Consider the following 144,179-nt stretch of genomic DNA (forward strand, 5'->3'; position numbering starts at 1 on the left):
CTGATTTGTTTAACCACGATGGTAAGCTATGGTAACATGTTATGACATACGTGATCATTTTTATTTTCCTACACTGCAGGTTGAAACGAGATCAGATAAAATGTACTGCCACATGTGTTATATAAATAAATTAGATTTTTTTTTATGAAAAAGAATCCTATTGTAAATGTGCAGTCATTTTGCATTCTCCCATGCCTTGCCCAAGTTGATGACATATGTTTTACAATACATACAGTGTCTTTACTTTGCTATGCTTGCCCCATGATACACTGCAATCTTGTCTTGCTTGTAAATCAAACCAGCTGAGGGAATGCACGGAACAAAGAACAAGAGACAATGTCAGTGAATACAGATATTAACATTTTTATTACACAGTAAGGAATACAACAATACCTGAATCATACTTTAAAAGATTCACAGGTTGACAGACTATACATTACAGTCCAACTAAAGAAAAGAAAAGAATAAACAAGAAACCACAGTTCCGACATAGTAGACTTTAAAAGCTCAAGAGTATGCTGACAAAAGCATGATGAATAGACCCCCCCAGTGTTAGTCTACCATTAACTTGTGGTACATGTCTGAATTAAGTATTGCACAACAACTTCCGTTTATTAATTTTTTTATTTTTTACAATTAAGTCGCAGAACCAAACAATGTACTTTAATCTATATTTCAACAGCCTCCAGTTTGCATGTGTCTTGTTTATTTTGATACTTCTACAAACTTTTTTTTTGTCCCCCAAAGTATTCCAGACATAGGCATGCTTTAATTAACCAGCCTTTGTTTTTTTATATATTATTGTATTTATTTTTGTAATTAATTCCCATGACATGCACCTACGCAACAAAGACAGGCGGCCCTGTAACAAGCACGTCTCACAACAGAAAGACATAAAGAGGAGAGAGAGAACGAGAGAGAGATAAGATGCCCTATTCGTATCAGCGACCGCTGTTTTGATTGTATCAAATGATGTTGACTTTTTCTTGTTGAATTTCTTAAATGTGTGTTTACCTACACATTATACTTTTCAAATAATCTGTATATAAGTGACAAGCATAAAAGAAAGTAACAAAAGTTTTTTTTTTCTTCTTTAGGTTTATGAGGTCTGCATTGTTACCAAGTAGTGATATGGTTTTGCAGCTGTATGAGCTTTTACTTTTGGTATCCTGTTCTCTTGTGCCCATTTGGTTTGACTAGACCAGTATCTTGTTCTGGTGCAATATACATGCTGTCAGAGGTAGAGCGAAACGTTTTGCCACTGAGGAGGCTGTAGCAAAACATAAGAGGAGAGGAGGAGGAGGAGGAGATGAGGAGAGGAGAGAAGAGAAGGAGGAGAGGAGAGGAGGAAGGGAGGAGAGGAGAGGAGATAGAGCTCAAAGAGTCAGTTTCTATTTGTATTTATTTATTATTTATTTGTTTTAGCCAGGGTGCCCTGAATTGAAGTAACATGATGCACTAATTCTTTATTTTAAGTATACAATATACTAGTGTTAAAATAGCATTGCCGTTTCACATAAAATCACAGCTTCTGAGACATAAATGGGTGTCAGACACCTTTTTGGATTGCATAACCCTTTACAGTCTGGAACATAGGCTCAGGAACGTGAGGAACATGAAAGTCGTCCTACAAATCAGACTGCCCATCGCCAGTCAATTGTATTGAGGTCAATGACTTGTCTCTTAGCACCATGGTTTTAAGAAGACCTTATAGAACATATGGTTATGTGCTTGTTAACTACTGACTCCTTTCTACTTAGGTACTATGTTCCAATATCCAGTCTTTTTTTAATTTTTTACATTACATTTCAGCCTTATAAGTCAATAGTTACATTTTGCTTTGGGAGGTAAAACCACAAGATAAATCCTAGATTTGAAGGCGCATTTTCAGTATGTGGATATAAAACTGGGGAGTGGTTCCCCTTTGTCTGCATCAAAACCATCCATGTTAAACAGTTAAGAGTGAGTAGGGGGGCTTTGGTTGACAGACACAAAGCTATTTATTTATAAAGGTTATTTCATTGACTGATAAAGAAAGAAAGACACACTCTCTTGTGATGTATTTATCTCTCTATGGCCTGTATTAGAGTGTGGTGACATCAACCCAAATGACGTCACGATACCACATATGTATTTCCATTCAATAGCCAATTTGTAGAATACATGTGCCGTTGTCAAGAATGGCCCTCCAAAATTACCATCGGCCAGGAATTGTTTTTAAAAACAAATTAAAGCATTGGAAACAACATTCTTGTCAGACAGTGGCATTTTGGATGTTTTTCTTTGTTACAACAACGTTATTGACTGGAGTCTGAATTTGGAAATTATTGCTTGTTTGAGAACCTTTTTATACTTCTAAAAGGAGTGACAGCACCCTTATACTGGGCCATTGTCCCAAGCTATTGAGTAGTTCTGGTCTGGGTTCTGGACAGCAAAGGGTTAACTGGTTTATGACCACTGGTTCACATGCTCAAACTGGTTAACCTGATGACCATTTGGAGAAAAAACTATTCTGGTACTTTATGGAGTCTTCTTCTTCTTCTTCTTCTTCTTCTTCTTCTTCTTCTTCTTCTTCATAAAATCAGATTTTGGTCCTTCTGATCTGTCTTTGGCTGACTTCCCTTGTTTGTAGTAATACTGTATAACCTGGCATTCAGCAGTGTTAAAGCTGTCAATCTACACCTCAGCATTTGGAGCGTTATTTTATAATTTTTTTTATTATTATAATTTTTTTTTTTTGTAAAAACAGCAATACTTAACAACCTTGCAGCGATATGCATGCACTGTCCTTCATTTTGTTGTTGTTGTTAAAAGATATGAAGTCGTTATATGATTATGAAAACTTCACTAACGTTAGCGAGAAAATAAAAACATTTACAGCTATTCTAAAACTACAGATAAAAATCTGTGAAAATGGCTCTAGCACACTTAATAAAGAGTTTGCCAAAAGAAGCATGCCTGGGGAGTCTTTGTGACAGTGCAAAATACATTTATGTACATCCCCTTGTACAAAACATCAATATGTTAGCATTCCGTGGAGCATGCTAGTTCTCAGAAAAGATCCTAACAGAGTGAAATAGCAGCTCAGAGAGATAGCTTTTTTTTCTTTTCTTGAAAACCGCGAAAAAAAAATGTTCCCATTGTTTCTTTTTGAGCTACTAGAGAAATATCACTAATACATACAAATATAAAAGCAGCATAGAAAGATTACAGTTTTCTTTTTCAACAACTAGGAATAAAGAGACTAAAGTGATTGGCATGGTTAAACTACAATGCATCTTCACATTTGTCCAACACATTCACAAGAAATCACCATTGGGAACCTCACAGGACAGAAGTGTTTTACACCAAGAAAACTACTAGTATGAGGACGGGAGAAACATGAAAGGGCCAGAATTGAAGCCATTGTGGTTTTATTTACCTTCTATTTTTATTTGACGTTGTTTAAATGAGCAGGAACTGACCTGATTGCCTTACTGTGTGGATCGTTTTTAAAGTGAAGCAATGCTGTTGAGTAATAAGCAGCAGCTGGCTGATATGAAAGCTGGAGAACAATGGTGTGTTCCTTATTTATTTATTTTATTTTTATTTTTTTTTCTTAAAAGGAAGCGTCTTTTTTTTTTTTAATTATGGCATGTTTTCCCCTTTGCTGCTGCTTCTTCTTTCATACGTTCCACTGCAGAACAGATTTAATTTTTCATTCCGTTAACATGGATATTATTATATTTCTTTCAGAAGTTACAAAAAAAGGATGAACATCTGTGTTTCTTTCCAATCTGCTGCTCATGTGTGCGTTTCATTGCGGGTCTTCAAAGTTCAGTCAGTAACCCATGTATTCCATTCATCTTCTAGTTAGAATGTCTACGCTCTATCCAACGCTCATGCCCTTGAGGGTTTTTTCTCTCTTTTTTCCATCATTGTTACAAAGAACAAGGTGTCCCTTTCTCATATTTGAATATTAGCATTTTTGCTTTCAACAGCCACTAGCAATCCCTTGGTTTGCTGTTTGGTAAAGCATCTGTTAATGAGGTCATCTAGTTTAAAATCCCAGCTACTGGAAAAATAACAGAGGGGAGGAAGTCAAATTTACTCTTTTGTTATTCTCTGCTGTCTTTTCAGTTTTTAACAGAAAAAAAATCTTTGTGTTTTTCATCATGATAAGTCAATATGACCTGTTACTGGCCTTCTGTGTTTCACTACTACTTGAGGATACGTTCCTTCTTTTTGCAGTATAATAGTTTATAATCTTTGAGCATACGAGGACATGTGTGTTTGTTTGTTTGTTTGTTTTTATTTTGTTTTCTTAATATTCTCTCCTTGTCTTAGCGCGTGGTGGGTTCTATGGCAGAGGGAGTGCCTGGGGTTGTTGATCTGGGAGTGGTGGCTGGAGGCGTGCTGACCGGACTCCCTGCTCCACTGCAGGGTGTTGCTGAGGAGCTGGCTGCTGCTGCTGGAGTCTCTCCCTGCTGCTGCTGCTGCTGCTGCTGCTGGGCCTGAAGGGTCTGCCCACACACATGGTGGTGCTTTTCCCAGTCCTTGTGCTGACAGAAAGAGCCGCAGTATCTTGCTGTGTTACAGCCGCTACAAGTTTCGCTGGCCTTGCGCCCACAGTTCCAGCAACTCTGCAAAAATAAATAAATAAATAGTGGCTCAGTTGAAACATTTTCTGATGGTATATTTTTATCAAAAAATATAAAAAACATAAGTAAACAAGAGGCAACTGGTTTATACAGGGGTCAAGAAAAAAGTATATAAAACACATTCATTTTTTAAAACAAACAAATGCAGATTTTCTACAGTGCTGTTAAAAAAAAACAAGAACTGTGTACTTTCAAAAGCATATGGCTGAATTGTGAAGACAAATAATTAAAACTACTTGTCCTAGACAGACCTACAGAACAAATCTTTTTTTATTTGTATATTTTTATTCAACTGCATATCAGCTAACTAACAATGTATGTAGGCAGTAATACAAACATTAGCTGGTCTGGATGTGACACTTTAGTTTTAGATAATTATATTCCTGCTCATTTACAAAATAGCAACTAAGTTTATTTCCTTCTTAACAGATCCCTTCTGGGCCTCCACATATTATTTAGTCAATAGGCCCTCTGTAGCTGTAGTAGTTAAAAGTTAACTGCTCTGGGAAAGCCCCAAAACAGGAAAGGGGGAAACAGCGCTTATAAACAGGTACTGAAACAATATTTGAGTGTCTTGCTGATTGGTCAAATACATTATCAATAATCGCAATAACAAATGACAGTCAAATAAACCCTATTCTCATATTTTTTAGCAAACTGATTAAACACACAGGCGGAATGGAATGATTAGAAGTGTCTGTTCCTGTCCTTTAAATTGCTACTGCTAACAGCAAATTAGCAATCTAGGGGTTTAACTTTAGGAGAACACTGCTTTTTATACATAACTTAAGATTTTGGAGAAAAAATAAGCCTATAAAAACAGTACCATAGCTGAAATGGAGCTCTGTACAAATAAAACCCTTTGCTCTACTATTTTTTTTTTTTTCTCCAGAACTGACAATAAAGTTTCGTGGCAACTAGATTTGTTTCACATTTATCCCACATTAATTATTAAATGTTTATTCACATAGCACAAATATAAAAGTCTCTGCCTCTGTCTCACTCAGTGTTCTGTCAAAGACATTTTTTGGTTGTTATCCGAGTAACAATCCCATCTTCCTGTTGCTGTTGTCTGTGCCTATTTGACTGACAATGGAGGCGTTGAGTTGACCATGAGTATACATGACAAACGTGAGCCGTCTCAGGGACTGCTGCGCTCTCAGCAGACCGAAAAGCTGACCAAAGCCACCACAGAGCCCCCTCTGGAGCATGCCACTTTTAGGACGGCTGGACCTGGACACTACAAAAAAAAAAAAAAAAGACCTGAGCCGTCTCAGAGTCGGCTTAGGTCTTTTTTGGCTAGTATATTAGTCTTCTATTTCTATTCCAACTTTTAAATGGTCGTAATACAGTTTGCAATCTTCCATATTGACTGTGTCTGCTATACCCAGTCAGCACTTCATCATACAAGGTCTGTAATGACTTCTAATTAGAGACACAGCTTTTCACTGAGCACCTAATGACCCTCTGAAGATGCTAACAGCCACAGAAAAAAATACCTTTAAAACAAGTCACCACAGGTTTTGTTTCTTATTCTCATTAGCTTCAGAACATCTCAGAAGTCCATCATTGCTTCTGGACAATATTGTTTTTCTGATCTTTTATTTTTGACAGTGGTCTGTTCCGACAAAACATTTTAAGTTTACGTCTTGGGGTCCATTCAAGTGATCTAAACAGAGGTGGAACTAAATACAGCCACTGAGATAATTACAGTTTGTCAACCAAATTATCAAACTGAAACATCTAACAGTGAGTCTGCTATGTAAAAAGGGTCCTATTTAGTGATTTGAGTTCCACCGCTGTTTAGATCAACTGCAGTGACCATTTTATTACAGGAAACACCATCTGAACCATACAATTGCGTTTAAGTCGGGCATATTAGACTATGCATGATTCTAAAACCACTAACACAGGAAGTGTATGGCCTTAGGAAATACTGCTATTTAAATAAAACATTTTGTGGCAGGAACAAAGATAATCACCTGAATTACAGTTTGAAAAAGTAAACGATAAATTAAATAAAAGTCCTTACTCATGACAATTAAAGAAAGATTAAAGCATTTGATGGGCAAATATTAAGGCTACTGACATGTGATAAAATTATACAAGATACAAGATACATTCCAGTGTACCGGACAGGAACCATATTCACTTTGTTTACTTAGACACTGATAGTCCATGGTTGTTTGGAAGACTCAGATCACATATTCCACTGATGTGACTGTACATTTAAAAAAAAGTAAAGTGAGTATTTTTTCGAATGTAATTAGTCTGAATAAGATTTATGGTTTCTTCCACAATTATAATGAATTACTCAAAGTACTTGGTCAAGTAAACACTATCTGTGTTTGCATAATCTCTGCGCTTGTCTGCCTAAGACTTTTTTGAATACTATATGGAAATTCAGGCATATAACAGAAACAGAATATTATGAAAAGTTATTCAGAATACTCATATTCAGAATACTGAAGTATTCAGAATGCTTTTGCCAGGAAAACATAGGGAGTGTAACACAAAGTCTGGCTATAACACTCAGTGGGGCTCCTGAGCATAGCCTTTCTAAGAGGGCAATTTAGGATTGATTGAGAATGCCTGTCTCAGAAGTGAGTGCAAGAGGGGAGCCCGACCTCGCTGGAGTCCTCCTGCTGGTGAATGACGCTCAGCGCATCCTCTGCGGCCTGTCGCTTGGCCTCGGCGACGGTGCGTTCCATTTTCACCCTCTCTGTGCTGATCATCTCGTGGGCTTTCCGCTCAGCTTCGGACACGGCCTTCTGCAGCTCCGACACCGCCTGCCGCTTCACCTCATTCACCGCCTCCTCTGAAAACCATTGTGGGGAAATCATTTAGTGTCAAAGCAGGAATTATGGATTAAAGTGACAGGAGAGTGTAAAAAAAATAAATAAATACAATTTGTGACTTTTGTTACAAGGTAACTACAGTACACTCATTAACAAAGGCAACTACTCCTCCTGAATTAGTTTATCCATAATAAATTCCTCTTTTATTCAGAGTAAAATGACGATGATTAATTGAAAACTGAATAAACGGTACTTATTAACTTGGCAAATCCAGCACCAATTAACACCCTATTAAAACTAATTGCAGTGTGTTTTAATTAAGTGTTTGAACCTAATTGTTTAATCCACTTAAAAAGTTCCTTAATTAAATGTGCTGTTCAATTAAAATGTGCATTTCGAATACAAAATAAAAACAACAAAAAAAACTTATACTGTAGATGCAAACTAATATATATATATATATATATATATATATATATATATATATATATATATATATATATATATATATATATATATATATATATTTTTTTTTTTTTGAAAAAGATCCCTCATACAAGAAAGATTTATCGGGAATAAACAGAATTTTTTACATCCTTTAGATTTTTTGGTTTTGTTTCGCTTGAATTAAAACAAAATCACAGACACAATTTATCAATTGATTTTCACCAGAGGAACTTTATACCCTTGAATTGGGCGACTCGTCTCAATTTTACTTTGAATATTCAAGGTGAATTAAAATTCCATCTAAGTGGCAACACAGGACAATAATTTTTAGCTTACGATCAAAGCTGCAGCTTGACTAATTGTATATGTAAATCAGGCAATTTATATTTAAATGATGCATTTCTATTCTAGTCCCAAGGGCACATGCAGATCAGTAAAGAGAATTGGTAGGACATTTTGCAAGGTGCTTGAATATTTATTACCAACTGCAAACATTCACCAATTACTTGAAAAATACACCTGCATGTAGAGACAGATACATACAGAGTCTGGTTTTTATTACCAATTTTATGAAACTGAAAAGTAGTCTAAATTAAGGCTTATCTTCATTTAGGATTAATAATATTTGACTAAAGCCGACACCTTGTTATATAGCTTACATTCTCTAGAGTAAAGACATTTTGTTTTACAATTTGTAGATAAAGTGGCAGGGCAACGTGATATCTTTCTGAATCTAAAGTGTCATCCATTATGAACCTAGATGTGGGTCAGCTGTCATGACAACATGATTTAAGCTATGGTGTTGTATTCCCAGGGTTGCTTTTGGTTTTATATGATGTCTAGAGGCCCATTGCTGGTTTGCAGAATTGATGAAGTCTGATAAAGTGCTTATTTTATACAGATGTGATCATACTGATTTTATTTGTAAATGACACCATGTGGCAGAAGTGCTGATAAATCATGACGTGATCCTGGAAGTGCATTATAATGTGCTGAAAGCACTTCTGTTTTGCTTTTTGCTTTTACTTGTTTTAAAATCGTCCAAGATACGTATTTTACTAAATTGGTAAGGCTTATCACATTTACAGTAAGATGCTATTTCATGGGATTCCAGCTGCAATGATATAGCAGAGTTGTTGTATTTTTAGGGACTGAATCATTCACACTGAATTGTAGTCTGATTCTGTAAATATATAATTAAACGAGGCCTTTAATTATATGTACAACATTTTGCATCACCCTGCAGAATTAACTAAGTTTGCTTTGAATGAAACCTGCTGAATAATGTTATGTTATCATTGAATGACATGACACTCTGTAGTTTTCCATATACTGAACGAAAAAACTGACAAATTGAAAGAATTGACATTTCAAAATCTAATATGAAATATGGCTCCCAGTAGACTTTTACAATATAATTTTGTAGTTTCTTTGATTACATGTTAAAATATCTAAATTATGTTCATATAGTTATTATTTTTTAAATGTCTCAATCCTAAAATTATAAATGATGCAAAACTATTGGCCATAGTTGTAGAATATGTATGTACAGTAATCTACAGATTAATAAGGAACAGTTTAATGTGTCCTGAGTAGTTTTTGCAAGTTTATACCATTTAACTAAAAGTTTCTTCAAGCTACACACTCAAAACTGCCAGAAAAATTCTATTCATTTGGCATTGCAACAGAGTGAATCCATTGTGACTTGCATTAATTGTGTTGTATACCCGTTCAAACACACCATGCACACATGTCATTCTCACCAGCTTTCTTCCAGATCTCTTCCGGCACATATCCAGAGGCAGGCCTGTGAAGGAGTTCCCGGTGAGCTTCTGAAAAAACATTCAAGAAACTGTTCAGAGCACATAGGTACAGTGACATGTATGACAGGAATCCTTATTAAAACATATCACAAATTCAAAACTGGAAAGATGTGAGCCAAAAGTCAGTTAGGGTGTCAGTTTTGAGAACAAACAGAGAAGCACAGAGAAAGTAGTGACTTACTTCCTAAGTGACTGTTAGGTTTTAAAAGCAATGGCTTATGAACTGAGTATTTTCAGCAAGCTGCGGTTTCACTGCCAGGCATTATAAGAAATAATCTATTTCATGATGGTGCATTTACATTGTAGGTTTGTGTTCAGAAAAGCAGGATCTGACTTTGACCCTTTTAAAAAAACAAAAAACAAAATAACACATTACATTTGCCTACATATTGACACAGTGTGCTAATTCCAATTCCAATGAAAGGAACTACAGTAATAACATTTGGCAACAGATGGTGCTGTATATTATTTTGAAAATCTTATTAGAAGTAAAGGCTTATTGCACATATTGCACATACCAAATACATTTAACATGACCAAGAAGAATAGAACTGTATTGTAAAGGGACAATCAAGTAAAAAAAAAGAAACAAAAAGAACTATGTGCGTTTCATTCATAGCTAGGACTAGGAGGGTACAGATCTATTTGGAGACTAAACATGGACACAATGACATCCGAAAACAATGGAGATTATCATTAATCTGAAAATTCTGTATTGACAGTCCTTTGAGCTGCTGTCCACGTACCTGGAAGTGAGGGGTCTGTGTTGACAGGGCTCTGTTGTCTGGAGTGGCTGGTGCTGGTGCTCGTCCCTTTCTTGAGGTCTTCAGCATCGCTGTACCGCCTGATCCAGTAATTGAGCTCCTCGCGGTCTGCCTCCTGACATCGCCGCAGGACTGTAAGAGAGCGTCTCGTCTTCTCTACCATGTCCATGATGCAGTTCAGCAGCTGAGGACAGAACAACGTCACAGAATGCTGAGCACTTGCGTGAAATGGTTCTGGTGACACAGGTAAGCGCTCTGGTCTCCTGTGAGAATGTGACCTGCACGCATGTATGTGCAATAGGTTGCAATGAATAAAGCTGCTTCTGCAACAAAGGGCTCCAGGGATAGCTGGGGTACCGATAAGAGTCACTTCTAAAATCTATCTCTCAAAACAACACAAAGGGGGGTGGGCGGTTATTGTATTGATTAGATGTAACTACTTCCACCCTTTAACTGTATTATTTCTTCTTATCTCGAAAGACAATACAAATACAGTAAATATCAAGTTTTATAAATGTGAAGGTAGTGGTTTTAAGATATGCCACTGTTTAGTTTATTAACATGCATCCCCATGAAGTGCTGCATTTAAAGAAGAAAACCCAAATAGATTTACTGAGATGATCTATTTTACTCAGTGGGTTAGTTTGTAAGTTAATGGGCCATAAGCAAAGGTCTTGTGCTGCTGATCAAATTAATATTAAAATGAATGTTAACCCCGAATCAGGACTGTTTAATATACATATTATTTAAGTTACCAGGAGGGACACAGTATTACTGTGCCACTTCAGGTAATCACAATGTCATCAAATTGGTTTGTAGATAGTATGCCACTGTTGTGACAGTCTGTGTGTGAGTGTGGATGGAAAGTGGGGAGTTGTAATGTCCCTCTGTAGTACAGCTTCCATTCATGCGTCTCCTCACAGCTGATCAAGAGCATCCACCAGCAGGACATTAGAGCTATTCCAATCGTACTTCTCCCAGCTGCACTGCATAGGGGGTCACAGCAGGGTGGCAGAGTTAAACTGGAAAAGTAACTGCTCTCTAAATATACATTGCATATCAGGTTTCATGCAGATGAATGGCTAAGCTTAAACAAATCTGACACACACACATGCACATCTTTCTGTTTGCATTATACTACACACTATTATGGTAAGGCTTATTATAAGCCTTAATTGCTGTCACTGGAAATTAATTCCTGGAAAAATGTTAGACATTTGTAACACGCAGTTTATATCAAACACCATGTCCAAAACATTGAAAAAAGAAACATTCCATTTGCTGGGCTACAGGTAATTTAGTTTTATGTAGATTATGTGACTGAGTGCTGCCAGTTATTGATGAATTGTAAACAATTCTCATATTATTTGAAATCATTGTTTGTCCATGTTGACAGTAAATTTTATTTTTAATATACTATAAGGACCTTTTACAAGTTCACTGTCTTTAATAAATACACTTTTTTATATGCAAGTCAGCGCATAGCAATATATAGTTACATATTTTGTATGCAGTCTAAATCTATAAAGTAAATCATGTAATGTAACTACCCTACTTAGTTTCACATGTATTAATCCAAACAGAGTTATAAACATACTTGTTTATCACATGCATAAAAATATATATTCTGAGAAATAAAATATGTTATTACTTTTCTTACATGGTCAAGGTGCTTCCACTCCTCTGCCCATTCTCTGTCTGTAAGCCGGTGATCAATCACTTCTTCTTGACGCGTGCCATGCATCCCTGTCAAGAATGGAAAAACGATTTTACTCACTCTAAGTCATTCGACTGGAAACCCTTTCTTCTCCTTCCATTATCCATCAAGTGAGTCATGATCGTCTCTGCATTTCTCATCACTTACACTAAACCCGACACTTCCATTCTTCAGTGAATACTTCTACTTTCCAGTTCTGTCTACAGGCAAGTCTCAGCCCATTACACTCACAAAGGGGCTGCCAAGTAATAATAAACATATATCATCAGGAAAATATATGCTCTCTACTTCTTCTTTTTTTTCTAAACCAAATATGTAGTCTATTATGAACTTCACAAATATGTACCTCCAGGCACCTCTGGAGTCAAACTGAAAGCAAGTGGGCAGCTTGGGCAACATTATTACCTGACTAGAAACAATGCAGTTTTCGCAACACAAGATCTGCCTACAATACACTACATTACCCAGCAGCTTAAAACTAAACTAAAACTCTCTTCATTTACCAAACAGCCACCCTGGCTGGCCCAATTATGTATTGATTATTCATTCAGTATTGATTATTATTTTGTGACTATTTTTCTTGCCTGCCCCCTCAAAGGACTTCTCTGACACTGTTGTCTTACAATAAGTGCAGTTACCAGGACAGGGCAGGTGGGACAGGAGCAGCTGGAAGTCTGCCCGTCCACCTCTATCCCTTCCCCCAGCTGCTGCATGTCAATGGCTGCTTCTCATTCAGCTGCTGCATGTCAATGGCTGCTTCTCATTCAGCTGCTGCATGTCAATGCCTGCTTCTCATTCAGCTGCTGCATGTCAATGGCTGCTTCTCATTCTGTTGCTGCAGGCACTTATACCTCACAGTCTGGTTTTATCGTTTGACAGGGAGTAACTCCACTCCCTATTAATAATGAACTGAGCTCAAACATTCAGGACCATTCAAGATGTTCAGCTATACTGCAGCAATAGAATGCAGAGAGTCATGGTCAACATTCTTTTTCATGGATGCCCCTAAACCACCAAGGTAGGTGTAGGCACTGAGTTTTCCTTGTACACTTCCAATTGACTTCTCTTGGGACCTAGCTTAAAGGTATTACAGCAGATGAAATAATTCTATAGCTCTTTCCAGACACTTCCCTTTGCTATGTAGATCTCATATGCACAGCTTGAAAGGCATACTTTACAGCAAACATTTTCATTAAAAAAAAATATTGTGTGCTATTCTAAATTAAAAGCAAGTCACTCAAGTGAAACGACCACAGTCCAAGACTACTGCAAACAGAGATTTCTGTAATGGAAATGGAAATCAAAACTACACATGTCTGACCTACAAAGGGAATGGACGTGCACAAAAGGTAAGAAGCATGTATTTTTTAAATCCGCTATAACCACTTCAAGGGGGGTGCATGGAAGGCATCTCCCTATTCCTGCTCATCGTAGTGTCTCTCATACTGGATATCTGTCCCCTGTTCCTTACCCAGAGGTCTGGTCCTGTCCCTGAGGTCCCTGTGGTTGGGATGCCTGTACGAGTCCCTGTAGTGATGAGCGATAGCCATGTCATCCAGACGGTAGTGCTGAGGTGGAGGCGGCGTGGGGTGAGGCAGACTGTTGGGCTGGTAGGATAAGCCGTTATTTGGACTGTACCGTTGGCTGGGGCTAATAGTGCAGGGCCGCTTGCTGGGATGCTCTGAGTGCAAAGGCTCTCGATCAAAGCCATTCTCTTTGGTTCTGCATGAAAAGAATGATTTAAAGGAATTTAACACACGCTCCCTGTTGAGCAAAACATTAATAAATGTTCTGGACTGTGCTGCCGGTCTTAAGCAAACAGTTGACCTTGCTTTTCATATTGTTATACATCACTCTCCTTCTTAACTGTTGTATCTCTCTTGACCTTGTGTAATGAATAATAAAACAGTATCTGTGTCTGTAAAAGTATGTATGCCAGAGACAGCCTTATTTGAAGTAATGTAACAGTATTTGGACACACTACTGTTTAGATATTTAAAACGGGTCGCCACTGTGTTATAACATGTGTTTGCTGAATTTAGTAAAAAAAAGACAATATATTGTTTAGGTCAGGAATATTCATCTCCCCAATACTGCATGGGATTTCTTCTTGGATGATATAAATGAAGACTTCCATCAACTTAAAAGTTCCCTGCAGTGCCGAATACATGGACCCTAATCCTCCAAGGACTAACATTATATATATATTCATGTATAGTTACTGTGGAAGGTAGAACTTAACAAGTATAGCAAGGTACTACCAAGCTGAAACTATTGCACTGTGTCTACATTTTGTACATTGCAATGGATTTAAATTGAAGCTGTGTGCTTTGTTCAGTTTCAGCATTTAAACCCAGTTGTCACGTTTCAGTGAAAAAGTATGCCAGCTCTGCTGACATCCCCGGGATTCAAAACTAGTACCAACAGCGCACCACTTGGACTTTCCATAAACAAGCAGCTGTAAAACGCTGCTCTGTTCCAAATGTCACGTTTTTCACTGTTTTAATGACGGATGGTTCCCAATGTTATTACAGAAACAGATTGAACTTTTTAATGAGCCATTTTAATAGACTTGAAATCTCACTGTGACTGCTCATCCATAGCAGGCCATATGTACCAAAATACTCCCCCCCAAAAAAGAATATCTGAATTTTTTCTTATTAAGAAGTAAAATAACGAAAGACATTTATTATTATTATTATTATTATTATTATTATTATTATTATTATTATTATTATTATTATTATTTATTATTATTATTATTAATATTTTTTACATTGTCTGGCTTATTTTGTAGAGTGCTTCATTTTCTGCCATCTATATCCCCAGGCTCCAAGGTACAGTACATTGAACCAAGATTTTCAAAACATAAATTAGAACGTGGAACACAAATTTCCCAGAAACAGAAAGTCTGTTTTTCTTTCTTCCCCGTACTCACATTGTTATTTGTGTCAGAGTTTACTAAATAAGCAATGAAGTGTAACTTTGGGCTTTTATAGTGCATGTGGTTATATCAAGAGTAAACAATGTATTCTACAGTTATTCCACATAGCTCACTTAAACTTGGAACAAAGTCAGCAGAGCACTCAGGCACAGCATCTCACCAGCAGCCCTAATAACAAATCTAAACTTTCCAGCCTTCACATCTAAAATCTAGAGCTAATGATTCACCTGTCATTTACAGACATGGACACAATGGTAACCCTTCATAATGTGGCATACCAGAAAATGTATTAAATTACCTTTTAATTGATGATCTGTATCTTTACATAGGTGTGCAATCAAGAATAACCTTTCTGTCTTTCTTTGGGATTAATTTGCTCTGTCAAAAGCAAGATCCTCCTACCCAAACAAAACTACTAATGTATAGTATATTCACAAAACAAGAGCCTCTTACACAAACACACCAACTAACTTATAGTACATTCACAAAACCCAAACCCTTATACAGACGTGCCTTGTAAAAAAACAAAACAAACAACAACAAAAAGAACAAAACAACAACAATATACTATGACAAATCACTCAAAAGACAAATAACACACTTTTACTTCCATTGTGTTTAATATTGAGGCAGCAGAACATGATAGACTTCAATGGACTTGAGGGTTTGTCTGAGATGCGGTAGGCAGTGTGGGGGTTGGGGATTAAAATCTAGGGCAACAAAGTCACCTATCAGGTGTTCTCCTTTTGCCGTTTTCGTTGACGTCCAGCAGCAGATCGGAGGAGTCGACAGGTGAGGTGGTGCTGGTGTCGAGCAGCAGCTGCTCGTGCTGAGCGAGGTACTGGGCCGGGTTCTGCTTGGCCAGCCTTGCGCAGTGCAGGAGCTCCCGCTGAAGTAGAGGCAGGTTGGCCTGGGAGGAGAAGCGTGACACAAACACGAACCAATGAGGAACTGCTGGCAAAACATTCTACTCTTTCTGCCCAGCTACAAGACTCTAGAGCCTTTTCAATAATTAAAGCATCAATGTGGGGTATGTTTTTGAGGCCTAGTGAACACGAGTAGGTTGTATTCACTGTCTTTGCCTTGGCCTAGAATTAAGCTGTGAAACACAAGTGTTGTTTAAATGCACTGAAGATGCGTTCAACTGAAAAAATAACTACAATCTACATTTTAAGTGTTGATTAATTCTCTAGAAGTGCAGAAATGCAATTAAATGAAGAATACCGCTGGTAACATAATTGGCTGTTACTGCCCAGTTACAGGGCACAAGACTTCCATGATGGCCTGTTCCTTTGTTTATTTGGTTTATTGGAAAATAAAGCTACTGGTCAGTATCTCACTGCAGTAAAAGTGCATTAGGTTGGAAGTACTGTTATAGTACAGTTCCAGTTTGATTAACTTAAGTTACAATGTAATCACAGTGATATTAAATTGCAGATACAGTGAAGATAGTGCAGCAATTGTCCACCTACACACTTCAGTATTTGTTCCAATTGAAAATGACTTGGGTAGAGGTAGTATCTTCACATAAGATACTACCTCTTCTCAATGCTACTTTAGAGGCTGGGGCCTGCTGTCCAGTATAGTAATGTGTGACACAACCGAGAGGAAAAAAATATATGTGTAACTAACCAACAGTGCTTATGAACGGCCTTGCTAATGGCCCCTTAATGTTTTATGATGGTCATTACAGTACACCTAGTTACACAGCATGGGGTTTACTACTTGTCTTTTTAAAAATAAAATTTACAAAATATCAAAAAGAGTCCTAGCATAACACAATTGCACAAAACAACCACAATACATTTTTTTTTTTTTAATACGGCACATGTTTTGTAATTGCATGTAAATAACTGGCACATCTTAAGCTAAGGAAACAGCTTTAATCTAGTAATCTCAATGCAAAGCATTCCTGAAGTGAGCATTAGAAAAATGTAATCACATGCTCAACATCTTGCATACAGATGTTTTAGGAAGCGCCTATGTAATCTTTACCACTGACAACATTTTTCTGTCATTTAATTTATAAAAGGAGGAAAAATATATGTCAAAACAAAACAAATACAAAAAACAGGCCCACTAGGCATTGATAAAAGCAGTTCTCCTGTAGCTGTTTTTATTAAGCCATGTAAAAACACATCTTGGAGCTGTTAAAATGTCAGTTTCTGCGTTTTGAGATAACATTCAATAAGCATTGAAATTCCAAACTTGCTTCCAAACTGTTTAAAAAGCGCAGATTCTGCACACAAAAGCTGAACAATTGGCACAAGATAAACGATTGTTAACAATCTGGTTTGTTGTTGGTTTTTTTCTTTTTCAGAGGTTATGCCTTGAAGCCAGACTTTCTTGTATTGATGATAAAGAATGACAAGCTTTCAGAATATCGATTTAAATGTATCGACTCTTTAAACAGGCTCTTCAAATTAAAAAAAAAAAATATATATGGTAATACAAAGCAATTTTGTTTGCTTCAATTCTGGTGCTAGAATAGGTCATTAGAATGGTGTCTAATATCCTTCCAGTAAATGTTTTTCCATAAATGCAAAATAGAAGAGAGGGTCTGTGGGTTACATTAGCCTAATGAAAACAAGCCTATAATGCATATTGTTACAGCTGCGTTTGAATGCACTTAAGATCCACGTTCCCACAACCATATGGTATTTGTCATTAACGTCCCCTTTGAGGAAAAGCCCTAAAATTAGAAGAAAAAAAAGTCACATCTTTGATTGCCAACCATCTCAACTAAATGATATGATAACCATATGGCGTGCAACACTGAAAGAAAGGTGTCCTTGAATGCTTCTTAGGCTCTCCCCGACTGCCAGCTTGACCCTAAAGGGAGCCATTTTCACAGTGCAAGGAAGACAGCTAGTTTCAGTAAGGAAACAGAGACTGGATGATGACAATAGCAAACACTGTTCTCCTCAGTTAGCTCCAGACAGAAATATTATCATGTGCACTGTTGTGATAACTCTTAGCAATAAGCAGGATAGAGTAGTAATCACCTGTAATTTATTTATTGCTTTTATGATTTTGAGGTCACTTTGTTGCTTTCATCAACATATCTACTGTAGGTGAATTTAGGAATAAGGTGCAGTCATAGTCCCCTGCAAGGAAACAATAGTAGGTGCAAACTTTATTTCAGTGGCTGTTGTGATGCGTTTCTGAGGAACGAAACTACCATAATTCATTTAACTTTGTGTTTCGATTCAAACAAGATCCCAATTGGTGACCCAATGTTTTCAAATCTGAGGAAACTGTTTCTTGCCTGTACAGTTATACTGTACCTTGAACAAAACTGGACACAATGGTTCAGTAATTTCGGATTATAAAAATCCAACAACAATGAAAAATAAAAGCACATTAAATGAGAAATTCAAAGCCACTTGACCCACAAGTTCATGTATCCATTAAAGTGCTACACAGTTCAGCTTACTTATTTCTCCCATTTCACTCTCATGAAGAAAAAAAAAATCAAAAGAAACATGCACATCTGTGACTTAGGTACAGCGCTGTTTAAATAGTTTCCAGACCAGTGAGTTGTGCAATACCTTCAGAAATGGGACGACAAACGGTCGCAGTGGGAAATTCGTAGCTTCTTGCAGTTTGGAATGAAATTCTTCTATGGTTAAGGTAGAGTTCTATAAAAAAAAATACATACATACATAAATACATATGAAAAACATTCTATGACTGTTATAATGGCATTAGTGATTGGAAGCTAAATCATATCCTGTAGCATGATTGAGAATGTAGGACCCTTAATAGTGAACATATGTGATGCTGTGTGAAGTACATTTCCTCCTTTCTCTTGGGTATACACATATTCAATACATCCCATAACATTGCCTAGAGAGGGAAAATGTGCATCAAAATAAATTAATCTGTAACAGGGCCTGGTATTTAACTATGTTACTAAATTTGTACAGAACAAAAAAATAAATATACTTATGCGTTTAACTGGTTTTTTTTTGGGGGGGGGGGGGGGGGGGATTTACTGTTACATTTTGTATAGTATGCACTCTAATTTAAAACCAAATCTGTATCTTAGACTAGTTTATCAGTTTAACCACATAAGAACAGTATGGGATGCTTATTTAAAAATATATACACAATTAAAAGGGACAATATAAAACAAACAAACAAAAAAAAAAAAAAACACAACACATTGCCTTATTTCCCAAACCTAAATTTTGTTACGTTACCCTTACATCTGTTCGCACAGATTGCAGAAGTTTATTGTGACAGCTAGGAATTCTCCTGAGCTTTTCTTTAGGATTGCAAGCTCTAATTAAGTGTGTCATGCTTTTTTAATAAAGGAAGGAAAACTGAGAATTAGGGAGGGCGAAGGAAACACTAGATTGGCAATAAAGGAAATCAAAAGGACATACTGAAAATTAGTCTCTGGATATTACAATAAAAACAAAAACTACTTGGTATACTCAAGGAGGGAAAAAATGGCTCTGGGTGGCAATTGTCATGTCTTGTAAAGACAGCGTCTGGCCATTATGACGATCGCTACCTAAACGTCCTGTCCTGTCTACCCCTGGAACCCTACAATACTGTATACTATTACTAACAATAACTATTCCTTCAGCTGGAAGACGAAACAGTAGTTCTGACATGTGTATACACTTACTATATAACAAAAGAAATTCCATTTACAAAGGATCCTTAGCATGTGTTCTGGAAACCGAACACTTACTAGTACTATTTAGATGTTAAAGACATGGAGAAGGACTTACGGTCAAAATGCTTGTCAATGTCTTTCAATATTTCTACGTATTCTACTATCGAGTGTTTTATACTAAATGCATTTATTTGTGCTTATCTTTAAAACACTCTTCATAAGAGTAGCACTATTACAAGTACTTAAAATAAACAGAGTTTTTTTTTTTTATTATTTTGTATTGACTTACCACAAGCCCTAGCACTAATGTGCGCACCCTTTCTCCGATTTCGGGTGAAATGTCGTTGCCAAACTGCTGCAGTGTGGTGAGGAACCTCTTGAGTTTACTGAGCTGCCGTGCTCCACAGGCAGGTGGCAACTGCTGATTGGCTAATGATGAGGAGGGACCATTGCTAAAGCCATTAGGCGGAGACGGAGCTCCGTTTAATGCTGTGGGTGAGTGGCTGGTGCCATTGGTCACTGTGCAAATTAAAAGAAAAGGACATTATTTCTACAGCAGTGGAAACATATCTTAATGGCCACAAAACATCATATTACAGCACATGTACAAGCTACTATAAACAAAATTGGTAAATATTTTACATACAGTATTTAGGTACCCCGGTCTGACATATTTTCTGTTTAAACGAGATTCTACGGTAGTGCTGATAAATGGTGAGGGACAAAGCATTAGACTTGGTTAAACAAAGGAATGAGAGGTGCCTTGAGAGCTCAGACAGAGGTGCCTTGAGAGGTAATTGTTCTAATGCATCTCAATCTCGATCCTCCCTGGTTTTATGATGTTGGCTAATGCTACCAACTTCCAAAACTCGTCACAATGGTGTTAAGTTTTGCGGGATGGGATGGCACAGGAGTGAAGCTCACGGGAACGGGCGGGACCGGCAAATAAAAAAAATAAAGCAAACGGGATTTAAGCTTCCGGAAATGGGAAGGAACGGGACTACTCTGCCACCAGCAGACAGGAAGAGTGTTTTTTTTTTTGCTCTTTAAAAGTCATTAAAGAACCTATGACATGGAATTTGACTTTTACCAAAAACATAAAAAAATAATATTAACAGGTCTCACTTGAACATATAATCACATTAATTTTACCAAATCATGTTTAATCACGCTACAATTAATCAAATAATACCCGGAAATACACAGAGGGTGATCTCCGTTTCCTGGTTTTCCTGCGACGTCACAGAGGGAGATAACCGCAAGCTACTTGTATCTGCCAGTATGGCTGACAGCGACAGTGAAAGTGAGAGTAGCCTAATTTGATCTGTTTCAGACACCTTTTTCAGACATCAGTTTCAGATGGACTTAACGTAGAGAGAGAAAACCGGGATGGTCTCCGGTATCAATTCGAGTCGTATGCCTGCGAATCAGAAGGGTCAAACTCGGAGAGAGACTCAGACAACACCAACACGGACGGACCGGAGGGATAGTGATGTCAGTGGAGAATCAGCGTCTCGGCAACATGGAATGGTTAATAAAAACCCATACGTTTAACATAGATTGATACTTATCATATTTCATATTACCCATAATTGTATAGTTATGTCAGTCCTGTAGTTAACAATATTGATAAATGAATTATTGATACTAGTAGAATAACCGAACGCTGTGGATTGTTACTGGGATGTATTTAACATATCTCTCTCTCTCTCTCTCTCTCTCTCTCTCTCTATATATATATATATATATATACACACATATGTACAATATATTAAGGATGTGCACATCTACGTTGAAGGTGTATGTATAATACTAAGATTTTTAATAAATAAATAAATTATGGATACTCCTGAACGTTTATGAAATATTATTTCAATACTATGTTTTTTTTTTAATGAATGAATGGTTCTTAATACTGTATTTCACTGACAGTTTATTGTGGGATTGACATACTAAAATCTCCGAGCTGGGTTGCTTAGTGTCTTGTTTAGAAACTGAAACTGCCGCACAAAACTCTAAACAGTTGTTTTTATATTACCAAATTTATATATTACATCATTATATTGCACATTGTGCTTATAAAGACCCTGTGCTTGCTTTGTATATTTTTTCTGAAAAAACAAAAATTTCCGTGAAATTCGTCATATTGTGACTTTTGAGGGGCATTTCTTATGACGGAGAGTACAGGCTCCTAACCTTCCTGAATAACCCAAGAACAGAGGGAGAGTACTGAGAAGGGAGAGTACTTCGGGTCTGCATTATTCTTTCTGATCTCTCTGAGGATGAAATTATAGATTGATACCGGCTATTTCATTATGTACAATTGTTTGTATTCATTGTATAATAAACTTGGTTCATTAAGTTATCCTTTTCATTACGTATATTTGGTTTTATCCGTCGTATAATAATAATATAATATAAAGTCAAGACACTTAGTCAACATGGGTCATTGCCTCTCCATATTAGCTACCTATTGTTCAATTGAGGGAGCCCATTTGGAGGGGAGGTGCTATTTTTCTGATTAGTCTGTTAAGCTGCGCTACCGGTAGCCCATTTCGATGGTTTCAGCAGCAGAGCGCTACTTTACACCGTCAATTTAGCTCAGAGTCGTCGATCTTGATACATGCCCCCCTTGGTGTTATACACCATAATGTATGTTTTCATCTCCCATAATACTGCTGAACAACAAAGCAATTATTTACAGTAACAGCAAAGTGGCAGCTTTGTTGAGCATTCAGAATTGATAATTGCTGGTAGATTTCAAGGCTGCTAAATGCCAAACGAGCAGCTTATTAAAACAAAACAAACAAAAAAAAACACTACACCGAATAGAGGAAAAGTACAGATTTGCTTAGCTTTGAAGGGAAATTTCCTAATAGCCCCTAAACCCCCTATACCAAGTGTAAAGCACTGATAATTACATGTGGTCGGGGTAAAAGAACTGGTCCTCGGAGCTCCTTGCATGGTTGGAGGAGGTGGCATTGTTGGTGGTGTCAACCTGGATTGTGATTTCACATCAGCAGGTGAGTCTGGCATTGTGGAGTGCTTCTCAGTGCGATCTGGAACAGATAGAAAGATCAATAAAAACACATGAATTATTTGCTAAAATATATCTGGATGAACAGTCGTCAAACAAGACAGAGAAGAGATCCCAGAGCACAAACAAAACACTTGAGGCAGTAATATAACAAGTGTCTGGGCTATGCAGGGTCTCAGATTTACACCCCTAATCAAAGCACTGCTAAAAAGGTGAGCCTCAGATGGCAGAGTCTCATTAGGAAAGCTCTTGGATTATCATTCCCTTCTTTTCTACACTATAGGCAGATGCTGCCCATGGTACAAACAAAGCCCACAGTTGTCTATATCAATCCTGTGATATTTCAGAGCAATACAAATATTAATAATAACAAATGAGAGGGAGAGAGAAGAAAAAGGATGGTAATGAATCCCCTAATGACAGCCTGGACTGAAAAACCTGATGCTCTGCTGTACAGGTGAGGTTTTGGTGGGGGCTGTATTAGCTGACAACTACTCTGTGCTGTAACACCTGCTGCCTGCTGCTTAAGCTATATTAATTTATGAACATAGTAAAATATTTGGTAATGACATGTTCATCTCACATATATATATATATATATATATATATATATATATATATATATATATATATATATATATATATATATATATATATAACATCCCTAATAGTTCTTTATAGACTCTTTCAAGCACGAAGTATACGATTTATGAAAAGGTTTTTGGTTTTTTTTTTCATAGGGTAATCTAAAATATGTATAAACAACACTAGCTTTCAAAAACCACAAAAGTCTCATCTTCAGGTGAAAAGTGGGAATTGAAGGCAAAGGACATTTCTCACAGAATCAAAAAAGTAAAAAGAAAAACAAAAGTCAACCAGAAAGACAACCCTAGGGTAACTAATTTCAGTGTCGTACACAGAAATGGATATAGAAATACAGTGCATGAATATATTTGTGGTTACACAAGATTAGCAGAGGCTCAGTACAGCAACAATGCAGCTCACATAAAACATATCTTAGATAATCAGTTGAGCTTTCTTTACCTCAGTACAGATTTAGGCAGCTATTCTTTTTCTCAGAAGAGCTAGTTGCACAGTGTTTCAATATGATTAACATACCTTTCTCAAAGCAATATGGTATGCTTACATATACACACATATAAAAATACAACTCCCTATCATATGCTGCATCAGAAAATAAACAATACATAATATACTGTAAAGAATAAATAAGACAACAAATTAAGTGATAGTAGAACACTTTTTTACAAGTTTGCTTGCTCCACCTTAACCAACCAGAAAAAAAAAATGACGCGACTTGAAATATTTTTGGATCTATTCCAAGAAAAAAAAAAAAATTACTATGCTGTCACAGAAATGGAGTGAAGAAAAAGCAAGCTTGGGCAATAATGCTGAAGGTGGTACATGCGCTGGGTACAGCAGGAGGCTTTGAAAAGGTTACAATTACATGACAGAGACCCCGTTTTTCATGACATCCTACGATCTGACCAAGTAACACACACATGTAACCACCAGTGGGTACGAGAGTAATTCTCCCTGGGTGGTGTATTTGCTTAGCAGTCTGGCCCCCCGAATTGGATACACATCCCATGTGAACAGCTTGCCACCTTACAGCATTAAATCCTCATCTTCAGTCACAAACTGGATGTATGCAGGATGCAAATCCAATTCAGACAACAGGAGTTATACTGTAGACTGGGACAAAAAAAGCATTGAGCTTGCTGAACCGTGGGACACACACTGTGTCTGTAAGGTAAATGGTAACTTGTTCAGTATACAATCACCTGAAACAGGTTAGGGGTGTGCTTTTATATAAAGGCATTAACCTTTTAAAATGCTGAGCACTGGCTAACCCAATTGAATAGCACAAACAGAGCCGTTGCCATGTGGGCACAGCATCAATAAAGGGATATTCTGTCTAAACACTTTTTTTTTTTAATGTATGTAGAGCATTTACAATGCATACGCCTGTACTTACACCTATAGCAACAGTTAACCCTACAGTATGTGCCTATGTTATTTCCTCAAAAACCTTGTCATCATTCCTCAGTAGGTTTGCCCCACTCTAACAGGGAGCCTCCAGGACTGCAGGACATGGCTGAACTCGAGGCACCAAGATGCAGCCAGCACAGGGCCCTACCCAAATATAGGAAAGCATCTCTGATATGCCAGGAGGGAGTCTTGTCAGGGCTAGGGGAAGAGATAAAGAGCAGGAATGTCTGGCCCATCTGGTTCCCATTCTACTTACACTCACGCTGAACTGTTACAGAGAGCAGGCTCCACACCAGATTCAAAACACATGTGAGCAGGCTGACAGGGACTCCAATAGACAATAATCTGTTCCAGTCCTTTCCATATCCTCCCATTATTTTCTGATTGGTACCACAGAACAACCACCAGCTATTTGTTCTTTTATTTTCTGTCCGAATCAAGTTTTTCATTTTGTAAGGGGCTGTTGTACATTTTGAAATCTGCCACTTGCAGACAGAATTATTACATTTATAACTGGTAAAATATTAACTTAATGCCAGGATTCTTTTTTAAAGACCTAATTCTCCAGCTGAATACGTATCAAAGCATGAGGGCTGCAATGTCTGGCGCACTTTTTGGGAAACAGATAAACTGCTGCCAGTTCGCATTAGTTATGATGGTGGTTTTATGATGTACTATAGGACTAGATGAGACCCCCAAAACTCAGTTCACAAGTACCACAATAAAAACACTTTTTGGGTCCACCAACAAACCAGGACTGGAATCAAAACAAGTTTTCTTTCATGTCAAAACCAAATAAATGACACAAAGCAATCATCTTTCAGGCTTCCTTTACACTGCAATTAGAAGACCCAACTGTGATTTGATTCCCAAGTTATTATTATTAGTTGTAACCTGGCTTCACCGAAATAATTAAAGTCAAGAGTTGCAACACTAAAGATAAAGTACTCAGTCATTTTTAAGTCCCTTTCTGCATAGCAAGAACAGGCTTTATTGGACAACCTAGAAGAGAAAACGCTCCAGAGAACTTGGTGAATATCCCAACCTGGTCCAAATCTGAACTGGGACAATCGAAGCGGTGTGTGACGGAGTGAAGACCCGTCACTTTTAAATAGGGTTTGTTTTGGTGATTTATTGTATTAACCTGTTTTGTACTGGAACTTGTTTTCATTCCTTGCCATATCCTTCCATATATATGCTTACAATTCCACCAGCTACATCCACAACTGTATTATCTTTATTTTTGTTAGCAATTGTTTTAGAGTAAATGTTTAATTGTGTCATTAGAGAAGTGTGGAATGTGGTCAGTGGGTGATTGCATGATTGTCAATCAACCCCTGACCACACCCTGTATAAAAGACAAAGAAATGTTTGTTTGGAGAGAGTGGTAGATCAGTGAAGAGGATTGCCCAGCCTGAACAGTAGTAAGGATACACAGAGATAGCTGTTGTTTTTGAAGCATTGAAAAGTGTTTTCTTTAAAACCAATTTTTCTTTTTTTTTGCTTTGTTCTGTGCTTATTTTATCCGCCTTAAACTACAGTATTCGAGTCTGTGTCAGCTTTCCTGCCATTGACCAAGCCTTGACCGCAATGCTACCTTACCACAAGATCCTCAGAATGAAACAAACCCGGACCATCTGCAACTCATTCAGCTGTGCTTTTTAAAATCAGTTCATGATGGAGACGGATGCTGGAATACTACGCTAGTCTTAATCTATATACACACCAAAAAAAAAAAAAAAAACTCTGGTGGAATGGGGGACTTGAAGTACATTTAGAAAATATGGCTTAAGGATGCAATGATCACTGCCATTTGTTTTCCATTACATCAAGATTTCTTTTTTTTTTTTAAATCTCTCTTTTATGGCAGAAGCCTGAGCGTCTTTTTTTTCAACATGGAACTAAACTGAAGATAAGTGCTTGCTATAGAAGAAAACAAGTTTTTGCAAAAGGTTTTAATTTGTATTTTTTATTTTCTGAATTCATGTATACAACTGGGTGTTGGCCTGCATGGACAAATTTAACCATGAAACAGGTATACTGCAGTTTACCATGGTAAAATCATAGAAAAGTGTAGTAAAATAAAGAATATGGAATCATGGTAAATCACAGGAAAGCAAAGTAAATTGCTGATTGTATGGTAATGCATTGGAAATTATTTTTTAGCAAAATTGCTGCACAAATGTACCATGGCAAACTTTTATAAAGGAGAGCAAAATATAAATGTGCACAGGCCCATCCCACACTAAAAACGACATCAAATTAAATACCCTGCTGCTGTGTCTTTGCAATATGGCTTTTATCAACCTTTTCAAAACCCTCTATACATTATACTGTATAAAATAAACATTGAGAGAGAAAAGAAAATAGACACGGAAGAACAAAATTAAAACAGGCTTTCTCCAGAACAGTAGATATGTTTAGTGTTTTTATCCAAAACCCTGCTACTATTTTATTTTACATGATTGTTTATGTGATTGCTTAGCACTTTATCTATTTTAAAAATTACAATAACAAAACTTGCAAGTTACCTTAAAGTAATTTTCGTATATGGCAATTGCAAATACCTAACACTGGGCATTTGTTTTTGGTTAAACCAGTTAATGCTGGCTTTAACATACATTTAATATAGAGAAAACCCAGTTGACAATAGTTGTACAAGAATGCTGTAAAATACTCAAGGCTTTTTGACTGGAAAACTGTCAAGCCCCATAAGATTGCAGTGTTAAAAACAAGCATCTTCCTGGAGCCCCAAGCATCCTTTTCAGAACAGAAGTAGAGCTAAAACAAAAACATAAGCTAGATGACAATATTTAAATTAATTTATAGAAACAAAAAAGAAGGAAACACTACTTATCTTCAGTCTGATTGAGACCCAACATATTCTTTGATCCCTGATGCATTGAGCAGTGGTAGTCAGAATACCTCTGACTACGCATGCAATTGTACTGCAATATGAATATTAAACAGCATTTTAAGTCTGTGTTTTTAAATAGCTTGTGGAACATTTTGACCCTAATGGGAACGCCACCAAATTTGGTGGCTTGGTGTTCTTTAGACATATCGGTAATGTAATGTACTTGCATTCCTCTGTAAAAAAGGAGAGAAAGAAAAACAACTCATTTTCAATATAAAACTGAGTGGAGTGGCTTGTCTCAATAAATATTAGATTCAATTGCTCCCTATTCTACAAGCAACGCCCTTTCACCTTTGTGCTGAATATGAATGATGTGTGGAACCAACGCATACATATTTTATTGATAACATTAAGATAGCTGTTGAAAATGGTAAAGTAATTTACTGCTGAATCACAGTGCTTTCAATGTTCCATCCAGAGTTTTTTTTTTTTTTTATGTTTGGAGGAGAGCATAAGCAATTCAGACATACCATTAACTGGGCTTTCAGCTGCCTATTTAAGTAGGAGAGTGCACAAAAGAGTTTAACTTCATATACCCCAAATGCTTTTCATTTTTTACAGCAAGATTACAGATCAACTTGTTAGATTCACAGCAATGTATGCTTATGTGATGGAACCAGAAGACACACTTCTTCCAGTACCTGCCCTTCCGTTATTATTCAGCTGGTATCTTCATAGGTGATAACCCTGACACTAGGGCTCACAAGTTGTATTACAGAGACTTTTAAAGGGCAGTTAATATACCCGTTAAATGTCCATATATTACCTGAGCTTGTCCAAGCACAGTCATAAATCCTAACTTTATTACAGTGGGAGAAAATAATCACCTTAAAAACAAATAGTTTTAGCAAGAGGAAGCAACTACCAGTTCACTACTCTGCCAGACCTAGAGGTGCTCTTGGATGTTACATGGAGAATAGCAGGGAAGGGCAAGGCATTTCAGGAGTCTTATAATAATCTACTAAAAAGAGCCTTGACGTACCCACGCTGGCTTCTACACATTCCTCTGCCATAACATTACTTCTGCTTTTAAAAAAAAAAAGTTAGTAGAGCAGTGAGCTGTGCTGCAGCAAATTAATAAACATTAGCAACTCCAACACTGATGACAATATTTAAATTAATCTATAGAAACAAAAAGAAGGAAACACTACTTATCTTCAGTCTGATTGAGACCCAACATATGTGTTCCTTTTTTAAGAGGGGATGGGAGAGAGGGGGTTGTCTGAATCCCTTAGTTTGGTCTCTTTCGCTACACCTATACTCCCCATCCATGCTCTGAGCATTCTTGAGCTGTGTAAGCAATATGTCTGCAAAATGTCTGCAATTGGGCCTCCAATCCCCTGCCTGCTGTTTTATAGCAATTAGCTTTGTAATTAGCAGAGAGATTTGAGATTGGTTCCATGATTTAAAACTACGCACTGGAAAGCCTAGATGTCATTTAACATTTGTATTATTGAAAAAAACACATGTCAAAAAAAAAAAATAAATAAATAAACAAAACAGCACAAAGTCTGCCAAATATGGAAGCCCTGCATTTCTTGAATGTGGGTGCTATTCAATCACAGCTATGGTATTCAACCTTTCTGGAATTGCTTTGATCATAAAGAGTTATTATGCCCTCATAAAGTATTCTTTTAAACAAATGCAGCAGCTCTTTCTCTGTACAGGGTACATATTTTATTAACACATGTCTGTGATGCACTTCTCCATTCCATGCTATCTGAACAGGATGGAATAATATAGTTCACAAAATGGTGGTACTGTATAGGTAACTGGTACTGGAAACAAAACACAAATCTGGATGCACAAGAAGGTTTTAAATTCAATTAAACAGAAAACGCAGGCCACATTTGACCAGTTTGCACATATTTCAATGTTGTCTATAAATGAACCTGGTTAACATTTCTTCTAGACAGAAGTCTGTGCCATGGTAGCTATCAGCATGATGTCAGTGGCCTTGTTGTGGCCCCGTCAAAAGTTTGAACACATCATTACAATTGTGGAGCAGTTCAGAGAGATGGGGCTGCTCAATTGGTATGCAAGCGCCACTTTCTCATATGAACCTGTGGCACTCTAATATGCCATGCAATCTTAAGCACCAGATGGAACAGTAGACAGTACATGTCCCATCAAACCTCAGCGTGTCAGAAAGATGTATTATTGTCTCTGCTCTGTAGTTTTTTTTCTGTATTTTCTTCCTAACTGCAAGTCTTGTTGTCCTCCTCTTGGACTTCCACATTTCTCAGCACTGTCCCTGTCTGCTCCCCAAGCACAGCTCCTCCAGGGCTGCCTCATCTGCGCCAGGTGGTGTGAAGAGTCATTTTATTCCATCCTATCAAATCAGGTGAGGGCTATGGGACTGCGGCAGGCTGTGATCACTCAAGGATTACCAGATGCGGCAGTGAACAACCTGTGCAGTTTTTTTTTTTTTACCTTAAAAAAATGAATAAATATGCTTTCTGAATATTACAGTATATCATCCACTAAGCTATTTTTTATCTCAGGTTTAAACTTCATGTGCTTGCTTGAGCCCAGTAAAATAGTATATGTCTCTTGTAGTATATAAAAATATATATTTTTCTTTCTTTATAGGAGAGAACCCATTTGAGCCATCTTTTGATATAAAACACCTTCATAAACAACTTGCTATATAAATCAGCCAATCGCAGCGCTAATGATGAACAAACAAACCATATACTCAGTGATTCAGATGTTTCTAAATCTGTATAAACATCGAACATTTCAGCACATCTCACCTATTCATTGCATATGTGTTGTGTAACAAATAGCTCATTAAAAAAAAATATAAAACAACTTCCCTAAATGCATTTAAGAAATAGTATTTCTACTACTCAGTAGAAAGGGTTTTTCCAAAGATAATAAGAATACAACATTTAGTGAATAATAATAACACAAACCCCCCCCCCCCCCCCTTTAACATCTACTGTAGTACCATATGTATCCTTTTGTGTAATGCACAGCACTTTAGGATGCCGTACTGTAGCAAAAAAAGGCTCCTGAACAGATGATGTGCCTGGACACACAGCATGACATCAATAGGCCAGTTTGTGTAGAGATATGGTCCTGTTGAAGCCAAAAAGGCTGGGAAAGCGTCTAGTGAAAACACTGCAATTAAACCAGCATGTTCTTTGTAATTTAATTCATGCTTGCAATTCCACCCCTTCCCTTCTTCCACCCGTATCTGTGATTACAGAGGTACTTTCCTCAGCTTTGACACAAGCATTAAAACTGCAAATTGCAGTCTGCTATCTAAAACATTTACAGCTCTATGTCGGTGGCAATTTCATTTCTCTCTCCTGCAACAATCACCCACATATGAGCTCCGAAGGTAAAAGGAGTCAAGTACACCACGGCTGTAAATGCCAAATCAATTTTCAACAGATAATAAAGAGGTTCATGTTTTACATCAGTGGAATGCTATTTTACGACACCAAAATGTGGGCTAATAATTACCCTGCTAAATGGAAAACACAGATATATCTGTAAAGTTAAAAATAAATAAAGAAATAAAGAAAGAAAAACCAGCCTGGCGGCAGGATGATGGTTTATTTCTGCTGGGACCCTGTCTGCTAGTGTTTTGGAAATATCACATGACAGGGGCCATGTGTTACAAATTATAGCCAGTTAAGTTCTCTACTAAGAAAAATATGTAGACAATTTATGAAATGTACTTCAGGATGGAGATGTACTAAGTAGAACCAGATTCTGAAAACAAACCCTTTTTTTTCTAAAACCTGAAAAACGGGTCTGCAGTCACATCTGGCACGCAGGAGTTTTTGGAAGGGGTGGTCTGACCTAATGTAAGAGCATTCTGAATAAGAACAGTGTCATTTTGTGTGCGGCAGTGGCCACGGTCACTAATAGCTCTTTCAATGGAATAGTTCAGAGTACTGCCAGAGGCAATTATAGCAACACTTTTACAAGAAGATATCTGCACACTGCATCACTTCTGGTCTATAATTATGTACAATTAATTTTTTTAAGTAAAATTTATTATTTCACTTGTTTTACCCATTATACTAAAATGTATGAAACAAGGAAAGCATTTCAATAATGCAGAATAAGGAAACTTGAATTTCCTAACATCTTAGAAGCAATGACAATACTGAGAACAAAAAATATATATACCAATTTATGAATTGTGTCATTAAATGGCATATGCTTGTAAATTAAAATACATACATGAACAAAAACACAGCAATTCTGTGGTTATGGCAAAATGGCAAAAAGTCCTGACAGTGACATCATGCAATTTCTCTTTTTAAGGACGGATAATTCCATTATTTGCAGTGGGTTTCTAGACAATAAGCAAGCATTTTCTTGAGGTTTTAATTGAAAATGAACACTATCTGTGTAATGCTCTCTGTGGTTTAAGAAATAAGTAATCAAACCATTCAGACAGGGAGAGATATTTCTCCTCAAGCACATGCTAACCAGAATCCACCTATAGAGGGCCTTTTTAACAATATAACAATATATGAGGGTTGAACAGATTGTCAGGCAGTTCGTCCTAAAGGACAGTTAAAGAAAAAAAAGTGCAGATGAGTGTCAGAAATAGCCAAGTGTCAGGTCTGCTCAAGTATCTCCAAGCTGGCACATGCTCATGGTTGTTAGGTGCATTCTCAATACTACAGTGCAAGGGCTTCTAACACCAAACACTGATAGCAGACTTAATCCTTTACTGCACTATCTATTTCGAAGTACAATGTGTATGCACGTTTTTGGGATAATAATCCACATAGTACTATAAGGCACCAAAACAACATGCTTGTATCAGAAATACTTAAAAACCACACACACACAAAAAAACATTTGCATCACTATTGTATATCATTCATCACACATTACATTAACAATAATGTCTGAAAACATGTAAGCTTAAAATTGAAACAAAACTCTATTTGCAGTCTCTCTGGATATAGTCAGCACAACATTTGCAAACACTTTCTATAGGAAACTAATTTTGGAAGATTTTAAAAAACAAAAATCCTGACAAAGAAAGTAAACAGAATAGTTTCTTCTCGAACAGCTTTGCAGACAACTTAATTACAACACAGCACAACAGTAAACCAGAAAGCAGTACAGTAGTAACACCTACTAAACAGACTTTTATAAACCAAAACACTTTATTGCATTTCTAAAAAGAGTGAAACCAAGAGATACAATACCTTAAATAGCACTTATTGTTATGATCCCTTTTCTCCTAATACAATCCTCAGTGACCTTTGACTCTTATGGCATGTGTAAAACATTCTGTGCCCAAAAGAGTCACTTTGAACTTTTCCAACCCCTGCGTTGATATTTTATGCACATTTGATTTGCACATCTGTAGCTTTTCCTCAATCCTTTTAGCATCCTTGCCTTTTGACCAAAAAGCTCCTGTCACAACGGCATCCAAACATGAAGAACCATGGTATTGGTGGAGTGCAACCCACACGTTATTCACAACACCCCCGCCCTCAAAGAAAAAACTGGCAGTAGTACCTACGCGCAAGCGGAGCAGCAAGTCAAGCCAGTGGATACTGTTTCAAAACAACCATCTGCGAGGTGTACAGACTGTGCAGTCTCTTCAGCCTGTCCTCCCCCAGTAATCCACATAAGCAGCCAGCTGCAAGCTTTCTTCCTGCCTGTTATCTAGAGACTGGGTGTTTGCATCAGCCACATGACCACGGTCAATCCTCACATAAACTGCCTTCATAATCCAGCAGCCAGAGCAGACTGCTAACACAACACAGAAGCAGAGTTCTTTCTTGTTTTCCTCAAGTTGCAAGGATTTAGCCAGGTTCCAATAAGACCTCAACCTAAGAAGATGCCTATACTTTCGTGTCTGCCCATTTTAAAAGGGTCAGATCTGGTGATTAAGGTGCAGTGCACATGCCACTATTGTCATTTTTAATTCTAAGTATCACTATTGCTATAATGGAATGGCAAAGGACAACTGTACTATACCCCAGTACTGTACTATACAGTCATTGCTGCTAATGGACATGCAGACAAATGAATGAGTATGAGGTATAATCACCATGGCTTAACTTAATTATAAAATATAATTACAAACTATGAATTATGCAGTAGCTCTGCAAAACATATGGCAAACTATTACAGTTGAGTTTAAACAATTTGTCACACTTGCTGTACACACAAAAATTATTTCTGCAGAACCACTAAACACTTTACTTCATAGACCTTTTAAGTCGGCGCAATCAGAAATTTTAAACCAGCTAAGGCAAACAGCAGCAGAGAACAGCCCTTTGCAAAGGTAAATCCTGGACTCACCTGGCAGCGTGTAACAAGATCTGTGCCTCACAACAAGCCCCCCCCCCCCCCCTCCCCCTTTTTCTCTGTGTTTGTCTCAAGGCAAGCTCATTCCAAGCTTTCTGCTCAGTACTTTGAAATGAGTGCTGAAGACATGAGGGGCCAGCAAGACTGGCAGTGGCAGCCTAGCTGGAGGCAGGAAGCACGGCCTGTGCGTTTTTGCTAGGCAAAGACAGATGGAGAGCTGACACTCCGTATTGCACTTAGAGCAGAAATGTGAACGATGACAGGAGCACATGTGGCCTTGAACCGAGCCCGTCTCTTCAGGCAGAACAATGACAGGGATGCAAGTGCAAATTATCTCAGCTCGAGCCCCCCTCTCAGCTGACTAGCTGTAACCATACATTCTGTGGCAGTGTGAAAGGGGGGAGTGGAAGAGCGGGAGAGACAGAGGAATGCAGATCACAGAAGCATTTCTTGAAACACCCCACCTTTGTATACAGTCCCCTTTAAGATGTGCTCCTCATCTATTTTCCATTTGAACTTTCGCTACAACATATATTTGAGCTACTGTCAGTTCACAGTATTGATTGCAGATGCTAACTGTTGGCTTACTGTTAAGTAGTTGTCCATATGTGAACATGTTTTACCAATGACTCAATATTTAAAAAAATAAAATCTCATATTACTATGGGTCTGGACATTTTTTTTTTACATTTTAATTCAAATAACAAAACCAAAGATAATCTGCCTATAGTTACTGGATTACTACAAGATTTCTTGAAAGCCAAGAAGTACAAAGCCAATTTAAAAATAAACATTCCACGTTAGTTAAGAATATTGTTTTCTTAGTAATTATTTAGCTCTATGGCCTGTTCAATCAAAAAGATTTGGGACCAAAATAAGGACTTAAGTACTATTCACCTTTTAAAACAATTCTGGTTGCTCAAAATGATTTATATCTTCTGGTTTAGCTCTTGTAGCCTCTCAAATACAGTAGATCCCCCTCCTTTCCCTACCCCCACCCCCAGCCGCATTTCATCTCTCTCCCTGTTTTCACTGCATCTGATTAACATATGTCTGGATTTTCAGCCCCTGTCAGCTTGAATGCAATTCTCCTGGTTGCTGCCTAAACCACTGATGAAACCCATGTGGGGAACACAGGAAAAACTGCCCAAATTTTCTTTTTTTCTCTCTAAGAATGTGCCCTCTCTTGGTTGACGGTAGGGCCTGTGGCTCCTTGACAAATAGTGTCAGTTAGTAAACACTTCAGCTGTAATGCAGCCTGCGAGCCTCACCTAATGCAATGAAGCTCTTAAAATTCCACTGTTGTCAGAAGAGCTGTAAGAGGTCTGGAATAACAATGATTGTTCTCTATCTGATGACCAATTCACTCAGTAGAAGTGGGGCTCCCATTTTAGGTCTTTTAAGACCTACAAAACATATAAGTGGTCCAAAAGAACGGTTCGTAAAAAGCAGTTGCACCATTTACTATATCTACCCAAACACCAACTGGTTCAGTGCAATTGCCACTAAAATTGGTAATTTCAAAATGTTTGCATTTTCACAGTTAAACTTTTACAGTTTGCATGTTTTCATAGATTGGACGATACAATAAAACCGGTGGAAATTAAAGAAAAAAATACATTTATATACAGTAGTACAAGTTTAAATATTATAAAGACCTACACATAAAGAGAACAACATATGCTTACTGCATTGAGAATCATGAATAGAAATACAATCTAAAAACAACCTCTTATTGTATGTTATATATTGTATATGCTGCTACTTTAAGAAGGTATTGTACACAGAAGCATTAAAAATGCATTATTATATATTTCACAGGTCTAACAGTTACAAATGTAAGACACTTTTTCAGTGTTCCTTTCGCTGTAGTAATTGCTGCTTTAAATTGATCCATGTCAACAAAGCTCTGTTCCTTGGAGATTCTCACCTAAAGTACAAGTCTGCCTGGGGAAGGAGCTGACAGAATGCCTCTGCATGCGAGTCGACTTTAGCAAGCAGTTTCACAGGCAGCAGCGGAAGCCAGCTGCATCTTCAGGAGCTTGCTTTCCTCTTATTATTTAATAAAATATTCTGCCAGGTTTCAACTGCTAAATATCTTTCTTTGAAAATTTCTTTGTTATATTATATATATGTGTGTATATATATATATATATATATATATATATATATATATATATATATATATATATATATATATATATATATATATATATATATTTAAATGACTTATACAATTTTTATTAAATATAGAGGGGAAAAACAATTCTGAATGCTGTATCAACTTCACAATATCGGTTGATATGCAAAATAACAATCTGCAGTAACAAATGTTGACAACTAGTTTTTAAAAGCAAATTTTGTCATTTTATGTATTTTGCAGAGACTAAAATCTAACCATTCAAACACATCAGACTCAATTACAACACCACACACACATACATATTTCATATCTCGCTGACTTTGGGCAAAGCTCGAAATAAAAATGAAAGTAACTTATTTTGGGTTTTGCCCAGGCAAACTACGGTCTGCCCACTGCTTCTTGAGCAGGGTCCGAATCACTCCTTCTTTCATTCCTGGTGAGTGACAAGCAGACCTTCGAAACAAGGATCACCCGAACAAAAATTAACATGAGACACATGTGTAGTACCATCGGCAACAGCCGGATAGGAATAGAGATATATACCTACGTCACGCTTCGGAACAATATTACCTGCAACTCAGAACAAGGAACATCGGAACAAAAATGAACATGAGAAACCCTGTTGACACTTGAATATAATAAGAACAGTATTATTAATAACATAATAACAACCAATAATAATAAGGAGTTGTACTGAACTGTCCAATCAGAAAGATGGATGCAGTTACTGGGTGGAATGATTAGCTGATTGACGTTTGACAGTGTTTATGACAAGCGATTTAAAGAGCTGGAGAGCATCCTCAGCGGAGTGACTGAGAGTGTAAATTAAGTACGTAATACATATCTAGATTTTAATAATAATTATATATCCCATTAAATATTTCATATTGTCATGTCATCAATAAAAATAAATTTTTAAATATATGCCTATTTTCTGAAACTGGACTTCCTGTGTAGTTTTTATGAATGAGATGGGTGAGTGAGTGAATGACGCTACTCAGGTAGGCGGGTCAAACAAGCTCTTCAAATCGTAGCGCTGTCTCTGTCCCCTGAAAACATAAAATTAAAGATCTTTGAGATTCATTTTGGACTTTGACATGGCATTGTTGTGCAATCCGCGAATTGCCCAGTTTCGAGGTTTGCCCGTAATATATATATATATATATATATATATATATATATATATATATATATATATATATATATATATATATATATATATATATACAGTAGTCTCCGACTAAGAGAACACCCCTTGGGAAGCAGGCTAAGTGTTCTCTAAGACGGAGTTGACCAGAGACACAATTGAATCAATACATAAATATGTATTACTTGTCATGACACAAGTGCATCAACATATAAAATGAACAGAATATGTAAGAGAAAGGCAATAGGCTAGTATATGTTCATAAACTATAATAATAAAGTAACAGACAAACTAATGTTAATAAACTGTCAAACTAAATTAACACAGCAGCCCTACACACGTTAAAAAATGCAGCAGCAGCTCTAGATTAATTATGAATACATGTACAGGAGCAATATTCAGTACATGCACAAAGTTATTTAACAGAATGGTGAAATAACTCAACAGAACGGGAAACACCAAATTGCTAAGCGACTTGCGTCTGATTCAGAAATGTCCAACTTTTTGTAGCAAGAGAAGCTGCGGTGTGTTTTGCCGTTTGTTTACATGCCATTTTGTAGCGATGAGGTGCACTCATGGAAGTCACAATGCACATCGAGGCTCTGATACATTGAAATATTGAATAAACCAGTGTTCCTCGAGACACTCACAATAACAAATCAGTTCTGAAAAGATTGAATAAACTACTTTAACTCAAGTCTGATGATGATGTGTTATCAGGTTACAAAATAGTATTGTATCAGTTGTGAATGAATCGCTATCAGTGCCAAAAAGTATAGTTTCTGTTCCTTTAGGCGGAGTATTTACAATGGGATTAATCTGTTTCACCACAAGGGTGTTCTCTTAGGCGGTGTTCCTATACGCAGATACTACTGTGTATATAAATAAATAAAGAACTTCACAGCAGCTGAACAATGGTAAATCATCACTTACCATTAGGAAACAAAGTCTGAGAAAAGTTTGAGAAATGCATTTATTTCGGTTAAGCCCTTGCAAGCTGAGTACTCAGTGCCTAAATTAAGTCCTGTCTCTGGGTCTTTCCAACTTTCCCCATTACTTATAGTTCTCTGTTGTGATACAATGTGAATTCATGACTCTGCTCAGTGGGTATTAAGTCATTTAAAAAGACCTGCAACCTCATTGATTCCATTTGAAAGCAATACACCAAACCAAACAGTCTTCTCCTACCCCCATCTGCCTGCCAACCTCTTTTCAATGCAAAGGGAATTAGTGGCAAGATATATTCAAACTAGCCAAATAAAAGGCCCTCATTTAAGACAGGGCTGCATTAACAGAGTGAAAGAGTAATAAAAAGAAGAAAAAAACATGGGCAAAACAGATTCAAATAGTGCATTTTACTCCTAGAGTTGGCTTTAACAAAGCTGAATGGGGGCTCATTTTGACTTTTTTTGTGCAAGACTTGATACACTGAATGGAATGACACTCAATGATGAGCTATAGATGAATGGTCAACACGACCTCCCCCTCTTGTGGTGGGTCTACCTGTCAGTGGAGCACCAGCTTGGAGGGGCGGATTCGCTAATGTCCTAATTTCTCCGCTTGTAGGTTCCCTTTCTCTCTCGGACCACTGGCCTCCAATTGGGGCATATTGGAAAAAACATCTTTTATGGCCCAATGATAGGGAACAAAATGTATGAATTAGCTGTGCTTTCATATTAAAATATTCCACTTCTTGTGAGTGTGTGTTGGACCCCAAAGGGTCTTATTTTCCACACAGCTGGAAGCCATTAGTGCTTTCCTAAAGCATCCCACTGGCAAGCAAGACCCACCCAATGTGCGATCTGTCAGAGAGAGAGAGAGAGAGAGAGAGAGAGAGAGAGAGAGAGAGAGAGAGAGAGAGAGAGAGAGAGAGAGAGAGAGAGAGACGGCCTGTGAGTTACTCTTTCTGGAACCAACGGAGGGAGCCTGTCTATTTCTTACTTTTATTACAGAACCGAGTTTAAATCAGCACAAACGTGATAAATTAATGTGTGCCACCTTCTAGGAGATTTAGATACTGTGTATTTGGCAACTGGGACTCTGCATAATTTACTGTGGAGACACACCTCATTAAATTTAGCAAATAACAAGGCAGAATTAGCAAAGAAAGAATTGGGAGGATTCATTCTGCGTTTACATTAAAAGGAGAGCTATTTAAATTACAATCGGGTGATGCACAGCAATGAACCTGTGTAGCAACGAGTTAGTTTTCAAAGCGTTTCATATTTTATCCTGGTTATTTTTTAATACCAGTAAAACGCTAAACTTCATTTGTGGAGTACTGTAAATAGGATTACTCTCACGTGACATTGCTAGACTAGTACTAAACTGTTTAATATTTTTTTTATTGTTATTGTAACGCCAGCAATAAGCTAAACAGGTATTTTCAAAACACCTTCATTTGAACAGTGTCAGTGGAAGACTATAAATATGATTCTTTCACACTACTGCTGGTTTTTGAACTGTTGTAATATAAATTACGTTTCCCTGCTTATTATAATGCCAGCAATGAGCCAAGTGATGTTTATAAACATTATGACATGTCTGAAGAAGTGTCTTCAGGTGCTTTACTTACTATTACAGCAACAAGAGTCTAACTGGAAATTCTTGGCTTGAATAAAAAAATAATAATGGTAATATTTATTAATGTACTTATTTTAACTATGAACATTATATTTATGATCAAATGCCATGTTAATATATTGATACAAGCGGGAAAAAACAGAATAACCGGAAATGGTCAATTAAAAAAAAACAAAAAGAAACTGAATTTGCTATTCCCTAGAATGGAAAATAAGTAGCCCTACAAATGTATAGGTTTTTACATTTAGAAACTTAAAGCCACCAATAAATACACGGTACTACTAATTTGTATTTATTATAATTGTATTAGATTTTAAGGGAATGAATGGGCAGTTAAAACACTTTTAATGTAATCACAGGTTTCGCTGGAACTATCAACCATTTTGGCTTGCGTTCTAAAACTGTGTACAATGGATTCACTGTTCGTAAGTCCTTGGACTTCTTCTATAGTTCAAGCAAATTGTCCTAAAAAAGAAGCCACTGACTATGGATGCCATAGTTATAATAAAAAAATAAAACAGTAGTACAGCAGAATTTCTATTTCTTCAATGTGTTGTGGCTCTACTGTAACAAGAACACAGATAAGTTAGTTATTTTCATACCAGCAGAATCCTAAATTCATTCACTACTTAACATTAAGCCTTTGTAATTTGTGTAGTTATTTGCATGTCTCTGCACAGTTCCTGTACTATGCACTGCTGAAGCCAGTCACTCCAATACTGTATTGTAATGTTCTCTTATACTGTAATGTGTTTTAATTCACTGAACAGGTATTGTGTTTGAGATAAAATGCTCTCTCACACTCCAATCTCCCTTCACTGACTGATGAAGAGTTGGTTCTATTGAAATTCAAGGGCGATAGTGTATGCTCCAGTGAGCTTTCCCGCCTCCCAAGAGCAGAGACAAAAACCCGCAGCACTGCTCTGCTTCTGTGCTGCCTGCCATCTGGGAAACTTTCTCTTAATGCTCACCCCGCTCCAAACTGTTCTGTGGAGCTATTCATGACATACCAATTTCACATTTTCTGCTTGTACACTCACAACAATAAATGCTAATGAGGATTTTTGGCTCAGACTGTTGTCTGACACTTACCTGACTTTTGAAGGGTGGCCAAAAATATTTTTACTGACATATGGTTACTTTCCAGCAAATTCTCCTGCAATTTTACATCTGAAGGATAAGAGATACTGTAGCTTTCATGTTAAGCAATCATACTGAATGCAATGAAATAGAGCCTTTTTTTCTAATCTGCACACCATCTGCACCATCTTGACAATAAAGAGGTTCATATCATTCACTAGATGGAGCTCACAGTACACAGTACTCTGGTACCCTCAGTTCATCATGCTTTATTCTATCCAGTGCTGGTACGCCAGTCATAATCAGCAACCAGTCTTCTCTGCATGTGTACACATACAGTATCGAGTCAGTGAAACATCACTTTCTGATCTGCCCTGTTGTACCTTCTAGAAGTGCCAAAAAAACATCTTCTGTTTCAGCACTGGCAAAAGTAACACTCCATGTAGAATGTGCCCTAGGTATTCTGTGACATTTTTCTTAGGTTTTTCTGATTTCTCTTTCATTTGCAAATGATTAGGTTTTATTACGTAATGAACTATCTTTTTTTAAAGCACACGCAGTAGACTGAATTAATTAACATGAAGTACAGGCTAAAATTTTCATGTTTGTGAATTGTATTTGATCACAATTCTCTAAGTTTGTTCAAGAAAACTGCTCATTGTTGAGATTAACATAACAACAACAACAACAACAACAACAACAACAACAACAACAACAACAACAACGTTATGATTATTATCATTTGGTTCATGAAGCACAGTTTGTGCAAGCATCTCAAAACACCGAATAGTATTGATTAATATGAACCGTGCTCAGCTGATGTTTGTATCAACACATATCAGCACTTATGCCTAACTAACCAATTGAGTTTCATTTGTTTTTGTTTTTCTTATGGTCAAAGCTGATTATCACTTTCTCTCGCCACTATTTTCAGGGGCTACAGTAGTTCTCAGGACTCCCAGTGCCAGACCTACACATACAACAATACCTAGACTATTATTAGCGCTAAAAAACAAGCATATCTGTCAGACTAAAAAACTATTCTGGCAGGAACCGCTGGACGCGTTACGACTGCTAATTTGAAGCCTGCTTTAGGATCTGCTCTGTCCCTAACAAGAAAAACAAAACAGGCAAATCTGTCAGTGTAGCAGGGGCCGGCAAGTGAGAGTGCAGGACCGGCAGGAACCTCGGATTCCTGACCAAACCCTCTTCCACACAATGCCTCCTGAATAGAAGGAACCCAGGCCCGGCAGAGATAGCCTGCTGTCAGGAACAGGCCCTGACGTTTGTGGACGGACAGGGCCAGCCATGCAGGATGTCAGAGCAACAAACTGGAGCCCAGAGATATTAGATTTTCACACACTCTCCGCCTGATGTTTTGCCCTTCAGGTAATTAAACACGGAAGCAGGGCTGGTGTGTATGAGCCTGACCCTGTTACTGCGGCTCCACAGAACGGCATATCTGCTTCCGCAAGAACTGCCCGGTATCAACAAATTCCTACGGTTTTTCATACACCCACATTAGAAAAAAAAAAAAGATATATATATATAGTAAATATGGACTAGAGAGGAGGTCTATAGTGGGAAATTAGTGCTATACATATAATGAAGTAATATACTACTACCAGTGCAACAGGTCGCCAACATTTCTGGAGCAAAATAGGTTTTATGGGTGTGATTCGCCAAATATTTTGGTCGCAAATATTTATGGCTTTACAGTATTTTGTTTAAATATAGATGATGTAGCATAAGTATACAACTAAACAACATAAATAAATAACAGAAAATGTTTTTGATGTTCATACTGCAAGTTTTTTTTCTTTCTTTTGTGGTATGTTTTGCAATTAATTTTCTCACAGAACTGCCGTTCACCAGTTTTTTCATTCAGCCATTTTATCTTGTTGTTGGAGTGGCGGTGGAGGGCGTTCCTTTGAAAAGGGCGGGACTGACAGTGATGTGAACCAATCACATGACAGATGGAGACTACTGCCCGGTGGTGTAAGGATGTTACGACAATACTTCAATCTATTTTTCCTCCTCTGATGAGGTTTTAACCAATCACAGGCCAGAATTTCTATCCACTGATATATATGTATTTTTCTGCTGTAGTTCTTTTTTGGACAAAAAAAAAAGTGATATCAGTGCTTCCACTTCAAAAAATTGGTTGTTTTTCAACATAATTATAAATACATTATTCACATGCAACACTTACATTTTACAATCTTCAAAGTGTAAGATTTGTTTTGTACACAAAACTGTATCAGCAACTTGTGACATGCAACTGCCTGCACAATTTATTGTTACTTATTTCCTATTCTTTTCTGTTGCAGATTTTATTTCTGTCCTTGTGCATATTTTACAGCAGCTCTCTCTCTCGTGAAGCTCCACCATTCAACAACATCTCACAGATATCAGTCAAATGGCTGACTACAGCTACTAAAGAATAAACCCCTGGAGTGAGGGAGCTGGTGAATAAATGATACTGTAGTTGTAAAATACCTTGAGATTCACAGTCATTAGGTGTAAGGTAATAATTATTCAAGTATGCTGGCATTATGGCAGTCATTTCTTTGTAGAACAAATGTATAGTATCCAAAAATGTGTACCTGTATAACCAGTTATATTCAGCACAGCAACAGCATCAGCACTCATTAAATAAGTTTGTGCTACAGGAAAAAAAAGCAGGATTGTTATGATTTATGATATAACAGGTAAGTAAAGTGTCACAGGGATACTTAAGGTTTTCCCTTTGCAGTGTACCATAGCTCAGTTTTATTCAAATTTGATTCAGCTGCAACCAGAGGATGGCCATATACGTCAACTAAATGTTGTTTTTAAAGAAGAATCTATTTTGATTTGTGGAAGGTTGAACAGAGAAACCTGTCATTTCCTATTTTAGCCACCTTCAAAAACCTTCCAAAAGTGACAGAAACGTTATGTAGACATTACACAGTTTCAGAACTGTGCTCTTGTTTTTCCTTGTAATGCTTTAGTCTAGAGGTCTACTGAAACACAACTGCATTATAGGTTTTTATGGTAATAACAGAGCAGCCCAGGCATCACTACAGAAAGCCTTAGGGCTCCCTGAGGTAAAGCAGCAAGCTACGGAATGGCTCAAAGGTCTTTTGTTGTATGAGCCATAGTTATAGATAGTAGCCAGGCTCTTTCACTCTAGTGGGACACTCAAAAATAAAACAATTTCCTTAAATGTATTCTTGGAGCACCACAGCCAGTTTCATTTACTAGTATTTAGAATACAAATTGATTTATATGAATAATATAACTAAACAATAGAACCCAAAGAAAAGGACTTTCTGTTCCTCAGTATTTTTTTTTCTTTCTCTGAGACTGTTAAACTTGGGTTTACGTGTTGTACCATAGCTTTAGCACCATGGTTATTTCTAATAGCCTAAATAATAACTTATTACAATATATATATATATATATCTTCTACCTACCAGCAGCTGTTCTTCTGTTCAGGCACCTCCTCCACAAAGGCGAACATGGTTGTGATCCGCTTGTTTTTTTGTTTTTTTTTAAATAATATAATAATAATAATAATAATAATAATAATAATTATAATAATAATAATCTTTATTTTATATAGCTCCTTTCATAAAGGATTACCACAACGTGCTTAACAAAGCAAGGGAAGACAAGTAAAATAGCAATAAAACAAAACTCATGACCTATACAGAATTGAATACAAACTACTAACATTAAAAATAAAGAAAATAAAAACAACAAAGAATCTAAAAGAATGCCAATTTAAATAAATGTGTTTTAAGGCGAGATTTAAAAACAGACAGGGAGTGAGTTCCACAGCCTTGGTGCATAGGACAAGAAAGCCCTATCCCTAGGGTGACCGGATTTTCAAAGCTCAAACCCAGGACGCACTGTTAAACAGAGCCATAATTAGGGATGGGCGAGCAGGACAGCCGCCCAGGGCGCAAAGCCGTGGGGGGCGGAAAAATGACTTAAATGCATTGCCACTCGAGTAATAATTTTGTTCACCGCCCGCCCCCCAGCACAGTCTGAAGATCGCATGAGCCTCTGCACTAGAAAAGGGAATGTGTCACTTCCTTAGCAACGTTCTTAATGACCAGTTCGTTATTATTATGGCATATCTGTGTCGTTCGCTTCCCCTGCATTACTTATTTATTTATTTGCTCCTGCAGCCTTCAGGACCGGCACTACTATAAACACAGTGAAATATAAAGGCATGTTTCATAACACATTTTAAGCACCTACGTAATAAAGGTAAACCAAAAACATTACGATAGGATAGACAACAGGACATTACATTTATAAGAAACTGCAACAGCCCTTACAATTCACCACCCTGAACTACAAGATGTTAAATGTGGTACTAGTATTTATTTATTGGAATAAAATTCAGAACAAATGACATCCCCCCACCCACCCTCCCATTTGCTATTTTTAAAAGCACCAAGGAGCGTATATCGGGCTTATGTCTTCGTGTGTGATTACACAGGCGGAGGGCAAGTGCGAACCCGGGACCTCTCGCACTAAAGCATAGAGCTGATACTGCTGTACAGAAGAGCCGGCTCCCTTGCAAGGAGCGTATATCGGGCTTATGTCTTCGTGTGTGATTACGTCACCTACCAGTCCTGCTACTGCCTTCCCCCGTGCACGCTACAATACAAACCTGCTTGGCTCTTGCTAAATTCTAAATTGTTTTGGATCTTTAGGGAAACTATATAGATGGAAATGCGAGTTTATGTCTTTCTGAATATGCTTCAAGCCATTAAGTCATTGCATCCACGTTTGTGTTACGATTATTTTAAATCTATGCTTTTTTACAGTACCAATGAGAAAATGCCACACATGAACTTAATTAAAAGTTATATATAGGACATTATAGAGATATTAAAGGATTTTGTAAGGGTTAATGTGACTACTAAAATAATCATACAGTAGTTTTTATTGTTTACAGCGACACTGCTAAAATTCCACAAATGCGCGCACTTACTGATCAAGTTTTAAATTTGATCAGAAAAAAGAACACAATTTAATCATCCTTATTATAAGCACATCGCTTAATCTCTGCCTTAGCTTTTACTGAGGAGTCAAAAACTAAACTGCAGCCCTGACTAACAAAAAATGACCATATGTAGAATAAACTCATTATCATTGGTTGGTACTGAAAATGCGTGGATTGAATATAATTGTTGAGGCAGGAAACATGACCTTGCAGTTAACACATGTAAACAATGTCGTGTTCCCTTCAAAAATGTTAAAGGAGAGATTCTGAAATATCAATAGGTTAATGAGAACTATGAAACATGAGCAAATATACCATCCCAACTTTTAACACCAAAAAAAATAAATCACTGTAGTCCTCGTACAGTCAGAAGTAGATGGCTGAGATGCAGATGGATGATCTTCATGAGAATCCCCTGAAGATGCTGCTGACTGCTTAGCAAAAAAACTTCCAATTGACAACTGACTTGCTATCAGTGTACACTCTGCACTAGGTATTCATGCACTAGTGCAGAAAATAACAAGTAGGATTGGGGATGAAGAATTCACGTAATTTGTCAGCTCTATTTGAAATAAAATTAAAAGGACCAGAATGAGGCTCAGGCAAGATATTAAGGTAAAAGCATAGATTGTTTTGTAACAGCTTTTTACTGAGTTTAATTATGAAACATAATCAGCTACATTTGTTTAAAGGGATGTCACTTGATCGAGTATCTTTCTCGAAATCGGTTATGTAGTGTGGACAGGGCCTAAAAGTAAATATCCTTAATATGGCTGCGTAAGCCAAATATGAGGCTTATTGCTGCCACCTACAGGACTGGAGTGTACCTTAATCAATGCTGTTATATTGCAGAACAATTAAAAAAAATTTAAAAAAACACAAGTATTTTACGGTCATTTTTCTGCAGTGTAATAGATTACTGCGAATATGCATGACTGCATCCCTTTCCCATTATGTGCGTCCCGTGAACGCAAGACAAAATATTTTTCCATCCAATGGATTTATTTTGTGTTAACGAAATCTCTGAATAAATGTTTAAAAACAATACTTTCTATTGCACGTAATCTATTGCAACTCACTACGAGTACAATTGTGTTAAAAAGGAAACAAATAAACCAAAAAAAAAGCTCTAAATAAGACTCCTGATGGCCACACCTTTAAGAAGTATATTGCAACACAAAGAACATTCAACAAAAACAACTGGCGTTCAGCCAAATTCCTACAGAGACAAAGAGGTTCAAATAAATTGATTTCACACATCATACTGACCTGGGATCAGTGTGCAGCGCTTTAATACACAGTGCTCCATGTGGGGTAAAAACCATTAAAGCTACCCAACTCCTGGTAACATAGACATTGTAATCTGAGTAAGGAGATCTTTTCAAGTTAAAAGAGCAGCTGCTGAATGACACCTTGCATTGCTCCCCCCCCCCCCCCCCCCCCCCCTTTTAATTTCCCTTTAACTGTTAAGGGAGATATTTTACAGTGCATCAGGTATGTTTTAGTTTTACTTAAATGCTTATTTTATGTACATTTTATTTTATGTAAAGCGCTCTGAGACGCCTTTATTGATGTGAACTGCACTACATAAATAAAGACAGATTCACAGAGTGTGAGCTGCGGCTATAAGGATAGAGCAGAGGAAGCAGAAACGAGCTGTTAGTGGGACAATAGTGAGTAGAGAGAGTCCGGACTTAGGTTAGAGAAGTGGGCTGCTAGCCCAGACTTACGAGCAGGCAGATATGGCCTGGACTTGGAAATTAGGATAGAAAAGAGATCCCTGACCGAGGAGCCGTCCTGCTCAGAGGAGAGGGCCCGGTCTCGAAGCCTGCTAGCCCCGAGGATCTGAAAACACATAGGAGATCTCTGGCTCGGCAGAGGCGCCTCTCGGGGCGAGGAAATCAGTCCTGGTGCTGTTGGGACCTTAAAGGAAATGGAAATAGAGCAGAGCCTTACGTGATGAGGTAAGATAAGCACATGCGCTCCGAAATGATAGAGTGTGGCCGGGGATCCCCTCTGACTCACGTGGTGAGAACCTCCCTTTAACGAAGGTAGAGAAAGCCTGACTTAAGGTTGAGGAAGTGAGACTTAACCCCCAGAGAAGACCAATGCAAAGGCACGTGTGAAAGGAGGAGGAAGAAAACAAAAACACTAGACAGGGAAGGTGTGTGTGATTGGGGATTAAATAGGAAATTGGTAAATGACAGACGGCAATGAAGGGCCCCAGCTCCCGCCCCCGAATGTCGCCAAAAGGCTAACATTTGATTGATATTTCACCCTGGAATGGTATCTATTGCACTTGTATTTTTTTTTTTATTCATAGATTTTTTAAATAGAAAGAAATGCATTTTAATGTACCATTGTGAAGCAATGAACAGAACTGTCGGGTATAACATGTTAATAGTTTTCATAACTGTTTTAAACATGTCAGAAACCTTTCTTTTTTCCTTGAAGGAAATCTGATAAATAAATAAATAAATAAATAATCATCTCATTTTGGCTGTCGTTTGTTTCTATTCAAACTTGAGTTCCCCTTTCCTTTTTTTCTTCTGGCCTTTCCTATTTAACTCAATGCCTTTCCACTATTTTACAGATCCCATTCTCTGCTAATTTCCTCTGTCCTCTTCTGGCTCGTACCGATATTGTTTTGGCCTGCAGCCCAGAGATCAATCTCTTCTCCTGACAACACCAGAAAGAAACCTGCACACATCACAATTGAGGATGAGAAACCCCACCCTTTTATCTACATATGAACAGGAGGACCATTTTTCTTCTGCTTCTAGCACTAGATTATCAACCTCATTAACAAGTTCTATAAAATAACCCAGTGTGCCCTATTGGATTACTGAATTACCAATATTACTTTGGTTTGATCTTTTTCAACACAGGGACTGTACAACCTTCTTCAACTGCCCCAACCTGTCAGCTTGCCTTTGTCTGTTTAATGGATTTATATATTCTGTATAACAGGTCAACTTTTGAATGCCACAAGTCCAATATTTACCACACTCTGAAAAGTGCTGTTTAACACAGTTGAACAGTCAAACACAAGTGCCTTTTTTTCTACTGCCCCTTTGCTCTCTTTGGTATATTCATTCTAAATAGTCTTCAGAAACCTGAACAGCAGAATGTTCAGCAAATTCCTAAAGAAAAAAAAACGTCCTTGTTACTGTAATCCAGACTTAATCCAATTCTGACAGGTCTAACTGGTAAAGGGTTCCCTAAATAGCAAAGAGATTGAACATTAAAGTTTAGGATTATGATTTTGTTATCTCAGCACACATGCCCTAATAGTCTTCAGACTTGGGCACACAGTGTGTTCTATGTTGCTTCTGTTTGGACCTTTCATCTTTAAATATGTATCCTATATATGCATTAGACAAACACCTGGTAGAAGTAACTAGTAGAGCAGACTGTCATTCTTCTCAAACATCATACAGAGGGCTCAGTTTTAATCCCATTTATGTCAGGGGATATCCACTGGCTGTAATGAACTTGCTGCATAAATACATATGAACATAGTGAACTTGCTGGGATAAATACAGGGCTTTTTATCCATTAGACATTCAAATGCATATGGACCACGTGATCCTTAACTATCCACTGCTAAGCTGCACAGTGAATTAACTGTGGTTTCCAAATGGTGCTGAAAAAGACCCTTCCAAAAAAACAGAATGTAGTTTGCGCAATGTTTAACTTAAATTTACCAACATAAAACTGCAGCTGTGCCTTTATAAGAGATCCCTCTGCAGCTGTGAATTATTATGTGGATAATTTAATACTGCCAAAGAGGAAATAGCAAATTAAGATCGTATCTTTGCAAAACTGCCAAACCGAGCACGTTCTTCGTAGAAACACAGTAAAACCATTATTTAAGTGTTTATCGTGTTCCCGGATTTTCGCACCTTTGTTGAAACAATATTGCCATACACACTGACTGAGCTTACTGAAACAGTGGCTTGAGATAAGCACAGACAGGCAGAAAATGCCATACTCCACAGGATTAAGTGTTCTCACAGTATTTCTTATTATGAACATCTTGCACACCAAATGACAGCAATTTGTTCTATCGCTGGGGTGTTATTAAAAAGAGACACTGCATACTTTGCTGTCATGGAAACAAGGAAAACACCCTTTCCAAATAGTATATAGTACTTTTTCTCAATGGTATGAAATAAAGCGAAACACATGTGTAAATCTGCACTCCAAGCAGTAGTCAAAGCTGCCGCAACAGAAAATCCAGAACACAAACTCATGTCATATAAAGGATTCTTGCTGCTAAAATAGGATGTGAAAACCAGATGTTGCTAAAGAGACATTATCACTGATGGGAATGGAATTACTGGCTCACACAACACATCTTTTCATATTTCCAACCAAGTGAGGCGAAATGTATTTATTTTATACATATTTTTTATTGTTATGTAACACTTTCATACATATAAATGCATTTTAATAAGTGGGTGTGACAGAAAAAGAATGAATCTTGATGATCTGTGCGGGCGCTGTGTAATGGGAACAGAGTCCCCCAGACTGGATGGTCTGACAATTCATTCCAAGGGTTGGGTGGAAGTCGGCCATCTAGAAAGGGGCCGGAGCTACGGTACACCAAGTCATCGCCCAAGAAGGGAAGCGATGTGGCAACCGCGAATTGGAGGATAAACGGTTGCATTCGCTAACCAAGGGGGGGCGTGACTGTCGGTACAAAAGGGAATGTGGCTAGGCAATCTGTTCCTTTTGTTATGGTTGAGAGCGAACCGCTGTAGGAAAAACTGTGAAGTAACCATGAGTGTTTTGTTTGTTTGCCGTGTCTAATAATACTTGTTTGTTCTTGTTAGACGACTAACACGATCCGGAGCTGTCACGTAAGGCCAGCACCAAACCCGGACAACACTGCACAACTGTTCACGAATAAATTGTATTTCACCACTCGCACTTTAGCACTCAATCTGGACTTGTGATCGTGTGTGTGTCTTGTGTGTGTTTAAAACTGTGTTTATTGTTTCAAGACTGAACCCCGTGGATTTAACTGAGCAATACACATGGTGAACACTGCAAACCACTTTGCCACAGTGGGCAATACCTTTTTCTGTACCGAAATCCTAACAATCAAAATGTAAAGTGCTGTAAAAGCATTGCAATAAATGGAATAATGAATTTGTTTATTTGTGCACGGTTACAGATACTTGTCACTTATATCAAATATATTAAATAAGATGAATCGCTTGCTAAAACATATATCACAAACAGCATAATGCAGCTGCTCTTTCTTTTTTATATTTAGTTACATAGCCAACTACATATAATTATATACCTCTAACAGTATTAAAGATACTGCAATGCAACTGCTAATGATTATAGCTATATCTCAGACTTTCAAGAACTGGAGTTGTGCTATGTATTACCCCCACTGCTTTTGACTTGAATTGCCAATAGACCCATCAATATACAAGGTGTGCACATCAATCCAAAGAGAGCCATCAGGGTCAAGACAATTCATTAGGAGAATAATGGATAAGTATCTCTTCTTTTAGATGACCGTAGCTCAATCTCTTTGAAGACATCTCACGAAAGGATCTGCTGCTTTCTGTGAATGCATTTCCCCACATCTGATTTCACCTGTGAGAAAGGGTCCCAGGAGAACAAGAGAAGAGAGAACACAAATTATATCCAGAGGCTGCTGCCTTCTCCAAACTGAAGGCATCTGTTCTGCGCCAGCCTCTTCCACTTGGAAGAAAAACAGAACTTTGAAGGCATCTGTGTTTATGGTTGATAGTCAAACATCTTGGGCTCCACGGTTCTTACCCAGCTGCAAACATGCTTTTCGTTTTTTTCTTCTTCTTTAATTATCAGCTGAGCTCAAAACCATGGAAAAACAGAGGAAAAGCCCCCAGGCAGCTGTTTTACACTTAAAGGGTTAATGATAATCTCATCCTTTCACTTTTAAGAATTGGCATGGATTCCTACAATGCCTTCCACCCTCTTTATTTGTCTCTTTTTAAATCCTGATTGGCTGCAGAGTCAGTACCCAGGGGACTCTGGGAAACAAGTCTGAGCCAGTGTGGTACTTCCACTGTATTTTGCACTTCTTTATCAGTGCTGCAAAATCCTTTAATACGTTCAGACGCATACTTTAAAACATGTCCCGGATTGTTTTGTTGCCAGACAGGGTGTGGAAAACACAAGCACAGTTTGAGCAGAGTCATACAGACAAGTGTGGTGAAATTACAAACAGTGCTCTTTGGAGAAATGCCACCTCTTAATCATATGGCAAATGCATAATTCAGCAATATGAAGATGTTCAGTTAGCACCTACTGAATGTTTCTAAACGTAACAGTAGGTCTATACTGTATTCCCCAATGGGAAGTTCAAGCACCCTTATTACAGTCTGTATTTGCTTGGCTACTGCCTTACCAAACCCGTTAAAACATCATTAGATAACCGGGGCACTGTTTGTTGGCCTTCTGCCCGACCATGTTAAACCACAACAGAAAGTTGATTTTGCACACTCTTTAATCTTCACAGTACATTAGTGAGAAGTGTACACATGTATAGAGACCAGGGAGGTTTGGTTTATTGAAAATACATTTAACAGAAGTAGAGGCCGAGTAACAATTGTCTCAACATTACTGTTTGCTTTTCAGCCCACCTCTACAAATTTGCTAAGCTTCTCATGGACAAACAGAACATCAAAGGCAGTATCAGCTGCAGGTCTTCTCAGCAGTTTAGCTGTTTAACTTCACATCAATAGCTGCACAAGTTCATCTATACTTCATTGTTATTCAACATATTGTAACTTATCCTTCAAGATTGTGTTCAGGTGGCTAACTGCCATTACCGAATAACCATACCGATATGATTATCTGTTCTTTCTCTAAAATGAATAGCTTGTGTCTTTAACGCTAAAAACAGATCATATAAATACAACAAGATAACACCAGATAAACAGGTAAAAATGGGTTTGTTAAGAGGTGATGACTTTGATTTTATTGGAGTATACTTGGTTTTCATTATGAATGATAACAAAAAACATATGACAGATACATTGCATTTAGAATATCCAGACGAAAACAGTTACCTGATTTCAGTGATGTTGCTTTTTTTTCTGACAGAAAAAGGTGTAAATTGGTTTAAACTGAGAACGATGGGAGGTTTAAAGAAAAAGGTTGAGAGTATAATGTTAACCAATTCAAACTGGCCTTCTTGCATTAACAAAAGATTATGATGGCGTACAAATTACAGGGTGTTATTTTTAGTTGAACCAGTACAATATTCATAATAGAGCAGATGTAGCAGTTTAACAAAACAGCTCTTTAGATCTAACCCACAAACCAGAATCCAGCTCACTCACTTTCTCTAACGCTTTCCATTTTTATGAATTGACACTCTCTGCCCTTGGAATAATTTACACTGCACATTCATCTCAGTAGCACCTGCTGATCAGTCAGGAACACAGCACTTTCCTGAAGCTGGCATGGGGTTCTTATTCTCCTTTCACAATCTCCAGGTCTCTGGTCGTCAAACTAATGAAAACAAGCAATTAAAAACAATTCGCAGCACATCATTAACCAAGTGGCTAATGAATAATTAGATACATTTACTGAACCATGCTTAATTTTTTCAGAACATTTGCTTGTCTTGTTCTAGATTAAGAGGATGAGGTGTGAATCTTTATGTGAGGAGCTAGAATTAATACATTTGAAAGAAAATAAATCTGTACTAGCTTGTGATTTAAATTCAAAATGATTTTCCTGCTGTCTCGCTAATTCTGCAACTGTTTTATACATATTAAAAAAATTAATAAAATATGTACAAGCTACTAAATATGCATGTTGCTTTTATGAAACCATGGCCTTGTTTTTTGTATTATTTTATAGTGCATAACCATATTTTTTAAGCAGTACAAAGGGTAAAGCCAGTTACATGTGAATATGTGATTGTACTATACAATACTGAGATTGCATCTAGCCTATTACTATCATAGTTTTAATTCATAAACTTTTATATTTTTACATAAAGATGTAGTGACACCGAAATCAATCAAATATCACTTTACTGTACTAGTTACCTATTTTAAAATTCCTTTTATAAAAAAAAAATAAATAAACATAAATAGAAACACACTTTAGAAGCATACTAGGTTACATGTTGTGTCAGTTTAGCTTGGTAATATTCAGTGTTTCATCATGCTCACTCAGGCAGTAACAAACCAAAAATGTCAATATGCTCAGTCAATGGTGGTAAAATATAGACAACTATGGTGTCTGCCTATTGATCCATGCAGTCAAGGGAAATATAGCCTCAGGCTTCAAACAAATCTTAATTAGGGCCATAGCTTTTCTTCTTGTTGTTGTGCTATAATAGAACAGCCACACAGTTAAAAGAGCAAGTATAATCTTTCTTTTTTAGAAATCCCTAGAAGAGATAATCACAACATGAAGAGTTGTATTTGATCAGAGGCATTCCCACCTGCTCTGCTGCTCTTCCTAGTTGGTCTATTGTGCTGTGATCAGATTGTAACACCACTATTAAAAAAAAAACACTTTGAACACAGGTACAGAACCTTCGATGTTTCTTGGCCAATAAAGGAACCTGAATATTGTAATACAATGCAAAAAGTTTGAAATTATTATTATTATTATTATTATTATTATTATTATTATTATTATTATTATTATTATTATTAGTAATAATAATAATAATAATAATAATAATAATAATAATAATAATAATAATACAAGCTTTTTTTTTCTTTTTCTAGCAACACCTCACATGCAAAAGCTACAGAAAATTCTCCTCCAGCATGCATTCAGTCCCTCCCTGGCCATTAGATATAAAATAAAACAACTAGCTACTTATATGGATGTGTTTTATGGATTTTCAGTGAACAGGGGAGTCGTCCTCTTGCAATTGCCTCCTAATAAAATAGCTAATCAAGCCATTATACTGCTCAAATTCCACATCAATCTAATAGTTAAGAGTTGTGTCAATAAATAATTCATTGTCTCCCCCATTATCACCTTTTTTTGTTAAAGCTGCCTAAAATCCACCACAAAAACCCAATTACAGATAACGACTTGGTTATCTCACCTCCCAAAGTCCTGTCTGAATGTCTAACATGCAACACAGGCATTCTTTTTTTTCCCTTCCCTTGTCCCCTTCCTAAACTTCAGCTCCCAACACCCACCTCTGTCTCCCCCCACTCCTTTTACAGCTAACCTTTAAATGTAAATTCTCTGACAGCAAAACAAAAAAACAAAATAAGTAACGGCAGATAACAGGTTACATCTTCACTCTTGGAACATTATCAAGTCCCGCATCACTGAAAAGCACCTATTCAATGAGATTACCTTCTGGCAGAGTGCACCGCGACACACAACGGCTTTGTATTCATTAAAACACACATCCCTGGCTTATCTGAAATAAAAAGGCTTGTCAGGATGGCACATTGTGTGTTTGTGAGGGGAAGGCAATGTGCATTAGGGTGATTACAATATCAGCTCAGCCCAGATGGATGCAGGAAAATAAACAGAGAGGGTGTGTGTGTGTGTGTGTGTGTGTGTGTGTGTGTGTGTGTGTGTGTGTGTGTGTGTGTGTGTGTGAAGTTAATTGGCAACACAATGGGAAAACAGAGATGGGGATTAAAGGAAGAGAGAGAGAAAAAGAGGACAACTTCAATAGCCGGGACACCTGTCACCTAGAGCAGAAGGCTGCTCATACTTCTTGGACTGAGGTTTTTCACATTGTCAGAATGTGAGGTGAAAGGCAGGTCGTGGCACGGTGATTGTGTGTGTACATGGATGGGTGTGAGTGAGTGAGAGACACTGAGGGTGTGTGTGTGTGTGAAGAATGGGGTTTAAAATATTTTCCGTGCAATGAATGTCTAGCTAAAAAGGGATCTGTCACAAATCCTCAGATAATCCAATAATGTGAAAACCTCACCGAGACATGGCATACTAGAATAATGTATATTAGATTAGGAGGCAGAGCAAAAGAATGCCTATCTGTTATTTCTGCTATTTCTTCCTTTTTTTATTCTGTTCTATATTTCTGATTACTACCAAAACTATTTAACAACAAACAGTAATGTCTTTGAAAAACGTCTTGTACAATTGATGCTAATCCCTCGTTCAGACTTTGTTTGGCTCTGGAACTGTGTGGAAAAGGTCACACATAAATAACTGTTTTAAAATGTTGTAACTACCCAGTATTGTAATTGCAAATCAAAAACATTTTTATCATTGCGATGGATGTAGTCATGAAGACATCAGTAAAGGTGCAGTAAAGGCAAATGTGTAGTGAAATACACAGTATTTTATTTCCTATATTGATAAACATACTTTGACATCCTTGATATTGATTTGTGAGAAGCTGATATTAACATACATCTATGTTTCGGGTAGAAGGACTCCCTCCTCCTTAGTGTTTCTATCAACTTTGCACTCATCAGCCTCATGCTGGAATTTCTGTATAATACAATTACACAGCTCTAAATAGAACAATGCTGATGCACTTTGAAATGGCACGACAGACACCTGAAATGTGACATGACAAACACCTGGTCCTTTCGGCAGTGACAAAACCTCATTCTTTCTTTCTTTTGTTCACAAACAACGGCAGCTAATAAAAACAAATCAGCAATTTAAATAACAAAACACTGTATCTGTGACCACTTCATACAGCAGGAGCTGTACAGTACACAATAAATATCTGAATTTTTATATAGTGCCTTTCATTGTAGACCACCAAAACAAAGCGCTTTACAGAGGTAGGCTGTGAACTGTGCATTATATGCAGAGTCACTTACAATAGGACATTGATTTAACACCTCATCCACAGGATGGAGCACAAGGAGGTTAAGTGACTTGCTCAGGGTTACACAATAAGTCAGTGGCAGCGGTGGGATTTGAACCACTGACCACCTGGTTACAAGCCCTGGACTTTAACCACTGGACCACACAGCCTCCTTACAGCTGGCTTGCAATCCTGACAGGCAGGCTAGAAAAATGAATTTAGATTTAGCATTTCTAATAACGGATTACCTCCTATCAATATCTGAGCAAAGGTTCCATCTGCCTCGGGTATTATTGTGCTTAAGACCACCCAAAAAATGAAAAAGGAAATAGTATCACTTATTACAAATGGTAATGTGCACACAGTGTGCCACAAGTTTAGTATCAACTGCAAAGCTTTATTACCTTTTATGATAGTTGCTCCTGAAAAGAAGTTACAAATTTCACTTTACTGGTTTACCTGAGAAAAGACTGCATTGCTTTCCCCGTCATTTATTTCTTTCTTAGCAGACGCCCTTATCCAGGGCGACTTACAATTGTTACAAGATATCACTTTTTTTTTTTTTTTTTTTTTTTTTTTTTTTTACATACAATTACCCATTTATACAGGTGGGTTTTTACTGGAGCAATCTAGGTAAAGTACCTTGCTCAAGGGTACAGCAGCAGCGTTCCCACCGGGGATTGAACCCACGACCCTCCGGTCAAGAGTCGAGAGCCCTAACCACTACTCCACATTGCTTTCCTTTCTGAAATAATAATAATAATAATAATACTAATAATACTAATACTAATACTAATACTAATAATAATAATAATCATATAATATCTTCTAGTTTCCCACATGCATAAGGCTGCCATCAATGATCTGTATATTGTCTAAAAGTTAACTTTACAAGAGTATTTATGTAAACATAAATTCTTAATCTTAATTAACCCTCCTTTCGATCCAATTGCCAAAATGGCACAAAGGACTAAAGAACGGGAATATATTTTATCACAGTGAACCAAAATTCGAATTTCATTCAATTTAAGCAAACATTTATAATCTATTTTAAGTAATCTAATTTTTTAAAAATAGACACTTATTTAATGCTATTAAAACAAAATAATAATGATCACTATTTATTTACATAGTTACATTATTTATGCCACAATACCTAATAAATACAAAAATCATAACTGAAATAAATAAATAGACTGAGAGAGGAAAGAACAACAACAATAATACGCAAAGGCTGCGTCCTCCCCCACCAGACACAGAGACACGCGTCCAATTTGTAAATAGCAATTATAATGGCTTTTAAAAAACACCTTCTTAGTTTTCATTAACAGGAAAACTTCTCAAATGTCATGTCTTTGACCCCAGCCTATAATTAGTATGGACAGGTGCACGGCTTCTGCATGTACAGATGGCTACTGGAAATGGTGTAGAGGAGCTCCTTCTGTTTACACAGCACAGAGATAACCCACACCGCACTTATCACTTACAATTACCTCCAGCAAACTGAACTCATGTTTGCTTTAATTAAATGCTCACCTCTCTATTAACATTATCTATGGGTTTTGTACCAATGGCAAAAAATCAGGAGGCCAGTAAAATGATGGAAAGTTAATCGTCTGCAAATTAGAGTCTAAACGTTCATTCTAAAAGCATCCCCCTTGCATTGAGGATGCTGTATCCCTCTGCAGTTTCCATAGCTGCCAAATGTATCAAACAGATGTGAATACACAGTCAACAGTCAATATTCTTACAATTGCATAGTTTCTGAATAGAAACCACACGCACAAGAAATGAAATAATACTTAAACATTATAAACCCCAAGTTTAGAAAAAAAAAAAAAGCTATTTTTTTTTGTTACAGTACCATTGCTGTTATAATGGCTTTTTTTAAAGTTGGTAGGGCATGCTCAGCAGAAAAGCAAGATAAGCAAGTTAAAATCCTTCCAAAGGCAACTTTTGTAACAAAATAATCTAAATAATGTGGTAGCTAAATGTGCAAGGTCATGTTCATGTCTTTGCTGTTTAACAAAAATGTCACAGATGCAGATGCAGAAAAAATGTAACAATATTATGTCAACATCTTTGAAAAACCACAGTTATACAAAAAATCTAAACCCACGAATTGAATATATTATTCATTCTGCAAGATAATCAATTAGCAACAGTTAATAAAAATTCTAACCATTTCAAACATATATATATATATATATATATATATATATATATATATATATATATATATATTTAAAGAATTAATTCACTTGCTTTACAGGTCAATACTGGTACAAATAAAACTTGCAGAAAGCCGTGAGAACTATCTAATGTCCTCAGTCCCCCTTCCTGTAGCTGGAAGGCATGTTGATCCCAGCACATGACAAGTTCCCACAGGAAAAATAAAGAGTGACGCTTTTAATTTCAATTTGAAGCCCCTAATGTTCTCTTAACTTCACTTTTCAATCACCTAAAGGTTTGTCGCTAGTTGGTCACGGCTAGAGAAAACCCATCAAGGTGGATCGAAAAGATGGAAATGACAATTGTGACCAGTTTAGGGTTTTCAAATGCAAAATCTGCAGATGCCAATTTCTGAAGTGTCCTACTAGAGACAGAATGCAATGTGCCAAGAACCTCAATGAAATGGGCTTTGCATGGAGTGCCTGTCAGCTGATGTTTATCTTTAATGGAAGGGGTAAAATAAGATTTGACAGGAAAGAAAGGAGGGGGAGAGCTTAACTGACCAATGATGGACTGTATGGAGCATGCAACTACTTCCAGTGCAGCTTATATTCTCCTTTGTTTGAATGAGGCGACCTAAACTCTGCTACATACATAATATATTTCTCACTTCCAAGTTGACAGCTGACACATAACTGGTCATTGAGCAGCCTTTCTTTCTTATGTGTAATTAAAAGTCCAAAATGATCAGCACACTGCTCTTTGAAAAAAAACAAAACAAAAAAAAAAAACTACAAAATCAAAATTATGCACAACAACTGTCTTACTACTAGAACAGGCAGAAAAGTGATATAGTGCAAAAAGTGCTCAGTACAAACGTTTCGATTACATGACCATCCTCAGTGCTCAATGCATTCAATTTGCAGTGTACATAAAAAGGAATGTCTGAAACCCAGATTTCTGGAATCATCTCTGCCTGTTTGCATTTATTCATTTGAAAGAAATTCAAAAGTATTGTATTTAAGCTGTGAAAATATCTATTTTTTTCTAACATTAATAAATAAAAAAAGAAAGAAAAATATGTATTGGCTGTATGTATTGTTTTTAACAAGACCCTTTGTTCCAAATAAAACATAATTGTATATCATGACTAAATAAACCTACAGTATTCTGTTTGTGGTAAATAGGTCACATGAAAGTTTAATGTTCTTTTATTTTTATAGATACGAATCACTGATTTTGTGCAAAGGGTTTTTTTTATTATTATTATTATTTTAATACTTATTATACAGAAGGCAAAAGCACCAATTAGTATGCCAGTTAAATCAGATAAAATATATCTCATTGTATTAACAGCATTTAAAAGCTGCTGGAATTCTGTACAAGCTCAGGGTTTTTATAAATTAGCGCTCGATTTATAATAAATAGGCGTTGCGCTCGGTCTGTTTTGCTTATTAAACCTAACATTTTGATTTGACAGACATGTTTAATACTTGAATGCCCTTTCCTCCTTTTGGGACAATTCAAATCCTAACTTTCGACTTGCATAGTTTCTCATTACATTAACTGATTCTGTCAATATAACCAATCCAACTATTTCCTGATGCAGAAAAAAAGGTACAATAAAATTTTTGAAAAGTTATGAAACATCGGTCACTATGCAAGTTACTGTAACGCAATTCTGTGCTGGTTCAGGCTATACACTAATATCAACAGATATGTGAAATTGATGTCATTGTCAGCCACTCCATTCATCAAAAACAGTTCAAATGACAGCTTACTGATGACTGATGAATCCAATTTTAAACACATATTTCGGGTAACTGCAATGTTTAAAGACCACTTCACCATGTTCTGTTTTATAATATTATGTTTACTTTGTGTGTCAAATTCAATGGTCACAAATGTATGATGCAGGGATGCATTAAAATAGTAACTAAAGCTCTCTGATGTATATAAAATACCCAACAAATTATAATGCAATTGGTATATATCCTACTCTTCTATCACTCATTTCCTATACAGGTAAGGCGTCTTTGTTATCTGTTGGTTCAAAATATTGAACAAATCCTTTAACATACCAGAAATAGATACAATGAATGCTAAATTGAAAATAATCCCATTAGGTTATTTTTACAAGCAGTCTATAAAATGTTAATTGTGATAAAACCCCGACCGATTTCTGCATATCACATATTATATGCTCGTTGCATACGACGAAACTGATTCTGTCCAGTAATTAGGGAAATAGAGATGATCAAATAAATCGTACTTACACTGAAAAGGGACAGAAATTCCCACCATTCGTTACTGGGGTTTAACTACAAATTAAATTCCAGTCTCCGAATCCGACGCAAAAAGAAACAGAGCAGGAATGCTATTTGTTCTTCTCTTTTACTGTCCAGATGATACACGTCCCAAAAGTCAAAACTATCTCAAGAACTCCCGCTGTACAGTACTGAAACTGTCGAGGCGTCCAAGTTCCGATAGCAATCACTCTGCACAGTAAAATGTTACTAAGGATAAAAAAAGAAAGAAAGAAAAAAACACAGTCCACGCGTTCCTGTATGTGGCAAACAACTGAGATCTTGAACCCATAAAAAGGGTCCGACTGTCAGCGTGTCGTTAGTCTAGAGAAACCTGGATCTTGTTTCAGTGTTTCTCGGATTAATTGACAGGAAGGAGGCTTTACGCAAAATATGCACTCACACTGCTAGCGTCTCTCTGGTGCTTGTTCTCGATCGCTTTGGAGTCAAACGGTACTCTGTCTTCAGACTGTGGACTCAGCTTACCCAGGTGCCGAGTGGGAGGGGTTTAAGCAGTGGGAGGTGACAGAGGTACCAGACATCTGTGTCATGAGCAGGTTGTGGGGGGTCAAGTATATGTTAACAATGAGCAGGCCCTGTCCCTCATGGGCAGCTGGCTGTCTATCGATTTATATTCTGCTGCTGCAGCAATATGTGTGTCCGCCTGTGTCTGTGTGAGTGTATGCAACCTGCGCCCTGATGATGCTTTCTCAAGCCTGCCTGCCTGCTTGCAAAGCTGGCTGTTCCAACGCAGACTTCTCCTGTAGTAACCCAAGAAAAACACTTTCCCCTGACCATCTGGAGCGCTCCTGGCTTCTTCCTGGATCTCATCATATCTAAGGAGCTGATATCAAGCCACTTTCTCAGATCCCCTCCATTGAGTAATCCCCTTCTGTTAGTTGATTTTAAGTTGGTCTGTTTGTACGTTTGTCCTTGGTATAAGAAGGGACTTTTAAATATAAATAAATACATATATAAACAAAGAAACCAACTAGAGTTTTCCAACTGCTACTCCTTTGTATTTAATACATGTAACACATCCTCCTACTTTCATTCAGTTTTATATATGTATTACATTTTTGCATAGCAGATATCCACTTGTGTATTATTGTATTTACTTCACAACTGATCTTGACACTAAACAAAACACCATATAAATACACTGTATCAGTTTTGTATATATCAAAATAAAGAATGTATGTTTTTTCTAATGACTTACCCTGCTCGTGGATATGGTTGGGCAAAAGTATGCACTGTTGAGCAATGACACTTAGGAGAAGCAACAGTAGACAATGTGGAACAGGATGGTGTGGTTGGCACCATGTATCAAAGGGGATGCTATTGAGCATGGTTGTGGTCATAATGACTGTGCTCCCTGTGCCAGTCGTCATGCCATCATGAAATTAACTGGTCAAGTGACTTATGAACCTTCCTGTGTGGAAATAAAGTGTCTTTTTTAAAAATTAAAGATCAAAGCAAGGGCTCAGAACCAGAGGGGAGTAAGTGACATTTTTGGCCAAAATGAGTGTCATATATCATTTGAAAGCACTTGATGATATCTATTACCTGCCAATAAACTGCATTGAATAAAGTGTAAAAACTATAAAGACACAACTGCAGAATTTTATTAAATTTGGTACCAGAAAGACCTAAGTGCACATACGCCCTATTGGCACAGAGCACTGCATTGTGGGTTAAGTCACCTGACAGCACATAAGACAATATGGCTGAAAAGATAAACAAGAAAATGCACTGTACAAAAAAATATGCAACAGCAGAGGATATCTTACTTAGTTTAATGGAGGATTCAGAAGTTTTATTGAGTGAAGAATCAGAACCAGACATTGGAAATGAAGGAAAAGGTAATGCATTGGTATTTTTCATAGTATTATGCTAAGTATAATTCATTACCATATTGCTGCATGGGGCCTGTCTTCCCACTGGGACCTATCTTCCTGTGCATGATGAATTTAAAGTTAAGTGTCATAAAATAGTAATACAACATATTAATTACATTTAGTATTAATATATTTGATTCTGAATAGAAATTAAGAGTACATTATTTATTTATGTATAAGAAATTGATTTGCTAAATTAAGTGATTTTTATAATGTATAGGTTACTGTGATACAGTAATACAGTAAATATACAGCTGTAGTCAAAATAATTCACATGAACATTCTCCATGGAACAATACTTCAGAAGACAGAAAGAACAAAATCGAGAATTATCCATTCATTTCCCAAAATGGAATCACACTACAGTAGAAAAGATAGTAGCAGGCAACTTTAAATGTTAAAAGAATGTATGAGCTTTACAATGAAAAATTTGAAAAGGAATGGAAATTCACACCAGAAAAGGAACATCTATATAGAGAAGTGTTTAACACAGAGTTCAATCTGGCATTTCATATGCCTAAACAGGATGCTTGCACATTTTGTGAGGGGTATGAAAACCTCACAGACAATGAAAAAACAAGTCACAAAGATGAATTTGATGCCCATCAGATTAGAAAATCTCAAGCAAGAGAACATAAAGAAAGAGATAAAGCAAAAGCAGAACAAACTTCATCACTAAAGACTGTCACTTTTGATCTGGAGCAGGCTTTGACCACACCTTGGAGCTATGTCAGCAGTTTGTATTATTCTCATAAGCTCAGCACTTAAAAACTTAACAGTTTTTGAAGTAGCAAATAAAGATGCTCATTGTTTCACGATCTTCTGAAATTAGCACCTGCGTTTTCAACTACCTGTCTGCATTAAATTAAGACGTAAAGCATGTTATTCTTTATTCTGACACGTGTGGTGGCCAAAACGGAAATGTTGCTTTTAGTACAATGTGTTTACATGCAACACAGCAACTGCAACTTTCTGTAATTGACCCTAAGTTTATGGAATCTGGTCATAGTCAGATGGAATGTGATAGTGTCCATGCAGCTGTGGAGTCAGCCAGGAAGATTTCCCGTTCCCATTTACTCTCCTGATGGATACTATATTTTTCAGCAAACAAATAGAAACAAGGATGAAGATGGGCAGGCAGTCAGATGGCAGAAAATGAAATGGCTTTGTTATGAGAAAGAAGAATCAGATACAATTCTTTTTAAATTCAGTTTAGATGACCCTGCCTTTCACAAATTGAAGATTGCAAAGCAAACCAGGCAACGTCTTTCCACAGACACTGGTTTGATTGCTAAACTGTACCAGAATTCTCCTGGAATTTCCCAACTCAAGGAAAAGGACTTGCTTACATGTATCGGGAAGTGTACCACTGGCCTACCATGAATTTTACAGGTCTTTAAATTGCACTGAAACTGTAGATGTGTGAATGGATTTGAGAAAAGAAAAGCACTGATGATTTGCCTGTGTTTATTTCCCACTGTGAAAGTTTGGTTTGTAAAATGACGCTTGAAAATTAAATCAAAATTAAATTAAAATTACATGAATTATAACAAAAATAGTTAGTTGGAATACATTTGTGGTTATTTTCTGCAATTGAATGCTTGTACTGATTAAAATATGAAGAAAAACATGTTCTTGTTATTCACATACACCTCTCATTACAAAAAATGCATATGTTGGTAGCAGTTCCTGTTAGTACCAAAAAGACGTATGTGACGTTTAAGCTAAATTGTAGGTGTTGTTTGTAGTTTATGATGATTAAAATGTGAAAAAATGTTAAGTCATTTATTTTGTAAAAGAAAATATTGGTACTCTGAATGTGGTGCTTAAAAGTAAATAAACACAATCTATCAAAATCTACAAAAATCTTATTTTTGCGCTCCTGTAAAATCATGGAAATGTCACTTACGCCCCTGTGGTTCTGAGCCCTCGAAATAAAAAAATGTAACTGCAGTGGTATTTGATTTATTGTATCTGTAGCATATGATGGAACATCAACTGGACAAGTCTTTTTTTGTATGTATGTAAGTATGTGTGTCTATGTAAGTATGTATGTAAGTCCTGTTTTTGCAGCTGTTGTTTCTAGAAGCATAGTTTTTTTTTTCCTGCATTTGCTGTTTGTAACGTGACAGTAAAGCAATATCATCTGGATTCCATTTCTTTTTCCTGCTGTTGAATTTTGCATTATCTAGTCAATTGCTAATAGAAATATGAATGGTGAAAGCAAGCAGCCCTGTCTCACTCCGGTCTTCACCAAGATCTTCTGATAGATGTCCTTCGTGTAGAGTTTTGCAAGACATGCTGGTATACATGCTTTTGATGATGGTGATGAATTTCTCTGGAATGCCATAATGTCTCATCGGGTGCCACATAATCTCCCGGTCTAGACTGTCAAATGCTTTTTCAGAGTTGATGAAGTTAATGTAAAGTGGAGTGTTCCATGCTATTGATTACTCGATTATTATTAGTGTTGCTATTTGGTCTACACATGATCTTTGTTTCTTGTCTACTGTGATCTTCATTCTTTCCAAGATGACTGTATTGAGAACTTTACCAGGAACCGAGAGTAGTGTAATGCCTCCGTAGTTCTTGCATTCACTGAGGTCCCCCTTCTTTGGTAGTTTCACTGTGTAGCCTTCTCTCCATTCCTTTGGTACTTGTTCTTCCACGATCTTTCCAAGTAGCTCATATATCATCTGTCAATGTGTTTATGTCAGCTTTCAATGCTTCTGCTGGTATGTTGTCTGGGCCGGCCGCTTTGTTGTTCTTTAGCATTTGTATGGCTTTCTTTATCTCACCTTTGGATGGTCAATTGCAGTTGAGTGGAAGTGGTGATTCTGCTGGTGGGATCACACCTCTGTCTATTGGTGGAGGACGGTTAAACTGGGGGAGACCTGAGATTAAACCTGGTATTTTGCTGCTAATTTCCCCTAATACTGTGACCCCTGTATGTGTTTATTAACAATCTGGCTTTGTTGTAGAACCCTTGTCAGGGAGAGCTGTTTCCAACTATCTAGTTCTCTTAATGAGACGCGCCATTGCTGCTGGAAGTTGGTATAAGGCCTCTTAACTTTAAATATACTGTGTCTATTAGCGGGTTTTATATACAGAAGTTTTCTTTCATTTCTTCATCAGTCTCATTTGTCTGTACATAACACTGTATGATATTTAACTTGATGCGGTGGTGTTGTGTTAGAAATGTTGCTGTTATTTTTCTTCAGTTTACTGGTTCCCATCCTATATGGGCTTTCTGAGCTTCTTTATATAACATTAGTGCTACGCCTTCTGTGTGATGTGCCTGCTCATCATAAACTATATGCAAATTAAATTAATATTGTATAAAACATTGTGGACAAAAAAAGACTTAGTGAGAAGAATTTTATTGGAAAATAATCAGTGCATCATTACTTACCCGATGTGTTTCTATGGTCTGCTTAACACATATTATGACAATCAAACCAAACATCTTGATGAAGAGGCACAAAAACATCTCTTTAGGAAATGCGAGAGGGAAAAAAAGACCTGATAATTTCTTGTGTCCACTGATAACAGTACAAAAGAACAGGAAGCACTCAGTGCTGTTTTGCTGTTGAGGTTCCTGGAAGCTGCCTGTACTGTAAGAACCATGGTTTACACACACAGGATACCTCGCCTAGCAAGGAAAACCGTTCCCCCCGACACACATGGACTCACGGCACACTTCCTTAGCTTCCCCACCCTCTGGGAACCCACCTGCAATGAACAAAGGCAAGTCTATTATCAAGTCATTCCAAAACAATAATAAAATAACAACCACGCTGTTTACCTAAACAAGTTTTGAAAAACAAAAAACAAAACATAAAAAAACAACCTCATACACTGAACTACAGGCCATCCCGTACTGAACTGAGGGTTTATTTATTTAGCGGCAATCTATGGTGCCTAAGAATTACACTTTCCAATTGTACAGTATCTATATGTTGCTACCCTGTTTTATGATCATCTGCGATTTGGTCTTGCTTTCAATATCTCGAAGTGTTATGTCTTTATCATCTGGAATGACACATGAGATCACGTGACCCCAATATGGTAGCCATCTAAGGTCACAGGTCAAAGTGTAGGGAGCAGTTAGATTAGGAGTTTCCATAACACAGATAAAATATGAAATTGAAAGATAAAATGATTTAAGAGATATTAGCAGTTGTAGAAGTATGTGCGGTGGATTTGCAAATTCATACAAGCTGGAGATGCTTAAGTTAAGGTTTTGAAAAAGAACCTCAAGTAAAACAGACAAAGCTTTGTTAAACCAAACCATATAAATATTACTCCACATTTGTTATGTGTTTTATATAGACTGGCTTTCTGGTGTTACAGGCAGGGGCGCCACTTAGGGGAGACATACCACTTGTTAATTTTAGGAACAATACACATTAATGCAGACCTGTCAACTCTCCCTTATTTGCCAGGACTCTCCCGTTTTTTGGACACTTCTCCCAGACAACTCCAGGCACAGATTTTCTCCCGTATTTTGCTAAAAACTCTACTGTTAAACACCTTTATGTCAGCAAACCTTTAATTTCTGCAAAAGGCATGTACTCTGTGGTTACTGCAATTCCCGTCTGTACCTAGTAGGATTTAGGACCCAGGGAAGCCCTGTGACAGGCATGCATTCAGTGCATGAGGCAAGCTCACATAGCTGACTAAAAACAAACAAATTATATATAGTTGGAATGCAAAGATAGATGCAAATTTCAAGCTTCTTGGACCTCAACATATTCTCCCAACCCAAGCAACGTTGGAAAAAACCTTATCTATGCAGGACTGATTTTAACAGGGGGACATAGGAGAAAGAATGATGATGTTTGTGGTAAGCATGAGCGATCACAAAAATATGGAAGGCCATACGGGTAAACAATTTAGAACGTGTTTCAAATATTTAGTACACGTTCTTTAGTACGTGTTGTAATTCTAATTATTACACATACTAATTTGGCCAATCCGATCATTGAAAATGAAATGAGAACCAATGAATTTAAAGAAAATAGTACATGTAATAAATTATTCAATTATTCAATTAAAAAAGTCACCTTACATCTGCCATTTGGACTTCTTTCCTTGTCAATCGAAGGTCCACCTTAATATTACATTGTATTCTCTGGAAGGTTATGCTTTAGTGATTCAAGTCTTTTTAAAAATTGTGTTGTATCCTTAACATAGCTTGGTAATTTCTCAACGCGTGACATAAGTTGTTTTTCTGCTGTTTCAGCTATTATGTGTGTTGGATTATCAATAGTGCTGACTATCAGTCACATAGGGTGATTTTCTTTGTGCATTTTAGGATTTCCTCTTGCTGGGCCTGTTCTTGCATTATGTGGGTGCATGTATTTTTAAAAAAAATTATTTAGATATAATGCCTTTATTGTATAGTCTCTCTGCAATTTCCTTAACCTCTTTTACAGATTTATTGATCTTATTGCTTTTAACTTCTTCATATGTATCTGTATTATTTCATTCACATTCTACAGATTTCATATAGTTATTTGTGTTCATTATCACTATTCCTGAACCTTTATCTGCTGGTCTTATACTTATATCATCATCATCATTTAACAACTCAGTCATAGCTTGTTCTTCAATATTAGTTCAATTAAGTTTACATTTTTTCTTTAGTCATACTATAATTTCTTGTTTAACTACTTCAATATACATATCTAACCATTTATTTCTTTCATCCAGAGGAGTCCAAGTGCTTGTACTATTAACCTTAACTCCATGCTCATAATTACCCTCTGAATCTGAGATATTTTCATTGAATATATATATATATATATATATATATATATATATATATATATATATATATATATATATATATATATACAGTACTGTGCAAAAGTTTTAGGCAGGTGTGAAAAAATGCTGTAAAGTAAGAATGCTTTCAAAAATAGACATGTTAATAGATTATATTTATCAATTAACTAAATGCAAAGTGACTGAACAGAAGAAAAATCTAAATCAAATCCATATTTGGTGTGACCACCCTTTGCCTTCAAAACAGCATCAATTCTTCTAGGTACACTTGCACAAAGTCAGCGATTTTGTAGGCATATAGTCAGGTGTATGATTAAACAATTATACCAAACGGGTGCTAATGATCATCAATTCAATATGTAGGTTGAAACACAATCATTAACTGAAACAGAAACAGCTGTGTAGGAGGAATAAAACTGGGTGAGGAACAGCCAAACTCAGCTAACAAGGTGAGGTTGCTGAAGACAGTTTACTGTCAAAAGTCAAACACCATGGCAAGACTGAGCACAGCAACAAGACACAAGGTAGTTATACTGCATCAGCAAGGTCTCTCCCAGGCAGAAATTTCAAGGCAGACAGGGGTTTCCAGATGTGCTGTCCAAGCTCTTTTGAAGAAGCACAAAGAAACGGACAACGTTGAGGACCGTAGACGCAGTGGTCGGCCAAGGAAACTTACTGCAGCAGATGAAAGACACATCATGCTTACTTCCCTTCGCAATCGAATATAGAGATGCCCAAATAATAGAAACATGCTTGGTGTGTATTATTCAGAAAAAAATGACCTCCTCTATCATCTTCCGTCGAAACCTCCATTCTCTCTCCCCCTCGGTCTTCTCCTCTGCTGCTCTCTCACACCTCCCCTCTATCGACTCGGCTACCTCCACCCTCTTCTCCTCCTTCACCTCCTGCATCGACTCCCTTTGCCCCCTCGACCTGCCCGCCCTTTCCTGCCCCTCCCCGCTCGGCTCGTACCGAACTGCGCTCTGCTGAAAAGAAATGTAAAGAATCTCCCTGCTGCCTTGGATCTCTATCTCTCGCGCCTCTCTTCCTTCTCTTCTACACTCACCTCTGCCAAATGTTCCTTCCACTCTATCATTCAGTTTTCTACTAACAATCCCCGGAAACTTTTCTCTACCTTCAACATCTGCAAACTCTTCAATACCTTGCCTCATACCCCACCCACCCCGTCCTCTGCTCACTCACTCCGTCACCCTCTGCGACCCCTACTAATCTACCATCCTTCTCGCCACTCTCGAACTCTGATCTTTGCTCCCTGCTCCAGAGCTATAAACCCACCACGTGTGCTCTGCACCCCCTCCCCACTCGCCTTTTCCAGGCTGCTGCCCCTGCTCCCTTTCATTTCCTTTCTTCTCAACACCTCTTTGCTCTCTGGTTATTTCCCCTCTGCCTTCAAACAGGCCTGCATCACCTCCATCTTAAAAAAAACCCTCCTTTGATTCCTCATCCGTCCAGAACTACCGTACTGTCTCCCTTCTCCCTTTCCTCTCTGCTTTCCTGTCAACACATTCTCTGCTCGACACCCTCCAATCTGGTTTTTGCCCGGTGTTATGTGCTGAAAAGCCTAATGGCTGAATCAACCAATCAGGAAGGACCACTGATTGGCTACAATATTCAATATGGTGCATACAAGGCTTTTTGTCACAGTATTTTTTGCTTTTATTTTGAACCAATTCTAAGAAACTACAGGTCATTCTGAAATATAAGCTTTATGTTTTTAGATTGTTTATATGCTCCTCTTCTATTTTTTGTTCATGTGCCTCTCGTCTTGTTGTCGGTTTTACTCATATTTAAATAGTACAAAGTGATCTCATCTCGTATTTCGCCCCTATCTCTTGCCTGTTTAATTCTGCACAATTCTAACAAATATATAAGAATACATTGCGTATGATCCCAAGTTTCATTTCAATACTCATGGAAACGCAGAGACATTTTCGTTTTCCTTATATTTAACTTACCATTACATTACGAGACATAAAGGGGTGGAGTTAGCGCTAGGGTAGACTTTTCAGCATGGCTTTCTATGCTTCTATTTCAAGGTGACCACAGCACGGTGAGGCTTTTCAGCACGTAACACCGGCACACCCCACTGAAACTGCTCTTCTCTCCGTCACTAACTCTCTACTCTCTGCCCATGCCACTTCCCTCTCCTCTGTCCTAATTCTCCTCTACCTCTCTGCTGCCTTTGACGCAGTTAACTACTCTATTCTCTGGTCCTCCCTCGCTGATCTGGGACTCTCTGGCACTGCTCTTGCCTGGTTCTCCTCTTACCTCTCTGATCGCATGTACCGGGTGTCCTGGCGTGGCTCACCCTCTGCCTCTTGCTCTCTTTCGACAGATGTCCCCCAAGGTTCAGTCCTGGGACTCCTCTTGTTTCCTCTCTACACAAGCTCCCTGGATCCCTTCATCTCCCATGGCTTCTTGTTTCATTTCTAGGATGATGATGCCCAGATCTTCCTCTCCTTTCATCCCTCTGACTCTGACATTTCCTCCTGTATCTCTACCTGCCCCACTTCCTCCCCTGTCATTTATCTCTCTATCTCTATTCCTCTTGAATCCACAACCCTCTCTCCCTCCTCACCCACCAAGAACCTCAGTGTCACCCTTGACCCCTCCCTCTCCTACTCTCAGCACATCTCTACTCTGGCACTCTCCTGTCGCTTCTTCCTCCAGCAACATACGTCGAATTCGCCCCTTCCTCACCGACTACTCCATGCAGCTCCTAGTTCAGGCCCTGGTACTGTCCCGCCTTGATTACTGCAACTCCCTCCCTGCCTCTGCTATCCGTCTGCTCCAGCTCATCCAAAACTCTGCTGCTTGCCTTGTCTTTTCCCTTCCTCGTTTCTCCCATGCTACACAGCCACTCCCTTCACTGGCTCCCCATCCAATTCAAAACTCTTGTACTTGCCTATCGCTGTCTCGACCTTTCTGCTCCCTCCTATCTCCAGACTACTATTTCTCCCTACACCCCCTCTTGCCCCCTCCGCTCCTCCACCACCAGCAGATTAGCTGTACCCCTCTCTGTTCCCTCCCTTCCAGAGCCTGCTCCTTCTCCACCCTTGCCCCTCGGTGGTGGAACGACCTACCCACGGATATCAGGACTGCTCAGTCCACGACCACCTTCCGGTGCATCCTCAAGACACACCTGTTCAAATGGCATCTGTAAACCTCACAACTCTGGATTATACTGGACTATATGGCACCCAATTTTACCAATACTTGCATCAGCTTGAACTTGAACTGAACCGCTCCATACCTTGCTCTATTCTACTACTGCTCTTAATTATAACTACTTCCTGTATCTTCTACGTGATTTTACTCTTATAGGTATCTGTATTCACATTTTTTGTAATTGCTCTTATTTGAAATGATTCTTATCCATCTATCATACTTACTACGTGTTCTTAATGGACTTTACTCGTAGCAGCAAATATTTTTACTATAAGTTTAACTGCTCTTAGTTGAACTAACTCTTAAATGTATTTATTTACTGTATTCTTATTTTTCTCATTTGAAATTGATCTTATTTTCTACTGATTTTACTGTACTTTATAACTGCCCTTATCTGTAATGTGATATTCTGCAATATGATATTCTATAATGTGATATTTTGTAAGAACTGTAAGTCGCCCTGGATAAGGGCGTCTGCTAAGAAATAAATAATAATAATAATAATAATAATAATAATAATAATAATAATAATAATAATAATAATAATAATAATAATAATAGTCCTGGTCTAAAGGCATTAGTCTCCAAGGAGACACCTACCCGAAATGCTAGAATCTTTTGCCTATCCCTGTTCAGTCAGCTTCTACCACTTGTAATAAATGAACATCTGTTTGTTCTCAGCATTTAGCATATTGTATATATTATGCACAGCCTCAATTTCTTTTCATAGTCCCATACCATTGTTCTCTGTATACATATCACGGTTGCCTGCTAAATTGGAATTGAGTATTAACGCGAAACACTTTATTATAAAAAGGCTGCCAAGAGACAACATCTTACATGTGCCAGGGCATTAACAGGTACTGTGGTGGCAGCCCTCCAAAAAGCAAGCAGCAATGAGAGTGCTTAATTCTAAGTGAAATAAATTAAAACATGCAGCAGATGTAAATACAAAAAGGGTAAGGCTTTCTTTTCATTTGTGCCTTAAAGTTGAAGAGCCTGTCATCACTTTGAGATGACCGTATGTTATATTTCACTTGCTTCCTAATTCTATTACAAACTGTTACTGGTAGTACATCTGCTAGCAAAAATCTTAGCTGCTCCCCAAAGTATTTAAAAATATAATTATGCAACATATTTAAAAAGTATGCTTGAACTATTATTATTATTATTATTATTATTATTATTATTATTATTATTATTAAAAAGCATAATAAAAAAAAAACTGTGATATGCTTGCTTACAATTATTAATACCTAGCTAATTTATTTAAAATAAAAACTTTAAGTGTTCATAGCTAATAAAGAATTCCAGAAATTGTACTTCCATTTGCTATGTACGTGTAGGTCTTAAATGTGGAGTTTTGAAAGAACATTATGTTATACCAATGTGTTTTCATTTGTTTGCTGCCAGTAACATTGGTGAAATGAAATAGTTGAAGTTGCCTTTCTTGATTGGGAATTACAGAGTAAGTGTTGCATTGGCTATGGTGTTATTTTATAACATGTGTAACAAGCTACAGATTCTGCTGAAGTTAATAATTTAAGAACCAAATCTATTTTAGTCATAACCATTATTGCTATCAGGAAAAGTGAGATTCATTCTAACCTTCAGTGGACATTCAGTTGCGATAAAGGTAAAGATAATCTTCTGACCCCAATCTCACAGACATCTTTTTGTTCTCTTTGAAATGATGGCACATCAAGGGTCAAAATAGTTAAGAATCTTGTTTTTAAATGACAAGGGAAATTGCACAGGCCTATTTAATCATAAGCTCAATGCTAACAAAATGTTTCCTGAATAAATAAAACCAGGTCAGTTTGAAACACTTAAACAATTTGAATAAGACGATTACACAGCTGAGTAATAATTTTCTTACATCTCATTAGCAAAACAACATTACATTCAGTTTTCCAGACTTCATTTTCACTTTGATTTTGGTAAAGCCCTTTTATCCTGTTGAAGTTCCCAGATCTTATTTAATATACAGTACTAGTGTGACCAAATGGAGCAAAAAAAAGAGAAAAGCTTACAGTAAGAGGGGTTTAGAGACCTCTTCACAGTGTGTTTTTTCATGTGACATCATTAATTCAACATCTTAGCAGATGCCCTGGATAAAGGCGTCTGCTAAGAAATAAATAATAAAAATATTTTCAAATATACATGGGATAGTACAAAGTGCTCTCTTATGGGATATTGTTATTTTTTTATCTTATTTTTGTAATGCAATGTCTTTCATTTTTCACCGTTTATACAATTCTAGCTTTCTGAGTAGTACCCACCTAACAATATTTTAAAACAGCTTTTCAAACAGCATGACTTAGATTTGTATCTGTTTGAATCTGTTGAATTCAATTGAGAAATGTAAATCAGAGGGAAAATGAAAAAGGCTGTTGTATGAGAAAACTTAGACTATAATATACAACAGCAGAAACCATCACTGTAGCCTGCTGAACTCATATTTGTGTGTATACTATAACACATACCACTTTTCTAATAATTTTACCAACCTATTTAATGCAAAACACATTACTGCAATGTGTTAGGTGTAAACTTGTTTGTGCAATACAGCACACCTACAAGCATTTTCTTTAGATCTTCTCTCAATTTCTTCAGTGAAGTTGCATCTGTTTCACGATACACATCCATATCGACCCAGTTCAGTCCAAATTGTGGATCAAGTATGGCAGCTACAAGATAAACTTTGTCAACAAAAGGCTCTTGCTGATGACCCCCAGTACTCTGAGGTTCAACCATGTTTGCATTCAGAAAGATTCCATGAATCGATTTATTAATGATTCCATGAACACACGAATCAGCGGGCTACACAAACTTCCTCTCTGTTCATCCATCTTCTTTAGAAGTACAGTGGGAATGACCAAACTAATGGTGACACATCTCTCACCCTGAGTCAGTTGCCTCTGAGAATGGAGAGAGGATTTCACACAGTTCTGTGAGCCAACTCCACTCTCGAGAAGGGAAGGCCACATACTTGAAGTCTACCACACACTTCAGTTAAAGACCTGTGGTCCAGTGCTACAATTGACTTCAGCTGCTTGTAAGCAGAATTCCAACTGGTAACATTTGCAGCTGGAATTGACCTTCCTGATCCAAACACTGCCTCAACTCTATCTTTGAGTACAGTACTACTGTGAAGTGATGCTGAAAGTTTTGATGCTTTTGCAATGGCCGAGGATATGCACTTTCATCCCATCCCATCAAGAGGTGTAAGGTATGTGCAAAGCATGACAGCCTTTGCTTTCAGCAGCTATTGATGGATATATCTACACCAAACGGCTCATTTTCATCAAGGCTTTCCCATAACGACTCATCATCCAGAACAACTGTCTCCACTTCATTGTACTCCTCAGTCAGATATTCTTTTTCAAGTGGCATCAAATATACGTTGAAGGCACGCTTCATGTTTGCAGCATTATCCATGATTACATAGTCAATTTTGTTTCTGATTTTGTAATCATCATGTTTGCAGCATTATCCGTGATTACATAGTCAATTTTGTAATCATCTGTTATCTCTTCAAAGGCAGAAGCAATATTTTCCCCAGTATGGGACCCAGTGAAATGCCTGCATTCTAGATAAAATGACTGGAGCTCTACAATGTCCTTATGGTTGGCACCAATCACATGAGCTGTTACACCCAAGAATGAACGCATTGTACAGTCAGACCATATATCAACTGTTACTGACACAGAGTTCTGATCCTGTACCTCTTGATGTTTCTTCCTCTCTTAATTTTACCTCGATTTTGGGCAGGCACTATACTAATAATGCAGATGGCTTGTTGTAACTGCAAGAAGAGTTATGTTACGTGTGTGTACTGGGCATGCATCTACTAATCCCAGTGGTGTAGTGGTAAATATAAAAGTGGGTAAACTCCCGTTTGTTTGAATAGATAAATATTAACAGATACATTGTTATTGACCCTCCAACAGATGCATTTTTATTGGCCAACCACAGCCCCCCCACCCCCAATTGACGTGAACAGTTCTGTGAGCTTCCTTTCGCGGACCAGGATGAAGGCTCCTAGCACCGCCCTGCAGGTCCAGTGTGCCTAACAACAGAACATCAACAACCAATCACAGAACACTCACACTCACACTCACACTCACACTGAGTAAATGTCTGTGATGTTCTTTGACCGCTGGATGCGGAAGCAGCTATCTTGTTTGTTTATGTCCGTGTTATCTATGTGGTGTCGGGTCTATCAGTATTCATGAGATACGCCCTTTTGTTTTGTTTTTTTTCAGCTTCTCTCCGGTCCTATCGGTCTCACTCAGCCATTGAATGGTTTTCTCGACTTTTTCGGAGAAAAAACGACTATAGACCTGTTTTTTGTGTCTTTTTGATGACATTGGACCGGAAAGGGAAAATTGCGATGTCGGACCAGGTCTGACATAGGACCGCAAAGGGTTAATATAAACCCAAATTGTCTGAAAGGTACTACCAAAACAGCATGACAAAAATGTGAGACTTAATATGTAAACCATGGTGAATACTACTATATGAAAGGTATAATACATCACAATTCAACTCTAGCAGTCTATACAAAGTTTTCTGTATAATATGCACAGTAAATTATGTTCAAACCTCCACTGCATGATAAGTCCCCCACGCATCATCTCGATAATGTATTATTTTAGGATTTAATGTAGTCCAACATGTTCCTTCTGACATTTAAATATGTCCAGTAGGTTAAGCCCATAATTATAGATCCTGTTCATAAACACTACAGCTAGTAGAACACAGATATAATCTGAATTGTTATGAGAACAAACCAATCCTTCCCATAAATTATATAGCATTCTGTATTTCCATGAACTGAACATGTTAATAACAATCTCTAGCGCCTATGGTAAGTACAGATTATATATAATACTTGTATAGTCACAGGAGCAGGCTTCACATCCTGGGTGAAATATGTACTTGTAATTTTGAACTGAAAATGATTATTACCCCCCCCCCCCCCCCAAAAAAAAAAGGCTGCTATGTGAAATCTTTTCAGAGTGGTTTAGTGTAGAACAAATGATCTATGGACATAGATCTGTTTGAAGGAGATATGATTGATGGGCTATCATCTCTAATTCACTATTTATACTGGTAGCAAGTCTACTGGGAAAATACATCATTCATCGGGGTGTTATTGAATTCAGACAGCGTATGGCACCTTCCTCTTAACAGACTAAAGGGGAAAAGCTAAGTGGGAGAAAATTGACAACCATCCCTGATTCTATGATAATGCAATTAGACTTCACCTCTCCCGAGCTTTTGTTAATTCACCAAACAGCTTCAGTCGGCAGGTCATAAATATAGGATCATTTTTCACACTTTGAAAAGTAATGTCTTGACGTGTATCAATAAATCATGGAGGAGTCATTCATTCATCGCCGTTGTATATGGCTAGCATTGAAAAAAATAATATATTAAATCTGATTTAGGATGTAGTCGCTGTGTGCAGACTAAAAAAAAAAAAAAAAAAAACAGATTAAACTACTGCTTGAATATGCACTCAATTTATTTCCTCCAGACTCAGCCAGTGCTTAGAATTAACTCTTTATGAACTGGGCAAACAACAAGACTCTGCAATTACTCATACACAGTTTTACTATACCAAACAGAAAACAGAAAACACTGTTTTTTTTTTGGCAATAAAAATTTAAATTGAGGTAGGCTGGCTGGTGGATGTCCTGGCATTGCATATTTCCACTTTTGGAAGTGTCACAAAAGAATGGGTATGATCAAAGCTTGATAATGCTTAAAGCACACCACTGCTGACAGATTTTTAGAACGTAATAAAGCTTTGATTTGTTTTAGATTATTTTAATTAATGGTGTACTAATTGCGGCATTGGCCTCTTGTTCTCCTGCAGGTTATGAAGGAAAATGGTCTGTGGTTAGTTCATTATTACTTCAGATGCTGACAAGTCCAGGCGAACACTGGGCCTCAACTCCAGGGTTCAATAACTTGGTAACCTGCTTATGGACTGATAGAGCTGGTTGCCTTACCAACATATAAACTTAACGTCATCCTCATGTATAAGCTACAGTTTTAACAGCCATTCAGTAGTTTCATCACTACTCATCGCCACTTCTAGTCCTTACCACTTCACTACTTAATGATAACATGTTCACAGTTCAGTTCTCGTATCTGATGTTCAAAAACAAAAGTCTGTTACCAGAAGGTTGCCATGTTTCATATCTTCATTGAAGAAAACAAAGAAAAATAATGCTTCTGTAACCAATGATAATGCCCTTCCACCTTAAATCATGAACACAGGTGCTCGACTCTGGCTGGCATAATAACTCACACAAGGGCTACTGCTGTGTAAGTCATTTTTCATTTTGTTACAGTTTATTAAAATAAAACAACTGTACACATGCAGGCGTAATTCCTTTTTGTGGTGGTGAAGGAACAGATTAACACCCAGTGCTCTTGAGTGTCATGTCTGGAAAATGGATTCATAAGAGACATTCGACTTACTGGTTTAGATGGTATTCTGGCATATACTAAAAACGAAGATGCTACATTCAATTCAGTTTACATATAATCTCTGAATAACTGCACTGTAGGAAAATCAAGCTACATTTTTTTTTATTATTTAGATTTATTTAAACAGAAAAGCCCCTTGAGGTTGAGTCCTCATTTATAAGCAGGGTATGACTTTGAAAAAGAATAAAGTGATTTGAAGAGCAATTTAAACTTTTTATCCTTAAAAAAAAAATCAGCATTACAAGCAGAGATGAACCTTTCCAGCATTTCAATGGTAAAATGCAGACTCCTGAGTTGAGAAATTCCAGCTCCTGTCTTACAAATCATGGTGGTGTTAGTTTTCCTAGTTTTCTTGAAACCTCATCAGATAGAAGTTACTACCACTCTAAACTAAATGACTGGGTACCCTGCCTCAGTGTTAACTGTGGCAAGAAACCAAAACACACAGCCTCCTGGACTGCATTGAAAAAACATATCCGTTTGCCAAACACATCAGGCTCACCTCCTCTCCCATTTGTGGTATGTGTGGCGAGGAGTTTGATAGACAAGAGTCATCACACGAAACATAGTCTTGTCAGTCAAACAGAGCTCTGAAAAAAAGAAATAAACAGATGCCTGAAATATGAACCATTGTTTTGTATTTTCTCACGCCAGGACATAAAGCCTTCATGTGCCAAGACACCTTCTGTTTTAATAACTGGAATGGGATTTCAGCACACCTTGAATATCATTTTGCTTTCTACGAACTTCAAAAATTGCAAATGCAGATAAATGGTGGCCCAATTTAAACACACATATGCAATTACAAGACTACATTTTTAAAAATGTTTATCACTGGGAGTCCCTGAATAAAAAAAATAGTTTTACAACAAACTGTGGAGCTGATTTTCTTAATTCAACAACATAAACATTTCTACAACTCCCCCTGTGGGTAAAGGGTAGTGCGTGGGAAGAAAACTCTAAAGATGGTGTCACATACTGTACAACCAAACTGACTCGACTCAAAACAGCCCAAACCAACACAAAACATTTTAATCCACTTGGACATCCCATAATATAAATGTATTCAATGCTTTATTTACAGAGTGGGTTACAGAGTGCCTCTGCTTCTTGCATTATTCTGCCTCTGCATCTTACATAAAGAGTGTGGTGATGATAAGAGACCACAAAAAACAGATAAAGTCAGTTTATTACAAACAACGTGTGGAGAAACAGGAGGATAGAGGGGAGCTCTAATATTTAATATATTACATTTTAAAATATTATGAGTTCTGTTTTTTCACATATGAGAAAAAAATAGTAATGTGCACTGGACATTTTGTTAGCCTTAACTAGCAAGCATATCAAGCTCACAGTAAAGTCCACATTTAAAGAAAATACGAATTTTGGAATTTTTCTAAACAGGTTAGTATATAAAAAAAGACACTAAATAAAGTGTGAGTTCAAGTGTTATGAGATGTTGTAAAGTATATCATTATTGAAAATACATTGGGGAGTCAGTAAATGCCATATGTATAGCTACCTTAGAGGAAGTCCACTGTACATTACCTGGAGGCTGAACAGACAAACCAGTTCCAGGTGAACTTGATTTTGATTGTGGTTGTTGCTTGGCCTGCAGCAAGATAGAAGGAGAGAGAGAGAGAGAGAGAGAGAGAGAGAGAGAGAGAGAGAGAGAGAGAGAGAGAGAGAGAGAGAGAGAGAGAGAGAGAGAGAGAGAGAGAGAAGCTGCAGGGGTCACGCTGATTGGCATTGTCATTTTTACCCATTCATCTAGTGAGGCCAGACTTCCCAAATCATTTACCAGATGGGGTGGCTCAGTTTAAACACCTGATATGAAGCCATCCGTCATCTGATAACACGATCGTTTGGCTGCAGCTGGCTCCGCACTCCACAGCCTGACTGCACATGTGATGGACTGAAGCCAGGAAAGCAGACTCGGCAGCACTGCAGTCCCCTGATAGGATTTGCAGTCCTCCACTGGACCATGGAACAGGTGGAGGCTGAGAGAATACAAAAATGACCATGTGTTGCAGGGATTATAACACGCGCTTGCCACTTTACTAGAATACCAATGATAGGACAACCTTGAAAGCCCAAGCAATTTTCATATCCAATTTTCACAATTATGAAAGCAGATAGAGATTTTAAAGTAATACAGTGTGTTGATAATTTATTTTATGATGGATTAAATAAAGCATATATATATATATATATATATACACACACACACATATATATATATATACTCACACTGTATACACACACACATATATATATATATATACACAGACACACACACATACATAGCACTCAAAAATAGTTTTTGGAGACACAGCACTGACGATACTTATTGAAGGGGAGTCTACATATGTAGTGGATTGTTCTTCTTCTTATTATTAATAATAATAACAGTGTACTCCGTGATCCACAAAATATGTTATATATTTGTTTATCAATTTTTTTTTGCAATTTCACTATTAAGCAGTTTAGTCCACTTGATTGGACTAAAGTTGGTACACCTGGTAATCCCAATGGCAGCGTACCAGAAGTTAATCATCACAAGTGGATCATCTGCTAACTGAATGGAATCCACAACAGACTGGGGTAATGAAATGCAATGCGGAGCATTTATTAACAAAATAAAAAGGTTGAACAAAACACTGAACAAAACAGACAGACAAACAAATGGTGGACGAACCCCAAAACAAGTATTGTGCGAGTCCTCCCACACGAGTAGCATTTGTTATTAATTATCGCCACACCCGTTCTCCACTCACGAACACTCAACTCCGAGTGAGTGAAACGTGCATCTATATATACTGTTGTGCCGGGATTCAATTACTAATTCATCATTCACTTGAATCCCAGCTAGTGAACTAATTTGTGCAATCCCTGTGCTCACATACTAATATACATACTTTATCTGCACATGAAGTGATTGTGCAATCCCCGTGCCTAAATACGTATTACAACACATAGCCCAATTTATATCCCGTGCACCAATATATATATATATATGGAAAACAAAGAGGTATGTAATTTAATATATGAACATAACATTATTCAACAGGTTTCATTTGACTTTATGAAGCAAAATGTGTTACCACTAATTCTACAGGGTGATGCAAAACTTTTGACCATAGCTGTAGGTTAGTCCCGTTTATCGATCTAACTTGTTCCACTTGTTCCGATCATTTAAACCAATTACCAGAATCATCTGTTTGGTATGCTGCAACCAGGATTAAGGCTGCATTCACACTGGGTCCATTTCAAACAATGTATCAATGTGCTTGCTGTTCACACTTATCTGTGAGCAAAGGGAGTTTGTTTGGATTCAAACTAAAGTTGTGTTTTCTGTCCTTTTCCATTTTTTTTCAGGACAGAGTCTGTTTGTCTTCACAATATAGTTTTCAAGTGAACTTGGTTCTTTTGTATGGTCTGTGAACCGGATGTTTACAATATCCTGCAAGGCATATTGAAAGATGGCAGGTATTGACGTATTGCTCTGGTTTTTAGTATAGCATGTTTTAGAATATTACATATTGTGGTGGAAGAAAGCACTGGGGGAGCACTTCACTAATTTAATTCAAACATGTATTGAATGCCTACAGTAAGAGAATAATGCAGTTTATGCAATTCTGCACGGTTCTCCTAATGTCTGCATTAAACAAAGTAATTTAAGAAATATTTGACTATTTTTGTTAGTTTTGTCCAGTTCGGCTTGGATTTTGTGTCTGACCAAATCTCTGTCAGACCTTCAGTTTCTCCCACTGTCCAGATTTCCACAGTGAAAAACACTGACGCTTCACTGACACTGTAGCAACTCTAAAAATAACAGTATATAATTACGCAATAATAGTTTAGAAATTAAACATTGAGATCATAACAATTCATTATTTTATTTATATTGTAATGACAAGGCAGACAACTGGACTGAAGCCAGTTGCAGACATAGGGATTGATGGACTATGTGAGTGCATTTAGATAATGGGTGGTGGGACAGGAATGCATGCCTGTGATTGGGGGAGCACGACGGAGCGAAATGGGCGGGGGGAGGGGGGTATTTTAAGCCTGGCAGAGGGAGGGGCTGTGAGTTTTGGAGCTGTGGTAGAGAGACAGTCTAAGTTAGTACAGAATTGCAGGATTTTTATTTTAGTCGACTTGATGCAATTGACCCCTAATGTTGAGCTTAAAAACCCACGTAAACCAAATTGATGATCTAGTCACAGCTTAAGCCCCTTTCACACTGGCATGCTCTACCTGGGTCAGGACCCGGTGTCATGCGGGTCGTGTATGCTATTTCACGCTGCTTTTGTTAAAGGAGGGTTGAACTGGGTTACAGACGCAAGTGCACAATGCGCGTATCGATGTCCCGGAAGCAGCTTGTTACAGACGCTTCATCCAAACTTCACTGGATTGAACCGTCAGCCCAAATGTTGATTAGAACAAATGTTTCTTCATCCATTCTCAAGCAACAAAAATATGGCTAAAACAGAATAAACTAGAACGTTCCTTGCAGAAGTGAAACCTTCACTGAGGCGTGGCTGTTTGTTATTTCATCCGCCATCATGCATTTTGTCTCGCTCAACCCCGGGTCAAAGTGTGTTGAGGTGGGTCACTGGGACCCAGGTTAACACAGGTACAACCCATGTATGTGGTTTCACACTACGCAGGATTGTGACCTGGGTCCAGAGCTGGGTAGGAGTGTCAGAGTGAAAGGGGCTTTAGAGTTTCCAAAACACACTGTATCAACACTTCTCTATGTGAAGCATCTGTTAAAATCAGATTTAGTTATTACACACTTCAGTGTCCCACAGCCTAGTCCATTTTTCAATTTCAGCATATTTATTTAGCCAAGACCCTATTGAGATATCCATCTCATTCTTAAAAGGGTACGGGCAAGATAGCAGACATTTTACAGCAAAATATAGTTCATTGTGCCTATTTTACATTCTTCCAAAGCTTATTCTTAGGTGTTCTCTACTTTCTCAGAAACACAGTTTAGACCACTCATTTTCATTAGCATTACAACTTTCTAATTGGTCTCTTATAATTTTGATATAGATGTTTTCCTTTTCTAAACATTTTTTTTAAAGGATTCATTTGCTGTGTGCCTACCATGTGACCCACAGAGTAGATACCAGGATGTAGGCAGTAGACACATTCTTAGTTTTTTTTTCACTTTTTCCTATAATTTACTCACTTAACTTTTAACAAACAAACACTCAAAACAAATAGAAAAGATAAAGCAAATGATTAAAAATAAAATTACCCCTATATCAAAGTCATTTGGAGATCTTTTAAGTGCATACAACCTTCAAAATGATGAACCCACACTCACACACAAAGAGCCTCGAGTTTCTCATTAGCTCTACACACAGAATGCTCTGTTCTTGCTGCAGGGCCACAGAAATCCCAATTTTCCAGTTAATACAATTAGGAGGGAATGATCCGTTACATTCGTTTTAATGAGCGGAGGCAGGTCGCTTGAATAAAAGCAGCACCATGCAAAGGTCAATCTGCACAGCAGCACTAAATCTCAGCCTGCCGTTCTCGGTAACCTTTATGTAGTGCCTATAACAAGAGGGTGGCCACCAGAGCCGAGTCATAAAACTAAAAGTAGCGGCGGTCTTCACTGCTTCTCTCAAATGAAGTGTAGAGTCAGCTGCTATAACTTTCTTAAACATTCTATGGTAAATCAGATACTATACTCTACAGCAATGTTTCGATCTATACATGCTGGGATAAATCATCAATCCATCTGCTAATTGTATTGTTGGACAGTGGAATTACTTTTAAGTTTTCTGCAGCACTGGTGCCCAGGATTTTACTGCACATGTCGATTGCCGCTGGTAATATTAGTTCCTCAACAATTGTGTGCGTTTTTTAGTTTTTTGCAATATGCATTGCAACCAAGTAGGACGTATTCATCACCTTCTCTGAGACAGTGCCTGATCTTTTATGAACGTCTTGCTGTTTAGCTAATTGATCAGCTTTCTTCTGGAAAAACTCCCTTGCCAACACAATCTGGATGCCGTATCTCAAGATGCTGCTTTAATTTGGACGGCTTAAGGCTTTTATTAAAAAAACAAATTTCATTTTTTTTTCCTATTTAAAAGCAGAAGACTGGTGAAAAAAATATATACATTGTTTATATAATTACTGTAATGATTTCTATGCAAATTGTATTTATTTTGAATATAAGCATAAAAAGTTAGTGAAGTATAGTGAAACAAAATCTTAACAGTCTGCACTGCGTCATATTTTTTTGATTGTTTGGCAGCCCATCAGAAACCTTGCCTCAACCCATATTTGGGTCACAACCCCCACTTTGGGAAACTCTGCTCTACAGTATATATTATATACATAGCTAGAATAAAGCTGTATAAAAAGCTAAGGTATATACACATGCTTTGGCTTGTATCTAGCTAATGCAGAGTGCTGCGTTTGACAGAGGGAGTCTGAATCCGGCTGTGAGCCGAGCCAAGCCAAGCCAGGGGCGGGGTTAAGGATTTTCATCATTACGTTGCAGCAATCAGTATGCTCCAGAAAGAAATAACAAACATGGCGGACAGCGAGTGTGATGATAGAAAAGTACAGCTTTGGGATGCTGAGGAAGTGCAGACTCTAGTTTCTCTGTGGGCAGATAGACGTGTTCAAGAAGATTTGGAGTCGTGTGTCAGAAATTAGAAAGTTTATGCCCGAACTTGACGATTTGAAGCAAATGGACATAAACCGCAGGTACGGTACATTTTACACACACACTCAAAAACACAAAATTCTACCAAATTACTCATCCTTGACCTTTATTATATATAAAAATATAAAAATTCTAATCGTATTTACAAAAATAGTCAAACAAAATACTGTACAGCTGCATACAACTACAGCTCTCCTTTCGCTCGCACACCTTTATTTTTTTTTTTAGCACCCAAACAAAAAAAAATAGAAAAAAAAAACAACTATCCTTAAACGGGATATCTTTGGCAAATCATTTTTTTAAAAGCTTCTTTTTTCCCCCTTCAACAGAACTACTTGAACTTTGGTAAGTTGATATAATCAGTAAAATATGTGGATCATAAAAGGGATTCCTATTATTTTTTTTTAAATTTAGTAATTGCCAATTATTTTCTCCCAATGTGACATATCCAATTATTTTTAGGCTCAGCTCACTGGCGAAGACGAACATACGCTGTCCTCCGAAGCGTGTGCTGTCAGCCGACCGCTTTTTTTCACACTGCAGACTCAACGTGCAGCCACCTCAGAGCTACAATGTCGGAGGACAACGCAGCTCTGGGCAGCTTACAGGCAAGCCCACAGGCGCCCGGCCAGACTACAGGGGTCGCTGGTGTGCGGTGAGCCGAGGACACCCTGGCCGACCTAAGCCCTCACCCCTGGGCGGCGCTTGACCAATTGTGCACCGCCCTCTGGGAGCTCCTGTCTACGGTCGGCAATAGAATAGCCTGGACTCGAACTGGTGACCTCCAGGCTATAGGGCGCATCCTGCATTCCACTCGGAATGCCTTCACAGATGCGCCACTCGGGAGCCCTGGTCTATTCATTTTTGAACACCATTTGTTTGCGCATCTTTTGGCAAACTGAATTAATTAACAATAATAACAACTGTCTTTCATTGCGTGTGACATCAGTATCACACAGGCTCTGCAGTGGAAAAACAACCCAGGCTCCCCTTAACCCCACCGTGATGGCTCGGTACGGCCCCAGCACGGCTATGTTGTACAGTGGAAAAGAGGCTGATGTAATAAAAAAAAGCTGAAGTCCACATCACATGGTTAATAGACTGAGTGTTAACATCAGCAAGTGATACAGTGCTGATTAAATGAGCCGAGACCTCAAACACACAGCTGTATAGCTCTACATAGTACATTTACCTACATCACATGTAGATAGATATACACCAAGACAAGGGACTTGTGTTACAAATTACAAAATACTCTAAGTTCTGTAATTGAATTAAATATTTAATTGATATAAATATGTATATTATATGACAGAATAAAATGTGATCTTCAGTTTCTAATATCAGTGGTCATATGATCACAGTAAGTAATGTTCTGTGCCCTTGACTTTATGTTGTGCTGTTAACTGCAAGAAGGACTGCTTTAGAGGGATTAAGGCTTAAATAGCCCTTCCCTTATGAGTGAAGCTGCAAGATGCCATTTGTTTGACATGTTGCTCGATTAAATGATAGGAGTGAGTAGTTAAAAAAATAATGGCATTTGCAGAGAAATTAAGCCGATAAGCCAAGAAAAGCTGTTTTCAACATTTCCACATACACCTCCCTCTTCAGAACTAGACATAAACTGCTAAATTAGGTATACAGCAAAAGGAGATTTGAACCCATGATTTCTTAGGTTCATAGGCAGGTCCTCTAATTTGGCTAAATGAGTAATAGGCCAACTAAGCAAAATACAGTGCCAGTGTAAATTGGTATGAGTACTGTATATTATCAGAGTTATCTTAACTAATGTGTTATTTTCATTGTTGTGATCAATTTTGCATTACCTTTTGTTTCAACCATTATATCCTGGTGACCATTTTATTTTATTTTTTAACTTGGAATGTTTAATGGGGCAGCAGTGTGGAGTAGTGGTTATGGCTCTGGACTCTTGACCAGAGAGTTGTGGGTTCAATCCCAGGTGGGGGACACTGTTGCTGTACCCTTGAGCAAGGTGCTTTACCTAGATTGCTCCAGTAAAAACCCAGCTGTATAAATGGGTAATTGTATGTAAAAAAAATAATGTGTAAGGTAATTGTAAGTCACCCTGGTAAGGGCATCTGCTAAGAAATTAATAATAATAATTTATTATTATTATTAATTTATTTAGCAGACGCCTTTATCCAAGGCAATTTACAGAAACTAGGGTGTGTGAACTATGCATCAGCTGCAGAGTCACTTACAATTACGTCTCACCCAAAAGACGGAGCACTAGGAGGTTAAGTGACTTTCTCAGGGTCACACAATGAGTCAGTGGCTGAGGTGGGATTTGAACCGGGGACCTCCTGGTTACAAACACCTTTTCTTTAACCACTGGAATAATGCATCCAGTGGCCTCAACACAGCTCTTAGAGTGTAACCACTAGCCTGTCCCCATGCAACACTGCCCTGAGTGGGTATAAGAAATACCACCTTTGTCTTGGTATTTCTTACTAACCATTTTTGTTACAAACAGACGCCAGTGTTGCAGGAGGGCAGGTTAATGGTTACGCTCTGGTGAACCAGAAGTACTTGGTTCACCTGAGCTCTCAGCTGAGGCCTCAGGGGTGCTTTAAAAAGTCACCAGGATTTGATGACCGATACAAATGATGATACATAATTAATTTCAAGAAGAAGAATACATTAGTTAAAATTCTGACTTGGAATTGGATTTTTGTAAAAACTCAAAATAGTAAAATAAATAATACTACTTTTTTGTATTGCAATGCCAGCTTTGTTTATGATGAAATGTGATTGTCAATTTCTAATAACAGTCATATCCCAGGATTATACCTATAATTGCATATTCATGTGAAAGTGACTGCTGGCATGAGTTCTGAGGGGTGCTCCTGTACTGCAGCAGCTCTGGTTTCTCAGCAGGTAAGGGTTAATACTGATGAATCTCCCTTTTGCCTCAGACTGTGGCACTTTAAGATGGACGAATAATATAATGACCCCTTATACTTTTGTTTTTGGCTGAATGCAAGTCTGATTGCAGCACAAAAGCTGTTCCCATAGCTTTCCATTTTCCATTGTGTAAGGGCTAAAATTAACAATGTAATGAGTTCCTTCTTTTTATGGATAACAGACATCAATCTGTGATAAAGAATAAAGTCTGTTAAAAACAGAAACGGCCACAGAAAGGGAAAGCACATTCGAGTTTCATAGCTTTCTAATGATATTTTATGGTCTTTTAATCCATTTAATGTCATTGAACCCTTCTTAAGAGGCCCTCTCTGCACTAAAACTTGTCTTTCTGTTCGCAGAGGAAATATCTGAAGGACGACAACGTTTTTTTTTTTGTTTTTTTTAATGATTTGAGTAGTTGCGAGTTATTCCACCCAATTGCAAATTTACAGTACATTTATGCATTTCTACTGTCAATATATGCATGCCCACACATAGGTGTAAATATCCATCTTATATGTACTGTACAGACACTATACATACAAACCAACGTTACATGAACAAAACCAGTCATCTAACCAAATCTATTATCTTACGTTCTGTTACGTACCAGGATAGTTCTACTGCAAAACACAAACTATAGGCATTCAAAAGAGCTCCATGGAAATGTGTTGACTGAAGTCTATTTATAGTGATATTTACTCATTTTTAGTAGTCTGAATCCATACTTCAAATAGACTTCAGAGCATCTGCAAATCTATTTTGAGAGAGCCCCATGTGTTCCAGACAGATGCAGCAATGATAACAGAGGTTAGGAGTATGTGTCATGAGATGGAAACCTGCTTACAAGATACTACTGTCAAAAATCATGCAGTGCAATGTTTTGGTGAAATTTGTGATATAACATGCAGTACTATCAAAATGTAAAAAGGGATACAATATCAGTTGCCCAATGAAACAATTAGCTAGTTCTCAGGGAGAAAATGTTATTTCATTTCAGAGAAACCAAAAAAATCTAATCCATTAAAGGATTATATTATCAATTAAAAGGTACCTATATGTTACTACGTAAAAAAAAAAAGATATGTACATTTAGTAAGAAGTGAATGGTGCAAAGTCAGCCAAGTAATTTCATCAAAATGAACAGTGTTGTGGGAGGATACATGGGATTCACTTGAGACAAAATGAAAATAAAGTCTAGAAAAGAAAAAGATAACTGAGATAATGCTTCTATGCTAATGTTTTGGCCTTGGTTATTTATTTAACACACAAAACAAATGAAAAGATAACGCAAATTATTCAGTAGTATACAGATTATCAGAGTTCATGTTTTAATATGCAATGAGCCAATTCCTCACGGCAGAATGTCGAAACAGTCCACCTATTTATTGCTGGTGCGTCTGGAAAATGTTTAGTATTCAGAGAACTGAAGCAACAAATGAAAAGGGAATGTCAGCGCAATGCAGGAGATGTAAAAGAAATTAAAGGAAAAAAAGAGGTTTATGCTAATAATCCACTCAGTAATTAAGTGAAGATCACTGTCAAGTACCCCTGCCACTTGCAAAGAGTAATTTGTACAGGAAATCATAGTCATTGCCAAATCATCTCTGAACAAAATAAAGGGGGGTTAGTGGGGTTATCAAGCGAGATAAGATAAATAGTGGGTGTCTGGCACTTAGTCCTAGGAAATGCCATCACCCTGAATTGTTTTTTCAATAGTCAAAATATGTAATTAGGAAAAATTTGACAGGTTGAAGTGCACATTTCTCATTAATAAAGGTCTTCACATGCACAAGCGCATATATTAATCAAGTCTACCTAGTTTCTGAAGAGACAGACTACAATCACTTAACATTTAACAACTATTACTACAATAATAATTGAATGGGAATCATTTTATTCTGGTATGGTCACAACTAACCATACTCATAACATGCAAGGCACATTAGAACATTAAGTTTTCAAACAGTTACTTTTCAATCAAAAAAGTTATTGTTTTCAAACCAAGTTACAGACATACTGTACTGTAAATATTGTGGGTGCTATTATTGGCTATGAGGTGTTACAAAAATAATATTTGTGTGGAATAACTAAAAAAAACAAAATGTAGGTATTGAAGTTGTTTCTTACGAATGTTGTTTTTATCCTTTTTGAAAAAAAAAATGTAAATTACACTTTGAAAGTTGCTTATTTTTGGTCCTATACTGTACGAGTGTTGGGTCTGATAATCACATTTTTGTATTTCTTTGTTGAAATTAGTTCTAAGACAAATATCACCATATTCATTATTACTAGAAGACTTTGACAGGCTGGGTAGTACGATTCATTCAAAGTTATCTTTTGAAATGAGCGTTCTTGAAAAAAAAAAAAAAAGATTCCATGCATGTAACATATTCAGAGCATGTACAACAAACCTCAGTCAGTGTTCAACAATAAATTAAAGTTGTTTCATCAAACCATTGTGTATCAGAGCCATAGGTTGAAATCTCCCTTCTCCCTTTAGCAATCAAAACACAGATCTAACAGCAATGCAATGAAGCTAGGAAATTGAGCAGGAGTGCATGAATTACCATAATGTGCAGTGAACTTGACTGACAAGCTCTTAAGGAGCAGGCAGGTCCCTAGCTGGAATGTCTTCTCATACCATGAAATTGATCAAGCAGAGAGGGAGAGGTTCTTACTTTGCATTAAACAGATCTAACTGCAAAGTCTGGTGTTCCAATCGCATATCCAAAAACGATCAAATCACAGTTTAGCAAGTGCCACAGTGGGAAACATGTGTGGTATATTTAGTATTGGATTATAGCTAGATAGTAAGTACAAGTTATTGGAGCTATTCTCACAAGTCTGAACACTTGCCAGCATTAAAAACTACTAAATCCTATGCATATGCTGGGGTATAAACATTTTCAAACATTTGAGCTTCATGTCATGACTGTTACATTTGGTAAAGGGAAATGTATCTATAAATTTATCATTATAGCAATGGCAAAAGGTACATTAAATCTACATTAAAATAGTCCTATCCCAGTTACAAACACAACCTGGCATTAACTGGTAAATTAAGTCTCGGATGAGAGGAAGGACTAGATGAGATACATTAGGGAGGCATTGTGGAAAGCTGTGAATGCCATCACTGCTCTGTGTACATACAGAGAAACAGAACCCCAGTACCCAACTCTTATGACCATTGACAATCCATGGTCCTAGAGGGTCAGTCCACAACAAACCATGGTGTAAGACCATTGTCATCCAAGGAGGGTCTATTTTTCTTACTGGAAATGAAGTACAGTCCGTGATGTAGTCCTAAATCTTAAAATACCGGCACGGCAATTCAAATATTGATTTTTCTAAAACAAATGATACAAATTCACATTTTATTTGTACATTGAACTTGATATAACATTTAATAGGTAATGCATGTGTCTTGCATGCGACTTTTAGGCTACTCCCCCTTGATCAGTGCTATTTGGCTTGTTTTGAAAATATGTAGCGGGTAAATGTTGTGGTTTGGATATTTTTTTGGCTATTTTTGGCTATTTTACCATGCATAGAGACACACAGAAAAACAAATAGGCTAACAAATACTGTACAACCTATCCCTCATTTTATCAGGGGCATCAGGGTCCAATATAAAACCTCTATGCAACCCGTTTTTTCTCATTTCATATAAAAAAGTAGCACACTGTTTAAATTCGTATTGCAGAGGGTAATTGCTTCTCATCAGCTTAAGTCTCCAATTAATTTAATGAGTCTTCATCTCCTTTCTTAAATGCACAAACCCCCTGCATTGAAAGAATCCATTCCCAACATAGGAGGCTTGTTGCTAGAGAGCGGACGTCACTGCCCTGTGACTTTTGCTAGTACATTGCTGCCACAAGTGAACACAGCTCCAGCAAGTAGATATTAAATTGACTTTGTTACTGTGCAATGCATGTGTATATGATAACAGTATGCTATTAATGATTTGTTTTCCATTGTTTTGTATATTTTTGTTTGTGATGTGCAGTAGGAAATAAAATGAACAGTAATTCTAAGTGAAATTGAACATGTATATTGCAGCTAAGGCATGCGCAGTTAGACTGTAAAAATGGGGAGCCAACTCCAGGACCGTGATATATCCAAATCCGCTGTATAGCGAGCGGCAATATAACAAGGGGTGGGTGTATATCCCAAACCACCCACACCCCTCCCTCCCTCAGTCTTTTTTCTGGAGCTGTGTATTCAATACAATTACGAATCACACAAACTCTGTTATTTTCTATTCATCACCAATTTAAGTACAGTATCAGAATTAGAATTATATTATAATTGTTTTTGCTTTTGAAATTATTTTTAAAGACTATCTGCCGACAGTTCTGGACAATTTAATTTTACAGTACATTCTGAATATTTTTTTCCCTTGGACCTACTGCATTTGATCTCATCAGATAGTTCTGGAACTAAATTGTGAGAAAAAAAAGAAAAGCAGATAAATAAATGCATAGTTAAATATAACATTACTTACCAGTGTTTTTTTTTTTATTTATGCTTTTGTAAAATATGTTTAATCTTAATCCTCGGGTCTCTACACTGATCAATATACAAAACAGCTTTAACTATGGCCAGTCATAGGATGCACTTTTGCTGTCTTCTTCCTCAGCATTTTTACTAAAAAAAATTGTTAGCCTTCTTAAAAGTAGTACTGTAGTTTGTAATAGACATCCATAATGTTCTCTTCATTGCATCACAAGCACGACTAACTGAAATCAGACAATTGTGCGGGAGATGTTTGTGACTCTGCAAACATTTAAAACACGTGACAGTTATCAGAAACTCTGATTTGAAGTGTACCATCAAAACTGGTATGTAGGGAATCAGACACTGATTTATTTATTTTTCCTAATGCCTATTCAATGGAAAGACTCATTTGATTGCTTCATTGGTGCCCAGGCACCGAAATTAGACTGGTTGGGCACCATATAAGCATTTTCATAACAAATTGGTAAAGATTCTTAAGTCAAGTTTCTGCCTCGACTACACCAGTGTTTATGGATACAATTCAATTATATTTTTTTCTGTGAACTTTATACTCACTGTCATCATGGCCGTAGCTAGAGTGATAATTTACCCAAGGTCCAAACACTGATAAGCACATAGGGTCAGCCTTACATATTGCATAACTGGTGGCAGTTTGTTGTTGCTCACTACAGGCAACAAAAGCTTCAGGTGATTCTAAAGCACACTAGTGATACTACTGGAAACAAGTACATGAGGTGCACTCTTATTTTCATCAACATTTGTTTTTGTTTTCTTCTGAAAATATTCCAATAAACTACCTTGACGTTTTGCCATTGTAATCCTCAAAGTGGAGAGAAGAGAATTGTTGAAGCTTTCAGCAGGTCCAAAAGTATCTGTTATCCATTAAAATAAATGCACAGAAATAAAAAAACTAATTGGTTGAGACATATCAGGACTTAGAAATCCCACAAAATTAAATGTGATTCAACAAAACTACACATACAGTATTGTAGTGATCTTGGTTAACGCAGGCAGGCGCATCACACAGGGCGAGGCAATCCACACACAGGCAGAGGGCGGGCGCAAACCCGGGACCTCTCGCACTGAAGCATAGAGCCGATACCGCTGTACAAAAGAGCCTGCCTGCGTTAACCGAGATCTCTACATGGGTGTTAGGAGTGGGATACAGGTACCCCAACACACACTTGTCGGACTGTATACTGATGAGCAAGTCCGAGACGGACTTGAGGCTGGCAGGGGAGAGTGTAGAGTGCACGGAGGAAGGCAGCAGCAGGACTGGTAGGTGACGTAATCACACACGAAGACATAAGCCCGATATACGCTCCTTGCAAAAGAGCCAGCTCTTTTGTACAGCGGTATTGGCGCTATGCTTCAGTGAAGAGGTCCTGGGTTTGCGCCCACCCTCCACTAGTGTGTGGATTACCTCATATCAGTCATATCAGGTAGCTGCAGTCTGATCAATTAATATTTTATGTCTATTATAAATACCTTTAAATTAAATACAGTAAACGATTAATGAATTTGCAGTTTACTTTTTATATACTAAATCACTTTTTTTTCACTTGATAATGACACCATATTAAAGTTTTATTTTAAACAGGTTTTCACCTTCGTGTCTTGTTTGTTCGATCAGCAGTTCATTTTGTTATGTAGTCCAATGCACAGAAGTTCATAGAATACAAGAAGAAATCTTAATAAAATACTAATAAATTAAAACAGAATATTGCATGTTCACTTCAGAAAAATCCAAGGTTAATCAAACTGAATGAAACAGTTTCTTGCTTAACCATTTTCCTTCAGTGCAGTCAGTGCATTTAACTTTTTTTTTATATTCCAACCTTTGTGTTTGAATAAAGCTTGGATTTATAAGCCTGACTGGTTTTCATTTATATGAAAAATTTATACACAATAGGCATACTTACGGATGTATAATTAGTATTTATAAATGTACTTCTTACCGGAATTAATTTATATTTTGCGTGTCCATAGTCCGCACAGATGATGTAGTTTTTTTTCACAGGACGACTGGCGCCTCACAGCGGCAGGGAGTACTTCCTAGCACTTGAACCCAACACCCGTTAACAGATTTTATTTATATGTGCACGTTAACCGTTTCCATAGTTTCCCAGAATATCAGTAGCGTGCGGTGACTTTTTAGTAAGGCATGCAACAACTTTTAGATGACAGATAAAAACATTTTCTGATAATGTAGGCTACTAATAGCAATTCAATTAACCAAATACCGCAGAGCCGTTCACAACCATCCACCTCTTCACTGACATACTGTTCAACTCTTCCTGTTATTCGGTAAGTACTTACTACTTTAAAAAACGGACTGATATTAATTGTATGTTTTCCATTTTAATTTTGATTTTAACAACAAGAGTTCACACGCCACTCAGTGTTCAGTCAAGGAGGATTCAATTCTACAGTTATGTGCCTTGCCTAGGTTTTCCAGCCACCAGGAACTGAGGTGCATGCTGCGTCGCTTTACCTAGGCAACTTGGAGCATTGCATGCCTTGACCAGCAAAACAAGAAGTCTGGTGAGGTGAACATATTACTTGTATTTAGGGCTATCATATACTTAATGTTCTAGAATAAACATTTTTCTATCATATTCTTAAAAATGTTATGGAATAAAATATTGTAGCGTGCACGGGGGTAGGGGTCAAGGCTGGTAGGTGACGCAATCAAATATGAAGACATAAGCCCGATACCAGCTCCTGACAGGGAGCCGGCTCTTTTGTACAGCGGTATTGGCGCTATGCTTCAGAGTGGGAGGTCCTGGTTTCGCGTCCCATCTCCGTCTGTGAGAAAACCCCTGCCTACGGGAACCGCGAAGATTGCCACAATATATTCCAAGGCATGCGTTGAACACATATTTTTAAATAATAAATGAATTAACATTTATGCTAAAATTTTAACCGAGGTCTGGACCTCGATGACCTTATAGCTAGTTACGGCCAGGACTGTCATATCCTGAAACATGGGCAGAGCACAGACCAAGGGCATCCATAGACAACCCTTTTGATCACGTAAATATGTAAACACAGCATATTTGACAATCACCAATAATTCACTCTAAAAAAAAAAAGATATAACATTCCCCAACCATAGGTAATGGGAATATTTGAGACTGTGTTTTAAAGGAAGTTCAATAATTGCAGTTAAGTCAGGGTGGGTAAAGTTGGATCTTCCAGTGTAGCTCTTTGTTCCATCTTCAAATTGTTTAATTGAACCAACTAAATCTGTCTATATATCTTAAGTAGCTTATTATTTATTTTAAACATGAAGCGGAATAGCTTACCTGGACCAGAACTGGTCACCCCTGGCTTAGGTGGTTTGTATATGCCACTGATAACCAACAATCAGTGTTGAACCAGCCGCTGTTGAGTGCGACATGCATGTTGCATGTCTAATTCCTTTCAGAAAGCAATTCAATGAGGCAGGAAGACAAACAAAAACAAATTAAAAAGCCATGAAGGCCAAAGAACTGCTGTGCGATAAATTTGGCACCTTTAAATGAATCATGTCCCTTTAAGACTAATTTAAGGATGTGCCACAAAAAGGAAACTCTTCAGTTAATAGATTTTATATCAAGGACTCTATTGGTCATAATTATGTAGTTGCAATATATATCTAGGAAAAAGGTCTAATCAATCTGATTTAAGTGCAGTCAGTCATTTGAAATGTACAAAATGGAATTAATAGCACATTTAAGTCTGAATTTTTAACTACCCTAATTAAACCAATTCAAGCCACTTACATAGCTACATTTTTAACTATTGCTGTATATGAGAGATAATATTTTCAAAGCACACAAAATTAACATGATTTTTTTTTAGATATATTTGTAACAATGACACGTAAATAATAGAGATTAATTTGTCATTTAATAAGGTTATTAAATAAGTAATTTAAAGAAATGTAATTAAAGGAAGGCTAACCAAGGTTTTAAAATGCATTTTATTTTAAATCTTATTTTCATGTTTAGCCTCTTTTCTTCTGTAGAGGTTATTTTTGGTTCTGTACCTGTATTTTATACTTCAAAGACAACGCTATAGATTATGGCTGCGTCCCAAACCATTCCCTTGCACCCTACACCCTTCGACAAATGTACACTTCGCGTTACTGATGTCACAGAGTGTGCACTTGGGTGAGCGAGGGAGTAGGGTGTAGGATGGAGCTGAAAGCGTTAAATGGGACGCACTTCAGCATCATCATTGATAAAATGGTGCAGGCTACATTAAAGTTTCAAATATCACTCCCAGCCCAGCTTTGCAGCGTTTCTTTTCCCCATGAAGAGGACAGTGTTTGCCGCACGCAGCTGGATCAGTTTTAGGGTCTCTTCCTCTGTCCATATATTTCGTAAAAAAAAAAAATAATAATTTTTAAATATATTGCTCGCTTATATCATCTCCTAGTTTTGTAGCTACCTATCTAGTTAATTAATTAATTAATTGATAGATAATTAATTAATATGTACTGAAAAGATTTTTCAACTCAATACAACATACATTCACAAATAATTTGCTTGTTAAATAACTTAACAATATCTACAATTTCCTAGCTAACTATATTTACATTATATTTATGTGCAGCTGCTTCTGCCATATTTGCAAATTGTACCCACTTGTCTCCACCTTCAACGCAAAGAGTTCTGGGATTTCAGCACAAAAACACTTCCGCAGAAGTCAACTGTTTTGTACATTCAGTCGAAGGGTGCAGTGAAGGGCACATAAAGCTCCCTTCACTTGTTCCCTAAGGAATTGGGACAACCCTTAAGATAGCGAACATAGTACTTCCACCCCTCAAGGGAAGGTAACGAGAGAGCAAGGGTGCGTTTTGGGACACAGCCAGTGTTTCTGCAACTTCCTGGTACTTAATGTCTGGTAATTCAAACTTACTCCAATGATCTAGCTGCAATCATACCATGTGACCAGGATACCAGGATGCAGCAGGTTAACTAGTGTTGTATTTAAAATATTTGACTACAAGTGAAGAATCAAAAGACCCTCAGCACAATTGAAGAGAACCGCTATGCTCTTTTGTGATGTCTGGGCTGTGAATAAAATCTTCAGCATCACTGCTTTGCTTTTTGAGTGTAGCTACTCACATGTTAATCAGCTGTATAAGGTAATACAATTTAAAATGTGCTAAGTTAGTAAGAAACATCTCAGAACAAGAATGTGCCTGCTTTTTCCTGCAACAAATTACATTCTTACTAGCTACAAACTGTTATGAATGTTGAAATTATCTCTGAATATTCGCAAACATAATCTTTCCTTCAAAATAGGGAAGAAAAAAAATAGCCTACTCCAGACCCATAAAAGAAACGGACTGCTATTAATTGTATTGTTCTGTATATAATTTGGATGAGTTTGAGCTACAGTTTCAGACAAGTCTGTAAAGTGCCCTATACATTTAGATAATTGATTATTATTATTATTATTTATTTCTTAGCAGACGCCCTTTTACGGGGCGACTTACAATCGCAAGCAAATACAAATACATTCAAGTGTTACAATATAAGTCATACAATAAGAACAAGAAATACAATAATTCTCAAGTGTGACAAACCACAATTCAATAATACAGCAGATAATAGTGAAAGTTACATCAGGATATGATTAAGTAGTGATAGTTACATCAGGATATGATTAAGTACAAAATACTACAGATTAAACACTTGGCAGATTACAATATTCTGAGGTACAGGATTAAATGCAGTAAAATAGGGGGCAGATAAGAGCAAAATAAAGCATATTTAAATGAAGGGTGATAGTGTCCCAGGATACAACAGAGGAGTTCTACAGGTGCTGTTTGAAGAGGTGAGTCTTAAGGAGGCGCCGGAATGTGGTCAGGGACTGGGCAGTCCTGACTTTTTGATGAAGCACAGCAATCTTTTCGGAAAGCCTCACCAAACACAATTTTTATTCCCGGAGTAATTAAAAAACCCTTTCCCCAGTCGACTCCCTTAACCTATCTCAGGTGTCTTCTAAATTCAATTTTTAAATTAATTTTTGAAAACCTCTAAATACCATCTGCGCATGGAAATAACAGCAGTTACCTGAACAAAACAGGCCACGCATAAGTGCTCATACAGTGCATTGCCACTATACAAAACAGCTTCTGTTGTGGCATAACTGCATGGGGAATGCCCAAATACTTAAGCCTGGGCTAATATAAAAGCATACTCTTCCTGGTGCCAGCTCCTTTGACACAATGAATGACATTCTAAATGGCTGATAATGACACTACCGTAGGTTGTTGATTGTTATTTAAAAGTATTCAATGTTTTTGCAAGGCACTTTTGATAACAGAAACCAAACAAATCCAAACAAAAAGACCTTTCAACTTGTTTGATATTAAAGAAAGCCTATTAAACACTTTTTTTTTAAAACACTGTTTTTTAATCTTCTTTACAATGTTTATTTTTCTTACCAGCTTTACAGAATTCTAACGCAGTACGACTTCTTATCCTACTGCGTTTTAATCACAGGAACTGTGCAGTAGTACTGCAATATAACTGGGTCTTGGTCGACTGGTATACTATCAAAGTATACTGTGGTTTGATGAAGCTATCATTTGGTACCCTGGCATGTTACAAATGTACCCTGTTTCCAAGTCTCATTTTGTGTTGCGAGTCATTTAGAATCAGATCAAAGATATTCTATATTACCAAGATACTCACGCCATCTTTACTTCCATGAAACGGCGTGTACGGGATCATGGGATATAAAGTGCGCTCGATAGCTGTTTTTCTATAGAGTTTCTATGGAGAGAGGTTGGATTGGGCTGATTCTCACTATTTAAAAATGTTAAAGACTTTTGAAGTCTGTTTCCACAGAAGAAATATATTAACCTGGTGAATGATAATGTAATAGATACAAAAAATGAACAGTCCTTCATCAGTGCATGCACAGTTAAGATCACAGGTTTTCTATGTTGTGTAAAAATGGTTTGTGATTGCAGTATCATATTTTGTAGCAAAATACCTTATTTATTGCAGTAGTATGGTAATAAGCATTATATTTTTCTGTACTAATGCAAATGTACTTAGACTACTACAGTTGCTATTTCTAATATTACCATAATTAAATATTATGTGAAATACATTACATTAGCTTAATTGATTCTGGAATAAACAATTCTCTTATTAATTATATAAAAAAAACCCTATCCAATATAGTTTTTAAAAAAGAAATTGCAAAACTGTAATCAATTAAGGGTCTTTGTTTTATTATTTCTTTTATATATATATATATTTACAGGGAAGTTACAGTAGTAAGTGATTGAAGTGAAATTCTAATAAATGGTAAAATACCAACAAATCCATGTTTTATAATTGCATCGGCTGTGGGAAATTATAATATCTGCTTTCTGCGCCATCTCTGCTACTGCATTCAGAAAAGTGATTTATTTGTATACATTACGGTATTTCATCATTAACACAAGTTATGTTTTTCGTCAAGACATCCTGGGCAAGAGCAAAACAAAATATTTTGAAATCAGCTCAAAGTACCGCTCCATTGGCTCTCAATTGAAACCCTTCTCCTGAGCTCTCTTTATATCTGTCACACATAGCTTGCATGGCAATGTCACAGAACCGGAAGTAGACAGACACAGTACTTGAGCAAGTGAAGTGCTGATGGACAAGTTTATTATAAATAAACAAATAAAAAGCATGAACAAAACAAACTGAACAAACAAAACGGCACGATTGCTAAAACGGACAGACAAACAAGTACCATGCTGGTGTATCCCCAGCACGCGTAGGAATTGTTTTCTTATTATTTATTATTTCTCTTTACCTCCCAACTCTGAACACACCAACCCCATGTGTGTGAAAACAGACTCTATGCAGCTGTGCTGTGACTCACCTCCTTAATCAATCATTCACTTGAATCCCGGCACAGACTGCATGTGAACTAATTTATGGAATCCCCGTGCCCCCATACAAATGCCTACTTTAATATACACGTGAAGTGATTGTGCAGTCCCCAAATACAAATATACATTTTAAATCACCCATGCTACACAACCCAAGCTATACCCTGTGCACCAATACATACATAAAACAACAGACAATACAAAATAAACAAAATACACCCAGGGGCGGGGGGTACCCCGTCACAATGTCCCATAACCCTTTTCACACAGCGTGACAGAAGTCCCCATAGAGAATCAGTGGAGATGAGTATCTTGGTGTATAGAATATATTTTATCAGATGGTTTAACGTGACGTGTTCTACCTTACTCTGCACCCCCTTTCTCACCATATCGGCCATCTGTCTAAATGCTCATGAGATAATCAAACGATACACCCTGAGACACACTAGCTTGATCGGTGGTGGTCGTGTTAGGAACTGTAATGCGCATGTTATTATTATTATTTATTAGCAGATGCCCTTATCCAGGGCGACTTACAATTTTTACAAGATATCAGATTATTTTTGCATACAATTGCATTATTTTTTACACATTATTTAAACATACAATTACCCATTTATACAGTTGGGTTTTTACTGGAGCAATCTAGGTAAAGTACCTTGCTCAAGGGTACAGCAGCAGTGTCCCCACCTGGGATTGAACCCACGACCCTCCGATCAAGAGTCCAGAGCCCTAACCACTACTCCACACTGCTGCCCACTGCTGCATGTCATGTCTGAGCAGAAATTAACAGTTTACAGCAATTTCTATTTCTCGCGAAATTTGAAAAGCAGGGTACATTTATAACATGCCGAGGTACCACACTAAAGCTCTAACCCAGGGTATATTTTGATAGTACTCCGGTCGACAAAGACCCAGTCTGCTGGAGTATACTCATCATGCCATGCGGTACTGCTACATTGTGCTGCAAATTTACTGTGTCAAAAATACTGCAGTACATTGTTTTAAGTGCATATTTTACATTATTATGCTTGTTACATGTATGTGGGGAACAGATGCTGTAAAATCAATTGGACCAAAATACTAATCCCTATACAAACTGTTACCCATTGTAACCAATTGGACCAAAATACTAATCCCTATACAAACTGTTACCCATTGTTTGCTTTACTAAAATAAAACTGTACCATAGGGGCAAATCTCTCTTCTTCTAGGCGCTCAAAAAATAAATTGGTTACTGTGGGAAAAGGAAAAGCTGTGTGCAAAGAAACCTTTCCCTTTTTCAAAATCATATTTAATCACTGAACAAGACTTACAGCTATGGTGTGTTTCACACACTTTCTTTTTAAAATAAAAAATAAAAAACAGAATTGACAGACGATGGAGGTATTATTTCCAATTACTCAGTTGACAGGCTGCTCAAATAGATAAGAAAAAATAGGGAGAAAGGGAAACAAATGTAGAATGGGATTTAGGATTTTTAGACCATATTCTAAACAAAACCAATTTACAACAGCTTTTCAAGTTAACATATTGGGTTACAACCACAACAAAAGTCAGCAGTAATGGGAACATCCACTGATCCTCTCTGACTGTGTCTACTCGCCTACGTTCACTACAGGCATTTCTGTGTTTTTTTTCCCCCAAACCTGGCATGCGTCAAATGTCACTGGAGGATTGTGGGATCGTACGTGTGTCAAATGTCACTGGAGGATTGTGGGATCGTATTGGGTTTTGTGTTAAAGAAACCAGTGGTACCAAGTACATTTAACCTACGCTCATTACAAATAAAAAGGAATCAGGTTAAGAAGGAAAGCACATTTATCATGAATTTAAAAAAGCAATGCGACTTTCCAAAGTCTTCTGCTTTTGGTGAATACAATAAAACTTAAAGAAAATGTCATATGCATGCTTTACCTATAGGAAAGAAAATCGGTCATAATGGTAGCATTTTTCCTTTTGGCTTCTTCTCTACATGCACATCCTGGCTATGTGATGATGTACTTCCTTTGTAGCCAGTTTGGCTACATTGAGTATGAGAAACAAAGTTACATAGCCGTGCTTAGCCGCTTGGGTAAGCAGTTGAAACACATTGTATTGTTGTTGTGGGCAGCCATAGCCAGGAGGGCCAGGCAGTGGAAACAGGGCATTAGTTACAGTACATCATACTGTGCCCCGTGATTGGGCCACACGCACCAAATCTACCTGTCATTGTTTTGACATTGAGACTAATTCATAAAAGCAACAGATAATCTGGTCACTTGAAGGCAAAATCTGAAGGTTTGCAAGTCTTTCTGAATACCAGCTGTCTCCGTTCATTGCTTGAAGTCCCTAGAGTATCAGCTAGAAAGTGTACTGAGTGATACTAGCCAGCTATGACATAATGGAGAAAAATTCCAGCGTTAATACTTGAGAAAAGTGATGGAATGGATTATACTTGGGTGTCATACCAAACTTCAAGTGTCTTATAAAAAAACACCTAAAGTGGTGTTTTTAATTAACAGGAAAGCAAAAGTGCATGGATAGTGTGGATAGTTAAGAGGTTTGCACTACCTTTGTTCCACTTTAATTATTTGGCTATTTAGAGCAATGGCCTTACCTCCTTAAAATTGGTATAATAATGAGCACTATATGTGTTTATACACCAGACGATATTTATTACTTTAATGGTTGGATGGTTGAAATAATTGTTTTTACCTTTGCTTTATATATTGTTATATTATTTATATTAATGTAAATAAAGGGCAAAATACATTAAATATATTAAAAAAGAAAGAAACTGGCCAATGGCCGACAAAACAAAAGAGTTCAGGAACTTAAATGTTTCCACTCTGCACAGGCCCAGTACTGACAGACATTGGATTGTGATGCCATACTGTTAACATTTACTGTACCAACAGCATCCCACCTACAGCAGCAAAATCCTTGCATTGCTACTGCATAACCATATATGACAACTTCGAGAAAATCTAAATCTTAAACATACCTTATATGAAAAGGAACAGAGTCTTATTGGAAGAGAGCTGAAATAAAAATGCAATCATTTAAAAACTAAAGAAGGTCATTGTTAAGTGGTTGGAAAAGGTCAAATAAGAACGCCTGAGCATGAGACTAGAATACAAGAATACACAAAGACCATAACTAACCTGAATAGACAGTAAATCATTAGAAATCTTAAAAGACCATCGAAGGAAACCATGGAGAAAGGAAATGTTCAATGGTTTCTGTACACATAAAAGTCAAGGTGACTGCTTTAATACAGTGTTTGCATGAATGATTTCCAGACAAACTCTGTTTTCAACTGAGGTCTGAAAAACCATATGGACACGCTCTTTAATTCTTGTTCCGGGTTGTCAGCTAAGTAAGGTTATGTACTTGCAATGAGAAACATAGAGCTTTAGAATATGTTGGTAATGCTATATTTAAAGTCTCATTTACAACAATGTAATTAGTTATGAACCACAACCTTTTTGGCTAAAGAGACAGATAAAAGTTGCTTTACCAGATTATACACTGGTTCAGTATTTTTGTGCTTCTTACACAGGTAGCATGTTTTAAAAACACATGCACAAAATCGTTTTGTTTTGCATTCTGACATGCTTCTTCCAAAAAATACTGATAGTCCAGCCTATAGTGCTAAATAAAAAGTCACATATTGTGGAGCTCCATAGGGTGGACAACCCTGAATAGAGCTCTGCAGCGGGACCCGTGGACATGATAGCGGGAGCGGGAACAATTGTGGCAATTTGCGGGAACAGACTTAATCTCTCAGCTGTTTACCAAGAGTAGGCTAATCAGGAAAGTCCTAATTCTTTTGTTTGAGCTTCTCTTTTGTATAGGTGTTTAGCTCCTGCGTTCTGAATCCAGGTCAGAGAATCACAGGTCTTGTTATCATTCTGTGACGTCACATATGCAGACTGGTACTGCTGTATCAGCTTGATGTCAGTCAGGGATGTCATTTTCTACAGACCTTGGTTTGTCCTCCCAGTTGATCAAATATGGCATTATGTCTTCCACTTGTTGCCCCAAATCAGAGAATAAACTGTTCATCAACTGTCTTAGCCACTGTGGCGGCCTCTTGATTTGGCAAATGGAAAAGATTCCACTTTGAAAAGGAATCAACAATTACTAATATATACCTGTTCTGTCATGGGGTTATAGGAAGCAGGCCTACTAAATCTATAGCAACCCTCTCAAAAACCCTGCCACAGAACGTCTATAATATGACAAAAGTCCCAAGAAACTCTGAAACTTCTTTGGTTGAGGCCAAGTCTGGACAGCTTCAATGTTCTGAGGATCAGTTGCGACTCCCTTCTCAGAAATAACGTGTCCTAAATATCGGACTTGAGAAGCAAAAAGATGGCATTTACTAGGTTTAATTTTTAAATTAGCCTGTCCAAGCTTACTCAGTACTTCACCAAGGCGCCCCAGATGTTCTTCAAACGACCTACCGAAAACAATGATATCATCCAAGCACATATTCCACTGAAAATTGGCCAGAATCTGTTCCATTAGTCTCTGGAATGTACCTGGTGCATTGCAAAGTCCAAAAGGTAAGACAGTGAATTCAAACAAACCCTGTTTCGTTGCAAAGACAGTCTTTTCCCTGCCAGTAACCACTGGCTAGGTCATGGGTGGAGAACCATTTAGAGGAAGCCAGCGCATCCAATGTGTCATCGATCCTAAGTAAAGGGTAGGCGTCTTTAATTGTCACAAAATTGTCACTCATTCACACAAAAATGCACGCAAAATCCACACAAAAATGCATTTGTCCGTCTTTTTTTTTTTTTTTACCAGGATGACGGGAGCAGCCCACGGGCTATGTGATAGTTGAACAATTCCACTGGTCTCCATCTGCCTCAGCTGCTCCTGAAACTCCCCTTGGAAACAGACAGGGACACAACATTCATAATGCTTACATACAGGCTGCCATGCTTAGTCTGTGTTATAACTCTTAGGGCTAACACACTGTACTTTTCAAACAAACTTCCAAGTGGTTCAAACATTCCCTCAATGTCGATACTTAGCAGCCCAGCCAGTTGGCTTTGAATTATTATTTGTGACCGGGGGATAACAGTATAACTGTCCTCCAGTGACACGGCTCTGACCTCTACCCCATTCTCTACACAAATTAACGGAAATGTCATACCTTTAAGGTAGCTGCTCTCCTCTTGGACATCAAGCTTCGCTCCAAACTTCCTAAAAAAATCCATCCCTAACAATGCACGTTGCCTGAATTACTGGCGATTAAAAGGTCATGCTTAAACACTAAATTATCAAAGTCAACTGATCCTGTCCACACCCCAGCTATACTCAACAGGCTTCCATTAGCAGCACATACATTTCCACTGTACTCTGTCACCTCTGAGCACCTCAACTGGTCCCAGAATTCCTGATTAATTAACGACACCTGGGCGCCTGTATCTACCAGAAACTGACACCACTTTTCCTTAAAAGTGGAAGACACTTGACACAATGTGTCCACCCGTTCTAGTTTTCCTGGGGGCAATCCTTTCTCTCATGGCCTTCCTGTCGACATCTCCAACAAATTCTACTCCTCTGATCCCCCCCTAGTAGGCATTTGGTTAGGCACCCTTACAGAGTAATTACTTTCTCTATATACCCCAGGACACGCTGCAGCACCCACTCTCCCTGAATCCCTGTACTTTAGCTGCTGCACATTCTTCTGTAGCTGCCCTATTGCCTCTAGAACCTTATTCATTGCAATTTATCCACCAGAGGCACTCACCTGCCCCACCTGTACCTATCTTATTCTAGTTTCATGAAGAGATGCATCTTTCTCAAAGTCTGTTATCATTTCCAATTATGTGGCCATATTAATCGCCTCTTCCAAACTGCAAGGTTTAGCATTTCTAATTTGGATCTGCAAATCCCCTTTACCCACATTCATAACAACAAATGGTGTTGAGCCAGAACATTGCTGGTTGAGAACTCTAAAGTTGGGTAAGCTTCATCAGCTGCTCTATGAAAATGTACTTTGTCCACTCCTTCACTAATTGGAGGACCCAGATATCTCCCTAGCGCTTCTTTTAATAGCTGGTAATTATCACGAGCCGTCGGCTGAACGCCTTGGACTCTACTAGACCTTAGATACGAGGTTCACCTCCCACCAGACTACTGGGGGAGCGCACTGGATCACACTAACTAGCACTGATGCACCCTACCACCAGACTACTGGGAAGGGGAGTGCACTGGGTACCGCTAACTATCTGCCACTGCAACCACCCGGAAACCGGGGAACTAATGAGTGATAGAGAGGGGAGGGGAAGAACAGAAAAAGGAAGAGTCTGAGGCAAAAATGTAATGGAGCGAAAGATGGTGAGACTAGAATGAAATGAACGGCCTCAGGGGAGCCTATAGATAGAGGGATGGAAAAAGAGTTACCACAAACCAGAATGATTAAACCAGGTCAAGTATCGGTGTAAGCTTTTATGTAATATTAAAAGTCACAACACATTATAAAAACAGTATACATACAGTTACTAAAATTCCTGAAGAGTATCTTTACACTTGCTAGTATAATATATTCTTCTCACAATCCAGCTACAAAAAGTACAACTTGTTCTCTACCAGCAAGCCAATCAAGCCCCTTTGAAATAATCCACACAGCTATTAAAACTATTAACATTGAAACCCACACATCTAATCAAACACACTAAATAAGAACAATAAAGAAACAGAAGATCAGTGGTATAACTCAAGTGAATAATAATAAGCAAATCAACAAAGAATTAAACACGCATAAAATAAGGGCTAACTTTCATAAGTTAGTAATTGTTAATCAATTTATACTATACATAGATTAACAACACTATAATCTCAGGAGTAAGACTACACAAGAAAACATGTTTTCAGTTAAAATGCTAATAACTCTTCGCTTGCTAACTCTTTGCTTGCTCTGTTACACCATTGCTTCCTGTCTGGTTCTCTCGTCTCTCTCTCTCATGCTCTCTCCTATAGGGGAGGTAATTAGTCTGCTCATTTTCACGTGGATCAGTCAAGATTATTGCATGCGCAATTACATCAGATCCACAGACAGGAGAGCGCTTCATCAGCGATCGTTACACTTCCGACTTTTCACACAGACCCTCGACTCTGACCAGAAATGATGCCTGAATCTGAAGTATGTACTGTAAGTTTTGTACTCTAACGTAACATTTAAACTGGTCAGTAGTCAAAAGCAATAGTCTTTATATTATTGGTTTTGGTGTAATATTTAAAAGCCTGTGTGTATGTTGATGTAGCAAAAACGACATTATTTGGTGATCTTTCCATGAATTCTTGGTTTTTTGCCACACCTCGTCTGTAAAATGTACTAAGAATTACTGTGCCAAAATTGTAGCCTTAAATATTGTAGCCATCCGTGTATTTATGTTTTGTGTACTGTATTCCCTCTTGATTCCACTGTCTGTGTGCTGTTATTACCGCTGTATTGCGTTCCTCTCCCCCCCCGTCTGTATTACCTGTAGTTGTGGGTTCGCTCTGTCCCTGTGGCTGTGTGAGCTATCCTGCACGCATGGTGCGCCCTGGTCCCTGTCATTGGCTGTTAGTTGTGTGTGCCCATTGGTCCTGGTGTGCTGCTGGGGACCAATGGGATAGCTGTTCGCTCTGGCACCTGATTAGCAGAAAGGGGCGGAGCTAAGTTATAAAAGGGGGCGTTGCACGCTCATTGTGGTCATTCCAGGGCAAGCAGTGAAGCGGCTAGAGCAGTGAACTCTACAGGGTGCCTAGAGATAGCGTCTGAATAAAGCTTTGAACCTGAAAGCAGCGTGTTGTCTCCTGTTCTGCCTACTGCGTGAAACGCTACACTGGTTTTAGAAGTGGGATTGGAAAAAGAAGTAACCCAGCGTTGAGCAGGAGCAGATAGATGACGGAGATGGACCAGTGGCTGTGGTACGACCCCGAGCTGTCACGGAACCAGTGGGATGGCAGACTGGAGGATCTCCTTGGTGGCCTGGAGGATCAAGGCTGGTACCTTGCCTGCAGGGAGTTCGGACACAAAGTGGCGTGCTGTCCCTTCCAGGAGGAAGGGGACCTACTGCCTGCCTGAAAACGAAAGCGGAGGAGGGGCGACCGTTCCCAGAGGTTAACGAGGGAGCCTGGACCATCTCCAGTGTGTGAGATGGAAGACCTGCCGTAGCCGCCTGAGAGAGTGCCGCCGCTGCTGCCACCGCCTGAGAGAGCGCCGCTGCCGCTGCCTGAGAGAGCGCCACTGCCGTCGCCACCAGTGAGAGCGCTGCCGCTGCCGCCACCGCCTGAGAGAGCGCGCCGCTGCCGCCGCCTCCTGAGAGAGCGCGCCGCCTGTGAGAGCGCCGCCGCTGCCTGAGAGAGCGCGTCGCCTGTGAGAGCGCCGCCGCTGCCTGAGAGAGCGCGCCGCTGCCGCCGCCGCCTGAAAGCGCGCTGCCTGAGAGCGCTGTGCCTGAGAGCGCGCTGCCTGAGAGTGCGCTGCCTGAGAGAGCGCGCCACTGCCGCCACCGCCTCAGAGCGCGCTGCCTGAGAGCGCGCTGCCTGAGAGTGCGCTGCCTGAGAGAGCGCGCCACTGCCGCCACCGCCTCAGAGCGCGCTGCCTGAGAGCGCGCTGCCTGAGAGAGCGCCACTGCCGCCGCCGCCGCCGCCTGAGAGCACGCTGCCTGAGAGCGCGCTGCCTGAGAGAGCGCCACTGCCGCCGCCGTCTGAGAGAGGGTCGCCGCTGCTGCCGCTGCCTGAGAGAGCACGCCGCTGCCGCCTGAGAGCGCGCCGCCTGAGAGAGCGCCATTGCCACCGCCATATGAGAGAGGGCCGCTGCCTGAGAGAGCGCGCCGCCGCTGTCTGACAGCGCGCCGCCTGAGAGCGCGCCACTGCCACCGCCATATGAGAGAGCGTTGCCACTGCTGCCGTCGTCTGAGAGAGCATGCCGCTGACACCGTCGCCTGAGAGAGCACGCCGCTGCGAGGGCTCTGCCCTAAACTACAATCTGATTTAATATTACTTTTTTAATATTGATTTTATATAAAGCAAATATGAATTAATGAAATATACAACACTAATCATACCAACCCAGTGCATTGAATGATGTACTTCAAGTTTAAGTTTGTATATGAATACATGTAATAGATGAAGCAGGGTTTATGAGTCACTTTTATTATGTCTATTACTGGCACTTATTATAGTCTTGCCAGAAGCAGACACAAATTCTTCATATTTGCAAATAAACATGTTCAAAACCAGATATTTGTCTTGTGAATTGACAATTTGTTTTGTGCGTCAGGTTTAAACAAACTTCTATGAAAGTCACAGCAGTGTTTTATTTGAATGCCAACACAATAATTAATGTTCATATGCTGGTCCTCTAAACCTCCCATTCCGCTGCAGGCTTTGGTCTAATGTGTAATAAATCCTTTTGTTTACTTTTAATTGGTAGTGGCTCAATCAGGAAACATGCCTTATTAATTTGATATAAACACTGCAGCCCTTTGTATCCCAGTATGTTGTATGGCCACTTATGTGCCAGACATATTTATACTGTCAGTATCTAGGTTTATGTTAATGTAAGCTGTATTAGAACCCTCTGTGATCTAAAGGCAGTTCATCTTCAGCAATTAAATTGTGTTGTAAATATCAACAGTAAGTAGCGAGAATGGTTTAAAAGGCAAGGTGTGTTCTGTACTGAAAAAATGACCCTGCTTATACTGTTTGCGACTGAAGTTCTCAACATTGCGCCTAATTAACTAGAAACAAATTGACCTTACTGCATTATCTAATGAAGGTAATTGTGGGAGACCTTTGCAGTTGTAATTGAGTTTAGGGGCCTGTTTTAAAGAATCAATAACTCATCTATACTGTAAATATGATATCAAGCGTGTGTTGTTTATTCTGGTCTCTTACCCCAAAAGTTACCAGCTACACTGAAACCCTGCAGACACTAGAGCAAAACTAAATAAATAAATATGTTTGTTTTGGGACTTAACTAGGGCATTCTGGAATCTATATACAGCGTGCCAGTGTAAGGATGCACGCCCAGTGTTAATCATGTAGCTTACGTGCATGAGTAGATTTCTAACATTGTTTTGTACCAGGGTGTGGCAGAGCAGGGCTCTGCCCTTGGAAATACTGGCAGGGATGGAGTTAAATTCTCCTTCCTGCCTAGGTTTATTGCTTCAGGTGGGAGCAATCAACCAATTAATTGTTCAATTAAGCACTCAGCCACCTGGCATAAAAGGAGGCCTCAGCCTCCCATTTTGGAAGGGAGAGTTCTAGAAGGAGAGGAAGATAGTGTTTTCTGTTTGTTTTGCAACCAGTGAAGGCAACGCCCAGCCTGGAAGCTTTATTTGTTTGGCCCTTGTGCCTATTTATTTGATTATTTATTTTTGTTTATTAAAAAGCTTTATTTTGAACTTTATACTGTCTCTGAGTCTCAAACCTCTGTCATCCTGTCACATTTGGTGTCAGAAACGGGATAGCGCCACCTGTAGGCTCAGGGCAGTATTTTTTTTTTTTTTGTTGTTTTTTGAGTTTTGTGAGTTTTTTTTTTTTTTTTTTTTGGAAAAAAAAAAAAAAAAATGGGCAGAAGAAGCATGCAGCGGCAGCAGCGGCAGCAGCGACAACAGCATCAAAAGCTGCTGCAACCTCAGCTGGAGGACCCAGCCAGCCTTTTTCCCTGGTGCTCATGGTGCGGGAAGGTGGACCATCGATGGAGATCCTGCCCAGAAGTGCCACCAGCGGACTGGTGTGGGCGCTGTGAAGTCTACGGCCACAACTGGGCAGGATGTCCCTACGCCCTGGCCCAGGAGGAGGCAGATGACGACGGGGAGTTGTTTTTAAAAAGTTTCGCGGCAGAGTTGTGCACTGGCTGTGGGGCATATGGGCACACAGTGGCCATCTGCCCCACGCAAACAGAGAGGAGAAGAAGGAGGCAGAGAGGAAGGAAGACATGGGAGGAAGAGGAGTGGTGCACCCAGTGCATGCAGTACGGGCATGAGGAGCACCACTGCCCGGAGGTGTTACCGGACACAGACCTGGAGTGGGAGGAGCCCGAACGTCCTGCGCCTGAGTGGGAGGAGCCCGAACGTCCTGCGCCTGAGTGGGAGGAGCCCGAACGTCCTGCGCCTGAGTGGGAGGAGCCCAAACGTCCAGAGCCCAAGAGGGGGGAGTCGGTGTGTCCAGAGCCCAAGAGGGGGGAGTCGGTGCGTCCAGAGCCCAAGAGGGGGGAGTCAGTGCATCCAGAGCCCAAGAGGGGGAAGGCCCAATGTCCACAGTCCAGGTGTCCACCAGCAGACGGAGAGATCCTACTGTTTTTGCCTCCATCACCGTCACCAGCAGAAGGAGCATGCCTGCTGGTTCCTCTGCTGCTGCCGTCCCGAGAGCCAGAGGGGGTGGAGCCGCCGTCCCGAGAGCCAGAGGGGGTGGAGCCGCCGTCCCGAGAGCCAGAGGGGGTGGAGCCGCCGTCCCGAGAGCCAGAGGGAGTGGAGCCGCCGTCCCGAGAGCCAGAAGGGGAGGAGCCGCCGTCCCGAGAGCCAGAAGGGGAGGAGCCACGGACCCGAGAGCCAGAAGGGGAGAAGGCTGAAGCCCCTCAGCAGCCTTTGCACATGTTGCTGAGAGGAGCTCAGGTGAGGCTCACCCGACTGCGACGGCAGGAGGTGCCAGCCTGACTTCAGAGGCCACTAGAATGGCCACAGCCACCACCGCCAATGCCGGAGTGTCTGGAACCATTGCCACTGGAGAAGATGGAACTGCCGTTGCCGGAGTGGCCATTGCCTCCGCCTCCTGTTCCTGAGGGTCCACCGTCTCCACCGGTTGTTTTATAGAGTCTGCTTGTTGTCCCAGAGGGTCCGCCTGCTGTTCGTGAGGGGTCGTCGTTCCCGCCTCCGCCAGCAGAGGGAGACGGGCCGCCGTTCCCGCCTCTGCCAGCAGAGGGAGACGGGCCGCCGTTCCCGCCTCTGCCAGCAGAGGGAGACGGGCCGCCGTTCCCGCCTCCGCCAGCAGAGGGAGACGGGCTGCCGTTCCCGTCTCCACCACTAGAGGTGACACCATCGCTGCTCCTGCTGGAGGGTCCAAGCTCCCTGCCAGCATTCATGTTTTTGGAAGGTCCGGGGCCCCCGCTGTTGACCACCATGGTGATTTTTAGTTAAGATTCAAGATCTATGTATTTTTTTTTCAAAGATACCATTGAGCCCAAAGGCAAATCTCCACTGATTCTCTTTCATAAGGTGGTAGATTCTGTAGCTGATATGGAAATTATTTTCTTTGGTCTTTCAATACCAGCTGTGAGGGCAGGCAGGGTCATATAATCCCAGTTTTCTATGGTACAACTAATTCAGACAACCATGATGTGCATTAAATTACCACCATATTTATGATGAAAACTGCCGTTATAAAACCATGGTACATAGTATGATATTACTAGTGGTACAATGGGTTTGTGACCTGAATTTGGTCACTAAACTGTGTACTGTAAATATATTCAATACAACAGAAATGTAATTAGCAAACTACTTTTCTTTGTGTGTCAGAATAGTTAATGTGTGAAATCTATTTAATGTGTTTCACTACAAACACCGGTGCTGGCCTGTAAAGTAGGACCAGACACTATTGTTTATATATATATATATATATATATATATATATATATATATACAGCTTGTTATACAGTATAAAAACACTCAAAGAACAAGCAGAACTGCTTTGATGATTACATCTTCCCTGACTTCAGCTGCCAGCTCATTTACACCCTACATTATTCAGTATAGTCTGATCATGCCAAGAGTTTAGTCAACAATACAGATCCTGCCAAAGAGCTAATAATGTTTTTTAAAAGTCAACATTTTGTGACAATTAAAGGGCTTGCAGCCTACTAAGAGCAGGAGTCATTTGGAATCAGCATTCAAATGATATGCATCATTATAAATGATCCTGTTAAACACACCACTTATCAACCATAACATTTCCCTGTAACTATCTGATAAACAAAACAGCAGATTTACCCCAAAAAATTATTGGCCAGGGTTCCATATAGTTGAAAATGTGTATGTGGTTATCTCTTTCATAATCAGCTTGGATCAAACTTGATAATTACCACTAAAGTGATTTAACAGAGATCCAGCCTCTTATCCCATCTATTAATCATAGGTATAACCTCCCAGCTAAATCAAGTAGCTTGTTATTGTTCCCCTGAGAGGCAGGGTGGGCTTAACCCCCTGTGACCTCACTAATGTAGTGGTGCAGATAGGACAGAGCGTGCCTGCAATGACCAGCTGACAGCTGCCTCCCCCCCCCTCCCCCCTTGCCAATCGAAATCAAGTGCACCATTTGTGAACACGGATCCCAATCCATAATCATTGCCTCTAATTTGAGACGTATAATGAACCAGCTAGAGAAATCTGCTGCTGTCCTGCTATGACTTTGAAAGCAGCTCTGGGCCCATTTGAGTTTTTTTGTCATATTTTCTAATTACTATTTTAACATGCAAACACAGTGTCACACTAGCTTGTGGTAGTTGCAATTAAAATGAATGCATGACTGCAATGATTTAAGGCCTTTCTTTTTTTCTTTATTTAATACGTGTAACAGATAATGCAGAATGCAAATCAAATTTGGCTTATTTTATTTTTGATGTATTGGTTAAGTACCGGTATATTGCTTACTTGCAGCTCAAGCCTGCTAACATTGTGTTATTTATATATTTTTTTATTTATTATATAGTTTCATTATTTGGTCCTAAAAGTGCATTTATATTCACAATGGCTTCATGCTTATATTTTTTCTCATAGCTCTATGGTTTATAAAAGTAGAATTCAGGGTGGGTCAGGGTGGTGAAGTGGGCTATTTCATTTCACACAACTATCATACAATTTGGCACAACAGAGCTCCTGAGAATATTAACTCATACTGTCTAGTAACTGTGGTTCAGTACATTACATGAAAAATGCATGGAGACAACCTAGTTCAGACTTGCTCTAAATAAAGAAAAAGTTGGATTATGCAGTATGAATGGAGTAGAACCCTTGGGGAATACTTGCCAATAAAAATGTTTCTAAAAGAAATTCCTCTGTTCAGTGTTCATAAATATTAAAACAATGGGGACAGGCAGGTCTTGAAATATGTGTGTTTCCATGTGAAGCAGATATTACATATTATTGTTATATGTCATATACAGTGGGGTTGCTAGGGGTTGCCTTCTTAGGGTCAAGCGGGTTTGAAAATAAACCTGAAGAAGACTCAAGTCATAGTCAATAAATGTACCACTCCGCAGGCAATTGAAGTCAGTGGGATCAAGCTTAACTATATATACTTAGGACAGTTAGGACATAACTATGTATACTTAGGACAGTTAGTTTCGGCAACGGAAAACCAAATGTGTGAAATTAACAGAAGAGCAAAAATGGGCTGGAGTGCCTTTGGAAGATTAAGCAAGTCTTCGATCAATGCATGCTGCCAGTGCTAACTTACGGATACGAAGCCTGGACCTTCAATGCAAAAACGACTGAAAAACTAGAAACGACTCAATGGAGTATGGAAAGATGCATGCTGAGAATAACAAGAAGACTGAAGATTATGATGATGATGATGAAGATGATGATGATATATATATATATGATGAATTAATAAAGCATTAAAAAATATATACAACTATGGCCAAAAGTTTTGCAACTAACTAATTTTGCTTCAGAAAGTCAAATGAAATCTCCTGAATAATGTTATGTTAATTTATTCAATTACATACCGCTTTGTAGTTTTCCATATACTTAACGAAAAACTGCAATAGACTTTTGTAGACTTTTGCAATATAATGTTGTAGTTTCTTGGATTTTTTAAAACCAGTACTTAAAAAAATAACCCTGCTTATAATGTGCTGGTGTCTAAGAGAAACTCTTTGCAACACTGAACTATAGACGACAACTCAATTTAAATGAATCTTTTTACTGCCTATTTCCACACTCCCCTTGAGCAGCACTGAAGTTAAATTCAGCCAACCAATCCTTTGCATACAATTCCATTTTATGTTTGCTAATTTAACTTAATGGTACTACACAATTATCATTTCAATGTTGTGGAACAGATTTTTATGCTAAACTTAAATTTGATATGACCACTTAGTCCCTTTTCAGTGTCGATTTGATCTGGAATTCCAGAGGTTTTATTAGATTCAAGGTTATACCTGCGCCTTTTATTTCTGTGCCGTTTAACTTTTTATTTCTAATACATTATTTTAAGTCTTTAATTGTTGGACCACACCCGCTTTGTTTTCCAGACAGAGATAGTCCAATGCTGGCTTGCTTTAATGAAACTGTGGGGTAAAAGTGGAGCAGTATGCAGATGGTATGACATACCGGCAAATGAAAACAAAAAAAATAATAATCTAGAAGGAAAAACAATTATATAAATATTATATTGATGCAAAACACCATACCCACACCTCTTTCATTTTGCACCAAAAAAAATGTTTGGCTTTTGTGTCTACATTTATATTGCGCGAGTATGATCCACCTCAGGTCACTGCCCTTATTCTCTGAAAACACTTCCCCTGTAGGTCACTGTACCTGTGAATTTTACACATTTCTGATGCGTGTTAATGGGCTTCCTCTTTTTGGAAATTGCGCCAGTCAAATCCTACTAGTATGTTTCATGTTGAATTTCATTTGTGTTTTGCTTTTGAAAAGAGCCCGCCAAAGCAATCTGTTCAGAGGGAGGAAAAGGATCTTCAATATCTGGACAAGAGCAAAGAAACTCCTCCACAAGTATCATTTCTGTTGATTACCCTGATTGTTGAAGTAAACAACAATATCTGTAATACAAAGAGATATGAATGGCAGAAGCTGCAAAGAATGTGGTGATGCAAAGAAATGAAATATATTGTCTATTCCAGGTGTTACATTAGCCCCTCAGTGGGTAGCATATAGTGTGCAGTCACAAAGAAAATATTTTTAATTGATTTAATTGATATAGGCCTTTTATGACACGTAATCTAAAAGCAGTTGACAGTAAAACTATTTTTATGTTTTCGTTGTATAACATTAAAACAACAAGAAGTCATTTAAAAAAGCTAAATAATAATAACATATTGTAGATTACATTTAAAAACAAAACATAATGCGTACCTCTGGCTGAATGTGGTAAAAATCATCAACCCCCCCCCCATCCCCCCCGCAGAGCTTTTTTTTCTGTGAATACTGACACCTTTTTCAAACCACTCATATCATTAGTTTCTTCATGGCACTTTCTAGTATATTTGTCACTGTCTGCACTACATTCATTACATTTAAAACTAGTATAAAATATTTATGAGTCAGAAGTACATTGCCATTTAGTGTAAGCATTTATTTTTTGGAATCAGCTGTCAGATGCACACATTTTCCCAGCACCCGAGACCCTGTCTATAAACTGCATTATGTGGTCATTTAAAATAAGCTGCCTCCGGGGGCCATATTTCTGCAAACCAAAAACATTATCTCAAAACATCACCATGCCTTAAAAGATTAAATGTTGTAAAATGCGTACAATACATTTGCGGTTAAATCTCTACCAACACTATTAATTCGGTTTAAGTGAAAGAATGCTGTCTCATATTCACCCTGCTGGTAGATAATAGTTTTACATACATTTGTATTAATAGGTCAATAAACAGTTTTCCTGATTTGCACAAAAGGCTGTTCACGTGTGATTACAAGACATTTGGGCCTCTTTTAGTTGTTGGTGATGTATGTTGTCAATATTATTATTGGGGGTAATGCTTTACGGTTAGGCTTAATTTCAATGGACATTGTTATATTTAATATTGGTTAACAACGTGCTTACTAAGATAATAAACTTTTAATTAGTGTTATTGGTTAGCTTCTATACAGTAACCAATCGGGTTGGGTATAACAGAACTCTGCAGCCTCCCTCACAGAGCCATCAAACTGCTCCACCTTCCAAGGTTCCAAGGCTTAAAACAGCTTTCTTCCCTCTCCACCCAGGCACGCGAGTTACGCGAATTTTCTGCAGGAATAGAGGATAAAGTAGCTGCCTTCATGCTTCAGAGCTCACCAAGATGGGAGTCTTGCTGAAAATGTTTTTTGTGTTGGCTACCACAGGCCCAATCTGATACAATTTTGTAACATTGTTATTTGTAAGGCCTCAAAGTTGAAGAGGGCTGCATAAGGGGAGAAGTTCCCTATCCCCTACTTTAGCTAGGCCCATCACCTAGTCCCTATTGCCCTGTATTCATGAAGACATCTTATATTCTAGGTTCTGTGACTTGTTTTAATCATGACAGAAGACTTGACATTTTCACAATCATTTTTCCTCCATTATCTTTCATAAGGCGATTAACTTTTTGCACAGATTTGCTATAATTTATTTTTCATTGATAAAATAATACCTGGTGCCACGCAAATTACAATTTATTCAGCAAATATAATTATTTGGATTATTTTCTGATGGCTTTAAATGCTTTCAGCTTATGAAGAAAGCCATTTTAATGGGCAGCGGCTGAGTGGATAATTACACGGACTGAACAAAAAATGATACTGTGGCTTACTGTACATGAATTACCCAGAGGAGTTGCTTTTAGTTTCTCATTCAAATAAAAAAGAGGAAGAGAAAAAGTACAAATAATATAAAGGAGAGTGCATCAGGTTAGAATGGCCACACTTGACTGTGATGATAATGTTGGTTTTGTTTCCCTAAAGCCCAAGCATTTGCATCTCTTTCATAAAAAATCTGTCAAAAAAGGAAGGTAAACTATTGAGAGTCAACACAGCACAGAAAATATGTTCATGTTTTGCTGTAAAAAAATGCAAGTCAGTCTTTTCGTATTTTAACTTTCTCTCAAATTATACCCTTCAGTATATATTATCATAAAACCCCTGAATACACTGGTGAGTCTCTGCATTTGTCAGATGACAGGCTGCTGAAACCCAGAAAACAGACACCAAAAATGTGTGGTTTACTACGTCATCCAAATTGCTGTGATTTACCATAGTTATTACAATATTGTATTATGGTATCTATGAAGGTTGCTCTTGGAAACAAGATTATTCGTCTCAGAAGCTTTTTCCTTTAAATGTACTATGTTTTCACTATGCTTTTAGTAATATATATTTGCTGGTCGCTGTTTTTGATCTAGGATTGGAGTGTACATTACAGACCTACTGTACCTGTAGCTGGTTTATTTACTGGCACAGATTCCATCAGTGCTTGTAATACGATGTCATCGATAAAACCACATTCTAATGAAACTAAACTGAATTAACCACAACTAAACCATCTGCTTAGAAAGTTGTTGTTGTTTTCCTTTGTAAGACATCTGGAAAGTACTTCCTTTTACCTGATGATATATTTTGAGGTCAATTCTAATAACTATTGGTCCGTTTTCATAAAGCACTTTTACCAGGAGTTTAACCTGGTACAGATACACATTCTATTGCATTGCATTTTAATGAATGCTTTAGGAATACAACCCATTATCTTTTAAAGCTAACCAACCTTTTTTTTTCTCTTATTAGCACTGGCAATATTACCACTAGTTCTTGTGTTGACGATCTTTTGGTTCTTTGCTTGAATTGTATACTTCAATTTGCAATATGCAGATATTTCAAAGACAACACTGTCGATGAAAGGTTGCTGCTACAGTACTTCCTGGTACATGATTTTATGTATTGTAATTCCAGCTCACTCCAAAGGTCTAGCTGCAATCTAAATATGTGAGAGACAGCCTAATAATGGCTTTCAAAGCATTGGTTAGAACTCATTTAGATATTCATATGACATATAAATGTTGTAAACTTTCTGTAAAATGCATAATGACACATTTCACTATTAAGCGTATATGAAGTGTTAACACAGTAATAGAATTGAAAAATTGTACCTTGGGGAGTACGAAAATCCTGGTAGTGTCAGTTTCTCTGACAGGTCTTTATTACATTACATTATACTGGACATTATGCCATAATAGCAGTTACATCTATAATAATCTGTTGTAGGCCGTGGAATATCTTACCCACTTCAAAGGTTTGTCCTCAGTACTGCTCTTGCATTACTGCAAACAATACATCAGGACCAAGACAATCTTTCTTACACAAGTCAACAATCAGTTCAGAGGATCAGCTGTGAATGTGGTAGAGAATAAATAGGTGAGACATGGAGGTTGCTCAATGTCAGACTGAGTGCCGAGGATGTGTGAAGAGACAGCAGATGGTTAAATTAGTCTTAGATTACCATTCAGCAGAAAGGAGCCAATCTCCAACCTGAGTCAAAGCCAGACTATTAGCCCATGGCCCATATATATAAAGCACTAACTGCCAGAGAATCCCAGGGTCAGAAAAGATATTGTGTTTGTTTTATCAACTGGACCCCAGTAATTTGGAAAGTGTAAACACCAGTGTTGCTCTAATTGCTCGTTATTAACTCTTACCAACTCTCCACCTACAAAGTTAATTAGCATGTTTTTAAATGAGCAACACTATACATACCAGTTTTAGTTCTGATTCTGTGATGTAAAAAGACAACGTCACTGTACCAATAACCACAATTTATTGTATTGATTCCAGTGAATTTATCCCCCTTATGTATTGTCCTGAAAAAATTTAAATATGCTTTCATGAATAAGTCCTATATATATATATATATATATATATATATATATATATATATACACACACATACACATACACACACATGGATTATGCAGCTATATACTTACTGTGTGCTTGTACTATATGTAACCGTAACTTGCTCCTGCCTCCATCCTGGAACGCCTTTGTAAATGTGCTGTTTTTAGTGAATTCAATTTTAAATAAATAAATCTCTCAAATTGAGCTTGGCCATTTATTGATAACTAATAATGCATTGACGGTTGCCAAGGTAAAGGGTACAATAACCTATATATGGCATTGCGGCAGGGAGCCCTACACATGAAAAGGGGGCGGGGCAAAGCCCTGCCATAAATGTATTGTTTATTTTTAGAACGGGGTACCCCTCCGCCCCTGTGCAATTTATTATTTTGTATTAGTTTTGTTGTAGTATTATTATTATTGTTGTTGTTGTTGATATTGTTATGATTTATTTATTTATAAATATGACTTCGTAGCCGTGTTGTTTTGTTATTGTTTTATTAAATGTGACGGTGAAAAGCCGTAGGTTTTGTTTGGCAGCGTGGATGGGAAGCCCCGTCCACAATTTAAAAACCTTGTGTGGAAGGTGGCCTTCTCCCGAATTAATAAAGTGATTAATTTGTTGCTATTCGGGAGATGGTCACCTGCATATAAGACTGCAGTTCTCCCTGCTCTGGGTGGGTGTTCTAGGAAGGAGGAACAAGAGCAAGGTAAACTGAAAACAAAACTAAAAGAAATCTGTGTTAGTGAGGCTACTGCCCAGCCTGACTGATTTATGTATTTTTGGGTTCGAGATTTTGTTTTGTTTAACTGTTTTATTTTTGTTCTGTGAGAAAGAGTGTGTTTTTTTTGTTAAACCTTCTATTTTATTTTTGTGTCTGAAAATAAAAATGGCGCATGCCGCGCCTTTTGCACCGCAGTATTTTTGTTTGTTTTCTTCCTCAATTCTGGCCTGATGTCACCACTACAGCCACCCCTGTCACAGGCATCTATATTAAACATGCTTAGTGTGACAGGAGTTTGACACTTAATAAAGGTATGACCACCACCCAAAAAATATTATTTGGTAAAAGACTAATTCTATCTGGTTCTATTCATATGAAAAACCTTGAAAAACCTTTACGTACATTTTCTTTTCTGTTCCTCAGTCTTCCGCAATCAGGCAGTAACTAGAGAACACTGGTCTCCTTCTGTATCAGCCATATTCCTAATAGGCTCCATTAGGCCCCATCTTAAAAATCTTTTAGAGATTACCTTATCATTTTCTTTGTTGTCTACCTTAATGCTTAATGTCCCTCAAAAGGAGTACAGCATTTCTATTTTATTGACTGTGTTTCACAAATGGCAGATGTAAATTGAATTTCCATGTCGCAGAATGTAAAAATCAATACACAGTAATGCTATAACACTAAAGTATGCAGTATAATGCTATGTATTCATTTAATTACCAACGAACCCTCCACCTAATGCACAACCAAGGCTTATTTCCCAGCCCCTGGTTGCTTCAAGAAAATTACCATTGGAATACACTTTATGCTGGTAGGCACTCAGAGGACCTGCATTAATATTTGAATGCATTTCAATCCATTAGGCAGGTTACGGTCAAGGAGAAGAGCACTTTTTACATTGTAAACTGAAACACCGGTAATGGGTTATCATCAGTTAAGTAAATCCTACAAAGAGCACATTGCTTGAGGATTCCAGAAACAAAAAAGCATTAATCATGCAGTTGTACAGTTTTTAATTGGCCATACTTGTACCAGACTTCCATGGTCTGTGTTCATTTCGTGCCAAGCAGAATAGCTTTCTGTAGGCCTTCCAATGTTCACATCTGTACTTAAAGCTCCACATCTGGTGCTCACATGTTCCATATAACCATCGGGTTAGTGAATGTCATTATAACCAAGGATAAACAATCTCCTCATTGTTTCCATATGCAAACGTTACATTGACTTTGTTTTGTGCATTTCCTTTGCTTTGTTCCTTTGCGCCTCATACTCGTTTATTCACCCCCTTTATGTGGCATATTTTCAAATGCTATGATATATTGGGCGAGGAGTCACGCTTCCTCATGTGGGATGTTGCATTTATTGTGGGGCTTCCAGCTTCATTTAACCACTTCATCTAAAGCAGATGTTTTCCAGCGGCCATTCCAGATATTTCTAATTCTGTAGACTGAAACTGGAAGTTTGTTTGATTATTATAACTGTTCATAAGGGTACAGTATAGGACACAGCAGCTGTACCCAGCACCACTCAATCATTCATAGGACAACATTTGCTAAGTGCTTACTAAGAGTTTGAGACCATTTTTTTTGTTAAAGGACCAGCAAAAACTACTGTAACTGATGAGCTTTTAAATCTCCATGCGGTGGTCTTTTTTTAATTATCTAAACATCAGCAGATCTTCATACCTCCACCATAAAACCATTATTTTTGTTGTATTTATTGATGTTGTCCATTGCACATTTCTTGAATATTTAGTTTTCTTGTTTTTAGTTTAACATTTGAGTAATAAGGGACTGTACTATCAAGCCTGCGTGTTTTGGACTTCCTATGCACTTGATACTGAAACTCTATGTGGCAGGACAGGAGCCCTGCACATGAAGAAGGTTCCCTTTCAATTCAAAGACGACCGCCAACAATACTTTTGGGATATGCCTGCCACAGGTCAGGTATTCACTGAGCATTTTGTGTCAGAGCTGCCGATAGGCCCTTCCTGAAGTGGCGTCCCGCCTCCCGAGGGATCAAACAGTCACTCCATGGAGCTCACTTCCTCTTTTGCTTCTCACTGCGGTAAGGTAAAGTATTAACCTGTCCAGTTGCTGTGATTGAGCTCTCACTTTTCTGGAGTTCTCCTGCAATATTTTATATTGCTGGAAGTCGGCCTGCCACTTCCCTGGAATCAGAAACTCTGCTTCTGTGAATTGAGCTATAAACGTTGCACAACTGTGCTTTGTTAAATATTTCTCTTTTTCACCAGCCTGAATCGATTTGCGATTGTAGACTGCTTTTCTAAACCACAGCGGCTGCTGTTTGTGTGTATACTCTCCTACTATTTGCAGCTAAAAAAATAAAAAATAGAGATGTGTGATTTCCTCCACTGGGACCCAGCTCTACCACATCCCACTGTTGAGTGGTTGGGTGCTCACCACCGTACACACCGGTTACGTCCTCCTGAGTGGAGTCTAGACGTGGTATTGGAGGCTCTCACTAAGGCCCCATTTGAGCCTATACATTCCATAGCGTTGAAATACCTCTATGAATACAGCCTTTTTGTTAGCCATCACCTCCACTAAGTGGATCAGTGAGCTACAGGTTCTGTCGGTGCACAGTTCCTGTATGCACGTTTTGGACGATGGAAACAGGGTATTGCTACATATGAACCCCGCTTTCTTTCCTAAGATGGTTACGGCTTTCCACTTAAACCAGTCAGTGGAACTAGAGGCTTTCCATCCCTCTCCTTTTTCCTTGGAGGAGGATTGGAGACTAAACTCCCTCTGCCCAGTTTGGGCATTGAGATGTTATGTTGACAGAACGAGAGCTCTGCATCAGTCTGACTAGCTCTTCGTCTGTCATGGTGTAAGGACCCTGGGTCAGGCCCTCTCAAAGCAGCAGCTGTCTCACTGGACTGTGGACAGTTTTGACTACATATACTAATGCCGGCCTATCCCCACCTGGGCTTGTGGCTGCGCACTCTACCAGAGGAGTGGCTACATCATGGGCCCTCTTTAGAGGAGCCTCATTGACTGACATATGTACTACGGCTAGCTGGGCTACTCCGCATACTTTCACCAGGCTCTACCGACTTAATGTGGTAGATCCTTCTATGCCATCGTTAGGCACAAGGGTCCTTGAGGTTGCATGCTCACACTGCTAACTGTGGTTTTGTGGTCTCGAGACGTCCCTCGTCTGCTGTCTCTGCTCACGCACCCTTGCGACGGCTTTGGTATACTTTTCCCAAAAGTATTGTTGGTGGTCGTCTTCACATTGAAAGGGAACTTTAGGTTACGGATGTAACCCTGGTTCCCTGAAAAAGAAGACGACCACCAACCTGCGAGGTCGCATCGGTCGCTTTTGCGGGTTCAATGCAAAAGAGGAAGTGAGTTCCATGGAGTGACTGTTTGATCCCTCGGGAGGCGGGACCGAGGGCGTCACTCCCTGGAGGGGCCTATCGGCAGCTCTGACATAAAATGCTCAGTGAATACCTGTTAGTGGGCGTCTTCTCTTCCAGGGAAACAGGGTTATATCCGTAACCTAACGTTTTTGCGTGTATATACAGGGTGATTAGAAAGTAAGTTTACCACAGCAATGCACCATGCGTTGATGTGGTAAACTTACTTTCTAATCACCCTGTATATTGTAAATATTGTGTGTAATGATTGTAAACAATTAATGAACTACCTGACGCTCCTGGGAGAGCCTGCCTGCTGTGTGTGATCACCAGGTGTGGAATCTAATCAGCAGGTGTTCCAGCGGGACGTCAGGTATAAAAGGGTCCCATTTATTCACCTCAGTGCTGCTCCAAAGCCAATGGGCTGAACATCGTCCAATGGACCTCTGAGAACCACATTTCCCATCACACTCTTGCTCACTGTTAAATCCATCTCAGTTACGTATTAGAGCAGGAGGATGATGGGAAATGTAGTTCTGAGAGGTCCATGTGGGTACATGGGAAGCCATCTTGAGGCAGGGAATGCAATTTAAAAGTTTAAAAAAAGTGGTCAAAATGTAAAAAATAAATAAATAAAACAATACACACACCTTAAGTAAACTGTTGTAGCAACACATGAGAACATGTAACACAATAAAATAAAAAGGTAATTATGTACCTTTTAATCTTCGATTGAAATGTTAGTGACCTAAACCTTTTGACCTTACACCGTTCATGTAAAATCCTTGTTAAATAATTTTACAAGCAATAACATTCAACTGTTTATATAACCTGAAAGAAAACTAGAGATATCACACACTTTCAAAATATAACAAGTTATATATTGCAAGAAAGATGATTTTGATAAAGGTTACACTGCTATGTTCTCCAATGTAAGTTGAAACATCTCAGATGTATCATTGGGTTCCCTTTCACATTTGTATTTTCTGGATCGACCCACTCATCTGGATAGGTCTTCACCTGTTTCATCAATTACTGAACGTCACATGCATATGAGCTCAATACGTTTATACCCCGACACAAGGTGGCACAAAAAACCTTGACCTGAAAATGACCATTGTGCGTCTGTGTGTTTCTGTGTTGTGTTTCCTTGTCTTTTTTCATTCTCTGGCATGTGTTGACACTTAAATTAGTCAGATATCATATTTGGGTCGAATTTTTTTCAAAATAGGCATAATCATTTTTCAATTGAACACCCTAGGCTGTTCTGGCACTGAAACCAGTACATGCTGTTACCAGGCTCTGTAGGTCTCCTGTCCCTGCTCTGATCTTTCTCCCTGTTTACTGAAGTGAAAACCATTCTATCCTTTTCTGGCACCTTGGTTACACGGAGTAATGTGGAAATGATTAACTTTTGGGCCACTAAACAGTAAATGCTCTTTCTCTTCCCCTCTCCTACTTTCTCTCCTTCACTTCCTGCAAACATAACAAGCCATTTAACAGATTTTGATCAACTTTAGAGAGAAGAGAGACGAAGGAGGAGGGGTGTTGAATGTTGCATATTAAATGGCGGTTGAATTCTGAGTTTCACCAATTGCCCTTTTTCTATCTTGTAAACAACCTACAAATTAGTTCATCAAATATTAGTGTGCGCCAGGGTCTATCAGTGTTGTCAGGACAGTTGAAATATGCTTGATGGATTTATTCTGCTGTGGAGGAACCATATTCGCACCGCGTCCCTGTGGGAGCACACTCCAGCTGTTTAAACTATATTTCCATCACTGGCAGAAATGGTGAGGGCCAACCTCTGAGAAATGGTTTCATTTCACAGCCCTGTGAATGGAAATTGCAAATGAGGCCTTTTGTAATAATGTTAAAATATGCACAGCCAAGGAATTATTATACCAGGGTCAGTGGCAGAGATTCTTAGAGGGGGTCATCCTGCACTTGGAGCAGCTGGCAGATGAGGACCAAACACACACACACACACACACACACACACACACACACACACACACACATACCTAGAGGTTGTTTATTTGATTTGGTGCACAGGTGACCAAGTCTGAATGCTCAGTCCTGTCTGTATTCATCTGGCTGTATTCATTTTTTAAAAATATAATTGCACGTGATTGCGGTTTTCTTTTGTTTTCTCACAGTTCATTGTCATTCAATAGTCATTGTTATTATTAGTAGTATTGTCCTTTAATGTCAAACTAATTAATATGTTGTGTTGCAAGAATAATATAGATAACTTTAATCTTTTAATTATTTTCAATGCTGTGCACTGTGGCTTAGTAGACCAAAACAATAGACCTCATTCCTTACCCCGACTGTCTTAACTCCTTGTCAGGGCTGTTTGTGGGTTCAATACATGGCTTCATCATGACTTGATTGTTCTAACTTAGGGGTCATCTTCCTCAATAATGGGGCTTGAAGTTGCCTCCAGCGGGTAGGGGGGGCGGGGGAAGGGGGGGCGGCTTCAGTTGAGCAAGCATGCAAGAGCATACACACTGCTAAGCCAAGGTCATTCATCAGCTGGAGAGGCAAGATAGTGTCACCTCTGCTGCTAGGTAGATTGCAATTAGGAAGCGTTAGCCATGAAGTCCTATGATTGGGTGTTTAACAGGTCATTAATTCTAAGAAACCAAAATAATTACATTTTTGTTATGATTAAGACACTTCTGTATTTATTTGACAATGGCATAAAAGAAAAACAAACACTTCCTAAACTTTCCAATCATTTTCTTTAAATATGTAATGTAAAGTAAACATAACCCTGTTATTTTGTCATGAGTGTTAATCTAGACTTTAACCCTCAATTATGAACTCTGAGTTAACAGCTAACTGCTCACTGCCTTACAATACTACATATACTGCTCAGTTTAATATGTTATGGATTGTGTTTTATGCAGCAACATTTTTTTCCTGATGTGGCTGTTTTTTTTTCTTAATAAAATGTTTGAAAGAGAATGCAAGTCGTGAAATGTCCCAATGTACCGATATAAAGTCTGAAAATCTACCACCCTCCCAGACTGATTTCTTCCAGTATCTACCCCCTCTTCCCAGAATCTACCCCACAAGTAGTATGTCTTGAAGGTTGTAATAACTGAATAGAATTTACATAATCTACCCCATTCCCTTAATCTATCCCAATACCCTGATTTAGTGTAATAATAACAACATGTGACTCTATTTAAAATCATATGCAATTTATAATAACAATCTAACATAGCAATGAGCATTAAATATTGCCAATCACGTAATATAATTCAATATTAAACAATCATTGAATCAATTAAAATTTAAATTAACCAACAAGGTAACAATTGGGAAACATGCCAACATTTTTAAACAATAATTAAGTAAAACAATTAAACAAACAAAGATATCAATACTTAAAATTCTAATTGGTCAACAACATTTTTTAATGAAAACTGAAGTTTTATATTCAGAAATTACAATCTTTATCAGAATATTCTGATGCTTGATGTAAATGTTACTCTACACAATGCAAAGTAATACAAAGACAAAGTTATTGTTTAATAATATTTCCTCCTTATAGGTGGGGTAGATTCTGGGAGGAGGGGCTAGATACTGAAAGACATCAGAATATATTCCAGAAACCACCCTGGTGTAGAGTCTGGGAGGCCCCAAAATGTACCTGGGTATAATCTCATAGGGGGTATAGTATGGGAGGTTACACCTGTATTTAATTTTAAAACTAAAACAAAACAATATGGACAAGTAAATAAATTTGCATTGCAATGTTTGTCTGAAGAACGCAAACATTCTCTCTCCAGTACAAGTGCTATTCCTATAAGCCTGTTCATTTAGAATGTTCTGTTGTAGAATTTTAACCACACCAGTACACTCTGCTGAACAGGCGTTAAAGACGAATTAAGATATAAAAGATGCATAATAGATAAAAAGAGAATACTTAAGTAATAAGAACATTTTGGGTCTATTGTTCATTATAGCACTGTAAGAACACAGTTACTATAATTAGATGAGATTGATTCGGAGGCTGATCACCACCCACACTTTGTGCAGCGGCAGGGTCAGACAGGCAGCTGCAGAAAACGCACTGCTAATTATAAGAATGCGTCGTTCGCTAATAGGATCTCTCTCCGCATACGGCAGATGTGTGCTAAATCATGCAGATTATTAATTCCAGTCCTTGCCTCAGTTGCAAGTTTTTGCTGGGCTGAGGAATGCTCTGATAGTCCTGTCAGTTATTGCCAGAACCATGACAGCTGAAGACAGAGGAAAATTAAAGAGAGACGAGCAACAAAAACATCATCTAATCACAGGTGTACAAACCTTGCATCTACTTCTTTTCTCTTCCCCTCACTCCCAAACAATTAAACACCAATTTTGGAAGTCATTAATCGGCAGGCAACATAGCAAGATCTAATTTCTACCTGTCAGGAGCAATGGACAGAAACTAATAGGAAAGTAATTGCAATAAAAGAGACCTGTCTCCCTGCAGATCATATGCTTTTAATAACAGAATCTTGATACCGGGGCATTAGAACATTATTACCAATGGTCCCATGTGGCCAGGGATATATGATATGTTCTAAGTCATGGCAGACTTTCAAAGTAATTCTTTTTTGTTAAATGTATTTTTTTTTATTATAACACTGTCCCTTCCAAAGTCAGAAGAATCATACGTGGTTGCACAGAACAAGCCTAGAAAACACAAGGTTTTTAATTTAACAGAATATGTACGATTCTTATCATTGTGAATTGCTAGTTTTTTTCTTTTTTTACAAATATGTATTCTTCATTAATCTTTTAAAATACAAAGCATTGGCCAAGCCAATTGAATACAATAACTCTAAATGCATTGTAACTGTATTAATCAAGAAAGTGGAACACAGAGGGTGCTATGGTATGATCCAGTTTGGATTTGTAATAACAATAGTGTCACAATGGTATGAACCAACATAAACTGCTTATCCTAAGGTAGCATATTAAAACCAGTGTGCACTGTATCAGTACCAATGCAAAATGTATGTTTCTGGAAATATCAGTCGTTTTGCTAAGGTTAGCATAATACGTAACTGATTGGCAGGGACAATCATGTATCTAATTGCCTCACTTGTACCCTATTCACACTACCTTTATAAAGTGTGATCATCACATTTTGAAAACGTTATTATGAATGGCAATCATGTGGTTTCAATGTGGTTGAACACATATTGTTTAGGTAGTGTGGGTATTACTTGCCAATGTAACTGTTTATTTCTGTTTATCATATTAAAAAAAAAAACACAAGAAATTGGGATGAAATTGGAAGGTACAATAACAGTTTGCATTAGAGCTGGTTAGTCCAATAAATGAGCATTTTTTTATTCATTTAATTGAATTCCGATCTTCTCTCCATTGTTGCATTAGACTGAAGGAAGGGAAAGAGGGGGTGAATGTGTGTGTGGGGGTTGTCGCCTGCTGCCAAGGGATAAGAACATAAGAATACAAGAAAGTTCACAAACGAGAGGAGGCCATTCAGCCCATCTTGCTCGTTTGGTTGTTAGTAGCTTATTGATCCCAGAATCTCACCAAGCAGCTTCTTGAAGGATCCCAGGATGTCAGCTTCAACAACATTACTGGGGAGTTGGTTCCAGACCCTCACAATTCTCTGTGTAAAAAAGTGCCTCCTATTTTCTGTTCTGAATGCCCCTTTATCTAATCTCCATTTGTGACCCCTGGTCCTTGTTTCTTTTTTCAGGTCAAAAAAGTCCCCTAGGTCGACATTGTCTATACCTTTTAGGATTTTGAATGTTTGAATCAGATCGCCGCGTAGTCTTTGTTCAAGACTGAATAGATTCAATTCTTTGAGCCTGTCTGCATACGACATGCCTTTTAAACCCGGGATAATTCTGGTTGCACTCTTTCTAGAGCAGCAATATCCTTTTTGTAACGAGGTGACCAGAATTGAACACAATGAGGTCTTACTAATGCATTGTAAAGTTTTAACATTACTTCCCTTGATTTCAATTCAACACTTCTCACAATATATCCGAGCATCTTGTTGGCCTTTTTTATAGCTTCCCCACATTGTCTAGATGAAGACATTTCTGAGTCAACATACTCCTAGGTCTTTTCCTAGATACCTTCTTCAATTTCAGTATCTCCCATATGATATTTATAATGCACATTTTTTTTGCCTGCATGCAATACTTTATACTTTTCTCTATTAAATGTCATTTGCCATGTGTCTGCCCAGTTCTGAATGCTGTCTAGATAATTTTGAATGACCTTTGCTGCTGCAGCTGTGTTTGCCACTCCTCCTATTTTTGTGTCGTCTGCAGTTTGCTTACTATACCAGAATCTAAATCATTAATGTAGATTAGGAATAGCAGAGGACCTAATACTGATCCCTGTGGTACACCACTGGTTACCTCACTCCACGGGAGCCGGAGGGTCGTGCGGATGGATCAGACTGGTTGATCGGGGTGGTGGGAGGGGCCCCTCTGAGGCTATGTATATGGGGAGACCACAGGAGACCTCACCAAGACTTGAACCTGAAGGGTGGCTGAGAGACAGAGAGATCGGCTCAGAGAAAGGGGCCTCAGCTGTGAAAGAGTTGAAAGAATCCAGAAGCGAGTCTGAAGAGTGAGAAAGAGACTGAGAGAAGGGGTGCTCGAGGAAAAAGGAAGGTTGTTTGAGAGAGAGAGTGAGTTAGACAGCAGTTAGTGAGGGAGTAGTGTGCGTTTTATTATTTTGATGAGAACCCCGGCACCAACAGGGATTTGTTGTTTCATCGATTTGCTGAAAAATAAACCGGTACTATTTGCAATCCCATCTTGTCTTTTGAGTCCTGCTTCGCTCAAACGTGACAAACGTTAATATATATATATATATATATATATATATATATATATATATATATATATATATAGTGGCAAAGTCATAGATATGTGCTATATCAATTATAGGAGGTTAGGGTGCAGAACCTCCAGTCTAGAATAATTGATATAGTATTGTGTGCAGTGTGGGGATTTTAAGTTTTGTTGTTAATTTGGTCTACCCACCACTAGTAGCCATTTGTCTTGTAAAGACAAGCATTGAGTGGGTTCCAGAAGCTTCTAAGACTGCCGATCGTGATTGGTTTGGGGAACAGGAAGTTCCACCTCCTAGAGAGTCAAAAGGAAGCTGTCATGACCCAGGAAGGGGGAAGTAACCAGGAAGGATCCTGTGTAGAGAGCATGAGCTGAGAGAGCTGGAGACTTCTCTGAGAAACCAAACCAAACCAAACCAAAACAAACTAAAATGAATTACTGAATTGGTTTGTTATTTTTGAAAAGCTTTTGAATGTTTCTTTAGCCTTAGATTATTAGTAACACAACAAGTTTGTTGAGCTGTTTATATTTTGTATCTGCAGTCAGCAAGTCTGTCAAGTTAACTAAACATAACTAAAAGAAGAGAACCAAAGTGGTGGACTACAGGGAACCTAACAAGGACTCCAGCGAGTGTGTCAATCTGGACTGTATTGGGACCAAGGAGCCACTCGACTCGGAAGAACTGCAATACACTAGCGCCGCTTGTTACCAGGAACAACAGTGCCACTGTGAACCTCACTATTAACACTAGAACCGCAGAGATTTCGGACTACATACTACCGCCGCACCCGCAAAATGTACGGCTCCATTTTAAAATGGCTTCGATACGAAAATGAAAAACAAACAATTGGATACAACTTAATATTTTTATTTATGAACATCATTCATAACATTTTCAGAGCAGAAACACCGTATTTACATTGAAAATTTTACTTTTTTCTTATTTTTTTCAAAAAGAGCACATATACATGTGGCAATGTGCCCCGTCCCTGTGTGCATTTGTATGTTGGATGTTGCGTGTGTTAATGTCGGTGTATAGATTGGTACACGGGATATAAACGGGTCTGTGTTTCACGTGTATTTAGAAAGTGTATAATTATATTTAGGCACGAGGATGGCACATCACTTCACGTGCAGATAAAATGTGTATAATGTGAACACAGGGTTTCACGTAATGAATTCACGTGCTGGGATTCAAGTGAGTAATTAATTAGTAATTGAATCCCAGCACAACAGTATATATAGAGACACATTTTCACTCACTAGTGGTTGGGTGTTCGGAAGAGGAGAACGGGTGAGAGAGAGAGGAGTAAAAGTAAAGTGAAGAAAGAGCGTAAATATAATAGTTGTTTGTACTCACCGTGTTTGTTTGTCTCCGTGCACCGTTTGTTAAGTGTTTAGTCCGTTTTGTATGTCTGTTTATTTTGGCTACCAGTGCCGTGTCCTGTTTTGTGTACTGTTTAAAACCTTTTATTTGTTATTAAACGCTGAGTGCAGCCATTGCACTCGGCTCATCATCACAACCACCATCTCTGTGTATTCCTTTTCTGGTCTGACGCCACCCACTCTGGCCGTCTTTGTGACACGTGGTGTCTTCGTGGGATAGCCGCGCCTCCAAGCGTCAGACCAGGAGGGGTTTTGTTTAAAAAAAAAAAAAAAGAAAAAAATATAATGGCAGAAGACGCCACAAAATGGCGGGACTGGTTCCTGGAGAATGCTGGGCTGGAGGCCCAGTCTCTGCCCATAGTCGTCCAGGCCCTGTGGATGATGGACAGTGAGAGATGGGAGGCCTATCAGCAGGAACACACCCCAAACACCTTGGAGGAAGGTGTGGAGTTTGTCCTCAGCTACCTGGAGGCAACCATAAATGGAACAGCAGCCCAGGTAGCAGGACCACCAGCAGAGGAGTACCTGCTGTCCCCATCTCCACCAGCAGAGGGTGAGTACCTGCTGTCCCCATCTCCACCAGCAGAGGGTGAATACCTGCTGGTCCCACCTCCACCAGCAGAGGGTGAATGCCTGCTGGTTTTGCCTTCACAGCCCAAGCGGGAGGCAGAGACGGATAAAGAGGTGAAGGACAGGGAGGAGGAGTGCCGCCTAAGGGCCAGGCATCCACAGCGATGTAACAAGCCATCGTCGGGGTGCCTCCTCTGCGACCAGGATCACCTGTTCGCCCACTGTCCCTTCCGCAGTTATGGGGAGGAGCCTGAGCGTCCACAGCCCAAGCGGGAGGAGCCTGAGCGTCCACAGCCCGAGTGGGAGGAGCCCGAGCGTCCACAGCCCGAGTGGGAGGAGCCCGAGCGTCCACAGCCCGAGTGGGAGGAGCCCGAACGTCCTACGCCTGAGTGGGAGGAGCCCGAACGTCCTACGCCTGAGTGGGAGGAGCCCGAACGTCCTACGCCTGAGTGGGAGGAGCCCGAACGTCCTACGCCTGAGTGGGGGGAGCCCGAACGTCCACAGCCCAAGAGGGGGGAGTCGGTGCGTCCACAGCCCAAAAGGGAGGAGTCGGTGCGTCCACAGCCCAAAAGGGAGGAGTCGGTGCGTCCACAGCCCAAAAGGGAGGAGTCGGTGCGTCCACAGCCCAAAAGGGAGGAGTCGGTGCGTCCACAGCCCAAAGGGAGGCAAGTCGGGGCTTCCACAGCCCTGGGACCCAAGCCACCAGCAGAGGGAAAATGCCTGCTGGTTCAGCCCCAAGAGCCGGAAGGGGAGGGGTTACAGGCTCAACCCCCTGAAAATTTTTGGGGGGGAGAAGGGCAGGATGCTGGTGTCCCCCAGCAGCCTCTCGCTATGCTGCTGAAGGCAGCACGGCGCGCACATGCCCAGCCGCCACAGCAGAGGGAGCCAGCACCGCCAGGAGCAGAGGAGCTGGAGCTGCCTCTGCCTCCACCACCTCCAGGAGCAGAGGAGCAGGAGCTGCCTCTGCCTCCACCACCTCCAGGAGCAGAGGAGCAGGAGCTGCCTCTGCCTCCGCCACCACCACCGCAAGGAGCAGAGGAGCAGGAGCTGCCTCTGCCTCCGCCACCACCACCGCAAGGAGCAGAGGAGCAGGAGCTGCCTCTGCCTCCGCCACCACCACCGCAAGGAGCAGAGGAGCAGGAGCTGCCTCTGCCTCCGCCACCACCACCGCAAGGAGCAGAAGAGCAGGAGCTGCCTCTGCCTCCGCCACCACCACCGCAAGGAGCAGAGGAGCAGGAGCTGCCTCTGCCTCCACCACCGCCCGGAGCAGAGGAGCAGGAGCTGCCTCTGCTGCCCGTACCTCCGCAGGGAGTACGGTGGCCGGAGCCCCAGAAAGGGGAGCTGCCGGCCACGAAGGGGGAGGAGGTCTGGAGACCACCAACCCCAGCAGCAGTTTCGCTGCCGGAGATCGTGGGGGAGGTCCGGAGACCTGCTCCCACTGCAGCTTTTTCGCTGCAGGAGTTCTTGTGGCCGGAGCCCCACAGGAGGGAGCTGCCGGCTACGAAGAAGGGGGAGGTCGGGGGACCACCTGCCCCCGCAGCTTTTTCGCTGCAGGACGGGACCAACAGGCTGTCAGCCGTGCCACTACCGGCAGGGGTGCTGACAGCATGGCCAGCCATGGGCCCACTGAAGCCTCCCTTCCCAGCCCGAGACTTTGTCCTGGACTGCTGGGTTTTTAAGGGGGGAGGTGGCCGTTGAGGCCATGTGTGCTGCGCACAAGGGGGGGTATATGTGGCAATGTGCCCCGTCCCTGTGTGCATTTGTATGTTGGATGTTGCGTGTGTTAATGTCGGTGTATAGATTGGTACACGGGATATAAACGGGTCTGTGTTTCACGTGTATTTAGAAAGTGTATAATTATATTTAGGCACGAGGATGGCACATCACTTCACGTGCAGATAAAATGTGTATAATGTGAACACGGGGTTTCACGTAATGAATTCACGTGCTGGGATTCAAGTGAGTAATTAATTAGTAATTGAATCCCAGCACAACAGTATATATAGAGACACATTTTCACTCACTAGTGGTTGGGTGTTCGGAAGAGGAGAACGGGTGAGAGAGAGAGGAGTAAAAGTAAAGTGAAGAAAGAGCGTAAATATAATAGTTGTTTGTACTCACCGTGTTTGTTTGTCTCCGTGCACCGTTTGTTAAGTGTTTAGTCCGTTTTGTATGTCTGTTTATTTTGGCTACCAGTGCCGTGTCCTGTTTTGTGTACTGTTTAAAACCTTTTATTTGTTATTAAACGCTGAGTGCAGCCATTGCACTCGGCTCATCATCACAACCACCATCTCTGTGTATTCCTTTTCTGGTCTGACGCCACCCACTCTGGCCGTCTTTGTGACAACATAAACATGAAAAACTGTAATAAAATCAACTGTATGCATTTGCCACAGACTGCCTTTTCACAACGGACGCAGACATCAAAAGTTCTGTTTTTATTGCATTTAGCAACCTGGCATTGTCTTTTATTCCATGTGCCAGTGGGTGGAGCGCTGGGTGAAGGTTCAGGGGCATTTGCCAGCCAGCTTTCGTGTCTCTTATCAAAATGTTTCTGCCGTAGCTCCAGGGCTAGCTGCAAAATAAAGTCCCTCCGAGTGATTGTATTGCCGGTGCACTCCTTGTACAAAACCACAGCGTTGATGGCTGCTCAAACAGTGTGTCTGCACTGTCAGTGACTCTGTGCTGTCTCAATTCTGCCCCCTGGTGTATCTTTTCAATGGCAATGTCCACGGTATCAAAAATACAGCTGCACTTTCTTTTGCATGTATAATAAATTTAATTTACTTGGCTTAATTTAGTGTGTAGTTCACATATATAAATGGGACTACTGTATTGGCATAAGGATATTTAATAAAAACAAAATGTATAAACATGATTTATGCTTTTTTATTTTCTTCAAATCCATTGTTTAACCTGGATTATAAATGCGATAAGGCTCTTCAGGGTGTCCGTATATGCTGAACATACAGACTTCTTGGGTGTTGGAGGTACTCGACTTCGTCTCGTCCCTCACAATGCCCCGAGGTGTCCGTATATTCGATGTATATGGACACCCTGTCGGGCCTTATTGCATATATATATATATATATATATATATATATATATATATATATATATATATTACAGGACTTATTCATAAAAGCATATTTTTTTTTCAGAACAAAACAGAAGGCAGGAGGGGTAATTCACTGGAATCAATACAATAAATTGTGGTTATAGGTACACTGACTTTGATGTCTTTGTACATCACAGAATCAGAACTAAAACTGGTATGTATAGTGTTGCTCATTTAAAATCATGCTAATTAACTTTGTAGGTGGAGATTTCGTAAGAGCTAATAACGAGCAATTAGAGCAACACTGGTGTTTACACTTTCCAAATTATTGGGGTCCAGTTGATAAAACAAACACAATACCTTTTCTGACCCTGGGATTCTCTGGCAGTTAGTGCTTTATATATATGGGCCATGGGCTAATAGTCTGTCTTTGACCCAGGTTGGAGAGTGGCTCCTTTCTGCTGAATGGTAATCTAAGCCTAATTTAACCATCTGCTGTCTCTTCACACATCCTCGGCACTCAGTCTGACATTGAGCAACCTCCATGTCTCACCTATTTATTCTCTACCACATTCACAGCTGATCCTCTGAACTGATTGTTGACTTGTGTAAGAAAGATTGTCTTGGGCCTGATGTATTGTTTGCAGTAATGCAAGAGCAGTACTGAGGACACACCTTTGAAGTGGGCAAGATATTCCACTGCCTACAACAGATTGATTTGAAAGCCATTATTTGGCTGTCTCTCACATATTTAGATTGCAGCTAGACCTTTGGAGTGAGCTTGAACTACAATATATAAAATCATGTACCAGGAAGTACTGTAGCAGCAACTTTTCATCTACAGTGTTGTCTTTCAAATATCTGCATATCCACATCACATGCAGCCCCAAGCATCATAGATCCACCATCATGCATTACTGTAGCTCTGGTGTCTGTCTTGTTTATCAAAAAGCTTGGCTGCGTGGTCTCTGAGTGGCTCACGATGTGGTGTGCAGGGGGGAGTCATACAGTCAGGGAGCACAGGTTCACGTCCTAGCTGCGCACAGTTGTTGATCTTTATGTGGATTTCACAGGGAGCGTCACATGGCTCTGGGGAGTTAGGCAGGTAAAATTTATCTTCCCCATGCTACAGCAGACTTAACCGACCAGACGTCCGGTGAGTTCAAAGCAGACCCGCTCTGGGGATGGTTGTTCACGGACATCCGCTTTGTGTAAAACTGCAATTGGCTTTGCTGTGGGATCCGAGAACTCTCATGGTGTTGTGGGTATTGCTGCAGTGAGGGAACATAATTGGACATCCTAAATGCCATTAAACAAGGTGCATGTACCTGTACATGCTTCAACCAAGTCAAATCATTTAAAATGTGCTTCATATTGACATACTATTGTTGTTGGCACTCAACATATTGGACCATATTTATCAAGGTTATTGTTAATGTTACAAAACTAATTCACAACCTTTTAGTTGTTTGTTATTTTACTCCCGCCAAAAAATGGTCATATTAATTGCTTGTCAATGTATTTGACAAACATGTGTGAGAAAGGTTTTGTAAAAACTTAAATAGTTTCACACCACCTTACATAAAGGAACTGTGTGTGTGTGTGTGTGTGTGTGTGTGTGTGTGTGTGTATACTGATGCACAATGACAATGCAACAGTCGAAGTTTTACACCAATAGCTCATTGGGCACATACATAATGTTATTTACATTTTAAATAGTGAGCAGATAGGTTTGTTGATTGTTTGAGTAGTACTGTTCCTTGGGATAACAAAATATTGAGCTAAAGTCATGTAATTTCATAAAAACGCCAGGTGCTCAGTGTTTGGTATTTGAGTTGAGTTAAAATTGTCAAAATAAGTTGATTAAGAACCTGTATAAATAGCTATTCGAAAAGACATGATTTTAATTAACGCAAGAACATCGATTACAATTGCACAACTTCAAGAAAACAATGTCGAGGCCTTGCCGTGGCCAGCTTTTTCTCCTGACCTGGGTCCAATAGAACATCTGTGGGACCAAATCGCCAGTGCCATCCACAGGAGACAACCGCTACCAGCCAACCTTCTCCAGCTGGCTGCAACTGCACAGGAAGAGTGGCAGAACATCCCACAGCAGTCTATCCGGAGGCTGATTAGGTCTATGCGTCAACGCTGCCAAGATTGTGTTAATGCTCAGGGAGGTCATACCCGATACTAACTTTATAATGTTTTCATTTTGACAGTGTGTCACATTTCATACTAAAAACTCCTGATTCTTCGATCTGTATTTTTGTTCACATTTTCTGTGATTTTGTTTGATATCTATGTTTAAAATATTTGATCAAATCCATTAGACCTGAGTGTTGCATTTCTTTTGTGCATCAGTACATATATATATATAAAAAATCCTTGTAGAAAAATCAATGCTTGTGTAGTGCTATCAAAAATAAAATATCCTGTAGCATAAAATTATATTCCAGCCTTTCAGTGCAATGATAAAACTTAATTAACTTCTTAGTTAAATCTTTGGTTAAAAACACCACCTTTTTTTTTTTTGGACTTCCACTGGTGAATTTACAAAGAAATAACTCAATTAAAAAAAAAAAATCACAAAAAAACCATCCATTATTCTTTCATGCTCACTTGGGAATGATGAGAAATACCACTCTGAGGGTTTGAGGTCAGAACATGTATTCTAAATGTGATCATAAGCAAACTCTTTGTTAACATTCTCAGTGGGTAACCTGGGAACTAAACATGTTACCTCATCTCTATAGATCGAAATCCCAGCCACGAGGGACTCAGGCTCTAAGTTGTAGTGCCGCAGAGAGAAAGCTATCAAGTTCAGAAGCTCAAATAAGTGCTTCATTTGTCCAGGCCAAAGAAAATCAAGTCAATATTTACATTCAGACTATTAAATACATAGAATGTACACGTTAACCCAGTGCTGCTACTTGAATCAATCTTTCAGCTGCAAATTGAGATTTCTAGAGTTGCTTTTGGGGCTGTCTAAACACACACATACATGCAAGAAGATAGATAGATAGATAGATAGATTTTTTTTCATATTGCATGTGCATTATTTCAGCGCATCTTAACAAGGAAACTGGCACATATACCTGGTTATTTTCAATTTTAAAACAATCGTTTAAGTACCATATTTACAGTACATATTTATAATTTGGGATACATTGCCATTCCTGGATAACTGATAGTTCAGCTAGTGGTTCTCTATCACAGACATTTTTATTTTATTTTCATCTATGATATCAAAATGTAAGACTCAAGTCAAAAGTCTAAACATCTTATATTGTGAGACCTGATTCATGTAACTTACGTCCCAGGAGAAATGTCCTTCTCTTTGATCATGTATCTCAAAACACACCTCTAGCGTGTTCTCCCTAATGGAAGCAACATTGACTTGCACATAGGAAACATATCAGAAGGCTTTTTTAAATGTTTATAGCTACATAGGTTTACAAGGAATATACTGTGTTTGGAAAACAGAATAAACTAAAAGATATAATGCCTCTGCGCATGCACATGTATACCAGGTCTGTTGCTACGATAACACATTGGATGAGATTACAACTTTTAACACCTCTACTTTATTATATATTAGATTGACTGTACACAGTAATATACAGGTTAAGTTATGAATAAACCTACAAACATTTAGATATATGCAAATATGTGGAAAACCTTTGATAAGGGTACATGTTATATCACCCAAAGAAAAATAAATAGCCATGTAATTCTTATCTGCAGACAACCTCAGGGGTAAAATGTAATGCTGTACTCGGAAATGCTTGTAATCTTTCAAATATGTAAAAGTGGAGCAAATCGAGTCCAGTGATTGAAATATGTGCTCATCTTCATTGCAGACATCTAATGTACTGCTTGTCCATTTCACTGGTTGCCACATTTCCATTAAACAAGTTCTGTCTGCTTTCACAGATAGTGAAGATCTCCATTGGAATCTCCAGATGAATATTTCAGGTTGCTGCTGACAGATATTACTAACTAACATCGAATTATTCCAGGAAAAAAAAAAAACACTTCTGCTTCTGAGATTGCTCCTAAAAGCTGCATTTCTGAAGTGAGGTGGTTTGACAAGTGACCATTAGGTGCAGTACGTTACCAAGTACTTTATCAACAACATAGGGGACTAGAGAATATAGCAAAATCCATATAATGCAATACATTTTTAAATTGTAGGCTATTGTATTTGCCCTAAATCAGCGGTTTTCAAACTGGGGTACGCGTAAAAAAAATCCTGTAATGGCAGACAACGTTTTTTTTTTTTTTTTTTTTTACCACATTGTAGTACTTTGTGACTTAGCCATCGAATTAACAATGTTGAATCTCCTTTCAAATAAAACCACAGCCGTACTGGTGTACGTTTCCTTTCTGTTGGGCGAGGTTAACTATAAACACCCAACTGGCTGCTGACAGCGAGTGAGCGCTGAGCGCACATGGATAAATTACATATTAAAATAGCAGGGCAGTGGTTCTGCAGTCTAAAAAGAAAAAAAAAATCATTGTATGATGTTGCTTCTTTTAAAAATGTGTAGTATTTACTAGGTATGTTTACTTTCTGGGGTTTAAATGCTCAGTGTTTGTAGTTTAATCAGTTCAGTGTGTTTTATCTAAGTTTATGTTTTTAAATAACAGTATTATTGACTTGAGCAGGCAGCTGTGTCGCACTACTTAGACAGTGAAATCACTGCACTGGAGCTGGCGCATACACGACTGTTATCTTTACTTGCAATGCTTTGTGTTTTTTCACTATGTTGAAGAACCCCTTTGTCGAGTGATTGCATTAGCCTGCTCATGTACGCTGTGAATTATTGGCTAATAAAAAGCAAAAGCACAGTATTATTATTATTATTATTATTATTATTATTATTATTACAAAAATGGAATCGCAGGATTAAAAAAAAAAAAAAAATCAATCCCTAACTCCTGGGATTGGGATGTGTCTGGAATTGGATTCCCTACTCCAGACCTATTGAGTGTGTTCATGTCATAGAGTGCCCATCAACAAGCTGTCTGGCAGCTGATTTGCATGAACAGAGAACTGCACTAAACACTAACATGTTAGCATTTTGCTATAAGTCATTTTTGACTGCATGATATAAATGTCACCGTTCTACTTTCATGAAGTTTAGCTTTTGGAAATATTCACTTCAAAACAATGTGCTTATTCTGGCTGGATTCGATACTGCACAAGACACACATAGCATTTTAAATGTCCAGCTCAAGTGTTAAACGATAACATTCGAGTTAAATAAATAAAGAAAACACACATATTCAATGTGTTATTCAATATTCACACAGTTCTGTATGCTACCTGATTTTATTTTAAATGCCTGTATTTGTAAATTTTAAATTGTTTTTATACAAAATGCCCCATCTGTTTTCTCTCTACATTTCTGCATTTGTTGGAAGAAATGCGTGACTTTTGTTGAGAATTGCTTTCTAATTTTGTTTTAAATTAGAACCCTAGTTTTGTTTTTCAAAAGCATAACCTGTTTTTGAACTTGTTTTGTCATAATTCTTGGTCTGGATTTTGAAATAATTTTACATAGCATTTTTAGTTTTATTTTTTTTATTTTATTAGTTTAACAGTAGTTTTCCATGAACAGTAACTGGCCTAACTCTAGCATCTCCTCCTTCCCTGTGTGCCTTCTGAGCCAGCAAATCGCTGCATGTTTATTTATTTAATTTTGACTGACCCACTTAAATATTTTTGTAACTTGAAGTCCTATTCGTTAATTTTAAAATACACAATAACATACCCTTGTGCATGGGCTGCATTGTTTACTAATCGGTGTAGTTTTACTGAAATCTGTGATAAAAAGCAGGCATATCCATCACATTGGAAGGTCAGCATTTAAAAAAATATATATTTTCAGTTAACATCAATTTGTACTTAAGCATAGCAATTAGCAAAAAAACTATTTTTTTTCCTGTTTTCATAGGTATTTATGACCCTATTTCAGAATGGGGTACGTGGTAGACTAGATTTTTTGGAAAGGGGTACGGGGCCTAAAAAGTTTGAAAACCAGTGCCCTAAATGATAGAAATTAGGGTCTGAGCTTTTACTGGCATCTGTACATCTGCTTTTGTTTTATGTGTTTTATTTTTTTATGTATTTGAAAGTTGTTTTTTTTTGTTTGTTTTTTTTACCAGGGAAATCTAATTTAGAGGGTACAGACTGGTCAAACCAGTAGGCATTCAAACACACATGTAATATTGTTACACATGAAGCACCAGGTAGGCATTTATAATACCATGAAAATTAGAAATAAAACACAAGTTTAAAACCCTTGTTCATCACAGAGTAGATGATTTTTAAGAAGGCATTCTATTCCAAGACTGAGATCCACAATAAGTGATGGCAGCTTTGCCAGCTAGGGGTATCCAAGATTGTGAACTGTATCTAGTCAGTTACTTCAGATAGATGGGCACCTGTTACATACTGTACACAATTGTACAAGATAATTGACCAATGATATGGTTTTCTGTTGCTCAAAAAGAAACAAGAAAGACTTTTGCAGAGGTCTCAATGATGGGTTGTGTTGTCACTGGAACGAAAGAAAGATAATTTGTTGTAAGACTGAAGTATATCAAGTTTATAAAGACTTCCCTTCATAAAAATGGATATGGAATATTTTTGTTTTGCTACACTTGCAATAAATGGCAGTGTCAACAGGGTCATTCCATATGAAATTAATCAAAAAATGGCAATTTTTCATTTGACCACCTCTGATTTTGATAAACATTTGCACGTATTGTTGTCTTTGGAAGAAATGGTTACACTGTGAATTGTAGGCCTGAGTGACCTCCCATTCATGAGATACAGGTCATCAAAGCTTGACCTGATTTGGACACCCACCCTACCTTTACATGGTCATAACTTCCTCCATAATTTACATAGAAAGCTGTTGTTGGCATTGTTTTAAAGCTGTCAAATATGGTTATATATTGATTATATCAAAATTGATGTGAAATACAAGATACAAAAGTTGTGTGAATCTGTGACCTCAGCCCATTTTCAGGTCTCTGTCCTTTTATTTCTGCATGCAACACAATTTACCACTCACCCATGCTTAAGTTGCCCTTTTCCTTTGTAGCCCCTCTGTAAAGGCTTTTTACATCTCCTTGTCTCTCAGGGTGTATGCCCTACCTGTTGCAGTTGTTGGTTCCACTGATGTCAGCACATCCCTCATGTCTACAATAAATTGATCTGGACAGCGTGGGAAACAGATTGATCGTGCTTGAAGTTAATTTCAGCCTCCCGTCTCTTCTGCTCAGCAGACACCACCAGCCCAAGCCCCCCGTGACTGTCATACTGAACAGTAACATCCTTTCACTTGGTCAAATGGTAGCACATCCTCTTCGACTACGATTGATTCTTCTCTTTGTTTTTCTGACTGGCAGAACTCTCGTACAAGGACTTTTGATTTGGGAACTAGTTGAAAAAAGTGGAGATGCCGTGTACCAGGCACAGTTCTTACCTTGAGGAATCGTTCCTCCAGAAAATCTTGCTCAGCTTGCCATTGTGCTGTCGTGAAGTATTCTACTTCAAGAGCTGGATTGTTGTCTTTTGCAAACCCTTACCATTGGCGTGGAGTCTGGATCTGGTCATGGTATGGACACTGCAAACTGGCTTTTGTTGCCATTCGTTTAATGGGTCCTTCTACACCATCACTGGGTCCTTTGCCATGAGATGTTGCAAAGAAGTTCCACTCTGCTTCCACGCCAAAATCTTCCAAGTGCTGGCAAATTTGAAGGACATTTCTATTGCCCTGCACACCCATCCGGAGAAGTAATAGATTTTTCTTGGGTGCCTCCCAAATTTGTTCTCCAAGAACCTCAAAAATGCTTTTGAAAGAGATAAACAGTGACTGTGTCATGAGTGATGCATTCTGATATTGCAACA

The 144,179-nt window shown here is 38.5% G+C and overlaps 1 protein-coding gene across 7 annotated transcripts; it reads right to left on the minus strand.

Moving 5' to 3' along the window:
• Positions 1-347: 347 nt before the first annotated feature.
• LOC117394912 (protein CBFA2T1-like) lies at positions 348-61,834 on the minus strand. 7 transcript variants are annotated; one of them, XM_059012591.1, is made up of 11 exons: positions 61,668-61,834; positions 22,685-22,822; positions 20,053-20,282; positions 18,685-18,774; positions 15,862-16,043; positions 13,661-13,911; positions 12,124-12,218; positions 10,455-10,656; positions 9,649-9,717; positions 7,268-7,458; positions 348-4,622 (listed from the first exon to the last, which is right to left on the minus strand). In XM_059012591.1, the coding sequence occupies exons 2-11, from the start codon at positions 22,797-22,799 to the stop codon at positions 4,323-4,325; spliced, it is 1,725 nt and encodes a 574-aa protein (XP_058868574.1). In that variant the 5' UTR covers positions 22,800-22,822; positions 61,668-61,834; the 3' UTR covers positions 348-4,322. The 7 variants fall into 7 exon arrangements, with proteins under 7 accessions (XP_058868574.1, XP_033849527.1, XP_033849526.1 ...); XM_033993636.3 differs by having other exon boundaries at positions 12,133-12,218; positions 61,235-61,833; XM_033993635.3 differs by having other exon boundaries at positions 61,235-61,833.
• Positions 61,835-144,179: the final 82,345 nt, after the last annotated feature.

Source organism: Acipenser ruthenus, chromosome 3, assembly GCF_902713425.1.
Source record: "Acipenser ruthenus chromosome 3, fAciRut3.2 maternal haplotype, whole genome shotgun sequence".
Lineage (NCBI taxonomy): Eukaryota > Metazoa > Chordata > Actinopteri > Acipenseriformes > Acipenseridae > Acipenser > Acipenser ruthenus.

Bases quoted from the DNA above. Each gene is read 5' to 3' on its own strand.
- LOC117394912 (XM_033993635.3), bottom strand. From the start codon at position 61,262: ATGGTGGGAATTTCTGTCCCTTTTCAGT. The intron at 20,283-22,684 runs GTAATTATCAGT...TAATTTGCACAG, and splicing joins TTCTTTTACCCCGACCACAT to TGACCAATGGCACCAGCCAC. The intron at 9,718-10,454 runs GTACGTGGACAG...ATGTTTTTTCAG, and splicing joins CACAGACCCCTCACTTCCAG to AAGCTCACCGGGAACTCCTT.